The 144,179-nt window shown below is 44.2% G+C and overlaps 1 protein-coding gene across 1 annotated transcript; it reads left to right on the top strand.

Moving 5' to 3' along the window:
• Positions 1-31,977: 31,977 nt before the first annotated feature.
• fbxw7 (F-box and WD repeat domain containing 7) lies at positions 31,978-118,703 on the top strand. Its single transcript, XM_063218406.1, has 12 exons — positions 31,978-32,176; positions 44,450-45,328; positions 97,348-97,430; positions 99,425-99,566; positions 100,522-100,656; positions 103,266-103,389; positions 103,533-103,669; positions 104,423-104,536; positions 110,943-111,124; positions 112,795-113,020; positions 113,454-113,664; positions 116,343-118,703. Exons 1-12 carry the CDS (start codon positions 32,024-32,026, stop codon positions 116,609-116,611), a joined length of 2,655 nt encoding a protein of 884 aa, XP_063074476.1. The 5' UTR covers positions 31,978-32,023; the 3' UTR covers positions 116,612-118,703.
• Positions 118,704-144,179: the final 25,476 nt, after the last annotated feature.

The following is a 144,179-nucleotide window of genomic DNA, read 5'->3' as shown; positions in this document are numbered from 1 at the left end:
GCAGTGAGTGAGAAATTCACATGATTCTCGAACGTTGCTCCGATTCCTACATCAGTGTTCTTGACATCCCAGATGTTTTCGGACCAAAGGGTGTCCTAACAGGGAACCATATGAGAGGGTATTCAACCTTAATGACATTCAGCTACACTTTTGAGAGTGAGTAACATGTTTGTAAACTGTTGGTTGGGTGTTTTTTTCTTTGTGCAACATTTTTAACATCTCTTTTGTGCATTTCGTTTTCAGGTCCTTGTTTTTGCAGAGACTTTGGACATTGCAGAGTTCATGTCATTGTTTCTGAGTTAAAAGAGACAGTTTGAGGGTACAAACCCTGCTGCAAAATCAATCTTTGTGTGTTCATGCAGTCTAGATGTCGCAGATAGTTGTGTACACACACACACACACACACACACACACACACACACACACACACACACACACACACACACACACACACACACACTCACGGGTGGTTGACGTTTAAGAGCGTAACGCAAAAAAAGAATAAAGTTTTTCCAATTCCTGAAAAAAATGATGGAAAAAATTGGGGAAAAAATAGAAAAAATAAAGCATTTAGTGGTCCGTGGAATTTCGCCTTATTTTTGCCATTTTTGGGACAATGTGTCCTGCATCAACACATTACATAGGCATGTCACACCGCAGAAAAAAGAAGTCACACCACAGGAAATTCACTGCATTATGGCCATTTTAATCCTTTTGTATACATGACTGACATCTGAGCTCATGCTAACTTGATAATGATATTGTGTTTAATCTTAATATGTGTTTTCATTTATAAAAATCTTTTTTCCCTTCTATAAGAGCAGTCACACCACAGGACACCATAAAATGAACCTAAGCATTGCGTGACAGAAACATTGCAATATGAAGACATATTAAGAGCTTAATAGTCACCTTAAACTTCCACAGCACTCTCAAATAACTGAGGTACTGACAGGTTTGGAGCCAGTATTTAAGACCCTTGTTGTTGGCCTTGCAGCTGCCCATTCACAAACATTGACATACATGTCACCCCACAGGATGCAATTTGTGTTACGAGATTGAAGTTCATATTACTACATTGACTTGTAGTTGATATTACTGTCTTGAGTTTTTTTCACATTCACATATCTTAATATGAAGTTAATATTTATGCAATCATGCCAAATGCTTCATACATTATTCAAAATGTTGTTGGTTAATTTATATATATATTATATTCCAGGTTTCATTAATGTTACAGTCACAGCGCAGGATATTTGACACTTAAATCTTAACAAAAATGTTTCTTCTCATCTAAGACTAATAGGAAACATAATGTACCACATCTTCTTTCATTGACATTTATTTTTTAAAGGAAAAATAACAGTTTTGTAGGTTTTTAACCAATGTTACGAAAACACAAGGCGTCATGTCAACCACCCACACACACACACACACACACACACACACACACACACACACACACACACACACAAACAACGGTTAACTTTATCATTGACACAAAAGTCCCTTTTTTCCCTTTAGATTAAATGAACAAATGGAATCATTGGCTTTGACATACTGGATGCTTTGTTAGAATGGATGGGTATGACTTTTCCCTCCTCAATCCTTCTTTGTTTCCCCTACTAGAGGGATCGATAGCCATAGCCATTGACTTGCTATCAGCACAATAAGGCCTGGTATCATGTGGTGGCCGGGGAGTGTCCGTCTCTATCTGTCTGGTTGTGTGTGTGCTCTGTGTGTGCACACTTGGGCTCCGTCTGGGCTACCTTTCAAAGTCCCACCTTATCTTCTAAATGAAGCCATTATCCTTCTCAGGAGAGGTGATGCGTGCCGGCAGGGCTAGCCCTCAATACCTCCCATTCACTGCCCCCCCCCCCAAAAAAAGAAGAGGCATGCATGGTGGCACATCCAGTTATAACTCATCGATTTTTGTGAGGGAGAACTGAGAGCTGGGCCTTTATTGTACAGCATAGACGGGGCCTTGTGTTTCCCGCTGTGACCATCCAGAGTTCAAGGGCTAATTACGCGGCCAGGACCCGTTCCCAGACAGACCTTGAAGTCAGAGTGGCCTCCTGCTGCACCACGGTGGAGTTTTGGCTTGTGACCACTGTATGCATGGGGGCATCAGGGGCACACTGTATTTAACCTGCCCAGGAGGACTGTGCTGTGCAGGGAGTGGTAGACACTGGGACAGGGTTTCGGTGGTTGTTGTGGGTGAGTTTTTGCGTGTGAGAAAGGAAACCGAAAAGCCATAGCAGGGCGCTGGGGAGGACCAAGCATGTGAATATAAAGCATGAATCATATCAACTTCAGATGTTCACTGATGTCTGCTGCAGATTTTCCACTGACCTTAAATCAGCCAGGGATTTTATTTGTGGCCAGGTGTGGTTTTCATTATGGTGTTCAATACTCAGTGGAAAAACAAGCAGAATTGCTGTCGGGAGCATCTTGGGGTCAGACAGTGGGTTATAACATAGTGCTGGATGATTTGTCATCATTCCTGACAGTAGGCTTGTATTCCTGACAGTAGACTTGTTCCAGATAGCTCCCTTCCCAGGTTGTCTACTTGCACGATTGTGTACTCGGCTTTGCCTTACAGTCTGACACTGCAGTATCCTCTCCCTGCTGGCTGTTGATGTCGCTGTTAATTAGGCCAATTAAGGAACTGGATGGCTTTATTAAAGCAGAAGGAAGATTCAGGCTCCTCCATCCCACTGACTAGGTGGCTGGCAGTGCAAGTCTCTTTTGGGTGTTTTTTGTATGTCCTGAAGCAGGCAGCTGTCCCTACAGTAATGCCCAGAACAGGCAGCTCTGCTCCAGACTATGCCATTAAGCTGCCCAGCCGGACTTGCTCTGTTCACTCAGCAGGGCCCGCGACAGAAGGTGAAGACAGGAACCTGGATCTCATCCCCTCTTAGAGTTGCACTACACTGCACTAGCATTCGTTTTTAAAGGGATGGGACAGTTTATAAGTTGCTGCTATTCAGAATGAAGCTATGTCTGTTTACTGAAATACAAATCTGGTTAGACTAAAGACGCTTGAAAACTAAACGTGTACTGGTTTTCATTAAAAGCATTGCATAGAAATTTGAATAACCTCCATCTACCTCTATGCATTATTTGATTTATGACTTTGATTGATTTTTAGGCACCCTCTGGATCAATACATTATTATACTCTACTGTTATTTGATCTATGATGTTACTTTTGAAAGTAAAATCTATCTTAAATATTTCAAATGCTATTTTTGAGCCCAGAGAGGAGGAGACATGCTTTGCATCACAGAACTCAACAAACAGGACGAAGTTGCATGAACAGAACAGGACAGGTGTGTCAGTAGAAAAGTCACGCTACAAGTAATTGCAAGTGTTCATCAATGCGGAAAATGGCAAGTTTTTTGTAGCATGTTGACTTCTTTGAAGCAGCTCCCAAGGTAGCCCCAGGCCTTGTGCAAGTTCTCTCAGTGTAAATGTTATGCTTTCTTTCAGGCGCAATCACAGCGCAGTGGGACGCTTCTCTGTAGACGGTTAAAAACAGGGTGGAGGGTGACACAATCACTTGTTATTAGCATCACCTGTTTCCTGTGTCACAGTCCCCCACCCAGACGCTGCCAACTGAGGGTTTAACCTTAACCGCCTGTTTTTCACACTCTGGGTGTTTTGTATGAAAATTACATCTGTACGCCTGTCTTATATTACAGTCACAAGGCACAATGCCCTGTTTAAACAAGCTAACTACAGCTGCTTCTTATGCCAATCATGATGATAATTTTGGCAGTATGTGAGAACTGACCTCTGTGTTGACCAGGTTTCATATTTTGCTGTATAACAGATATCGTATAAAAACAGCCAGCATTGTAGAGAACCTGATAACAGGTAGTGTGACACGCAGCCCATGTGATCTTGGCCACCAAAGGTTCAAACCATTGTGCCGTTGCTGTTCAGTGTCAATCTGGTGATGCTACTGATTGAGTATGATGAAGCTCTCCAGATCCACAGTTCTCCCTTGGATCTTCTGCTCTGTGTCAGTGATGGTCAGGGCCCGAAACCTCACTGCTCTACTCTGATCAGTCTTTGAACTGACTGAACTAGGGTGTGTTGTCTGGGTTCCGTGGACCTGACAGGCTGGCGTTTCTGGACCCAACAGCCTGTGCAGTCGTGGGACAGTTGCGCCATGGAGATATCAGCCCTGCTCATTCCCACAGTTCTCTCTTCCCCTCCCGGACGAGTCCTGACAATGAGGTCCAGTGTGTCTGTACGGTTGGGAAGCCTGGCCCTCCCACCACCCCCTTTTTTAAGCCTCCTTGATGGGCCATGTAGCTACCTTCCCTGAAGTGGTGAAAGGAAGCCCCTGTTCTGTGGGGGGCTTGGAGAGATGGCATATGGGGTGGCAGACACACACCTCCTCAAGGTGGACATTAGATGGTAGTTTGAGAGACGGGGCACATGAACTGTGTCTGTGTTAAGTTACTTTATTTATTCTATTCTTTGTGAAAGTTGATGTGTATGAGCAAACTGTTTATCAAATTGTCTGACAGTCACTAATTCTGATCTATCATTTGAAGCGAGAGAGGTGTTCTCCTGTCTGTCAATGCAAACTATTAGGTACCTGCTTATTTGACTGTAATCAAAAATCTTGCTGCGCCTTCTGCTGTTGACTTCAGGATCAGGGGAAGTATTCTGTGTGTTTCACCAAACGTTGTCCACATAATGTATAAAATAGTATGTTAGATATTGGTGTACTTATTGGTACTTACTTAAAGTGATACTGTCCCATTTTTGGAAATAAGATCATATTACTCCTCCTCTTGAGTTAAATTATTGAGTTTTACCTTTCTCCTGTACTTCCTGCCGTTCTCTGAGTATGGTAGTGCAAGTTTTACCCCCAAGCTAGCCTTTAACATTGAGTTCTATGAGACCAGCTAGCCGCCAGCTGGTCTCATAGGACTCAATGTTAACTGCTAGCATGGAGGTAAAATGTGCACTGCCATACTCAGAGAACGTTGAACATACAGGAGAGAGGTAACACTCAATGATTTAAGTCAATGGGAGGTGTAATATGAGCTTATTTCCAAAAATGGTACAGTATCACTTTAAAGTGACTTTGTGCTGAACAAAACGAAGGCACATTATGACTGCTTGATATAATGTTTTGATCGCTTTTATAAATGTACAGACTAATGCAGGTTCAAACAAAAAGCAGCTTTTATAACACCAGAAGAGTGGTGTGTGTGTGTGTGAATATTACTTTTCTATTGTTTATGATTGCCTGTAGGTGCCTGCGGCAGGCCTCTTGATGATGACAAGCGAGGGGCCTTCCTCATCTCTGTCTCTGTTGTGGGGCGGACACTGATTGTTGGACATGTCTGCAACATGTCTCTTTTTTTATGCTAACAAATGAGTGTCAGCTTCTGTGAAAAAAATATTGGTTATGCATCTGTATGTCTGTATACAGAGATGACTAAAATGAAAATGTGTAACTGGTTCACACATTCTATACGTCAGACTTGCAGAACACATTTTCTTGGATTTCAGCCTAGTTTGCAAATGCAATGTTCACGTTTACTGTTTAGTTCTCATCTCTGTCTCTCTCTCCCCCTCTCCCCTTTGCCTCCATCCCTATAGTCTCAGGAATGGGTTTGGGAAGTAGATGAATAGCCGCTGATGGATTTAAAGACAATGCATCTCTTGCTGGCGTGCGGGCTCTGCCTGGTTTGGGCCTGGCTGCTTGGTAATGCCCCTCAGCCTCGACTCTGTCTAGTGCGGAGAGTCCTCAACAGTCTGGCACCACTTGCTCCTCCTCACCATACCACAAACGGTGTCTTTTGCTGTACACCAGTGGTTACCAACCTTTTTTGTACTGGGACCCCATTTTGACATCCCAAATTTCTGGGGACTCCATTCACGTTCAGTCTAAGATTGCATGTGGCGTTAAAGTCATAACATTAACTAGTTATTAGGTTATAAGTAGTCATAATGTTATAAATAGTCATATTTTTCTGTCTATTTTTCACACCCAGACATTTCAGGCGACCCCATTTGAATTCCAGGCGACCCCAATGTTGGAAAACACTGCTCTACACCCTTATGCAGGGTATCCCAATAATGTACATACTTAAAATCACTGTAAAGTATGTAGTTATATCGTGTATGTGTTTAACCATCATCTGATTTTCAAGTTGTAATAGTATCACTTTTCTTTTCTTTTTTCTTTTTTTTTTGGTCAATGCCCATGAAATTGATGTCCAAAGTCTATGATGCTTGCAAGAGTCACTGAAAGCGAATGCAGCCCTTCAAAGTGAATGCACAAAAATACCAAGACAGTTGTATGTGATTCATATTGCCATCAGTTTAAATTCTGTTATGCTTTGCCTTTTTTGTTGAAATTGATTATTGTCTGATCATTGTTGGTGTCTGGGTGTGACACAAGTTTGTTTCAGTTGAACAACGGGTTGCAGCGGGTGACCTTGCGTGTGTGTAAAACGCTCTTGAGCATGATTCCTTTATTTGCTTTGTTGCTGTCTGGTTTAGGTGTAGTTATTAGAACAGTGTCAGTTGTGGAAGAGTCTTTTGAGTTTGGCAGTTCCAAGTGCGTTTTGAGTGCCTGCTTGTGGTTAGTGTCTGTTTGTAAACCATAGCAAGATAGCTGGGGGAAGGGGCCTTGGAACTCTTGGCAGTGCACATTGGGGTCTGTTTGTTCATTGTGTCTCCCCTAATGAAGACAAATGCCTTTTTGAGCTTGTCGGCCCATCTGGCTACCGATGAGTTCCAGGCAAAGAGAGATGAAGAGAGGGAAAGAATGAGTGAGGGAGAAAAGGGAAAAGAAAATAACAAGAGAGGGGCCACGGTGGCTGGATGCAGGCCAGGGCCTGAGCGCTTTCTCTCTCTGGTCAGGGGGGCAGAGGACTAGATGACTGTCTTGCCGCAACATTCCTGCACTTGGGAGGTCATGCTGTCACCTTTGGGTCATGTGCGGTGCCACCCCTTTCTTTCTGAAGGGACAATCCCTTACCCCCTCCCGACTATCTCAAGCCTCCCTGCAGGCGGTGTCTCACAAAGCCTGGATTCGTCATTTTCAGGGAGATCCAATCTTCATGTCCATCCCCTTTTATTCTTGCATGCATCCACCATGACATGAAAAGTCTCGGATATACAAATAAATCTCGAACATGCGTCAAAATGAGCTTCATGTGTGGAAGTCTAAGCCTATAATTTAGAAGCATGGCAAGACACATGATGCATCTGTCAAATTCTAATTTGTTTTCACGTTCCAAATGTTTGCAACTCAACAAAATCATTGTGTGTTATAGAGGACTAATTGACCTAGCAGATTTGATGGCCATCTTACACCTTTACGCCTTTGCACCTCTTGACAAATGCTGGTTTTCCTTTCAGTCTTTGGTTTTCCTTTCATTTGGACATTGTTTACCATTGACCATTCTGCAATGCACAATTTTTCTGCTTCCTCTGACATTTTCGATATTTAACATTTAGGCCTAAAATCATGATAAAAAAAAATCTTTCCCTTTTCTGTAGTGTCCGTCTTCCATGATGTTCACCTGTCCATGCCCATATCTACGAGTAAGTATTTTCCGCACAAAGCGGGAAAAAAGAATGCGAAGGGATATTCAAGCAGGTCATGCAATTAATAACATGCAGTGTTTACAGCCTTCTCTGTAAGCGTATTTCTTTACATCTACTTTTTACACATTTGTATTATTTTATGTTACACATTTCCTCTGCCCTGGCCCCTGTGGCATTCAAGTTTTATCTGTCTCATTTAATATTTTGCTGCTGATGTGAATTTTGTTGTTGTTGTGATGGCCCACATTTAGGGGGTGAAAGGAGTTTAAACAAAAAAGGCTGGAAGATGAACCGCTGCCTGCCAGCCTGCTGCTTAACTCATGTGCCTGTTGGACTTGCCCACTCAAAAGACCTATTGTCTGGGTCTGTCTCTATAGTAAAGATTTTTTACAGTATCTTTTCGCTCTTATCACATTTGACTGAAATTACTCCGAGCGCAGTAAAGCAAAAAGAAAGGCTGTTATTTTTCTAGCAAAGCGGACACATGCTTCTGAATAAAGGATGGTATTGTTGACACAGAAATAACTTCATTAATAGTGCTTGGATCTGTCCAACCCCAAGGATATGCTATGGATACAAACCAGTGCATTTTCCTCTAGCATAGAATGTGTTGGGTCTCCGAAAAGTGTATTTTTTTTATTATTTTTTTGCACAATGATAATCACTCTACAGAGCATCAGAGCATCTTTTCTCAATTTCTGCGGCAACCCATAAGATGAGGTTTCTTGAAAGGAGGGAAGGGGTAGACTGAGCATGCTCCTTCGCTGAATGTTTTTTTGTCCTCCTGGGAGAGATTTCTGTGCTCTCCACTCCCAGTTCCCACTCAGGTTTGGTGTGCGTGTCAGGCTTTGTTTGAATGTTCACTGATCCACAGGCTACATTCCAAATCCAGACATGAGCCTTGTCTGCTCCCTATGTCCTCTGGCTGTGTACACGGAAAAAAGAGAAGAGTGCAGTACAAGTTTAGAGGTTTTTTTTTTAATGGAATCGCACAAGGGAAGGAAGTAAGAGAGTGAGAGTCTGTCTGTGTGAGTGATCTGTGTGTCTATGCGTATCTGTGTGTGTGTTTTCACATGCCTTCCTGTGCGCCTTTTACCACCCTAAAGAATCCATGAAAAGCATATCATCTCATCCTCTGCCATTCTTTCCCCCCTCCCTGTCCTGTTGGTCTTTTATGCGTTTTGGCATTCAGTGCATTTCTTCACTGTCCTCTGTAACTTGACCTGCTCCCAGACTAAACCCTTTTCTCTGCGTGTCCCCTGGTGCAGGTGAAACGTGAGCCTGTTGCTAGTGCAGCGTGTCGGGCCTCGGTGGCATGGGAGACAGGGCGAGGTGAGGTGTCGTCAGGCTTTAACCTGCTTGGTGTGACAAGCTTTTGGAGCTTGTGGAGGGGGTCGCCGATTGTACGGGGAAGAGGGCAAAAAGGAAGTGCATTCCTGTGGTGTAGACACATTCTGTCCTGCTAAGGCTGATCCAGAGCGATGTTGTGAAGCACCAGTGAAGATTCTGGCCCTGTGAGGCTTCAGACGCCTTCCATTATTCAGACTGGGAAGCGTTTACCTGCTCCTTCCCTCGTGTCAGGTTCTTGTGGACATGCCTACAGATCTTGTTCGTTGTGCAAGAGAACAGTGGGTCATAGGGTCAGGAGACTCAAAGGGAACTCTTTGGTTGTGAGCTTGTTTAAACCTAATGCTTGCTGGTAAGGCGCCGAATGGAAAATAAACCTACTTTGAATAACAACACCTGACTTGGATAAACAAACATTCTTTCCGAGCGGAGACAAAATGACGTGGTTGTAACGTCTCACTCGCACTACCACTCAAAACCATGCCATAGACCACATCAGGAAACTTATCCAGGGGGCACAGAATTGAACTGTATTAAAATGTAGAAGTGGGCCTTGTTGCATCCTGTTATCGTCTTCTGTATCAATATTCCCTTTACAGCTCACGTTTCCTTACATTGACAAACAGGAAAGGTTCTGGGAAGACATGCAGAGGCCTGACCTATACTGCCCTACAATCTTAGAACGCAGTAACTCTGAAAACGGCAAACTGAGAAAAAAGGCTTCAAAGTTTTCCATATGGCGCGACAACTGTGTTGTCGGTAAATTGGTGGTGACACTTCCTGGTAATGCTTGTTTAGGATATAAATTTAATGCACACAAAACCCCCCCCAAAAAAACAACATTTATATGAAGGGTTCAGATGCAAAACCCCCTAAGTGCCTTTTCAGAAAATAATCTTAATTCATTTTTATTTAATACAAAGCTATCAAAATGGCACATTTTCTAAATTTTATTTATGTAATATATCTATTTATATATATTATCAAGTACATGTTGAGTTGGGTTCTCTAAAAATATAGAAGTGCAGGTCTTCAGAAATGGAGTTAGGGGGTTTTGCATCTGAACTCTTCATGTGTCTTTTTGCCACAAAAAACAGAGTTACTGCGTTCTTGGCTGGTATTACTGCCACAAAATGGAGTTACTGCAGGAGTTACTGCGTTCTTAGCTTGTATTACTGTCTACTCCCAAACCAGTCCCATTGGAACGTGTAGCAGTAACTCGCCGATTTACTGCGTTTTTGTTTAACCTTTTTTGGGTCATTTTTGCACTTTCAAAATGAGTTTTCTCCAAAACGGGACGGTGTTGGACCACCATTTTTGGACACAAGACAAATGAGGTAGTTTAGAACCGATTTCCGATATAATTTTTTTTTCGACCATTTTGAGTTACTGCGTTCTAGTATTGCACGGCAGTATAGCAGGACCCATGCCTGTTGTGCTTAGCATTGTCAACTCTACAGCCGATGTAGCAGAATTGAGAAGTCAATGAAGCCCTAGTCATTCTGTCAATGTCTATTTTTTTACCATTCATGAATTTTACTGACAGTTGTTTTGCTTAGACTACAGCTCTCTTCAGTTATTGTGATTTTCATTCACGTAATCATGGCAAATTGCTATGATTCAATTACCTTTTTTTGGGTATGCTTTTGTTTTTCTCGGCGCAGGTTTTACATTGACACTTGTGGTGAAATGAGATTCAATTCAAAAGAAGATTCAAAAACAAGACAAGAACAATATTGTGAAATATTGTATTGCATTGACTTCTTGGGACATGTGGATGATATTTTACTCACAGTTCTTCAAACTGCACCATGCAGGGTCTTTGAAGTGAAAGCGTGAAAGCCCATTGGGAAACTCCAACTCCCATTGTCATTGTGACACAGCACTCCACAGCACACAAGTGCACACTGCACACAATGGAATTGCATTTATGCCTCACCCGTGCAAGGGGGCAGCCCTCAGTGGCGCCTCATGGGGAGCAGTGCGGTGGGACGGTACCATGCTCAGGGTACCTCAGTCATGGAGGAGGATGGGGGAGAGCACTGGTTGATTACTCCCCCCACCAACCTGGCGGGTCGGGAGTCGAACTGGCAACCTCTGGGATGCAAGTCTGACGCCCTAACCGCTCACCCATGACTGCTCTAAAGCCTGATCTATAATTGAAGAGCTTTGTTGCAAGATGACACATCCATTTCGGAACATTTTGGGAAATTGACATTTTTGTATTGGGCATTCTATTGCATTATATGCATTTCGAGACCCCATCTACAGTATGTTTTAAAAGTATGTCCTCAAAATATTGGAATGGCAAGAATACACACATGGATGTAGGACTTCTGAACAGTCATTTCCAATAATAAAATGGCAAAGTAAAAAAATGGTGGATATGTCGTTTTGCAATGAAACTCTTCAATTCTACAAAGGCAGTTCACCTTTGTTACAGCAGTTGATGCTTGCAGTCTAAATGTGAGCGTAGATAGAGGAATGAGGCAGTTGTCCTCGATTGTTAGTCGCTTTGATTAAAAAGCGTTTGCCAAATGTAATGTCATGTAATGTAGTGTGATGTAGTATAATGTAATGTAGTTAGATGTCTCATTTCCCCTGCTATCTGTTTATAGTGCATATAGTGAGTTTGTTGACCATATTTCATCAGCATAGCAACTCATTTGAAAGGCATGCATCATCTTTACAATGCAAATGGAGACTGACTGCAGTAATATGTCACTATGGCGCAGCATATCCAGTTCAGAATAACATTAAAAGCACTTTTGAAGAACCTTCATGATTCTATGTTATACAGACACGCATATTTTTTTATCTACGTTTTTGCTTGCTCTTGCCATTTTTGAGCTTGTTGCTCGATTTCAACCTGCCGTTCCACAGCAGCTAATCTCTCCTCCTGCTGCAAGGACGCTTCACAAGGTAACTTTGGTGTAATCAAGGGATACCTCTCTGACTCAGGCCATATGTCTCTCGCCTCCCTCCCCTCTTTTTTTCCTCTCCTCTCTTGCCCGGGGAGGGGGGGGGGTGCAGAGGGAGAGAGAGGAAGAGAGAGTGTGTGTGTGTGTGTGTGTGTGTGTGTGTGTGTGTGTGTGTGTGTGTGTGTGTGTGTGTGTCAGAGTGCATGAGCTGCCTGAGCCAGGTGCGTTCCATCTGGAGGTGTGTCAGTCCGATGAGGATCCACATCCCTCAGATATGCCGGGATTAGCCCACACAGGCTGCATGCTGGGGGGCGATTAGAGGCGCTACTAAGCATGTGCTCGGCCGAGATACTGTAACCTAAGAGTGCAACTGGCTAGTCAAGCTGTTGCATTTACTCGCCATTCCATACATTACATAGATATGCAGTGTTCAGTTCTGTTTGTAAAAGTATAATGGGATCATGTAGCAGTAAAAGATGACACAAATGGTTACCAACCCAGTTGAAACTCATACAGCTGATGATTATGGGCATATCCCATCAGGTCAGGTGCAGATCTGTATTCATTATGTTATGCTGTGAGACACAGAATAACTTAAACCCTTCAGTATTTGCCTCTGTGGCTTGCCTGAGAGTGTTCAGCCTCTCAGTCCTCAGACGGAAATACAGGAAGTTTCTGTAATATTGTGGTCAAAGTCCCAATCTGGAGACTTTCTCCATCAGCTTTAAGAGTTACATGTATTACGCTGTCGAGCAAGATGTATGGTGCTTAAGAGTGAGATTTCTGTAGCTTTGGCTAGTCCCTCTGTGTCATTAGCACTGAGTGTAAGCTGATTTCTACTCTCAGGGTCACACATTGTTGAGGTATTTCCTGTCATTTCCAACTGGTTTAACAAGTACGTCACCTCCAAAGAGCCTAAACTCATTAGAGTTAACGGGCCCCTGAACTATCTCATTTACACAATTTCATTGTGCTTTAGTCGCCTGTGACGGCTCACAGCAACACATTTACCCAAAATCTGTCTTGGATAATTCTCAGCAATCTCGCCCTGGCTCTAGAAAAGTACACATTATTGTGTCCAAGAGGATCAGATCGGCCTAGGCTAGTGTTTGCTTGAAATACCTTGACTGTTTGGTTTGGAGCTGGTTCTCTGGAGATCCTGCTTGTAGGTGGGAAACCAGCATCATATTTCACATGATTTTTGTGGCTCAATGATGTTTGGCCTGCTACAGGACATCTTCATTCATGCTTGCTGCCGAGTGCTGGATACTGTACATGGGTGGTTGACGTTTAAGGCCGTAACACACTTAAAGGAGGAAACGTATTCCAATTCCTGAAAAAAATGGGTGGAAAAATTAGAAAAAAATAGAAAAAATGGGAATGTCAGTGGTCCGTGGAATTTCACCTATTTTTTGCCATTTTTCGGAAAATGTGTCCTGCGGTGTGACATTATTGGTGTGACATTTCTGTAAGATACAATAAAATGATTAATATTCTGCACAAACATATCCCCAATGCTCTTTCTGCTATTGTTCCTTTAACCCCCACCCCACACACACACTACTACCCACCCGCACCCCCACCCCCACCCCCACCCACACACGCCTATGCATCGTGCAGGCAGACAACTGCGATTTCACTGCATGGTTTCACTGTATTACTTGTAATAATTGTGTGAATGTGACAAATAAATCTCATGGTATCCTTATATCCTTGCATGATGCATGGAAAATAAGTAAGGCTCATGTAGACCTCCTTGGTAAGGATTGAGTAACACAATGCCTAAGCATGTCACACCACAGGACATGAAGTCACACCACAGGAAATTCACTGCATTGTGGCCATTTTAATCCTTTTGTATTTGTGACTGACCTCCGAGCTCATGCTAACTAGATAATGATATTGTGTTCAACCTTAATATGTGTTTTCATTCATAAAAAACTTCCATATTTTTTCAATGTTTTTCTTCCATAAGAGCAGTCACACCACGGGACACCATAAATGAACCTAAGCATTGTGTGACAGAAACATTGCAATATGTAGACATATCAAGAGGTTGATAGTCACCTTAAACTTCTATAATAATTTTTAATAATTGTATTTGTATAGCACTGTGTCATACAAGGCATGTAACTCAAAGTGCTTAACAAATGGGAAAAAACATTGTTAGAGATAGATTTAAAAGGAGAGGTATAGAGGAGAGGCAGAAAAAGCAGGAAGGCAGAGGAAGAAGAGATAGACAGAGAATGTAGAGTCATAAGGTCAACGTAGGTTAGGACCAGGATTCTTAGATGTGTAAGGTCCATAGTGGCTGGGCCTATCATAAGTCATAGATAGTCACACAGAGATTGGGCGCTCAGGTGCGGCCCCTGGTGGCAACAGGGGTGAGGAAAAACTCCCTTTCGCTTGATTCATAGTTTGTGAGGGGGAAAAAAAAGCTCAGTGAGGTCTGAGAAAAAAGACCCCCTGTAGTCAGGAAGAAACCTCAGGCAGAGACCAGCGGCCACCTAGGGGAGCCCCCTGCCAGGGCTGGATTGCGAGTAGTAAGGGCGCTGCGGCGGCTGGGACACTATGACGCCTTGGCAGCTAGGAGTTGGCAAGGATGAAGAGGTGGGTCTTCAGCTGCTTCTTAAAGGAGTCGACGGAGGTGGCTGATCGGATCTCGATGGGGAGGGCGTTCCATCTCTTGGGCGCATAGCAGGCAAACGCGGCGTCGCCGATCTTCTTCTGCGGGGGGGTGGGGGTCCTTAGCAGCTTGGCATCAGTGGACCTGAGAGCTCGAGCAGGGGCATAAAAAGAGAGCATGTCTGAGATATAGCTAGGGGCAAGTCCATTTAATGCTTTAAATACTGTGAGCAGAATCTTAAAGTCGATTCTGTATGAGACAGGTAACCAGTGCAGGTCTGCCAAGACAGGAGCAGCGCTCCAGACTAACTTTTTGCACTGGTTGCACCGGTGCGCCTAAATTTTTTTTTTAGGTGCACCAGCACAAAATTTAGGTGCACCCAAATGTTTTCATCACCCCATACACACAAGCACCTCATCTTTAAAAAATAATAATTAAAAATAATAACAATAGCAATAATAACAACAATAATATAAAAAATATTATTATTATTATTATTATTATTATTATTATTATTATTATTATTATCATCATCATTATTATTATTATCATTATTATTATTCTATTATTGTTGCTATAGCCTATTTTAAAAGACCTGGAGTCTTTCATGTGCTATAGGCTAGTCTTCCAAATGTGCTCCTTATAAAAGACATGACAGTAGGCTACCTAACTAACACATCTTGGCTACAAGCAGTTTGGCTGGTTGAAAAGACCAAATAGTAAGCCTTTTAGTCAGTATGTGTTTGACTAGTAAGATCAACATACCAGACTTTTCTGCAATAAGGCTACGCACACGGCACAAGCAAAGAGTTACAATATGAAGATGGATAGATGGATAGATTTTTGTTTAACAAACCCTGCTAAAATCATTAGACACAAATAGCCTAGCCTATGTTTACAGTGGAATCTGAGGTGAATTGGGCTTTGTTTATGTATTTCCCCGTTTTTGAGCTCTCTCCTTCTGCATAATGATTGTGGTATCTTAGCAAGCACTACGAACAGACAAGTGCGCTCGCTCGTTCGCTCGCTCTCTCTCGCTCTCTCTCTCCCTCTCTCCCGTGCTGTCTAGAGGTGCGTGAACGATGCCTTGCCGACTGATGGGCAGTATGTACGTAGGCTGCCCTAGTCGCTATCAAAAAACTCTCACAGAAGTCCCGACAGACTAGCGCGTCACCTGTTGTTTGGCCAGCTCTGCACGCGGCTGAAACGGGCAATTGTCCGCACCCGTCTGCGTTTTTGTGTGGCAATGTTTAATATACGCTCAAGTGAAAAGAAATCCCGCACACTGTCCATTCCACCAACAAACTTTAATACAACGCTTCGGTCATCCGGAAGGTCGGATGACCGAAACGTTGTATTAAAGTTTGTTGGTGGAATGGACAGTGTGCGGGATTTCTTTTCACTTGACTGACAACCCGGCTGGGATAACATCCTACGCACCTGCCCAACTACAGAGGTGTGCAAAAGCGTCTTTATTGAACTAATATCCGCTCAAGCCTTTTAGTTTTTCCCCGTGTTTATGACTCTCTCTTGTTTAAAATATCCTCAAGTCATTTTGCTGTTTTTACCGTGATTGTAACTCTCTCGTCCGTTGCAAAACTCGCTGGCACATGTGACCTCGGATAGTTAAGCGAAGTCGGACATTCTATTCTGAAACGTCGGACTGCCGGTTAACGAGGAAGGGGGAGAAAGCTACCGGTAGTTCAGCGTAGTTGAAGGAATGACCGCATCGACACGTTTTATTGTGTGATGATGGGCCACCACTGTAGAATGACTATTAATTTTATGTCCATTAAAACGGTTGTTTGGTAATTGATTTTGTTCTACTGATGGCTGGTCGCACCGGTGCGCCTAAAAATATTTTTTAGGCGCACCATTGAAAAAAATGGGCGCATATGCGACCAAATTGGTCGCACTCTGGAGCCCTGAGGAGAGATGTGCTCTCTCATTCTGGTTCTTGTTAGGATTCTTGCCGCAGAATTTTGAATGAGTTGCAATTTGTCAATTAATTTTTTTGGGAGACCGGAGAAAAGAGCATTGCAGTAGTCTATCCTACTGGTGACAAAGGCATGAATAAGTTTCTCAGCGTCTTGTCGGGGGGCCAAGCCGCGCACTTTGTTGACATTTCTAAGATGGAAAAAAGCAGATTTTGTTATCTTGTTGATGTGAGGCTCAAAGCTCAAATCCGAGTCTATGACCACACCTAGGCTAGTAACCTTATCTTTAATGTGTATGCTTAGGTCACCTAGGCTTGAGTGGAGTTTTGCACGTTTTTTCTTAGGCCCAATGAGCAACACTTCAGTTTTATCTTCATTTAATTTTAGGAAGTTACTGTTCATCCAATCTGTAATGGCAGACATGCATTTAGTCAAGGCATGAATGGCAGTGGTTTGGCTAGGCTCGACAGAGATATATAGTTGAGTGTCATCGGCATAGCTATGAAAATCAACATTGTGCTCTCTGATGATGGAGCCCAGGGGCAACATATAGAGAGAGAAGAGGAGAGGGCCCAAGCAACTACCCTGAGCAACTCCAAAAGGCACATCATACTTGTTGGAGACGTATTCTCCGATGGTGACAAAAAACTGTCTTCCTGTAATATATGTTTTGAACCACTCTAAGACGTGACCGGACAAGCCTACCCAAGATTCAAGGCGGTCAATTAGTATGTTGTGGTCTATCGTGTCAAAGGCGGCACTGAGGTCGAGGAGGATAAGTGCTGAAACTTTGTTTGCGGCAGTGTTGAGCCTAAGATCACTTATTATTTTGGTTAGTGCTGTTTCGGTGCTATGGTTGGCTCTAAAGCCTGATTGGAATTTTTCCAAGATATCATTCCCAGCCAGATGTTGATTAAGCTGTTTAAATACAACTTTTTCTAGTACCTTGCTTATAAAGGGGAGGTTTGATATAGGTCTGTAGTTGTTTAAAGAATTCTGATCTAAATTTGTCTTTTTTAGGAGTGGCTTTACCATGGCTGTTTTGAATGAGCTTGGAAAAATGCCTGTAAGCATAGAGGTGTTAACAATTTGCAGTAAAGGTGCTGCTAAGCAACCAAGTACGTTTTTTAGCAGATATGTGGGGATCGCGTCAAGGCTGCAGGTAGACTGCTTACTTTCCCTGACTATTTTACAGAGGTCGTCCTCTGTAATTGGACAAAACTTTTGGAAGCTCTCAGGTCTCCTAGGGGGGTTTAACCCTCCCCTCGGTGTATCGCCTGAGTGGGCGACAGAGGTTGCTGCGTTTCCACCTTGGATGCCTTCTCTAATGTCGGCAATCTTTTTATTAAAAAATCTAGCAAATTCCTCGCACTTGGCATGTGATGCTGCATTTAGGTTGTTATTGCTATGTGTTGGATTAAGCAGGTGGTCAATAGTGGAAAAAAGAACTTTCGCATTATGCTGGTTGTCTGTTATGATTTTGGAAAAATATGCTTTTCTCTCTGAGCGTACCGCATTATTGTAGGAGGAGATCTCATCCCTAAGGGATTGTCTGTGGACTTCTAATTTAGTTTTCCTCCAAAGACGCTCGGTTACTCTGCATTTTCTTTTTAAGGCTCTAAGTGAGTCATTCATCCAAGGTGAATACCTAGCTCTGGTTCTTGTCGTCGTTCTAATTGGAGCTATGTTATCTAGAATTCCTCTTAAGTTGTTGTTGAAGCTATCAACCATTTCATCAGGTGTGCAGTGACCATTTAGTAGGTCACCTGATTTGATGAGGTCTGAAATCTTAAGCTCAGCAGAGGCATTAATGCGTCGTCTGTGAATGACATTGTTTGGTGTGCTAATTTGTGTTGAAATGTCAAAATCAAAAAACACACAGTGGTGGTCGGAGAGGCCGACGTCCGTGACCGATATATTGTTGATATCAAGTGCATGTGAAATAACAAGGTCAAGTGTGTTGCCTTTTCGATGGGTAGGCTGTTCTGTAACATTCTGGACGAGACCGAATCCATTTAATGTGTCTAAGAAAGACTTGGCTATTGCGTCATCTGATTTATTTACGTGGATATTAAACTTCTACACCACTCTCCAATAACTGAGGTATAACTGGTTAGGAGCCTGTCTTTAAGACCCTTGTAGTTGGCCTTGCAGCTGCCCGTCCACAAACCTGACTTACATGTCACACCGCAGGACGCAATTTGTGTTACGAAATTGAACTTGTAGGTAATATTACTGTATTGAGTTTTTTTCACAGTAATTTTTTAATATAAGGTTAATATTTATGCAGTCATGGCAGCCAAATGCTTTATAAATGATTCAAAATGTTGTTGGTTTATTTTATACCTGTATATATTCCAGGTTTTCTTAATGTCACACCACAGGACATTTGACATATAAACCTTTCCATAAATCTGAACAAAAATGTTTCTTTTCATCTAAGACTAATATGAAACATGATGTACCACATCTTCTTTCATTTACATTTGTTTTCAAGAAGAAAAATATTAATTTTGTAGGTTTTTAACTAATGTTACGTAAAATCAGGGCGTCATGTCAACCACCCACATGTTTTGGAAAATATTTTGACTAATGGTATGACTATACTTGGTGAGCGTGCCAGAGGTCAAATGTATTTTTCTTCTTGATTGATGAATAAGAAAGTGCTGCTGTCCCCCATGTTCACCAGTGACCCTCCAGTGACTGGCTAGTGGACAAGATGGAGCGCTGTAAAAGCGTAGCTGTCAAGGGTGGTAAGAGACTCTCTTTTGTCATGAATGGAAGGGATTGGTCTACTTCACCATCTCAGTCCAATGCAGCCGGTCCCAAGGGAGATGTCAGTGGACCTGAGGAAGAAATCTGGTGAGCAGAGAAGGGGGGTGACATGCTTATAAAACATGTGGAACTGGGATCCAGTCTCCCCTCTGAGCTAGCAGGTCTATCAAAGTGCCAGTTGGCCGGCAAGCCTTTCCTGTGGAAGCCTTTGATGATAAACTAAAGCTTTTTGTGACCCACTGCCAGAGTTCAACCTGCATGTTATAGATTATGAGCAGGGTGATGTGCTCAGTGTCACAGGGCACAAACACATCAGGTGCTCAACAACCACAGCTCTTTCCACGTAGGCCTTTACTCAGCCTTTTGGTCTCCCCGATGTAGGAAGCATAACCACCAAGACGTGACGGAATTTACAACGAGCAAAAGGAAAAGGAATGCTCGTTGTAAATTCCGTCACATCTTGGTGGTTATACTTCGTACATCGGTGTTAACACAAACCACAATGCTAGGCTAGTGTTTTCAATGTCCACCTGACACTGACGGGGCAAAGGAAGACATGATGTGTCGCCATCACTAAGGTATATTTTCAGTTTTGTACACTAATTAATTGCACTCGATTATTTGATCTTCTGTGGTCATTGTTAATATTTTCCATAAGATACATCGACACATTGCCATGTGCATCAAGTTGCTGGCTCCTCCCAGGCCTGTCAGTTGTCTGAATAATACATGACAACTATTTCAATCATTTTAATCACAGTATTCTATTAGAGTCCATGAAGAAAAAGGTTGAGATGTTGCTGTGGTTTTCAGACTGCTTGTTTTGTAGTAAATGGTGTAGTGTAGTTTGGTTAGCTGGAGGGCATCAGCTACCTGGAAATGCTGGGACTCTATGTAGTCGGAAACATTTCAATTTGGAGCTAATGGGCCACATGTTGTCCCTGGCCAGCATGTGGGGTTGGTTGGCTGCGAATGTTTTGACAGCACTGTGATGGTTATCATCTGGTAGGGCTCCGTTCTAGCATCAGTGGCGGAAGAGAACTGAGAAGGCGGAATGATCACACTGAGCGTGTCTGAAGGGAGGAAGTGCCTCCGGCTCCCTTAATTACCAGCTCGAAGTGCGTGCGTGCGTGTGTGTGTGTGGTTGCATTCGGGCATGCTTGCCTTTATGGTCACTGGAAGAGTATGCGGAGACCCATGAAGCATACAGAGGTGATGAAATGACTCGAGTTTGAGGAGAAGGAGCAACAAGAGGCAGTAGAAGTCTAGAAATCTTGTTCACATCTGTTTTTTGTGTTCAACATGTGCCCTCTCCTACCACACTCAATCACATGCTCATGATGGTTCAGTCTTCCAACATTCCTGACCTCGCCATCACTGGGCACACACACACACACACACACACACACACACACACACACACACACACACACACACACACACACACACACACACACACACACACACACAGACACACACACACACACACACACACACACACACACACACACACACACACAGACTTGCACACATTCCTTTCACACGCATCCCTGTATTCGCACCTCCCCTCCTCCAGATGGCCCTTGGCGTGTTTGCGCTCCAATGACCTCCCGTGATTGTTTGGCACATGCACTAACAAACTCTCTCCTTCTCACTCTCTCTCTCTCTCCCTTCCTTCCTTCCTCCCTCCCTCCCTGTCTCTCGCCACCCTCATTCCCTTTCCTCGTCTCTCTCGTCTCTCTTCCCCAGTGTCCAGACACGCTACAGCCGTGGAATTCACTAGTAGACAAGCGCCCGTGCCCTCCGTGCCCTGAGGGGGGACCCAGAGACTCGTGAGTACTCTCCTCTCCTCTCCTCTCCTCTCCTCGACAGATGAGTTGACACTAATTTAAGGCTCCTTCATCTGCAACCATCAGGGTTGTTGGAAGGTGTCGATGGTCAAAATGACCGTCCCCCTTTTTATTTCAAGATTTATTACCTGCCCATTAAGCCCTGTGCTCAGCCAAGGGACAGCCCCATGACAGGTTTAGATTGGAAATCACTTTGCCCTTTATGTGACAAGTCCACTTGTTGCACATACAAAGCTCTCAGAGTAGACAATTACATTCTTTGACATGACAATCCCATTGTGACCCTAGACAAGGCCCCACCCTTCCGTCTGTCTCAATAAAATCACAACTCGGAAAGTAGTGAGTATTTTATGGGGGGGTCCTCTCCTCTCCTCTCCCCTCCCTTCTGTACAGAGTTGTTATAAACCTAGTGCTGTGGAAGAGCCCAGTACCTCTGTTTTAGTGCTGAGCAGAGACTGCGATGAGCAGTGGAGCGAGACTGGAGAGGAGTGTCTTCAGGTCTGCACTGATCTGAGTGGAGAAAATCAGGAGGTCAGCTTTCACATTCACTCCTCATTCCTACTCCCCCACTCCTGGCTCTCTTGAGATGGAGAAAATTGTGGTGTCTGTGTTTGTGGTTAGGTGTGTGTGCACGTGTGTGTGTGCGTGTGTGTGTTTATGGAATGGGGGGTTGTCTTCCTCTCAATGTGTTGCACTCAGCGTGGATCCAGTGCCCTCTCCTGATGGATTAGGGCTTTAAAGGAGTAAGCATGTTACATCTCTGTGAGACAGTGGCTGCAGAAAACACAGTGGAGGTGTCTGCAGATCCTTCCTCCCAAGTATCCTCGCTATGGATTGCATCTGAAATATTTATATGGGACGCTGAGCTAATGCAGGGTATCTGTGTAAAATTGCTTACAGTCCTCTGTGTTTTTATGAGTGAGATTAAGTGTGCTGCTCAGTTGAGGAGACTGCCATGGTTTGTTGTTCTACAATTTTCTTGTCAGAAAAGTACTCTAAGCTTTTTTCTATTCATGACCAATAGATGCAGCCGACACCTTGTGTATGTGTGTGTGTTGGAGAGTTGTAGGTACTAGCTGTAGTGTAAATGTCTGTGTGTACGCTTGTGTGTGCGCGCGCACGGATGGTACGCTGAGGGGAATTCTCCGTGTGCTCCGACGGCAGCACTGCCCTCTGAATAATTCATCCCTTGTCACGCTTTTGTGAATTAAAGTGATCCGATGTGGTGGCGGTGGCGGCCTCTTCTCCATTGATGAATTTTTAAAGGAATGCCCCGATGATGAGCCAGACTCCCTGTTTATATTTCCTGCACGAAAAAACAGGGACTTGCTTTTCTGTCCGGAGAGAGGCCTCCCCTATATGAAACTCCGTAATATGAATAATACAAAACACGGAATGCCCAGTGGTTGAACTGCACAGTGTGCTTTCCTCAATCTTGGCTCTGGCAGGGACAGCTGTGCATAAGCCTAACTAACAGGGCTGCCTGAAATGTAATGTGCTGGCTGGAGAGGAAGCTTCAGCTAATTCCGCATGAACGAGGGAGGAGAGCCGGCAAAGGAGCTCATCGCTTCCTGAACATGGGGGAAGGGCGAGCATGGAATTGGTGATCACAACTCATTTATTATTGGAGGTGTCTGCGTGCGTACGTGTGTGCATGCTTGCGTGTGCGTCTGTCTGTCTGTCTGTCTGTCTGTCTGTCTGTCTGTCTGTCTGTCTGTCTGTCTGTCTGTCTGTCTGTCTGTCTGTCAATATTTTCATGCGCATTTGTGATGAAGAGAGAACGATGTACTAGTCTTAATGTACAAGACCAGTAAAGCTTTTGAAAGTGCTGCAGCTGCTGCTACTGTACATGTCCTGGTGATCAATTGTTCTTATTTGTAGGCTGGGTGTGCATCATATGCAGACCATCATTTTCTTGTGATTGGTGTATAAAGTGCACTTCTGTCTTTTTATTTTGTATGGTAGTGATCACATACAGTTGTGCACATAAAAATAGCAGTGCTTTCACAAAGATGAGTAAATGTCAAAATTCTTCGAATAAATTGCACTTTAATGCCCGCAAATGCTTGAGGACACTGTACATCCACTGCACATTGTATTTCAAAGAAGAAAATTGGGAAAAGTAATTCAATTTCAAAGTTTTTCATAGAAAGTGGAGATATGTCATGTTAAAAAAATAGCAGTGTTGACATCTGTCTTTGGAAACTCAAAGATGTTCTGTACAAACTAACACATTCTTGTCGATTCACCTTTGCTGATCCATGAAATCCAACATCAACGTCACTTCAAATAGGTGACAACAAGCATGCACACATGAAATAACACTTCAGTGAGGGGGGGGAATCACTGCTCTCATATTAAAATGAAAAGAGGATTACAGAAAAGTTCACATTTTAGTTTGTTTAATGTTTGCATGCAAAATTGCCAATAGCCCATTCATTGAAATCTGCCCAGAAAGGGTTGTAATCCAAGATTGCCTGTTTTTTATGTTTGTAATTATTTCTTTTAAATGAAAAATCGTGATAAAAAAATCGAAATAGAGATTTTATGTTAAAAAAAACGTGATATGGGATGGGACGATGACCCCCCTAGCTAAATTCACCTTAGGTCCCCAAATTGCTAAATGTAGTGTAAGGGATTCTTTTGAAAAGACAGTAACATGTAATCAGCAATGCATTACAGTTTTTGACTAACTTGCCCAACACTGTTGAAATCCAGGGTTATACAGTACATGGTAGGCTTATTGATAAATTGCCTTGACAGGTTATGAGGAGGCCAAGGGGGCGTTTGGGCAAAAAAGGTTCAGAACGGGCATAGACGGACGCATCTGTTGTCCGCCTGTCGGACTTGTTTCTTTAAATACCATTTGTATAGCCGTGTTGGTATTGCAAACATCTACTGTACTAGCAAATGTGTTAGCACTACTATGTGTGGTAGCAGTATGCACACACAATATGCTACTTAGATGTAGGCTATTTGTACTTTGTACTGTTGGTATTTTGTTTTTATTGTGTCACAAACACAAATTGATTGGTTATAGTGGCATAAGATTGTTGGCATACTCACTGTACATTTTGTCAGACTTTGGCAGGCGTGTGAAAAGCAACAGCTGTTTTTCAGATGTGTTATAACCTGGTATAGCTGATTAATTACCAAAATAGCGGACTGTATAGCTGATACCATAGGCTTCTCTCCACATAACTAGTTTACTGACAGCATCAGCCTACTGTGCCACCACTGGCCAGGGGCCTACACTAAGAAGTTGGTTCAGGAGTACAACAAAATGATCCAATAGAACAGCCTGGAGTCCTCATTTTCTTAAGAAAATGAGGACTCCTGGCTCTTCTATTAGATGGTTTACCTCTTTAAAACCTGGTTTTCTCCTGCACTAGCTTCTTAGTCTGGGCCCCAGATGTGTGCGTAAAGTATGCCTTGTCCGGGGCAGGGAGCGTGCAGCCTTGTTACTTTTCCCGTCTCCTGTGGCCATGTGCTTATTGTTCTGAGTCTGCTTTATCAGCACCCTCTGCCTTCTCATTGTTCCTACGCTTTTGTATTCTTCTCGTTTGCTTTTCCTCCCACGCTTCTCCTCTCAGTTTTAGTGATCATCAGTTTGCTTTCCGTGTCTGTCTCCGTGGTCTGTTGCTGAACTCAGGGGGATACATTGAAATGAGTTTTGAGCCTGTGTGCGTGTGTTTGAGACGGAGGATGTCAGATTCAGTGTGGTGAATTATAATTGAAGATGAGGGGGCTGGTAAGCTGCGTGATGATATTGGCATGGCGGATTGCCCACAACGATGGTACAATAACACATCAGTTCTTCAATTGTTTCTTTTCAAAAATACTCTCGTTATCATGATTATGTCTCTGTGTGTCCTGTAAAGGTTAAAAGAGAAAATGAAGTTGTATCTAGTGCACAGTAATGCTCACAGATTCTGTGTGCTCTCTGGAAAGTGTTTGACTGAAAGCTTGGCAATTCAAAGACAAAAAGGATTAAAACTTGCAGACTTTTTTGTTTAGATTTTCTCAGTTTTGTTCATGTCTGCCACCTTTCAATGGTGAATATGGTGTAACCTATTTAAGTGTACATTGAGTCTTTTGTCTGCCATTGGTTTTCCTGTGAGTTTCTTCAGATACATGTTTGTTCTTCTATGCCAACACACACACAGTCCTGAGGCTGTAAGTTAACAATGTAATATGGTTCAGCCCCTGCTTTATGTTTCAGTTTCAGTCAGAATTGTCTGGTCATGTGAAATACAAACATAAAAACACTAATGCAAGCGTATTTTCATGCATTTTAGCTGAGTGTTGCCTCAGGGTTCTGCGGTGAGTTGTTCCTCACCCCCAAGCACATGTGCAGCCAAGGCACAGCTAAAGGGACACCACCCTTCTGTGTACCCTTTTGTGGAAATCCGTCATGTGCTCTCTCAACTAGACAACCTTTTCCCTTCCCTTCCCGCCCCCCCTGCCCCCTCTGCCTGTCTCCCTTTCCGTGTTTGTGTGTGTGCGTGCTTGCGCCTGTGCATGTGCGTGTGCTTGTGCGTGTGTGTGTGTACCACCTCCTGCCCTGCTGTTTGCATCCACTGTGGTGTTTTGTGCCATAGTGTGTGTCAGTGTGAAAAGGGTGTGGTGGCATTCTCACCCATTGACTGAAAATGAGTTGTGATGTTTTTAGACTCTGTTCATTCATGCTTCGGAAGCGCTTTTTAAAAACAGGAAAGGGCAAGTGCTGTGTCTCCAATCCCACCCTGTTTTTGGGGTGGAGTGACGTTGTATGTCACAGGGCTTCATCCTGCCATTCTGTGTGAAGGGGATTGCATTTTGCATTATCAACTAAATAGGCAAGGCATACAGTATGTGCAGGCTGTATTTGACTATTTGTCTCTTAACATTTTTTAGGATTTTACTTCAGACTTGGTGTTTGAAGATTCAATGTTAAAGCTTGGTTTAGTGTGTGCACTACAGTATTAGGACAGTCACGTGAACAATTTTGTTAAAAGTACAGAATGTAGGATGGTAGCCAGAGTACGTATTTCACCTATGCTGGTCACTGCAATATGACCAAAGTGCAGTAAGTTTTGCAGCTAAAATCATGTCTATTACTGGAAATTCAAAATGACGAACATGGAGAAGATCCATCTTTTCATGTATGCAAAGTAGAATTATCCCAGCCAGCCATAATGAATACGTAAAATATGATGGTGGGTTTAAGTATTTTTGAAAAAAATTAAGATTTGTGAATGAGCAGCATGAATTCTGGAAATAAACTACTGAAATATTGCATACTGTACCTTTTAAACCAAGATTAGATAATTTCTTCAAAATTAGTCTTATACGTTCCAAATCCCCATAATCTTGGCATTTGGAATGGATCCCAATGTAGTGAATACATACAGTATAGGCACATGTCCATTGTTGACCAGCATGGTTTCCATGGCCACAAGAGGGGGCTGTGGATTGCTACATCTATAAAAAACTGAGATCTCAGAAGGAGATCCATTAAATGAACAATAAAGCAATACAACCCACGACTTATCACACCAGATCAAGATCTTGAGGATTGTGTGCGTTCCTATGTATAAAGAAGGCCCGTTTTTCATTACTTACTGTTGCACATTTAAAGTCTCAGTATTTGCGAGCAAATACTAAATATCCTGTATCTGATGTGCACCAGAGGCTTTTGCTGTGTGGTTGCTTAAAACAGTGCACGTATCTGTACAGCACTTAATGCCCAGGTCTGAGGGATGCGGACCAGCTCTGCTCTTAAAGGCAGTTCTGATGCATCCTCTGGGGATCAGGCTCGTTCTCTGTTCTCTGTCTGTCTGTCTGAGACGGGGAATAACCTCTACTGTACACCAACAGCTCATTAACAGAAGTGCTTCTCTCTGAAGATAGAATGAAGACGGGTGTCCTCGTCTTCTGATATAGAGCAGGGAGAAGAACATACTTAGGGAATTGATGGTCTCTCTCTTGACACTGTGGTACTGTGTTATACATTGCATCTTATTGCAGGCTGCTGTTTGTGAGATGGTTCTTGGTAAACCAAGCCTAACAAGACTGTTCTACGCCCTACTCTATATGGGGCATTGTCAAAAAAAACTCTCCATTCATGCCCCTTGTCATGACAGTCTCTCAGTCTGACCCCTTTGTTAGTCACTCAGTCATGGGATATTGGAAATACTTACTACTGTAGTACGTACAACATTGTCGTCTGTCTTCCTGCAGTTTATGCAGGGGGAATTCTATAGCCAAGATTTTTCTGAAACTTTGAAAAAAGCATTATCACTTAATAGCAACCATTGCTCAGAATTTCAAGTGTCTTAGATTCAATAATGGCAGTGCTGGGACTTGGGATTAGCAAGCAGATGAAATGATGTGAATGGTGTCATTATCTCACGCAGGGCAGGTTTCCTCAGCTCCCCTCCAGGGCGATAACAACCTGTGGTGTTTTGGTCCTCTTCTATTCCGGATCACAGGACCGAGATAAAGTCAGTGTCTGAAAATGCAACAATGGCTGTTGTGTTAAGTGAGACTCTGGTCATAACAATAGGCTGAGTTTGGGAAGCTGCCACCTTTGTTCATTTCCCTTCAACACTTCTTGGAATGCACGGTGCTCGGTTGATCTTAGGAGATGGCCTCTTAGTGGTTAGGGAGAGAAAAGAACTTAATGAGACCTTGTCATTTCTTATGGAAATCTTGCAACCTCCTGTGTTCAAGTTCTATCGGCACTGAAGGGTTTCACTTTCTTGCCCTGTCAGTTTTGATTACTTGTGTTTTTGATCCAGTAGAGAAGTTGTCAAAGAATGCAGGATTAGTACAGATGTGGCCTGGTATTAATTAAACAAAAATGTGTCCCAGATCCCCACCAAGAGGTCAACATGATGTGTCTTGAGGCCCTTCCAACTCATGAGTGTGTAAGACTGTATCTGTGAACAGTCTGCTGTTGTTCAGTGGAATAGCTCGGATTTGGTCACTTCCTCTGGTGCAGCTGCTTCACAATATCCATCTGCGTGAGAACCAGGTTAGCTTCACAAGGCCATGGTGATACTTGTGTGCAGTGCTTTCAAGGTATGGTGCTACAGCAAGTCCCAGTTCTACACAGTGGAGCAACAGTGTCAAAAGAGCAGATGTGCAAAAATTGTGAAAATAATTAAAGCAGTGTTTCTCGCACTGATAATGAATAAACTGAAAACATTGAATTGGATAATAAATAAACAGAATGTAGTTGCGTAGTTACACTGGTTGTTTACTAGTTGCTACCTTCTTGTTTACACATTTTACATCAGTAGATATCATCCGAATAGACCATTGTTGGATAGAATAGAGGGAGTGCATTACTTTTTGAAGATGGCAATAGTTTCATAAATCCGTTATTCTGCATTGTTTGTGCATTGCTACTGTACCATGGCATTGATTTGGTTGCTATTATAGTACAAGAAAAGTAATAGAAGAAGGTTTGTGCAAATTGATTAATGTTGTTTGCTGCTCTTTGACCTCTTTGACTTTGCCTCTGTGTTTTTCCTCCTCCTTCTTTCCCCCTCTCCCTGCCCATTGTCTACCGGATACGAGTCTGCATCAGTGACATTTTTCTGTCTGGTGGAAGATAGCGCAGAGTTCGGCACTGAGCCTTTTTATGGGCCCTGATCGATTGTGCACTGAGGAGCTGACATTGTGAAAAGCATCATTCATAAATAATGAACAGCGCCGCCCTTTCACCCTGGCTCTCATTACCTTTGCAGGAAAGGAGCTTAAAAGCTGTAATCCTGCCATGGACCACCATTACATTTTTCTAGACGGTGCTTTCGATGTCAAATAAGGTTTTCTGTCTTTGTCTGGAAGTTAAACAGGCTGAAGCCAAACAGAAAGTATCTTGGCCAAAGACAAAATGTCCTAACTTGGTCTGTCTGGATTTTGCAGGATGGAGGGTTTGTAATGTCCAGGTTTTGTCCAGCCTCCAGCACCTTGATTTGTTGAGAAATATCATAATTACACACGGAGGAGCTAACATAAGTCAATAACTTGCTCCCATGTATTGTTTGTGCCCTTTACATTTTATGACAGATACTGTAGAACGTAATTATTCCTTAGATTTCAGAAAGATGGCATTTTTTTGGGAACAAACATGGTGCTTTAGCCCAACTTCACCCTCTTCATCCTCACCTTATCTCTCTTATACACAGAGTAGATAAATAGGGGAGAATGTCCTCCGCATCAGCGCTGATTTAATCGGGGCCTGACGTGTCACCCAGGCTCGGTCAAGCCCAGTTCCCCCTTTCCTTCTGTGATCTGTGATGTCTGGTCGTGCGTGAGTGCGTGAGTGCGTGAGTGCGTGCGTGCGTGCGTGCGTGTGTGCATACGAGGTGAGTCTGTGTGTGTGTGTGTTTCTTTGTTTCCTCCTCTACTATTCTCAACTCTGGTCTGATCTACAAATAAGCACATTGCAACTTTCTAGGGCAGTAGGCTAAGTGGCCAAACTTCTAATACCCACAGTTATTCTGCACCATCCACTCTTGACACAGTTCTCAGTGGCACTTGGTTCTTGTTTTGTTATTAGAGTTATTAATTACCTTCTTAGCTGGTTAGACACTAGATCTTGTTTTGACTAGGGTACTTGTGTCTTTTGTTAGCAGTGAGAGGGCAAGAATAGAATAACACCACATGACCATCCATGCATATTTGCCATTTCTGAGGAGATAGTTGTTAGTCACTTACTGTAATGCATTCTGGTCCATGATCCCTTTTTTCACAGTCTCCCATTCTGCAGGACAATATTTCCCTGCTCCTTTGAACTTTTTTGTCTCTTCCACTCTGTCCTGTGAAACTAAGTCTAACCATGGTGGAGGTCTGTGTAAATTGCCTTACTTTACCTGCTGAGCCATTCCTGGCCTCTCTAGTCCTCCGCTCCCCTCCACCATCCTGTCACTCAAACTGCAGTTCATTTCCAGTCAGTGATGCTTGGCTGAGTGTACCCGACCAGAGAAAGTAGGCGGAATGATGAAGCTGTGTGTGTGTGCGTGTGCGTGTGCGTGTGCGTGTGCGTGTGCGCGTGAGCGTGCGCTTGCACATGCGCGCGTGTGTGCGTGCGTGTGCATGTGTGTGTGCTTCTGTGGAGTGTCTCACCTCATCCTGTTTCTGTAATGGAGTGTAGATAGCAATCTCAGGAGTTTTGTAATCGTTCAGCTCCTATCTCTATTTAACTGTGTAAAGCTCCCCTTTCCAGTTAGAAACTGTTTGAAGTTTACCCTACTGCAGGTTCTCTCTCTTGTGTAAGAGTCTGCATGAGAAGGCCTATCCTGAACTCGCACTTAAAGGTGCACTGTGTAATATTTTTAATAGTTTATTTACAGAATTCATGCTGCCCATTCACAAATGTTACATTTGTCATGCATACTTACCATGACCTTCAAATTCCATGTATTCATTATGACTGGGAATGATGGTCCGCCATTTTCAATTTCAAGAAATTTACATTTTAGCTGAAAAACTGTACTTTGGTCATACTAATAAATATTAGTTTATGACTTTGAAATATTCATGAAAAGATCAAATTTAGTAATAGGCAGCACAGCTTGAATGAGCAGCATAGTTGTCCCCACCCCCCCCACCCCCCTGAGTACAGCATACGGTACATACTGATTGGCATGTTGTCTGCCGGCCATCCTGGCAAGAGGCTTCATCAGCAGCTGATCAGCACTTGATGAGATACGCAGAGGAGCGAGAGAACAACTCTGAAATCATGACAAAGAATTCTTATTTATCCTCCATCAGACAGGAATACTGTCTCTCTGCTTTTGCCATATGTGCCCTGGCAGCCTTGCAGCTTTATTTGAGCTTTTACTGCAAGTGCAATTTGTTCTCCTCCCATCGCGGCTCAAATGGATTTTGTGACTCGCTTAAAAGCAGAGTGAAAATGTCTGTGTTTGATGCAGACGGTGCAAAATCAATTTAATAGCATCATTTTGATTTTCTCTTTTTTTGATTGCTATGACCAATCTGAAGTGTAGAACAATGACTGTCACCCCATCATCATGGCTGGACATAAAATGCACGGATCTGAGTAGCCGTATCCCTTAGGGTCACTTCCGATACGAAATGTTATCAGCCAGTCAGGCTGTGTTGCTTTTCTGTAGGGTGATCTAGTGAACAGAATAGACAGCGTATGGACATATGCGGTTGGGGATGAGAGAATTGTGTGTTGAACTGAAAGTGGCATGGATTAATTAATTAACCAAGGTGTCCATCACTTGGCTGTGTGTGTGCGTGTGTGCGTGCGTACGTGTGTGTCAGTCAGGGGAGTAGGTGGGGCCAACAAATATGAGTGAAGAGTGAGGAGCTGGCTGCAGACCGCTGCCATCAGGCCACGGGGAGGAGCCTGGGGAAGAGGCGTGGGAACACAGCAGTGCTCCTGTTGCTGCCAGGGGATGGAGTGGAGGAGGACGGGAGGGAGAGAAGGAGAGGAAGAGGAGAGGAGAGGAAAGGGAGGAAGAATATCAGAGAGAATGGATGGAAGCATTAGTAGCAGTAGCAGCAGCAGCAGACTGTAAGCAGAGGTGGAGGGAGGTGAGCCAAGAAGGGAGGGTGGCACACACACTGTGAGCACAGCGTACCTCCCTGTGTTTTCTGGAGGAGTGCAGTGCATTTATTCCTTGCAGAGGAACGGACACCGGCAGCTACAGGGCAGTACAAGGCTGTGCACCGTACATGAGGGGCTTACAGGAGGCGCCTGGTGTCTGCAGGATCCCCAGACTTTGGAGATAACAGGAAGCCCACGACACACTAACACGGAAAGAGTGGAAACACCAGGACCGGTCTCGGGAGACTCAGAACCTCTCTCACTCTTACTCTCTCTCTCTCTCTCTCTCTCTCTCTCTCTCTCTCTCTCTCTCTCTCTCTCTCTCTCTCTCTCTCTCTCTCTCTCTCCCCCTTTGTGGCTCAGTTTCATTCTCTCTTTTCCGGGGCACTTTCTGAGCCTGTATCCTCTCTGATGAGCAAGTCAATGTGTGGCTGTGGCTGCAGCTTCATCTCGTCTCTGATGAAGCGGCTGGGCCGCTCGGCCTGCTGCTCCGACCTCCTCTCCTGCAGCCAGACCTCTGAGCATCTGCAGCAGCTGGCCACTGGCTGTCCCCCCAAGGTAACCGTTGCTGAAGGAGGCTGCAAAAGATCTCTCTGGGATATGAGGAGTGGGCCTCCATCTTGTAGTAACAGTGAGGTGTTCTCTAGGACGTTGTCTTTACAGGCCATGTGAAAACTTGACAAACTTTCTGTGTGTTCTCTCTCTTGCAAACGTGTCGTTTCGTGAAAAATATTTACTGGTAACTTTGATGTGTTTTACTGCTAGAGTTGACTTGGCTAGCTGTAGCATCAAGGAAGAAGAGTGCACTGATCTGCCACAGCAACTCTAACAAGTGAAACAGGAATAGTTTTGTGATACTGAAGCATGCAGTTTGGCGTTCAGACAAAGGGCAACTCTTTGGCCAAATTGAATGTTTTCCTGTTTGTGTCCTTTTGAGTAGCTGGCCTGACCTTGCTGTGTCTGGCTGAGATGTTCCAGCATTAGCAGGCCTTTGAGACTAAAGCGGTACTCTGCCGTAATTGATTTTGTAATGGAAGCAGGTGATTTAATGGCTGTCCTGCTCCCTGCCATGGTGACCACAGACTCCTCTTTGGAGGCGTTCAGAAACAGACGCCGCCATTTAGGCAGGCGTAGCGGCTGCCTCAGTGTGGCAGGAACAGGGACAGCGGAAGGGGGCTTTTATCACACAGTGTGATCGATGAAAGGCGCGGGCGTGGGTGGCAAATGGGGTCAGGGACACTTCTCTGTCTTCACTTGTCACTGAATTGTGTTGATTGGCAGGCAGCTGGTGGCTCATTCTTATGAGCTGTGTTACTATCATGAGTTTCAGTGACTGAAACTTGAATTAATGGTATTGACAAAGATTGAATGGTATTTTCATAGGATTGATAGAATGTATTGATGGCGTTTTCATTAATGAGGATATAGACTGTAGACTTATCCTTTATGGTTTTTACACAATGCTTATAATTGCTAAAACAGCTTTGGAGTGACACGATATGATGTACTTCTGAAGATATCTCTGGGTATTAGATGTCTTGTGAGGAGACGGGAAGACGGAGGGCAACTGTCTGTGTGCAGAAAAAAGGAAGAGGTCCAGATCAATGGATGAGTCAGTTTTTACCCCTCCTAGAAACCAGATCTTACTTCCTGAATTTATTGATGACTTTTTTTTTTGCAGAATGCCTGCAGCCAACATAACACCAGCCATGCTGCAGTTTATGGAACCCCCAGGGGAGAATCGTCTTCCTCTTGGTTGGAACCGCTGTGTTCTGATGAATAGAAAGAGGGTCTCAAGTGAGGTCAGGTCTCATATCCGTTCTGCGGACATTGTCTTGAGCCCAATCTATTAATAGAGTCATCGATTAATAGCTTACGTGTCTCAGAAATTTACACCCAGGGCACTCTGAAGTATTAGTCTTGCATTTGTAGGATTAGTGCTGCAAAGCAGGACTTGACTCTGATACTGCAGCTCATGACCGCTACTAGAAAATTATAATTATGGAGATTATTTCTGCTTTTATTAGCTTCCCATGTGCCAAAAAGCGGGACATCACTTGCTGGCAGGGGGCCCTGGTTCACTAAGCCCTAGTCGCTGTCACATCTCTAATCACAGTTGTATGACATCTGAGGTTTTCACATGTGGCTCTTTCGACTAGAATGAATCCTCTCTTTGACATGAAAGGAAAAGCCATTCGAGATGGAGGGAGAAGAAGGTCTAATAGACATCTTTGCAACAATTGGAAGTGGGGTGTTATTTGCTGCTGTGGAACTGGCAATGATTACTGCTCCTTCTCAAGTCCATTAAAGTAATACCATAATTTAGGAGCTTCTGTCTGTTGGTGACATTGCAGTGTTATGTAGCCTACTGTTATGTTGACTGATTATGAATCGGATATTTCTGGCATTAACAGACATTCTCCCCCCCGTGGAATCTCGGAGGTTTACAAAACGTTCTCCTTTTTGTGTCATAACATGTTGTTCTTTTTTACTGAAACTCGTGAAAAGGATGTCATTCTTGTCTGGCTTCTAGGATCTCCAAGCACTGCACTGTACTCTCTGAAGAGTGCAGAGCTTGCTGCTTTATGTAGGCCACAGTGTAGCCTCTGGTCTGCTGAAAGCCAACCACACATAAACAACACCTCTCAGTGTGTTACCTGGGGGGTGTCGTGAGGATACATGTTGTCCTTGGTTCGCCTTTGTGACAGGGAAAGAGGGGCTTTTACTCACAGAGATGCAGTAGTTTGTTCTTGTTTAGATTATGTTTTTCAATTAAATTAGCATTTCTGAGTGCAGTTACCGATCCTCTTTAATAGACATTTGTGTCCTGTCACTGTTGAAGATTTAGCATGCAGCAGCCATACGCTAGTGTGATTAGAAGATGAGACCCACTCCTTACAGTGATTGTGGCTTCATTAGTCTCTGACAAGTGATCATTTCAGCAGATGAATAATTGGCATTTGGCAGTCTAATCAGCTGCCAGGGCCAGTTTATTAGCATCGCCTCCTCATCACTTCCTCCTGAGCAGATAGGGTTCAAACTGAGCCGGGCACCCCTCACACACGCTCGAGCAGGGTAGAAATGAATGAGCCAGCCGGCTTCAGCTCTGTCTCTGTAATGAACCTCCTGCTTGTTTACATGTGCTCTGCCACTGCACGGCACCTTCTGGCTCGATTGTGGCGAGGGTTGTGGAAGAAATCGACTGGGAAGAAGCGAAATACATAAATAAGTAAGTCAGACAGACAGAGGGGGAGACTCCAGCAGGACCTCAGAAGATGGCTATTAAGGCTGAGTGCAAATGGACTGGAGATTAGGGACACTAAATACCCACAACACTGATGGACATTCACTATGCTGCTGGAATTTTAATGGACATTAGTGGAGATGAGGAGTGGAGACTAGTCAATGAGTGTGGTGGAAGAAGTCGTTTCTTTGCACCTTGTTGTTTCCCCTCGTTCACCTCCTTTTAGCAGGTGGAAAGAGAAAAGGAAGGGAAAACCGTGCATGCTGTTGTAGGGGGCATGCCTGTTGATGGTTATTAAATTTGGGTAACTCACTCCAGGAAAATGGTTATTGTGCACCAGCACTATGTAAGAGGAGGTAGGTAGTGGGTTTCCCCCCATCAACCTTATGTGTTTGCTTGTGTGTGAGAGCGTGAGTTGTTGTGTGTCCTATACTCCTCTTGGGCCTCTGGCATTGCTGACCCCCAGCCCCTGCAGCTGTGCCTTTTGTCTGTGGTGTGCAGGACTTGGCACTCGAGCTTTTTGAGTGCGGCCCGGGTCCAGCTGCAGCACTCAGTGGCATGCAGAACCAGCCAGCTACGGCCATAACACCAGCGGACCCATATGCCTTTATCTTGCAGCCTCATTCAGACCGTGAAGAGGTCCGTTTCCACAAGAAAACTGCTGCGGTCTGGTGGATATCACACCACTATTTTTAAAGTATATTTATTTGTGACAAGAAGCTGGCTTGTCTTGCCTCCTCTTGGCATTAATGGCCTCTGATTCAGTTGCTGAAGTGCAAGCGGTGTTGCAACACTGTTTTCTAAGATATTATCCTGTACAGCACGGCCAGGTTTGGTGATGACTACAGACAGGGGCGCCGCCAGAAGTGTTGGGCCACATGAAAGATTCCAATTTTGGGCCCTCTTAAGGGCCCCTGTCAGTTAAGTCAGCGCCTCCAGAGTAATAGGCCAGCTATTATGATGCTAGGCTGTGGTGGTCCACATGCAACAGTCTATTTTTCACACAACTGGGAGTTGCCAGCAACCAATCACCTCCTAGTAAAATGTTTCAAATGCTGTCAGGTCTGCACAACATTGATGTTCTGTAGGAAATAGTGCCAGAGATCTATTTGGTCTGTGGTTTGCACTCCCTTACATGATGGGAGAGTTTTTTTTATATATATATAAACAGCCTCAGAGTCTAATGGAACTGATGGAAACTGCAGAGCAAGTGAATGTCAGTAAGCAAATTCAGGCTACTGTTTTTTGCTGACTGCAATGACTATGTAGTCTATGCCACTTTCAATTACGCTGATTAGGAAATGCAGGGAATGCTGTAATCTACACTCAACGGAGGAAAAGAACAGAGTGCTCTTAGATTGTTTTTAGGCCGACCACCAGTTACGTTCAGAAACAAAAGTGCTTACCTGAACCTCCTGCTTCATACCGGGCTCTGAATTTTTCCGCATTTGACCATTTCTTACCCGAACCTGTTGACATCCACGTTGTCGTCACGGTTTGCAGAGAACAACCAAGTATTTTTCGGTTTGCATCGTGAACCAAGTTTCCGGTTCCCGGCCGCCGCCGTCACGCCGTCCGGTTTGAGACTAGGTGCAGGAATGGGCACCGTCTCTCTGTTAGTCTAATGGTGCCTTTAGTGAATCAGATTTGGTGCTCAGTGAGAGTTGCACCTGGCCACACTGTACGGCACCCTGGGCACTGAAGGTGTGTCTGAACTGTACTAGGACTCTGAACTGTACTATTCGCACAGAGTATCCAGCAGAGACGGTCGTATGGGTGCCACATCTGTCCTCGCTGCTTGCCAGGCTATCTGAAACGCATCCTGGCTGGTCCATGGATGTGGTGGCTGCGCTAGCCACACAGAAACATGAGGAAGGCTCATCAAGGACACATACCTGACACAGTTTCCCTTCCCCTACCTTCATATCAGTTCACATGAAACCAGAGATGGTACAAAAAAAGACTTCAAGTGTAATATTTTTAGTAGTTTATTTCCAGAATTTATGCCGCCCATTCCCACATGTTACCTTTTTCATGAATACTTACCACCACCATCAAATTGTAAGTACGGGCATTCATTATGACTGGGAGAATTGCAATTTTCATACACGAAAAGTGGGATCTTTTCCTTGTCCGCCATTTTCAAGAAATAGACATTTTTAGCTGCAAAACTTACTTTGGTCATACTAGTAGATGTTAGTTTATTATTTAGTAAGTATTCATGAAAAGATCGAATTTGGCAATAGGCAGCACAGTTTCAAAGAGCAGCATAGTTGCAATACCTACTAAGGCCACCATCCTACTCAGGGCACCGTGTATCTAGATGTTCCAGATGTTTTACCGGATTTGTCAACCATCTGAAAGAAGGCATCCTGCTTGTTCCGCCCAGATGGCCCGTTATTCCCTTTCATTTGATTTTTAAAAGCTGTTTTCTACCTTCTAATGAAATTCAATGATGTCACCACGCTGGGTTGGGATGGAAGCAACCACTGGACTGCCCACTGCAAGAACAGGAAACAGTAACCATTGCAGGCTATGATGAGTTAGTTTCCTCCCTGATTCATCTGTCGAAGCGACATGTTATTTTAAATTCCCCTTGAATCTGTTCCCGTGCCAGGCGTTTTCCCCAAGATGCCTTCTTTGCATGTGTGCCCATCTTCTTAGGTGCACCACAGTGATTGTCTTCACTACAATAACAACACAGCTTTCATGTGCCGCAGGAGTCTAATTACAGAGGCTTTGTTCTCCAGTGAGACACACTGCAAATTGTGCTATTCATAGCCTTCCGCTCTTTGTGCTAGCAGGTATGAACTACAGGTCCCAGGAGACAACTGGATGGCAATAAGAGATGAGGCTAATGCCTCTCTGAAATGCAGTCTGCCTGACACACACACACACACACACAAACACACACACACACACACACACACACACACACACACACACACACACACACACACACACACACACACACACACACACACACACACACACACACACACACAGGCCTACTGCTCAAGGTCAGGATGTGCTACCATTTCACAGAAAGAGACACAACATAACCTACTGCCTGTCTTTTGGAGGCAGGCAGGGCAGGAGGTGTGTGTGTGATTCAGCTATCTGAGTAGGAGCAGCTGCCTGAGACATCTTGCTATGACCACTCCCTGTTTTTGAGTGGAAATGAGTCTGTTCAGCCCTAAAGCTATAATACTGTACAAGTTGAAAAAGGAAAAATACCAAGGCACTCTCATCTATCAAAAATAAAACGCCTTTATTGCATGGCTTGGTTACAGTAAACTTTAAAAAAAAACTTGTTTGACTCCCTGAGGAAGGCCAGGGGGCCGAAACATGTTGGAGTTTCTTTAAAGGTTTACTGTAACCAAGCCATGCAATAAAGGCTTTTTATTTTTGATAGATGAGAGTGCCTTGGTAGTGGGTCATTTCACGTGAAATCAGACACTTTGGGACCCAACAAGGATTTCAATCATACTTGGTGTGCCTTTTTAGTAGCAAGGTAGCACCCAGAACAGAACTGCATTGGTTTGAATCTGACACTAACATTAAGGGAGAAACAGACTAGGAAAGGTTCACATGTGAGGGTAGGACACTATACATTCAGCCTTGATTTTATCAGTCAGTGTTGGTCACAAAAAGCTGTCTGTGGTGTTGTTTGAAAGCTCTTTTCTGGATCTACAAATTAGATAATCAGCTTGAAATACAGCAACCCTCAGAATATGAATTATGATAAATTGAAAAATTTAAAATTGATTATCTAAAAATCTAACATTTTAAAATGGCCAGTTCCTTGTCTTAACGTAGCCTGCAATGCCATGAACAACACCTGAAATTCTGGTGTTTGGTTCTTAATTCATTGCGGGTCTAAATGCATTTTCACTAGCGATGTACAGGATCCAAGATCCGGTTACGGATCCGGCAGGATAATAGGGTTTTTCAGACTATCCGGATCCGGCAGGATCTTAAGCAGTGGATCCGGTATCCGGTAGTTACCTAAAAATCAGGATCTGGGGCATCTCTACTTTTAACGTAGCCTAGGCTTTTCAGTCAGTCTCACAACCCCAATCGCTGCATGGAGTGAAAGTCCTTTGGAAGCGGCCGTTGAAGGCAGCGTGGCAGTAAGCCAATGAGTCTTAAAAATAGTTTGCGCCAACATAATAAAAAGGGCCCACGTGTGCAAGTTGGCTATGTGTCAACCCTTTCGTAGGATCCGGTATCCGGTTCCGGATCCGGCAGGATCTTACACAGTGGATCCGGTATCCGGCAGGATCCTAAAAATCAGGATCCGTTGCATCTCTAATTTTCACGTCTGAAGAACAACTCCAGTAGCTTCCAAGTAAACTATTTCGATGCAAAACTCAACTGGTCAGGCTATTGTTCAGAGCCACATTATCTGAAATGCTAGCTAGCTAATGTCACTTACTGGCAGTTTTCGTTCTATAGATAAAAGTAGATGTGCCAAAGGTTACTTCCTGCTGTGTTGCATGCTGTTTTTCATTACAACCTTCCATTTTACACCTATCTTGATGACAGCAACACTCCTTATCCTTCCATCATATGTTTAGGAACAGGCTAGCTAGCAAGGCACTAACAGGACATGTTTTGATGCTCTAGGTATATTGAGACGTGACGTGACGTGATCAGGAAGTGGTTTGATTCGCTATAATAAAACTCAAATACTGTGTGTAATAAAATGCGCAGATGATGAAATATCCAGATCCTGACTCTGTAGGAGTTTTCATGATCTATGTCAGTTCTGTTCATCACATTATTACGAAAATCACACAGAATGTGCATGAGAAAATGTAGATTCAGAATCCAAAAAAAACCACGTAAAAACGCATGGGAGGCAAAACCGTATTTTTACCTGACTTGGGACTGAATGTGTTAATATTCATGTCAGATTCAAACCAATGCAGTTCTGTTCTAGGGTGCTACCTTGCTACTAAAAATGCACACCAAGTATTATTGAAATCCGGGTCGGTCGGGTCCCAAAGTGTCTGATTTCACGTGAAATGACCCTATTTTCCTTTTCAACTTCTGCATTTGCTCAGCCAAAGAGCACCTCAAAGAGAACATTTTTTGAGTCCAGGAAGCCCTCTTCCAACAAAACTTTTTTTGTGATTTCTATAATGCGTTATGTTGGGTATCCCCAAAAAACTACAGTAAACATGTTGTTTGCATTGATGTATTTTTCTCTACCAAATAGCTGAGCCTTTCATGTTTCAAAAGGGCCAGAGTACCTAAAAAGCAGACGTACAGTTATAGGCTACTGAATGTAAATGTGAGTGAGTGGCTGTAATCTCACTAAAAGGTGGAATGTTGGTGAGATCACTTTTAGCAAAAAAGCTAAAGAATTGTGTTTTGAAATAATATGGCCTTTCGGGTTCAGTTCCTGAGGTGCCCTGCGGACACATCTCTTCCTGGCTTAACGGCCAGAAATCCCTGTTGTGTGGAGCAAATATCACATAAACTGAGGGAATCCTTTACACTTGTTATGTTCAAGTTTGTAAAATAAAAAAACGAGGATGAGTAACAGGAGGGCTCAGCCGGAGGGAGAGAAAGCCTTGCCTTGCATTCCTGTTGGCCTTAGATACAGATAAATGACCTGCCATAGAGGTATAGAGCGTGGTAATAAGTACAACAATGACACGCTGCACTTCACTCCACTATCTAGACTAGATTCACCCCGGAGTGCACTCTTCATTCTCTCATTCTCTCATGCTCTCATGCTCTCATTCTCTCATTCTCTTTCTCTTTCCCTGTATTGCAGTATGCCTCATCCCCTCTGTCTTCCGCTCGGTCTCCGTCCATGCGTGGCTGGACAAGTGCCAGAGCTCAACTAGAAAAAGTGTGATGTTTTATGGCCTCGCCCTCTCGTAATGGAAGTGGGGCTCAGATACAGGAAATGACTTGCACTGGCATTTTCTCTGCCTGTCCCTCATTCTGACAGGTGTGCCATCCCTCACAGAAATAAAACTGATGCTGAACAGGACGCTGAGCGATACTGTCTGTTCCCTATTTTACCTCTTGTCATGCATTGTGGTTCTACTTCTGTCTGTTGATGGTGGCTGCATTGTAGTAGGTAGCTTTGTGCAGGGAGATGGTCTGTTCACACATTAAAAGCATGGCATGTTCAAATGAGTAGTGCTATCTAGGTTATCATCACTGCCAGAGAACAGATGGCATATGGCAATCCCAATTGTTAAGGGTATTCTGTGTTTACTGCTTGAATACTTCTATTCAATCTGTGTACTTTTCTGTCTTTCAGAAGCTCTTTGAGAAAAGCAAAATCATCATAAATCATAATCATACATGATTATTCCCTCACTCAGAGAGCCATATTCATCTTTATCAATCTTCCTTCTTCCCCAAATAGTACTTCAGATAAACATTTTTGAGGTGCTTTTCATTGATGTTTGTGATGGGTGGTTGGCAAGCATGATTAGTGTCATTGGTACAGACAGCAATCATTTACCTCAAGTCAAAATGAATGATATTGGTACAGTGCAATGATGCTGTTTAACTCTTAGTGTATGGTATGTAAGGGTGTTATTTTGAATAACAAAATGCAATGCTTGTGTAGCCTTGATGTGGAACATATTATTGGATACAATGCAGTGTGACTAGAGTCTCTCTTTTCGCTTTTCGGAATAGTCACAGACACAGAAATATTAATAGATAAGTTTATCGCAGACTTACTCATGATTCTGATACCAATCAGAATAGAGCATGCCAAATCAATTCATTTCATGTATTTACATACCTTGATGTGGTTACAGATCTGTGATAAACACATGCTACCCTACAACCCCCTTCTCCCCACACCAGTAGTTTAGCTACACATTAGACGTAACGGTTAGTCAGATTAATTAATTCAATTTTGAAATTTGAGAGGTTAAATCACAGTTGAGGCTTGAGTTGAGGTAGTTATATGTACCAGAATTGTGTGTAAATATAGCTAGAGTGTTTTCATTGCAAGTACATTCATTTTTGATAAGAGACATTTCTGTGAAAAAGATCAAATATGGGTTGTGTGCAGCAGGCAATCAAAGCTAAAGCAAAGGTGTCAAAGCTAAGATTACTGAGGGTTACTGTGTGAGAAGCACTCTCATCTGGTTAAAATGAAGGTGTGTGTGCGTGCGTGAAAAGTTGTGGGAAAAAATCACTCAACATGAAATTAACCTGAAATGCAGCGTTACATCTTCCGTGGGGGCAATACCTTTTCCTTGTGACGTCAATAGGACAGGCTTTTCCTGATTGGCTCCTTGGTCTGTATTATTTCTGTGAATGGGAAACACAGTGGAGGTGATGCACCGATTGGAAGCACAGCATGTGTACTGTAACTAGGGGTGAGCATCCGTATTTCAAAAGGAGTGAGTACAACTGGTTTTCAGTGGAAGTAGATCTTTAAGAAAGATTTGATTGTTTAATGGGTACTGTCCCTGTCTTAACCCATTGACGCCTAAGGCACAAAAAAGGGTGCTGAATGCCTGAGCCCTTTTAAAGAAAAGCTGCCCTCAGCCTATAAAAATCTAAATATCTCAGCTTCTGAAGCACATAAAAATATGCACTAAGTTACATTTAAACGCCAAGACCCTCATCTTTCATTAGAATGTGTTCATTCATCTCAAACAAACAAAGATTTTAATAAAGTTGTCTCAAATCTCATGAGCATGAATGTTGCGTAATTCAGCTCCAGACACCAGGGCCAATGTTGCGCAAAGCAACATCAGGCATCAATGGGTTAATAGCCACACATTGCTACAAGAAATTCTTTAACTGCTCAATAGCCGCCAAAACACCAGGCATTAATAACAAAGGTGTGTAGGTCCTGTCAAGTTGTGTGAAACTGCTGTGACCAAGTGTGTTTGATAAGTCACCTTAGACAGAACCTTGTGATTAGTTTGACCTTATGTAACTCAAAGCTTTCCTACAAATCAGCCGTGAGTGCAGAACTGCTGGCGTGTAGGACTCCATCTCACCTGCCAGTGGCAGCTGGTGGCCTGCTCTCAGAGGAGATGAGCTGTGGCTATTAGTGGCTGTAGTACTACAGTACTTACACACAGGGCTCCACCACAGACTGATACAGTACATTCAGATGAATGCAGACCCACAATATTGGCCAGTTAGTAAGACATTAGGAAATGTCTTTGTGATAAATTAAGTGACAGAAAAATGTTGACAATATGTTGATGGTGAACTTTTTCATGGGAATTTCATGCTCTGACTGCATTACAATGGCATAGCACAGTTTGTATGGGCTGCGGTCACAGGAGCAAATTCCCAAGTAAACATCTTCGCATACACACACACACACACACACACACACACACACACACACACACACACACACACACACACACACACACACACACACACACACACACACACACACACACACACACACACACACACAAATCGTGGCACCTGCCCAAATATCCACTTAGACTGTTTGATATTCTGTTCATATTTCCCCACTGCTGATGTGGCGTCTCTTCCTTTGCAATTGCCTGAATGCTACTCTGGTACCAATCACCTTTGGAGGCCCAGATTGCTCTCAGTGCCTGGCATGAGATTATTTTAGACCAATTATTTAACATTACGTTTGCTGTTATTTACCAGCAAAAAGAAGTTAGTATGTGGTAAAACTGATTTCATCATCAATGATTGAGCAATGCTGGTGCTTGATGAGTGCTGGCTATAGACTACATACTACTGCTAGACTTCAGTGGGGTGTCTCCTACCCAGACAATAGAGTTCTGCAGCAGATAGGTGCAGGGGATTCAGATTCACTAGCCAATGCACTCCATAACCTTGTGCCCTAGCCACTACTTGAACTCATGTGCCCCCCTATGGCCAAAAGCTGTCATTACAGAAATGGATACAGAGGAGAAATTGCTTTTGATTATCTCCGCCTAGGAGGTTGTTTTCAATCGCATTGGTTTGTTTGTCTGTCTGTTTTTTTGTTTGTCTGTCTGTCTGTCTGTCTGTCTGTCTGTCTGTCTGTCTGTCTGTCAGCAGGATAATTCAAAAAAGTTATGAACAGATTTTGATTACATTTTGTGGAGTTCTTGGAAATGACAAAAGGAACAAGTGGTTACATTTCTGTGGTGATCATGATCCGGATCCAGGATTTTTTTTAAAGATTGTTCACCATTGCGGGATAGGGCGAATTTTGACATTCCAGTTTCTAACTCCACAAAAGCAAGGCAGAAAGACTTGGAAAAAAACAAACATCACTGTAAGATATTATAGGCATAGGATTCCATACCGTGTAAATGTTATGACGTCAGTGATCCCATGGCCTTGGCGGAGGTTAGCACTCTCTGAGTGCTTCTAGTTCTAAATGTTGCCACAATGAATATCACCTTGGTCCTGACATATGCACACAAAGTTACTATTTGTAAGGGGTTCCTGATAAATGAAGTGTGCTCTGATTGTTTTTTAATCATGGTGGGTTCATCATAAAAGATGCTTTGAAGCATTCATAAAGGCCATTATTGATGTAATGCATGCATAGTCTTGTGTCTTCTCATGCTCATAGATGTATTTGTTTTGTTTCCTTTGTGTTTCAGAATGCCAAGCCCTTCCCCTCCTCAGACAGCCTAGTGAAGGTGCAGGAGGTAGCAAGCTGGCTTTTGGAAATGAACCAGGATCTGCTGTCGGGGGGCAGCAGGCGGAGAGGGGGGCCGCGGCCACGGCAAGGGCAAGGGCCGGCCGGTCGAGGTAACGGCTCCTCGGCCCGCACAGCTGTGGCGGCGGCCTCGGGGGCGGCTTCCGCCCACCAGCCAGGACAGGAGGCGGAGGAGGAGGAGGAGAATATGAACCGCGTGCTGGAGGACGAACAGCAGCAGTCGTCAAGAGCAGCGGCCCGGCCGGCCCAAGAAGGAGACGAAGAAGATGAGGGTGAGGATGAGGAGGACGAGGAGGGTGAGGAAGAGGAAGAGGAGGAAGAAGAGGAAGAGGAAACGTGGCCCTCGGGAGAGGTGGGCAGTAGTCGGGGTGGTGGAGAGGGTGCGCCTCGCGGGCCGTGCGGGGAGGTGAACCGAGGAGATGAGGCCGCCTCCTGGGCTCCGGAGCAGGGCAGGCGGCAGCAGCAGGACCAGGATGAAGAGGAGGAGGAGGAGGAGGAGGAGGAGCAGAACAACAACAGTGGCAGTAGCACCGCACAACGGCAAGCTGGGCAGCACAGAGCACAGGAGGAAAGGACAGAACGGGAGGAGGATGGAGGAAGGGAGGATGAGAGAGAGGAGTACGGAGATGAGGAGATGGACCAGGACAGTGATGAGTTTGAAAACTCAGAGGAGAGTGAGAGAGAGGAGGGGGAGGAGGAAGAGGAAGGGGAGGAACGCCTCCACTCTCCCTCCTTAAAGAACTGCTTATCCGAGTCAAATGACAACATGGATGCCTCATCAGGAAGACCACACCAGAATTCAGCCTCAATCTACAAAATGGTAAGAACTGGTTTACTCTTACCAAATGCTGTTACACCCCCTTTATTGTTTCACTGCTCCCTCTGCTGGCAGAAAATTGATACTCCCATCATTATGGGTGTTCAGGGCAATCAAAGGGCACTTTGATGGTTTATTCATTGATGATTCCAGCTACCACCATAATCACACCTATTGTCCTACATTTGGCAGCCACATGAATTAGAGCATGTTTTAATTTCAGATTGTGAAATGTCTATTGTATAAGTTAGAGAAGTGACTGTGACGATACCTATTTGTGAGTTGATCATGTCATACAAGCAGAAAATGGGAAAGTTTGAACTGTGTTATGTCCATGACTAGATTAACTCAAGATGGCAGGTGGACATGGAGACTGGACACCTGATATAAAATGTAAAGCAGTGCACTTGAAATTGGCAGTGGTGATGATTATTCATGAAAAATGACAGGTTTATGGCCAATAGGTCTTTTGATGGTGAAAACTTGAACATTTATACACTGGACGTTCAATTCTGTCATCTGTGTACTGATCCTTTTCTCAGACCAACAATGGAGCTAAGGGGTCTTTCATACCAGAATCTCTGTTGGGGAGAGATTGCTACAATCCATCTTTACCTCCTTCTATCCTCATGTGCTACGGTGTTGTTAGTATCACAAGAGGTGTACAGTATGACCAGACTGACAAGGCAGCGGTTTCCACTATATTAGGCTTCATGGCAGCTTCATGCAAAGTCATTCATGCCACTGAATTTTGTCCTTTCTGATTTGGTAAATTTTAACATCCACAAGGCAAAGGGGAAAGTGCTGTGGCCCTGATGAACCAGCCCAAATGCCGCACTCACAGATATGTGTTTGGAAGGGTACTAGGATAACACTATTTATCTCAATTCATGAAATAATAAGATTGCTTACACTGAGCTAATGGCACAGTGACACAACAAGGAATACGATATCTCTCTCAAAAGTGAGCTCACTATTCAGATTTCAGTAAGGAAAAACATTCACTGGCACACTTTCAAATGAAACTTGGATTTGTTTCTGAGTAGTCTGTGTTTTTGTAGCACTGCTGGGAATACGTTAGCACTTATCCTCATGGTACAACAGGTACAGATACAGGTCATCGCCAGTGCAGCCATAGTGCTACTGTTTAACAGCCTACTGTCCCACACGATCTGGAAACTTTAAAGATGTCCTCTCATCGTTATTTCATTAATACTGCTGTGTTCCCCATTGTTATTGAATGCGTTACGCGTTGGTCCTGTTTAAAAAAAAAACCTTTTTCTGTTGCTTTGCAAGCTAGCAAGGTGGCTTGTGGACAAACGAGAGGGTTTTCCGGGTTTCTCGTGGATATCCGTCTCTGCTTGGGTCCCCCCTCCTGTTCTGCAGAGAGATTCTAAAGGTTATACCAGAGATTCTTTAAGTATATAGAGATATGGCAATGTAATAGGTTGCTATGGGCACCTAACATGACCAGGTTCCGGTCTGCCTAAAGGGAAGTGTCATAATACTCCTAGCATTGAATAGAACAGTCCTTAGGTCTGCCTAAAGTGGGATTTCCACCCCCTCCCCCTTGCAATAATAGAACCCGGAAACAATGGGCCAATGGAACCTCTCTCTCTCTCTACTCTCTCTGGTTATACCGTAGACTCACCACTTCCCCGGGTGGTACTGTACTATAGGGGCGCCGACGGGGGCGTGCAGGCTCCATTCAGGGTTGTGCTCTCTCGACAGCGACCCCTAGGTGAACTGCAGGCATGGGTCGACTAAAGTGGGCAGGCTGTATGTAAACTGGCTGTGTGCTCTGTGTGTATCTGAGAGTAGCAACCAGCTGATAGCTAGGCTAAGCTAGGTTTTGGGCCACCAGGCGTTGCTTGTTTTTAAAACAAGCAGAACAAAATTACTAGACATGTTTTTACAAAAATGGGTCGACATAAACCCATGTGGGCAACGCCTTCTTTCGATGTGACACAACACAGACAGGCTTTTGTGATTCGCTCATGGCTCTGCATTGTTTATGTCAATTGGGAAACAAAGCCAGGCGAGGTGACGCACCACTATGAAGCCTTGCATGTGATGACTGTCTGATTTTCAAAAGGAGCAAGTAAAACTGTTTGTTATCAGAAGTTGGCCTTAATCGGTCGGTTTAAGGCCAATCAGTGGGTCAAAATAATCGGTTGGTTTCAGAACTGAGGCCAGTTTGTCACCAACACAAACATTGAAAATCCTGAATTGAGACCAAACATGAGATTGAAAAAATTGCATTTGTTTAGAGATTGTTTCACCTCTATGGCATGGTCTACAGTGCACATCCTGGTGACTCCATGAAGCTCAATAGGCATCACCTGAATGACTGCCGTCTGTTATAACAGAGTAATTAGATTTCCAGATATAGATTTGAACAGAACTCCTTGAAACTCAGCCTCAGAGAGGTCAAGGCAGCGATACTGACTGCTTGTGTGATTGAGTGGGTCAGTCGCTGACTAACACGTCCCTGGATGGCAAGCTAGACTGTAGGCTGCGACCGGTGCCTGACATTTCAGACAAATGCTGCTGGCACATTTGATCCACGTCACTCCCGCTCTATACCAGAGGGACCCAGCTGTATGTGAATCAGACCATGAAGGTGTTGAATTCTAAGCAGCTGGTGGTAGAGGGGGGTGTTTCACTGTCGAAATGTTTGTGCAATAAACTCTAATGAAGTTTCTATAGAAGGTGCTGCTGAAGATTAGAAGGTGATTACAGTGCGGGTAGTGGCAAATATGCTGTTTACGGTATGTTTAGTTCTCAGTGTTGACTTTGTGAAGGACGGCATCGTCTGCCTCGGCTCCTCTCAACTTAGCTCCTCAGATTCCTATTGGACTTGTGTCCTTCCTCGGAGTTATTCTCAACACGGCCACGAGGAAGATAATTAACGATGGAAAGTGACAAATACATGTTTTACATGATGACCTCGAAACCAAAGTGGGATGTCTCTGCATGCCGCGAATCACAGGACCCATAGGAGCCATAGGAGAGAGAGATAGACAGGGAAGGGGGAGGGAGGGGAGGAGTGATTTTATTGCAATCATGATGATAGAGGTGCAACAGATGTACATTTACCCAGTAGAGGGCCTGCTGATGGTGTGTTTGTGTGTGTGCAGTGCGTAACCATACAGGTTGGCACACACACACACACACACCACTTCTGTGTGACAGGGGGGCCCTGTCTCTTTTTCAAATTGTCCTCGTGTGGCCACTGTAATGGCAGGTGTGGAATGTGACGCTTTTGCTGAGGCATGTGGCTTCCCTTCCTTTCTTGTGAACATGTGTGTGCTGCTTTATGTGCGTGTGTACCCATCTGCCATTAACATGTGTGTACGTGTGTGACTGTCACTGCGTGTGTGTGTGTGTGTGTGTGTGTGTGTGTGTGTGTGTGTGTGTGTGTGTGTGTACATAGTATTTGAGGTCTGCTTTTGTGAGTAAGACTGGCAACCGAGCGGAGCACGAACAGAGAGAGGGAGAGGGGTGAGTGAGTGAGAGGAAGGGAGGGAGGATGCGAGAGCAAAATCATTTCCATCCTTAGCGCGCCACACACTCAGCATTAGAGCTGGCAGTGTCTCCTCTCTCAGCAGAGCCCGCCCGTTCAGACTTGAGGACCGGCTGAAGTCCAAGTGTGACTGTCCTCCACACACCGACGCGCACATACACACTCACACACATTCTACCAACTATGGGGAACCGGACCATGAAGAAAGTGGCTCTACTGCTGGTGAGTGTGTGGCGAGAGGGGCTTTGCCAGATCAAAGCAAGGGTGATGCTTGGGTGAATCACTTGTGGGTTTTCTCTGGTCTTAAGTTTGCTTATGCCCTTAATGGCTGTCATTATCTTTTGGTCCACCATGATTGTCTTCTGATTGGGGCCGTTGGTAATGGTTTTCTGAGCTGTGTGTGGTTAATGTGGTATAGTTAATTTGAGGATGTTAATGTGTCACATTGATGTTTGTTTCAGATGTAGTAGTTATGGCTTCATAATTTGTCTGACACTCAGAATTTGTGTTTTCTCATAACGCCCACAGACACTCATGAGTGTCGTGAGAAAACAGTGATACACATTTTGCCAAGACATTTGTTCCTCTGGCCTAGCTATTATTGTATATAGTTACAGTTTTTTTCAGTCGTAATAATTATAGACAGGTACTGAGAAAAATGCTTAAATGTGTCAATAGAACTAGTGAATGTTACTGTACAGTCCTCTCCAGCTGTGTGAAACAGTCAAGGCTTTGGACCACACACATGCAAGCCATATAACAGGGAGGTGTTGTATTTGTACCTTGCTGTGCAGAGTCCTAATTGTTGTCTGTTGTATTTTGGGCTGTTGCTCTGGGAATTAAAATGATTAAAAATAACTGCCCTTGCGAGGATATGTGAGCAGTGAACAGAATGGATGAGGCAAGGTGTATCTGGGAAGTCCAGTCTGCTCAAATGCTTACCTGGATGGTGAATGAAAACCTGAAAAAGAGCTTTTTCGGTCCTCTGTCTGCAAGGCTTGACTCTGTGACCTCATCCACTCTCATTTATGGACTCTGCAACCTGACTGAAAGGAAAGTCTCTGTGTGTTCACATCCTAGCAACAAAGTCATACGAGATGAAGTTGACCCTGTTTGGCGTGGTTTATGTGGGTGACTAACTGGGTCACTAACTTCTGGAAAAACTCTTTGAAACTGCTTCCAGAAAACTTTTCTCACCGAGGTGTCTGGGTAAAGGAATTGAAATCTGTCTTTGGGTCTTTGAAAATGAGTTTTAATCATCATATTATGAAGCAGTTAGCTGTCTATTAGTTGTATTGACTTTAACTTACTGACTTACTTTAAACTACCAGACCAGAGCTCTCACCTTTCAACATGCTGCTGGTGAAATACCTGTGGCAAACCGTCCCAACCACAGGCTTGTCTTTTAGTGTGGCAACCCATTTTCTGATTACAATAATCAAGTGTTAAGGCATGAATTTCTCAGATTAAGATTCATAATGTGCCAATTTAATTTCCAAATTCATTGATTTCCTATATTGCTACATTTTATTTTTATCCTTTAAAGATGTAATTTTCTGTCTTGTCCGGTCCTCCCTATGACGTGTTCAGCAATAGGCTCGTTTTAATGGACATTTAATTATTAATACTGGGATGATATCGCAATAATTGACATCATTCATTTGGTTTGTCCCTGTGTAAGTTCTGCCATTGCTTCTTCTTTAACTGTTGCCTGAATGAAAAGCTCTGCCACCAACCCAACCCAGAGCTGTGCAATGGTGTCATAGCAAAGGAAACAGTAGTAGGAAGCAGCTCAAGAAATCCATGACTTAACTCTAGACAGACAACACCACTTAATTTGAACCATTTCAGTGTTTGCTGATTCAACAAGCAAGCCATTTTAATATTAAATGAGATTGACGTGAAAGTGAAATCAGTGGAGTTGGATTCAATGCAAGAAATCAAGACTGAGAAACTTAACTCTAAACATAACATGAGCTTGTTCTACATCTGTAATGAACAGTCTATAAACACAGAAGCAGCATTGATGTTACTAACAACAACCCCTTGGAGAATGGCAGGTATTTATTCACAAAAAAATAATGATACAGCACTTCAAAAGAGGTATAACTCCCGTAGTAAACACGCGTGAATCATCCAAGGGGCCATACCTCTTGTTAGTAGGAATGCTGCAGCGTAGACAAAACATATTTTCTTTCTTTGACCTCACTACATCCTGACAAAGAGCACCCCCTCAGACATGTGTTATGGCTTACGGATGCCATTGGAGCTGACCTTACTGTGTGTGTGTGTGCGCATGCGTGCGCATGCGTGCGTATGCGTGTGTATGCGTGGATGTGTGTGTGTATGTATGCAGTGTGAGTGAATGTGTGTGTAAGCAGGGCTATGCCCTTTAACAGACATAATCTGGCAAACAATAGGGAGACACATTTAGCTGCTTTGAACACGGGAACAAATGTGGCGGTGTTCAGCAGTGCACCTCTGGTGGGGCTCCACGGCCGGCCGCCCTGACACGCCTAGCGCACGGTTACATGTGACCGCTGCACGTGGCATATCGCTTCCTTTCCTGTAGGAAATAAAAACATGGAGACTATAGGGTGCATACATTGTTAGTGTGTGCACTACGTGTGTGTTGGCCATATTGGTCAGACCCATTTTGGACCTGGAGTGGTTCCAGACAATGTGCCGACAGACACATCAATGCCAAGGCCCTTCCGGCCACAGGATGCCTGGACTGATGCTCTGCAGGAGCTTTTTATAGGCACAACAAGCTGCTACACACCTGTGGCTGGGAGGCAGCATGCAACCTGCCCCCAGGCTGAATAGTGGCCTGATGTACGTACATGTCTGAGGTGCTATTCAGTGTCTTGCAGAATTCAAATAACTTAATCTCAGACAGTTTTTTATGCCCAATAACTTAATCTCCAACAGTTTTTTAAGCCCTAGTAGTCCAGATTCACAATTTTAACCAAGATGTTTGTTGAAGAGATGTTTCATAATGTTGGTACAGTATTAAGTATGATGGGTAGCAGGCTTCACTCTGGTTTCTTGATGACTTTTAAGGGTGCTGGCCCATAATTTCACAATTTTATTCATAATTAACCAAGTACATGAGTGGGATAAATGACATCTAGTACGTATGTCTAAGCTGTGACGCAAAACTGTCAAGACCAACACTTCGTATTTCATGATGAAGGTTCACAGAAACTGAAAGCAGTTTTTCCCAGCTCAGTACGAGCAAAAAAAATGCTATTGACTTTGGTAAGGATTAAAATACCCAACTAAAAGAGAGGAAATGTAGTATAAGGGGAGCTTTGCAGTAAGGGCCATATGGAAACAGAAAGAGCTGCATATCCCGTCTTTGATAGAGATGCATTTATTTATGTGTAGAATGGATAGTTTCTGCCTGGGCTTAATAACAAGATGTGTTTTATGGAAGGAGATGCTAACGACTCTCACACTGTGACAAGGGACTTTTTTCTCTCCTTACTTATGGCTGCACCTAAATGTCAACTTGTCCATAGTGTTGGTCATTACATGCTTTTGAGCTTCGCGCAGCGCTTGTCTCTGCAAGTCCATAATGAGGATGAGAATAGCATGCTGTGAGCATTCTGTGGACAATCACTGCCTCTCGTCACCCACTGATGCTCTGAAGAGAAGGAAGCACCATGCTCCACAAGCCTACAGGAAGACATGGCTCTGTTTGATTTCTACACGGTGGGTGAGATGAGGAAGTGATGTGGAAGCAGAGAGGTCAGCAATCTACCCCCCCTCTAGTTGATCAGGGAATGGTCATTAGCACTAATCAAATACACAGTCCTTTGCTCACTCCCTCGTCTTCTGCTCACCGTGGCAGCCAGGCACTGCAGAGGAGACACCTGTCTGCTTTTCCTTGCTCGAGCGTCTGCCCTTTGTCACTCTTCTACTGTTTCAAGAGCTCACCTGCTGATAAGCAGCGCTCTCTCATTAGCTCTAGAATGAGCCGCCCGCACAGATCAGAGTTGTTTAAGTGCTAAGTGGCTTAAAGGCAGCGATAACATGTAGTATTAGAGAGAAGGCAGCGATAACATGTAGTATTTTAGCGAGAACAGAGTCTGATTCTCATTCCTACCATTTTGAGTTAGACCTCCAGCAGCGGCAGGCAAATTGTCATCCCACAGTGCAGGAGGGGCTGTGCTGTCTTTGCTTTGGAGCCAGAACTTCATTTCTCAACTTACTCTTTTAGTATATCTTTAAAGGTGCACTGTGTAATATTTTAAGTAGACTATTTCCAGAATACATGCTGCCCATTCACAAATGGTACATTTTATCACGAGTACTTACCACCACCATCCAATTCAAAGTATTCGTTATGACTGTGAAAATGACACTTTTCATACATGAATGAATACCGCCATTTTGAATTCCCAGGAATGGGCCTTTTTAGCTGCAAAATTGACTGTACTTTGGTCACACTAGTAAATATTACTTTATTACTAAGTAAATATTCATGAAAAGATCATATTTAGCAATATGCAGCACAGTTTCAATGAGCAACATAGTTTCAATACCTACTCTGGCCACCATTCTACACAGGGCATCTTTAAGGCTCTTGTGCCAATTGGCAAAGCTTGGCACCTTTTGTTTTGCTGTTTACTGCTCGCAAATGTTTTCTTTGGTGCATTCTTCTGCTGACGTTCTCTGCTTGGCCATGTGTGCCCCTACCATGACTTCCCAGGTGAGGCCAGAGAGCGTGGGCAGAGGGGGCACACCAGGCTCCGCAGCATCCTGCGCCGATACTCATATAATATCACTTCACAGGCTGGTGGATGAATCTTTCATCATGGCTTAATTAAAAATGCCCTTTCTGCAGTGCCGCTGGTCCTCAGCAACCCCGAGGCCCAACTTCAAGGCTCAGTCTTCTGCCACGGCCAACTCCCTGGCCCAGCTGGATGCTGCGGCACGAGCTGCTTGGCTTGAACCTTTGGGGCTAGAACGCGAAGCTTCTGAAAGAATTCGTTAATTCACTGCTTATGGTTAATTTACTGTGTACTTACTGTAGTTACTGTTAATTTACTGTATATTTTCCCTATTTACAGCTAAAAAGTGTGATTAACCTGTGAGGCATATCTGGTTAGACTTTGTTTTTGTGCTGTTTTTGACTTTGGCAGATGATGGGTTCAGATTTCTGGCACACAGTGTTTGGGAAACAGCTGTGCATGTGTCTGTTGGTCTGCTGAGGTCAGCCAGGCACTCAAAGCTTTGCCGGCTGTTCCTGGAATTCAAAGTTCCCAAAATGGACCATTCTAGAATGTCTCTTGCATTCTTGCACTTTTAGTATGGATACGCTTTAGTATTTACACGCTTCACCTCACAATTACCCACAACTACTGTGACTAGATACACACTTATATTTGACTTAATATATCCACTTAGCAATTGTTTATTCTGAAAGTAAAGATGCCAAAGGCAATTTGATGTGTGCATCCCAGAGTGTTGTCCATGGTTAAATAAGCTGATGGAAATGGCAGACCCTTTAAATGAATGCTAATGAGGCTGCGGCTGATGGCTCACTAGTGACGGACTCCATTAGGGGGCTGGGCCTGCAGGCCTGTCAGGGATGATTCAGTGGCTGTGGGGGAAGAGGATGGCAATCCGCTTGAGCAGCGGGCGGCCTGATGAGTGGATTTGCAGCTCAACAGCAAAGTTTGGTTCTGTCAACATGCTGCTCAACCACTGGGCTTATTTAAAACCTGGCAAAAATTGCTTGTTTTTCAACTTCATTGTGTAATATTGAATATAAAATGGTATTTATTGTTTGGACCTTCGACTGCCCATGCCAGTGCCATTTTTGCTCCCGTTGCAGTCCCTTAGTGCTTCCCTCTGAATATGGCATATTTTTGAAAGTCACATCCACAAGTACATCTGTGTGCATGTGCGTGCATGTGTGCATGTTTGTGTGTGTGTGCACGTGTGTTTCTGAATATGTGCGACGTGTTCATCTGTGTGCATGTGTTTGCACGTTCGAGCAGAACCAACTTGGGAACAGTAATGTTTCCTGAGCAAAGCCAGTCACCACAGTTGGAGATGGAAACAAAAACATGGCTTAACACAGTGTCATAAGTAATTGTTTGATCGTGTACCTACCTACTCCCATACTTGCTTCTGTTTCTGCCACACTCTACACACGTCCTCCCACTCGTGCGTAACCCCCTCCTCTTCTTGGGCTCTGTTGGAAGCTCTTTCACCCAGCATGTGCTTCGAGAGTGAAAAGCTCACTGCTGTGTGTATACGTGGCAGGTGTGTTGTTTTTTTTGCCTTAGCACTGACGAGGCAGGAGCACAACTATGGCTGATCACCAGCGGAGAGACGCTTCCCCCGCTGTGTGGGAGTGATGGGTGGGTCATGCAACCCTCCTCTCCTCTCCTCCCCTCTGCCTCCCTACACACAGGCAGCCCCTCTCAGACTCTCCCTCAGACACCAGCACTTTGAGAAGAAACCTCTACTTTCCAGCTGTTGCTATGCAACCCTGGACGTGTCACAAAGAGGTGATGGAGTGAGAAACGGAGGAAAATGCCCCGAGCTAGAGCTTATTCCAGGTAGCTTATAGATCCTGAAACGTCTATTAACTTCATTTTGAAATTGTTTAAATTGTCCCAAACATGGCTGTAAATGTTAAAAGTAAATTGTGGTCCATTTAATTTTTATGACAACTATTGCTATGATTATGTCTCGGATGGGAACTATATTAGTGCAAAATAAGTTACACTGTTAAATATGTGTCATCCATAATGTAGCAGAGTGATGTTTCTGATTCACTTGGTTTCCCCTGAGCTTTCTGGTGGCAACTAGTAAGGGTGTGGCCACCTACAGGTTGTAGGCTTTCAAATTCATGGCAGCCAAAGAATTATCGTCGGCATATAGAGTAGTGATTCCACCCAATTCATACGAATGAACACTAACTGATTACAAAATAAGTTATTGTTGCAATGTATGTCAAACGTTGTCTTTCAATTTAAATTCTTGGTCAAACTATCCTTGAGCTTAGAAATAAGCTTAATGTGTCTTAAGGGGGGAGAGTGGTTTAAAACCATTGCTGATGAGAGATATATGTTTTGTTCCTCATAAAGCCCTTTTGCATATGTCCACTAGGGGTCACTGCTGGCCTGGTGAGATGTCTTGTCCTAGAACAGACTCTAGTCTTCTTCTAGCCTTTCTCCTGTCCTCTTATTCCTTTAACTTCCCCACTCGAACTGGTGGTACATCACTATGCAGAAATTTGGCATGGATTAATTTCCTACAGTTATGTGGTAAGGATTGGAGCCTTAAACTCCCAAACCACAAAATGGCAAGTATTGAATAGAAACCCTGGATAGCAAAGGGTCTCGACGGCAGATCTGCTTGGCGCAGATGTCATGGACATCCACTCAGTCTACCTTTGGTCTGCCATGCATGTGGGGTATATTTAGAATTCAGGGAAATTCCTCACTGCCCATCGCATCTGTCCCTCCTCGCCAGAGGACTGTGCTGGGCAGCTCTGCTGTAGACAACTATGGATTAGACTGGCACACCCTGTCTGTTCTACAGTGTTTGGCATTGATGTCTGCATATGAGCATGTGTGTTGGTGTGCTAGTATTAAAAGGCAATTATTAGATGGAGCCAGAGCTGTGCATTTTTAAGTCTCGCCCCACGAAGGCATTTTTGACTGCCCAACTTTCCAATGCTAGTGGGATGCACCAACTGAATAACAGCCACCGGTTATCTGTTGACACAGTGATGTTCAGGCTAAACAGAAACCCTATTTAGGAATATTTCCTCCCTAAGCGACCCCAGTATAAAAGATTTATTGCCTCTTGAAATGTTAAACTGTCTCTCTGGTTATACTTGCAAATGAGTTGTGTTCAGAGCTTTGTGTGGTGTTTAGATAAGTGTGTGAGGGCACAGCATCCTTTTGGGGGATGGATGGGACAGCTCTCATTTGTGTGTGTGGGTGTGTATGTCACTGTTAGGAAATAACAGAGCACTTAATGGAGATGTAGCTTTATGTAAAACATAAAACTAGTTGAATAACTCGTTGCTTGCAATATGTAGCTTATTTCCTTAAAAGGTGTCATCCATTCTACACCCAATAACTTTATTTGAAGCTGCATCAAAGGCCAGTCGATGTAATCTGTTTCACGAACACTTTTGTAACATGGCTTTAACTCCACACCACTGGCTGAGGCATCAGTGCCCACCGGAGGTGTTACACTGAATGTAGACCTCACAGCCCTTGGTTGCAGGCCATCAGAGGGTAAATGAGTCAATACGCTGTCGAAGGCCAAGCAGTGTACAGCTGGTCCTTCCTGGAGCAGCACCAAGTTGCCCAGAGTAGGCTGAGGCAGTCTAGGAAGAGAGGTATGGGCAAGAGGCTGAGGCAGAAGCTCAGTTGTCACCCCAGCCACAGAAGTGCAATGGGGAACCCAGTGTCTTTGTGAACAACTTCAGACTGTGTGTGTGTGGTCTGAAGGTTGGTTAAACCCGTAGAGCAATCCATCAAATGGTGGTCTGTAGTGGTTTTTATGCTACACACGCTGCATGTTCAGTAAAAGGGGGTGTCATAATTACTGAATTTCTCCAGATTTAATTGTGTGGTAAAGGCTGATAACTTATATCAATTCATGGCTGTGGATTGGCAAGGAATTTAAGCGTCTTTTTTTGTCATATGGCACTTTCCTGCATTTAAACACAAGGTGAGGAGCGTGGCTTTTCCCCTGTCAGGTAAAGTCTGAGGCTGATGGGTAAGTGGTGTTGAGTGGGTCCAAAGGGCCGAGATCCTTGACCTTCCCTCTTCCTGATTTTCACCCTTCACAATATGCATCATTAAGGTGTGGGCAGAATAGCTATCTCCCTGGAGCGAGTTTCCTTAAGTAGTGTGTATAATGATGTGTCATACGCAGCGGCGTGGAACAGGGGGGGAAAACCCCGACTCATTCTCAGGGCCCAGCCCACCTGGGGGGCCCACCGGGGGGGCCCCTATGGAAAATGTTCTTCTTGTTTTGTTTTTTTAAACATTATTTTTACAATAATGTCAATACATGTTGGTAATTTATGTAATTCCAATGTTCTCTGGAAATACATCTGTTAAATTGGATATCCTAGCCTGCAAATAGGCTACAATATATATCAAACACCCCCATAATCAGTACGCATTGGTTTAGTCCGCCCTCTCGCGGACTTTTGATTGCACAATATGCGTAATCAACACTCACTCACTTCATTATAGGCATTAAACGCAGCAGCCGGTTAGCAATGAAAGATGTCTAAAACACCAGGCTTTCACAAAAAGAATAGAAAGGCAAGAGAGACAGGGGAAACCAGACGAAGCAACTGCTGCTGATTTCTTGCAAGAAAAGGTGAGCCCAAATGTCAAAATTACCGCCTACAGTAGGCTAACTGGTTATCTCATTCCCATTCCGTATGGCCTACTGTGATAGCCGGAGTCAGATAAAAAAAAAATATATATCATTTTTTGGCTATAATTGTGATAGTCTATTGAACCCATATTTGTCTTTGATATATTCATAACAAGTCACAAGACCAACATAGGGTCGATGTTGGTTCAAATATCCAAATAAAGCTAATTTGTAAAATGAATCAAGAAAATGTCACAAACGTGAAGATGCCCCCTGTCACAGCAGATGCAAATTGTGCGAACTTGAGAGAAGGTGAGCCTAATATCCTAATGTTGAGGAAAAGCAGTTTCTCAATCGGGTGCATCACATTTGCAGATTGATTATGTCCTCGTAACGATATTAATCAACGTCACGTTCATCAGTTGCCAATGTCAAGGTGGCGGTGCGAGCTGTCAGTCCTGAACCGTCATTCTGCTTTCATTTTGCGGTCTCAACACTCTCAATAGGAAATCTCTGGTTACTTTCCCTGGCCATCTGACAACGTCCGTTGTAGCTGAAGTGTGGTAAATTAATGACGAGATTTTGACGGGGCACCAGTCTGCGTTTTGAATGCTGCTGACGCCATTCTAATCTGCGCAAAGCGCAAGACAAAAGATAGGCAGAGTAGCCTACCTACCTCCGTGCTGAGCAGCCTATCTGCATTGAGTGCTCATGACAATTACCCTATTTAAGGTAGGCTACTGTGAAATAGTTACTGGCCAATTTAAATCTGAAACTATAGCCTATGCAGTAGCCTAATAAATAATGATTTCTATGTGACTAGGTTCGGGGTGCCCTGACTTTAGAAGGTTGAGAATAACGGCATCAAATCCAAACCGCGATACTTTTGTTCCAGCCTATTTTAAGCGACATTCCATAGTAAGCTTCTGCCAGTAAATCACAGCTGATTCTCTATTCCTTGCTCTCCCAAAAAACAACTAACGGACAAATGACGTGCGGGTGCGTGCAGCGGGCCAGTGCAAGTGAATGAATGTGTGCGCGAGCGCGTGTGTTTCTGTTCAGGGATGCATATTGAAGAAAGTTCAGTTCTATATCAATGTCATGTCTCCTTATTGCACGAAATATTAGGCTAAATGCATTGTGAAGAGAGATTTACCAGTCTCTCTCTTCCCCCTCACACCATAGTGATGAAGTGATTAAAAGTCATCTCTATGAATATGATAGCAGACTTTTCACAACTGGTGATGTGAAAAATAAGGGCATTATGTCTGTTCCTTCTGTGATAGGCTATCATATGATTGAAAATGAGGATGATTCAAGTGAAGGGGAGGAAAGCATAGGCCTAGAGGGGTTTTCTGAGGAAGGCAAGGAGGATGACAATATCAGTCGCGCGTTCGCGCGCGCGCGCGCGGGGGTGGGGGGGGGGGGGTGTGTGTGTTTGGGGGGTTGTGAGTAGGGGGGACCATGAAAGAAGTTGTTCCTAGGGCCCCAAATTTGGTGCTACGCCCCTGGTCATACGTATGTCATGTGACATACCTGGGGACGCACAGAGAACCACATTTGCTACTAGACGGCCCCCTGGCTAACCTCCCTCCCATCTTGACAATCAGATGTTCTATAGCACAGACGGCTAATGCTGTTAGTGGACTGCACTTCTTTATGTTCTACGAGGCTTTATATGGCTTTACAATGTTTGTTTGTCTGTGTTCCTGAACATCACTCTAGATTATAGAGTCTATGTCTACTGTATGTCTGCATGGGAAAGTAAGAAACGTAATTTCAATTCTTTGTATGACCTGCGCATGTAAAGAAATTGACAATAAAACAGAATTGACTTGACTTGACTACTTCAGAACATCCTGGTCTCAATGTGTAATCCATTGAGTAGGGATGCACCGATACCACTTTTTTGAAAACCGATACAAGTACCAGTACATTAATGTGTGTACTTGATGCCGATACCGAGTACCGATACCTTTTACCACCAAAATACAATGAAAATAAATGCATGGCCTTGTTTTTTTTCCACCTGTGATATTTTTATTGTCCATTTCCATGTAGATTTAAATGTTAGTAAATGTATGAGGTGGCACTTTTTTCCATTATGCTTTCAAGTCCACGTGACAAGATTGTTTTGTGTAATAGCAGTATCGTTCCTGGTATCGGCAAGTGCTTGACGAGTACGAGTACGAGTATAATGAGCAGTATCGGGTGCCGATACCAGTATCGGTATCGGTGCATCCCTACCAGTGAGTCAGTCACTGGTAAAATATTGTTATTTAAAGAAAGCAACTCCACTTTAAAAGACAGCCTGGTATGCCAGAGAGTTGATTCCTTCAGGCATAAGGCTTCAGCTGACATTCCAGGGGACCCTAGGTTAAATCCCCAGAATATCTGGCATTCCCTCCAATTAACCAGGACTGATCATGTTATCACACTGAGGCACAGCCATGCACGTACAGCACATAGTTAAGTGTCCAGAGATTAGAGAAAAAGCTGATGGGCACCTTCCTGTGGATAGATCGGTTACTTTGACTTGACGGATTGAAAATAATGTGAGTGCGGTGTGTAGACATTTGTGATTTCAAAAGATATAAAAATACACTGTTTGCTTGTTGAACCAAATGCTCAGCCTTGAAGTTGCAGGAGCCCGTCTTCCATGTTTGCAATTGGAGTATGGAATGCTAAAATTGTGCTGATTTTGCATATTCCTCTGGAATGGTGTCGTATATAAAACTTTAGGACTACTACTACTAGCCTTTTTGGAAGTCTACCAATGAATTAATCTACAATGTTGAGTTTTCCACCATTTAGGCTTAGTTTGGTCTTACATGAAATTATGAAAAACAATGTTCTATATTCTGGTAAAGAAGGTATACTACTATTGTATGATCTGAGGTGTACAAAGAACTCTCTCTCTCTTTCTCTCTCTCTCTCTCTCTCTCTCTCTCTCTCTCTCTCTCTCTCTCTCTCTCTCTCTCTCTCTCTCTCTCTCTCTCTCTCTCTCTCTGTGTCTCTGTCTCTCTGTCTGTGTCTCTGTCTGTGTCTCTCTCTGTGTCTCTGTCTGTGTCTCTCTCTCTGTGTCTCTGTTGGTCTGTCTCTCAGTCTCTGACTTTCCCTCGCACACACTCTCACTCTCCTTGGCTCACTCACAAGCATTTGGTACCTCTATATTAGGACGATCCATGCTCAGCATGTTTGTCTCATGGACGCAAGAGATAGACGCACCACCTCAGAGTGGGATACAAGCATTATGTACTGACGGGATAGGGCTGGAGGAGGGTATGAGGTGGGAAAGAGAAAGAGAGCCCATCAATTCAGACACATAGAGCCTGGTTGAAGCTGTGCTGTCATACATTCTGACACCTGTCCCTCGGGTGATTGGCTTAGCCCTAAATAAACCCATGGCTTGCTCTTAGATGTATGAAAGGCACGGTAGGAATGCCATGGAAATCTGACCACAGGTTATGTTATATGAATGTTGTGACTCTTTGTTGGACTCTAGTAAAGGGCAATGAGTTTCCACTCAAGATGGCTACCCAAGGTGGACATCTGGGGAAAGGTAAGGTAAATGCCAGAGATTTGCATATTTTATGAAATGCATCAGCACGGTCAGGATGTTGGCTATGCGCAGACAGTTGATTTGGCAATGTACTGCAATGGCCTTGCGGCCCCAAAAGAAAAAGTCACCATCGTCTTTGTACAAAGTTGTATAGAGTTGTGCTGTTCTAAGGATTGTGGTTGAGGAGGTCAGTCAGGCGAGCTGCTCATTACCCCTTGAGTTGTCCAGAGGAGTGGTCATGGCGCCGGTGAAGAGGAAGCTGCGTGTGTGACATATGCATCCACATTCCTCTTGTTTGGATGCATGTGTGACGCGGCATGGGGGGCAGACAGAGGACTACCGCCATCACCCTTCCCTGCCACAGGCATGGCAGCAGCTGTTTAGCCTGGCAGACGCAGTGGTGACATCACTCTCCCGGATATTTTAAAGGGGCCACCATGGCTGGGGAGATTGGCTTCCCATGAGCGCTCGGAGCGGAACAACATCTAGAAGTGCCACCTGAAACTGGTGTACAGAGGTCGCCGAGAACAACCCCCTCACAATCCTTACTTTGAATACGTGGTCTGGTGCCTCTGCACTCTGAACCACCGCACGTCCAAGTTGATCTGTGGGATATGAACTACTAGCTTTGCACTTGCAATGCTCCGGCATTGCCCTATTCCCCGCTTTGCGTCCAACAGCACACGGAAGAAGATGCCTAAAGCCTCAGGCAAAGAGAAGGCCCCCCAGCCACCCTCGGAGTCTCATGCTTTGGACTTGACCGAATCTTTGGAGATGGCCAAGGGGCCAGTGCCTCCAGAGAATGTGCTCAAAATATTCAGAATCAACATCATCACCAGTGGGATCCATTTCTATCGTAGGCAGGTGAGTGTTGACCTTGGATTGCATGTTGACGTTTTGGTGTGGCATTTTGCTGTGGTGGGGTGAAGCAAGTAAAAACGTGGTCTGTGCACTTACCTTGTGCTTATTGGCGTCTTATTTGGCTTTTTGAACATATTTTGATCTTTTTTCTTGAATTATTTGTTTGGTGCCTTTTAATTTTAACTACAAAACGTGGAAAGTTTAGGGAAATACTGGAACCTTATCCTTTCCACCTTTGCGTTTTGGTCTTACAAGGCTCTATTCATCTTTTAAGAGAAGTAATTCCAACTGCGTACACAATGTTCCCATTCCCCCCACCCCCAAATGTGAAACCCTACTCTGCGGTTCGCTGAGATGAGACCATATTTTCCAAAATATGGAGTGATTGATCCAGTGAACATGCTAATAATATAGCATATATTATACAAGCTTCTACTTGAGGTTCTGATTTTGTGTACATTTCAATGCAAGTAATTGCAGTAGTTACATTGCTGTAGTGTTGTGCGCATGGATTTGGTTTGTGCGACCCAAATGCTTGTTGAAGTTTTGACATGCCTAACCGCTACAGACTACTTCAGCAGTTTGTGAATTTGATTCCCACATGCCTGGTCCAACAGGTATTTAACATTTTTACTCCTCTGTCTTTTTGAATCAACAGAGATGGTTGATGTGCGCAGAAATTGTTTGTCTCTGTAATGCACAGTTAAGCCTCTCATACTGCAGTACTTTTAGCAAGGAGAAGAACTGCCCTACGCATGAGCAGGAGATGCAGCTCTCCTGCGCATGCGTATATGCTGCAGACTACCCAATGCGGCCTCTAAGACCCAAACCCTTGACCTTAAAAAGGCTACATGTAAACTCCTATTTATAGTGACTGCACAGAAGAGGAGATACAGTGAAATATATTGATCAAAGTAGACAGAGGCATCATGATCCTTAAGTGTAAAAATTGCCCACAGTTGAATGAGAGACTGTTGGGGCGAGGAGAATTTCGATTGTCAGCTTCCCTGATTTTACAAAGTCATATAGAATGTGTGCAATGGTACACCTCGACAACTGGTCCAAGGCCTAGAGGCTACTGGCATCCTTATCCAAAGCGATATGTCTCATTCAAAAGGCTGTTCAATGTTGAATGAATTGGGGGTATTATAGCAAGTGGTTGGTAATAGAAATGGAGGTAACACTTTATTTTAGGGACACATCTATTAGCACTAATACATACAATATTAATGCCTGTGTAAGTAACTTGTAAGGCATGTACTAAGCAAAATAAGACAGTTGTTAAGCATGTATTCACAAATGTCTTGTTCATGCCCAATTAGGGATGTATTACTAATATAACCTTAGTAAGGACCAGTAAGCCTATATTTCTATTTATTAGTAAGTAGTAAGTGGCAGAATACAATGTGTATAAGCTCCCGACACACTGTGTGAACAAACCCTGAACAGTGTGAAAACAGATGCAGAATAAGGGTCCCTATTCTAAAGTGATGCATTGGTCAGCCCAGATGGCTCAGGGCCTCTGCACTACCAAAGTCCTAGGGCCCCAACACCACCCAGGCCTGCACTACCTAGCCTCCCGATCTACAAAGTGTAAGGGTATATCAAATAATTAATACTTACCCAGCCGAGTCATCTAGTTTTCTCTTGTTCATATCAATGAGAGGGAGGTAACAAGAGCCCATATATAGCAAGGATTGAACGTACACTTGTCAATGGCGGTGGCTTGGTGAGATGTAATTTTTTTTCATGTACCACTGAGTTTTAATTGTTAAAAACCCCAAAATAAATGCAGAACATTAGAATAATAGTTTTGAAGCAAAACTAAACTACTCTTTTGTGATAATTAAGTGAATGTTTGAGAACATTAGCTTCAAGAAGTGCAGTGCATGATGGGTACGCAATCTAGGCCAACAGACAACCTACCCAGCTCTGAGCCTACGTCCTTAGCTCCTCCCCTCACTTGTGAAATTTAGTTGCTATCCAAACAATTTGCCATGTATGTAACAACAGAAATATTATCATTGCTGCATTGGCCATGCATTGCATTTCTGACTAAGGGCGTACCCATCATGCACTGCACTTCTTGTAGCTAAGTTTCTCAAACATTAACTTATTTATCAGAAAGGAATAGCTTAGTTTCGCTTCCAAACTATTACTCATCGTTATATTCTGCATTTATTGCAGGGTTTTTACAATTAAAACTAATTGGTGTATGAAAAAATGACATCTCACCACCCACCGTCATTGATAACTTTACGTCCAATCCTTGCTATATAATGCTTCCAATTACTCATTAACATCATGAGTAGGATAAGTGAGATCTTCATACCTACTGAGACTAATGTTGAATCTGAAATGTTCTTACACTTTGCTTCCCGGGGGGGGACGTAGAGTGGGGGCCCTAGGTAGTGCGGGGGCCCTAAGCCATTTGGGCTGAGCAATGCATCACTTTAGAATAGGGACCCTTATTCCACATCTGTTTTCACACTGTTCAGGGTTTGTTCACACAGTGTACCAGGAGCTTATACACATTGTATTCTGGCCCTTACTGCTTACACATAAATAGAAATCTAGGTCTACTAGGTCCTTACTAAGGTTATATTGGTAATAAATCCCTTATTGTGCATGAACAAGACATTTGTGAATACATGCTTAACAACTGTCTTATTTTGCTTAGTACATGCCTTACAAGTTACTTACACATGCATTAATATTTTATGTGTTAGTGCTAATAGATGTGTCCCTAAAATAAAGTGTTACCGAAATGGAATCATTCTTCCATTTGAGAAATCATTCTGATCCTCTCTTGCGGATACTCCTGGCCTGAGTGTGTGCTTAATATTGAGTTGCGCATACCAAGCAGTAGATAAAGAAGGGATTGACAAGTTCATGAATATCTCAGAAATCTTGATACTTTGATCACAGCAGTTTGCTTGTCCATGGCTATTGTACAGGGTTTTGTTGTGGTGTCATTAGATTCTACTTGATGTGCTTGTGGCAGAGTTCATTCTATACACTTAACATGACATGGAAGAAGGGTGAGGAGGGGGTTGTCTGTTGGGGGGGGGGGGGCAGCAGTCATCATACTGGCTTCATTAACATCTTGATAACTGTCAGCTATAGTCACTAGGGGGTTCCCTGCCAGGGATTATGGCTTTCCTTGTAGGACTTCCATGAAAGCCGTTCACAGCTCAAACAGAAGCAGCTGACACTTGTGAATGAAATTGCTGAGATTTTTCTTGAGTCTTAGGGAACCAATAGGACTGTGCTCCCCACAGCCGTTCATGCCTTGGAGTCCACTCAGCTTACTGGGGGAATTTTTGACATTTCTTTAAGCAGGCTCAGGTGCTCTTGTGGAACTACTTTGAAGGTGTGCTGTCTTAGTAGCTGAACCACTTACTCCCAAGAACTTTTTTTGTATGTACATGCATTTTATATAATATAATATAATATAATATAATATAATATAATATAATATAATATAATATAACTACAGTAATGTATAGACATTTGGGCCTGTGGTGTTTGAGGATGTTTGTCCACCTACTGAATGTTGCCATTTAAGAATGGCTAATCTTTTCGTTATAAATAGCATAGGTTGAGTTTCCAATTGAAATGTGCCAAGAAGTCATTCTCAATTCCCATGCCTGAGCTACCATCCAGCTGTTGTTGAGATGGTTATCAGGGACTAGCTTTCACTGCAGGCCAGGGCACTTGAGAGCTGATATTGATTTCGGTTCCCACCCCCACCCTCTGGTGTAATTTGGGTAAAGTGATCTGGACCTGCCCAGCTCAGCTATGCTGCATCCTTGTCTGCTGCACCGTGCCAGTTGCTGCTCAGGCATAAACTGCCTGAGGTATTAAAGAAGCACTTGTTTAGGCATGTGAATTCCTAAAGTACTGGATTTTCAGGGGTACACCAAATGTAATATCCTGAGAGGTGTTGTTTGGTGAAAAGTGGGAAGTTTGTGCAGCATCACAATTACTTCAGTGTGTTAAACATTGGCTTGACAGTCATTACTTTGTGAAGATGTTGTGCTGAATTACTGTTAAAAAAAAAAAAAAAAACACATTGTGCCAAGGTGCCTTGGTGGTGGTGGTTGGACGGACACTCCAAAAAAACATGGTGCTTGAAGTTGCCCAGGGTTTGTGCAGATATTTTTTATCTTCACAAGAGAGAAAACACTCCTCTCATCCTCATTTTCAGGAGTGATTGTGAACTCTATTTAACCCATTTTAGCCTAAGGCACTGCAAAAAATGCCTGCTGAATACCTAAGCCCTTTTGGGATAAGGTGTCCGGCCTATGAAGTCCTAAATATCTCAGCCTCCGAAGCACACAAAAAGATGAAACAAGTTGCATTAAGTTTGCATAACGACCCACATTTTGCATTAGAATGTGTTCATTCAGCTCTATCATACCCACATTTTTCCCACATCCCCTGAAATCTCAATAGCCTGAATGCAGCGTATATGTCCCTCCGGGTGCCAAAGGACAAACGACGCATAGGCAGCATCGGGCTAAAATGGGTTACGGCCATATTCCTTCCTCTCATGTGCATGTGTTTGCCACTCCCAGAATCAGGTTAGGCCATTGTACCTGTTTCTGTATCCTCTGCAAAACGTGATGCCACTATCTCAGTAATCTTTCGACTGAATCATGAATAAAAGCTCAAAGTAATGATTTAGCAAAGTTTCAAAGGCTGGTTGCATTAGTATTTAGAGAACATACGGTATATTATTAGTTGTTGTAGATCCTCTGATGCAAGTATTCTTAAACATTTGTCAAATTTTGGACAAGAACGGAAATCCATCACAGACACAGAAAGTAATCAGTCTCTACACCAGTGATTCACCAGAAGTCAACATCATCAACAAAAGGCATCATCTCTGCTCAAACACGAGTGAAGTGACCACCAGCCCTTTACTTTCACTTTTCCTAACACTTGGCTTTAGTCCACATAGTCACTCCTTCCATATCATTTTGTCCCATGTAAGGGTTGATTAGCAATGGAAAAAGTCCATTGCCAAAAGTGTAGAAAAACTAACCTAATCACTTCTAAATATCCAGTCACATTGCAGTAAAAAGCAATCTCTGTATTCCTCCATCTTGGTGAAGAGACTTAGCATATGGGTTGTGATACCTACGACAGACATATAGCAATGAAAATTTCCCTTTGTTTCATACCATTCCAATATCGAGCTGATGCATTACCTGCTACCTTCTTGCCTATGATCTTGTGTAGTTTTTCATGATGTTAGATTGTGCTTTGATGTCCTAAGCAGCTGACACATGCTATGTTTTCGCCTCCTCCTGCCCCCCTGTATTTAAGACTGTAACCCTCCTGTGAGACTGGATGAGATTCCATTGCCCTTGGGCTGCAAATAACCAAGAGGGAGAGGGCATCTGCTCCAAGCTATTCTGAGCAGATTCATTCCGGCCCGGGGCAGGAGAGAATGACAACCAGTTCACCGGTTTTGCCACGCATGTGATATGACACAGCTGTCTGTTTGTTTGTTAGTTTTTTTTTTTTTTACCAGTTTGCGTTCCATTGTGCAATTGAGCTGCAGAGTGTTGTGCATGCTCATCCTTTGAGAACCAAATGAGCAGTGTTAACGCAAAAGCGTTGAATCAGATCATATCAGAGGTGTCCCCTGCTCTGCCTGCCATCTGATCCTGAGGATGCCCAGTGCAGGGTCTGGTCACTGCCGCCATGCAACCTGTGTGACCACCTGCCATGGGGCTGCTGGGAGGTGCTGACATTTCCCACTGGGCAGAGGGGCTTTCTCCTTCCTCAGGAATGCCTCTCGCGCCGTCAGGCATCACCTCGCTCCCAGAGAGGGAGAGTAACTGAAGACGCGCTGACAAGCCTTGGAGTAGCAACTTGTAAAGTAGCAGTGCAGGAGCTGCACAGAGGGAGACCTTTAATGCCTAAAAGACCCCTCTGTTTGTATGGTGACATCTCGTCAACATCAACTACTCAATAAAATTACTTTGTGTCGTTTCATGTGCATGCAGCTGATCACCTGTCATTTACATATGGTTTGCATATTTTAGGTGGAAGATTCTAAAGCTGTTTTTATGAAAGTTGCTGTCATGTCTGTCAGTATTCTGGTGTGGATGAATTGCTGTAGATGATTGCATATCCATATTGAACTCAAATGCAATCACATCACTACCTGAGTGGTTAAATAAAACTGTTGCAATGACAGTAACACTTTTCATCTTACAATGTCAGCCTGTCGTCATTAATCATTTCCAAAGAACGCCCCTCCAATTTATCCCTGACGGCCGCTGATGTTATATGTCTGGAGTGCTATGACTCACATATACTGTATATCTGCAGTGCTATGACTGAGCTAATCAGTTGTGTATTTGTACTCTTGTTTTGTTGAGATCTCCAGGCACCGAGTCTGATGAAGAAGAGCAACTAAGCTCTCTGTCTCTCTATTAGCACAGCATGGTCCTGTTTATGCATTGGTTGTTACCAAGTAACAAGCGTGACTACACCAGATACTTCACAGTTTAACACATTGCAAATTCAGCTGTTTGATTAACCCATCTTCATTGATCCCCGGTGTCTGTGGTCAGATGGAACTACACTTCCATAGCCGCGTGTTTATTTTGTAATTGCATTGATCCCTCCTCCATATACACACATGCATACATACCCAGCTGCCCCCAGTTCGCCCCTGTTCTGGGCAGCCTTCCCAGTCTGGTAATGCGAGTCACTAAACGTTGTGTCTGGTCCCCCTCCTTCCCAACAACACTTTAGAGCAGCTATACTCTCTCTGACCACACACACACACACACACACACACACACACACACACGCACACACACGCGCACACACACACACACACACACACACACACACACACACACACACACACACACACACACACACACACACACACACACACACACACACACACACACACACACACACACACACACACACACACACACACACACACACACACACACAGCTCTTGAACATTTGTTCCCTTGCCCTCCTCTATGCAGTTTCAATTGGACCATCTGCAAAGTAGGCAGAGGAAGAGTGTGAGTGGTTGGATGTTTGGCTGTAATGGATGCGCCTGTCTGCATGGTTTGTTTAATCTGAGGGCTAAAGCCCCAGCCCCTGCTCCATGTGTGGTCCGCCTGGCACAAATACAGCAACCCTGACAGTGCACTTAGCCACCCACCCCACCCTCAACCCACATTACTCAGGCATTACTCAGTCCAGTGCTGTGGATGCAAGACATTACAACAGTGACCGTCCTGGGAGCTGTAACTTTATTGTCCTTGATTTCACCTGTAATGGCTCCGAAACACAGAGTTGATTTATTCCACTTCCTGGAAAAGAAAGAATACAGAAAGACAAATGCCATCACGATCCCTAACAATGGAACTTGTAATGCCGACCCTCTCTAACCTATAGGTCCCATTTTGCCCTATTGCCTTATTAAACTTTGCTCATGTTACATTGTCAACATTTAGCCTAGTGATTGTAATAATGTAGACCAGCTCTCGGGTATACTGTCGTTATCTTTGCTTTGTAATACTGTCGGCAAAATAGTCAATCCTCTCTAGCTTCATCCCACTACTTTTCCAAAGTCCTACAAATGTCACAAGGGTACCTACCACATTTATGCCCCGAAGACTTATGCCACATCAACAGCCACTCCCATCTCCACAGCCAGCTATTTGTAGTGCCAGTAAGATGCCCTCTGCACCCCAATGGATGCATTCCAGTGTATAAGGTCACATCTTGGCACCTTATGTTCGTTTTGACTAGGTCTGGCATTTGTGATTACTTAGGCCAGTGTAGCATTTATGAAAGGTCAACATAAATGCTGCAGATGCCAAAACACGACGTGCTTCTCATGTCAAATGTTAGTTTTTGGATCTTGTAGCCTCTAACTAGCCCCAGGCATGAAAACAGAAAAATATATGAAATCAGTTTTTTCTGCCCTTCATTACCGCCTATGGCTACTTTTGATTGCATCAACAATCACTTGGAGGAGAAATAAGTTTGCACTATGTATTTCCATTTTATCTGCCCATCCTATTGTATTCTCAGTTTAGTGTACCTGCGTGTCAAAACCATTGATGCAGAGACCATCCAGGCTTTCATGAACACATCCCATTGGAATGTAAGAGGGCATTCTGAACAACTCGCTCTTTTGATTTGGCATCTGCATTATAGTCCACTAAAGTGCCTCTTTACTTGCTCTGCCGTGGAGTACCGGTAGTAGCACCTTTTGTTTCCTGCATTCTTCTGTGCCTATCTCTAAACACCAGTGAGACTGTTATGAGTCCTCATTGTGTGCACAACCAGAAACCACATTTTACCCATAAGCAGATATCTCTGCCTCTGTTGACAAAAAAGAATAGCTGCCTTTCTGGATTCAGCGTGACTTGCCTTGTTGGATAACTGTAGCCGTGTTCCTTCTATGACTCAGACCAGACTGAACGGATACATCTCCCACGTCCTGCTGAGGTTCTCATCATCTCTTTATCCACACTTAATGAAGTTAAAGCAAAATGGGTCTCGCTCAAAGACAACTTTAATGGATGCTGCGGTAATAGAAGGCTTGTGAGGACAACATTTACAAACGCAGAAAGAGTCTTCTGAATTTTTATCGGGCCCCAGTGACTTCCCTGACCCACCATGTTTGGAATGAGCTCCAGTCCAGTCTGCATCATGGGGAAACCTGACGCCGGCAAGCCAGATTGATCAGGAGACCACATCATGTGGGAAGTTGCATGCTGGCATTCTCCTCACCTATTTATAAAAGTAGCTGTGGAGCTTGGCATGCAATTGGCATGCTAAATAACATTCCAAACTCACCTCGTTACCTCAGGTTTGCAGCACCTTTGCACCAAAAAAAACACAACCTGCAAACAACAAGATATGTTTCCAGTCACTGCTTTTTTGCAACAGGTTTCAGCTAAAGTTACAGAGAAATGTTAAATGTGAAAGTATTATCATGATGAAGGCCTTATAGCCCACACTTTACTCTGCATCACATCAGCAGGTCAGTTCTGCATATTGCGACGCTCACCCATGAATGTGTTCTAGTGACTCAGCAGGCTATTAATAGTGCTGTGTTTGTCAGGGTCCGTATCACAACTCGGGCCAGATTTGCATCTATTCCTCCTTGGTAAGCCCTTAGGACCCAATCCAAACCCTTTGCAACCAAGCACTTTAGTCCACACTCAGTCACCCCATGCCATGACTTAGAATAGACTACAGTGCCCCCCTGTCGTGAGGCTTTGAGATGTTGTGATGGTCACGTGCAAAATTAGGCAAGAGTCTCATTTTCAACAGAGCTTTCTGTGTTCAGGTCTGCTTTTCCTTGCATGTCTTTTTTACACCCCCAATTTCTGTCCAAGCTGTGCAGAGTAGTATAGTATAACCCAGTTCACATTTTCAATGATTCAAAGCTTGGCAGATTTAAATGGTTTCCACAAAATTCATGTCATCCGATTCATCCTTCATGTCATCCTCCTCCTTTGCTGCCTTCTCAACTTGCACAACATGGTGCCATGTACACCGCATGCTGAGTTTCACAGCATCATTATTATGTGAAAGATGATGACTATAATTCAGACTCCATTTAGCAAAATGTTGCAAATGTGAAGCCCATGTCCCTCTGCTTTCAAAAGAGAACATCCTGTTCCACATGGTGTTTATCTAATCTAGGCTCTGACCAGTTGGTGATGTTCCTCAAAATGCCACTTCTGACACAAGTACAAAAGAAGTAATTCCAGTCTGTGTCAGTCTTTTTTACTTTTTCCTTACGAAAGATACATTGCTTGCATTGCTCAATGGATTTATCGCACGCTACAGTTAAATGAGGTTTGGGATAGTTTACTTTTGGCTCTAATTTTTAATGAATATTTTTAATTGAGAGTTGATTGGGCACATTGCTGGCAGGGTATAAAGTTTTAATTCCCTTAGAACGAAAGAGTTCACACTTGCCCACCAACCTTCATGAATCTATCATTTATTCCACTCTTATCCTGCTGGATACACAAGAAAAAGAAGTTAGTATTTTAATTAAACGAAGAGTCATTCATTACTAAATTTGTTATCTCCCCTGACAAATGAGCAAATACATTTCTGCTACTTCAAATTGCTGCATTTATGCAGCAGTGCATGTTGTATGAGGACAGACATCCTTCACTGCCTTGATAGGACTCACTTTGCATTGAAGTCAGCTGCTAAGAGCAAGTCAAAGACTAGCTAGTGAGGGACGTGCTTGATAAATCCTGATGGGAGGACAAAATAATTTTTTAAAAAAATAGTTCAAGACATTGTATTATGTTACATAGTAATTCTAGAAGCCCTGGAGGACTAATATCCATATGCTGCATCTTTGTACTGTATGTTGGGGTCTCCTTCTTCACTCAACAGTTTTAAAGAATCACATGTAGGAAAAGAGAGTTTTAAATCATAATCTGTGAAAAACTTGACTCAATGATCCCGCTACTAGCGAATAGACAGAATATTTAGGAATGTGCCGCTCTGCTCTGTGTCCATTAACCTAAGTATGCTTTAAGCACTGGGAGCAACTGTGAAACTTTCTGACTAATTAATCCAAAGTTTTGCCTCACGTCCCCAGATCCCTGATGAAGGGATCACTGCTGCTTTAGCTTTATATATCCTCAGACATCTGAGGCGGTCCGTGTTTGTCTGTCTTTGTAGTCCAACATGAGGGAGAAGGAAGAAAGAACAGTGAGGGGGAAACATCACTTCTCTCTTCTCTGACTTGATATTCAGACACAGCACGGTGGGTAAACCCCTCCGGTCGCCTCACAGGGAGGATGGCTACAAGTTGAGTCTTTGTTTTGCGGTACAGATATGAGATTTCCTGTTGTTTTCCTTTGCTTTTTGATGCCTCTCTCATTCTGTCAACTGTGATGAAACACAACCCTGCCATGCCACCCTCCATTTAGTCTTGTGTTCAGCAAGGCAAAGTGACCAAAGAGATGCAGGGGGAACCAGCATTGTCTTTATTTGTAAAAAGAACATCTGAAAGACCTCCTCTCAACTCAGATTAGAGCGAAAGAGGTGTATTTAAAGACCATTGGCCTTGAGAGCAAATCTCACTGTATAAATCAAAAAACATTGAAGACATGTCAACCCCATGTGCCTGTATCAGTCTTCTGGAACATAAATATAGCCACTCTGGATCTTGAGAAGCTTGGGCAAGACAGGCACCCCCGCAGAAAGTTGTAGTATGGGCAGAAACGAGTAATAAAACCACTGACATTTTTACTGCCCACACCTCGGTGCTTCTATTCTCCTTGCCAGGCGTGAGAGCGCTGCCCTGTGGGTGATGTATTGGCCAGTACGAGGTCATAGAGAACAGACAGCCAGAAAACCTCAGGGACTCCCGTTCACTCCAAGATGAGGCGGTGCCATTGCATCCTTCATTTATTTCGATGGCGGCTCTGCTCCATCATTTGTTAGAGCCCTGGCCTTGTCTCCTTGTGTGGCCCAGCTACAGTACCTCCTCCTGGGACAAGGTCATAGCACCGTCCATGAGCGTACACACTGCAGCACCATACTGGGAGGCATGCAGGGAAGAAACAGCCACTGATTTTGGCTGCCCTGTGTATTTGGAAAGGCATCAGACTGGTGCTTCCTCCTCTGAGCAGGGTTGAAAGGGGCTGTGTGAGCTGGGCATCCAAGCGGAAAGTTCATGTTACTGCTTAGTGGACTGTGCAGTGCAAGAGTGGTTATGCCTGTTGACTATACACTGAGCAACTGGATCTGAAGATGGCTCATTTCATTTATACTTGCCTCTTTATCATAGACATTTCACCTGACAGACTGCTTGCCCAAGTGTGCAGTGTAATGTCTATGAAGTCTTGAGCTACTTGAGCTAAGTGGTCATGACTGTCACGTTCACTCATTCATATTTTTTCCCATATCTTCTCACACAGACTCTCCTTCAGACAGAAACTAGGACCTATTCAGCATTCAGATAGGCCCATCAGCATGCCAGTTGCCCTGCGTTGTTGTTTATCTCGCTCCGCTCCGTCAATTTCCATCTCTCCTTGTCTTCAATCACGACTGCCCAAAGAAGGGGAGCAGGGGAGAATCCTGAATACTGATTAAAATTTACTCATCTTTTCGTCGACCCAAGTCTGTTATTGTGATCCGTTATTTGAGCGTCCATGTCCAACGTCGCACCTTCCTGCCTCTCCTTTAATTTTCAGTCTGGCCTGTCATGTGATGGACACCTCTCCTTCTGCAATGGTGTCCTCTTGTTGGATTTACTGCTGTCCTGTAGTGACCTGACACCTTTAATAAATAATGTGATGGCAGTTTTGAGATGTGTGCTGTGGAGTAAACTTCTAAAGGACACCCACTTATTGACAGGCTGAGTAGACCTGTGGTGTAATGTGGCACTTGACTTAACGAGTGACCTTTCAATAATACACTCAGCAATCCAATATTGTTTAATTTGGGTGTGTATTTAGGTAACGAAATGATTAAAGCATGAATATTGGGCTGTGCTTTTTGTGAACTCCCGTCAGAGCCCCACAAGGTGATTTGGAATTTGCCTGCCTGCACATTATTAAAATTCCTCCTGTACCGGTACATGAATAGTTGATGAAACGATGAAGTGATGAAATGTGCATACTGTAGTGTTCAATGACTCCTCTGTCTTGAAGAAAATGGAGGACCAACCTCATAGGAAGCCATCATCTCCATGGAACTGTAGAGATGGCCATGTTTTCTCCTTTTGAAATGTGTTTACTCTGTGTGTCTGTAAGTGGTGGTAGGGGGTCGTGATGACTAATGACTTTCCTTTCTCTTCTCTCCCCATGTGTCTCCCTGGCTGTCCCTGTGGGCTTCTGTGCATTCAGGTAAGGAGACAAGTTTACTGTTTTTCAAATAAACACCCATTTAGTCTTATGAGAGTTTTACAATGTTTGTTTGTCAGTTTTGGCTGCGGTTTTCTTTTAATCCACTGTGGAGTTAAGGGCATCAGTTTTACTATGACTGTAGCATAGTGCTGTGGAAATGGATAAATGAAATTATCCATATTCCACCAGTAGGTGGCACTGCTCAACAGTTGGATACAAAGCAGGAGATAATCTGGTTGGATACATGAGCCAGCAGTTGTGCACCCCACCCCAATCTTCTCAACACCTCAGTGGCTGTGAGCCTGTAAGATCTGACCAATTTCCCCTAATAATCCCCACAACGTCTTTCATCTGACTCTCAGATGAATCACTTTCCAGAAGGACCATTCTCTCATGCCTTTATTAGATTTGGAAAAGATTCTGGACTTGCATCGTGTTTAAAAGGATTTCCCAACAACTTGCCCCAGAAGAAAACCTGAATTGCAGATATCACAGATCATTTTGAATTCACAATTGTACATAGTCACACAGTTACTGTCGTTTGAGGCAGGTCATAAAGCTATATGATGCTTGTAGTAGTGTACTGTATGCACTGGGTGGTTATCAGACAGAACTCTGTCTGAAAAGTGGGATGAATTGTTATGGAAGACAATGGTTGGAATTCATGTTGACCAACACAGATTGTCCTCATATATTTCGGGGAGAAAGCTATTCAATTCTTCTCTGCTTATGTGGCCAATTACAGAGATCTCTCTGTCCACACTCACAGGAGAATTTGGTTGTACATCAATGTTACCGAACCAATTGAGATACCCCTACCTCTACCTCAGTCAATAATGTTTCGCCATGGTAAAGCTGTACTTTATTGTTATGTGGGTAAGCTGTAGTTAACCTATCTGGTATATCATGTGTGATTGTCATGTCAAGGTCATTCGATTTTCTGAGCTCTCGTGTGCAACTGCTGCCAAAGTCTGGACAGCCGAGCGACCACCTGATAACAGCACTGTGGTCCATTATGTTTTCCAGGGCCCTGCATATGGGACCCACCCAGACACAAGGTTATGCAACACTGAAGTGGTTACCAACTGAGACAAACGTCCATATAGGTGTTCTTGTTCACTTTCTTCCACAAATATTAAACAACAACTGAGCTGCCTGCTGCCTCCCTTCCTGTCTCAATTGGAAGGTCACAGATACTGAGTGATGTATGCCTCCAGTGGGGCCTGTCCTTTAGGAATCTGGGACAGATTTTTTTTTTTTGCAGTTTGCTGGAGATGACAGAAGCCCCCTCCTCCACACACACATCTCCCTCCCTCCGTCTTCTGGAGTGGTACTGGCCGGCGAGCCTGTTAAAATATCACCTGATGGATTAAAATCTGGTCCAGCCAAATTGAATGAGGTAGTGGAGCACAAGAGCAACAGACAGTTTTATTGTGCTCTGCTGGGCTATTTATAAAACACATCCACTCTTCGAGTTCTTTTTTCATCTTTTTATGGTGCAGTATTTTCTGCCAAGCCTTTGCACTATGCATGAACTTTGCTGCTTAGCCAGCAAACAGGATGCCTGTTAATTGTTTAAGCTTTTTTATTCCCAAATTTGTGAACCAAGTTGTGTAATGATGTTTTATTAGCAGTGTGTGAATGAGAAGGTATATACAGGTAGGTCACCGTGTGTTTATAGGGAGACTGGATAATATTGGCATAGCATTAGTATACTTAAGATTGAAGTCTTAATCATCACCATTTATGAATGTATCTACCTTATGTCCTGACTGATTGTTTTTTGTGCTGCTGTTGATGAAGGATCATTTTTGTTCAGCACTTGGGGAAAAAGACCTAATTTTTAGATTGGCCTCTATAAAACACCACTACATCTTTTGCTACAAGGCTCCTTCCTTTGGAAAGACATTAGTATCATCCCTCTTCAGACTGACAGGTGTTTTCAGGTCAGGTATTTGTCATGTTCCACAAAGTATTTACCCCAAAGAGCCCTTTGGACAAGGAAAAAAACATTTGTAGGTCCACTGTGTAAAAGTTCCATTCTCTTCTCCAAGCTTGCCAGTTGAAGGAAAAGATGTTATCGTTGTTTTATCTCAGCAGGACTACATTTTGGAAATTCGTCTTGTTTTTGGGAACATGTTTATTAAGGAATTACGGCAGACAAGGTGTCCCAAAATCAAGGGAAATAATGGACGAGGCAGAAGCATAACAGCCCGACGGCACAGCCAAGCACAGCGTCTGCCAAGTGAACTCTTCAGTGTAACTCTAATGTCAAGGTGAAGAGCCTACTTGCAGTGGAACATGGCTTGTTGATTAGGCATGTTAGTGCAGATGAATGAACTGATGGAATTGTGTGGAATTTTGAGATGTTTGGAACTGAAAGCTTCCTAATGTCTTAAAAGACAGCTGAAAGGGTTTAGAGCAGCAGTGTTTCCGTCCTACTGGCTAATGTGCAACACTTTGCCGCAGGAGAGACAGTGAAATATACACAACCCTTGTGCAGGAAATGAAGTTGGTATTTTTTTCAATGGTGTAGCCTGACATATTGACTGTGGAGGGTCAAACCCCTTAGAGGAATCTTACCAAACCCATACCACCCACAAACAACTTCCATCTGGCATTCATTAAAAGCCGGCCCTGCTTGTAAAAAGCCCAATCTCATAATAAACACACACATTGCAATTTCAGCCAGCTCCTGTCTTAAAAACGCTATGCTTCACAGATATTTCTGCTCTGTTTGGCTCCACAGTCTTTGTTTCTCCACTTGTGTGCTAGCTGACTTTCAATTCACTTCCAAATTGGAGATGAAAGAAAAGCGAGGTAGCGTGTGATAGTAAAAAGGTTGTAAGACCCATTCAACTGCACAGAAAGTCATTAGGTGTGGAATATTTTTACCCTGATCCCTGACGCGTCTGGCTTCTACAGGATTGAATAGTAATACAAAACTATCCGATTTTAACATTGTGTATTGTTATCATGTTCTGTTTTTTAGTGGTTCTTTCCCACTTTCTTCTTCCCCTTTGATTCTGTGAGGAGAAGAAAGAAAACATATTGAACTAGCTATTGATTTTTCATAGATACTGTAGGTAGCAATCTTTCATAAGTTTTATTTAAATGACTAGCTAGTGGTTAATGTATTTTCCCCCTTTTCCCCTGCAGTTGTATTTAGGATGGTGTACATGTAGATTAATCATTTTGATGAGTCACTCTACTTTAGGCTGTGCAGCGTTCCCCAGTAGTGGAGGGCAATCAATATCGGCACCTCTTTAGAGGATGGTGGAAGTGTGTCAAATGTCTTTAATTAGTTTAAAAACAACAACAAATCGATGTATTTATGCCAACCTCTACTCCTCTCCAGACAGGAAGTTTGCCTCCCACAGCCATGGGGCTGGTGAAACTCATCTAAATGCTATTGCTATTTGGTTGGCTGGCCAGAGCTGGTAATATGTTGTCGTTTTATGTGGCCTATGTGAGGACAGGTGTAGAGGAGGAGAGTGAAAGTTTGGGTGTCTGCTGGGTGTGATAAGTAGTAGTATGATGAGAAATAGCCAAAGTCAGAAACTACCCATCTCCTTCCGCTCCTACGGTCTTAGCCCTATAGATGATGTGATGACCAGATTTGCTGGTACACACACACACAGGCATGCGCAAACATAAGCACACACTCTGTCCTCTCTCCCTCATTAGCCTCTAATGTATTTACTGTTTGTGAGTTGGTGTGCGGTGAGTGTGGGTGGTGGCGGGAGCCTTGGCCATGAAGGCTGCCTGTTTGACAGGAAGCAATGAATCACCCTGCTGCTGCTGTTTGTTCATTTTTAATAAGGTGATGGTCCTGCTGTAGGTTTGTCTCCTTGGTTACCATTGACATCGACATCATTCTTGGTTTACTCGGTATTTAATTCAACGTCTTGCAGAACGCTTGACGTGAGACGGCATAGCTGTAGGCTAAAGAGGAGGTCTGACTGTGAGAGAGAAACACTGAAGTTCTCCCAACGCTACCCCATCACTTCTGTCTTTAAATGCTGTTTATGATCTGACTTTATATAGCCGTCTTCTGTGGTAGGTGAGGGCTTGATGAATTTGACGCCTCTGGCCGTTATTTGCACCCATAGCTCAAACCTCCTGTGAAGATGAGACACGGTCCTACCTCTAGCCTTGAGGACAGCTAAAACTGTTCTAGCTGTTATCAGAGACATCCTTCTTCTTCTGTTATTTTCCTAGGGAAAGAGGTAATTTAGTCTATTTGAATATAAAGTATGTGTATTTACAAGACTGGTTATTTGTGGGTATATCTTGTTGTTGTACAGTACAGTACTACACACAGTTACACTTCTAAAAAAAAGAGGATTCCTCCGTTATGTTCGTCAGCTGCAGGGATCTTCCCATCACTCCCTTGAGCCGTTGTGCCGTGCATGTCGGCACAACATGCCAGGTAGAAAGACTAAGACAGGAGCTGCCAACCTTGGCTCTGGAGGGTTTTTTAGATGCTTCGTCAGTAGCAGGTCCCCCATCACCATGGCACATTGCATAGCTCGAGTTGGTACTGACAGCCACAAGACAGTCAGGTGTGATCCCCTTTGATGAATGGGTGAGGCCAGGTTGTTGTTGTAGGAGTGGAGCAGCGTGTTGGGTGGAGCACTGCAGGCCTCTGGGGGATGCCCGCTCTTCTGACGGGTGGGGGGGGCTGGAGGAGAAGGCAGACACTTCCTTCTCCTGTGCAGGTCTGGTAGTGTACTGTAAACAGGAAACCATCACACACAGGCAAACACAAGCAGACGCACACCATAAAGAGTAAACAGACCCAGAGTGTAAGCGCCCCCTAAATCAAGCACAGGTGGTTTGTGTGTTCCACAGAGGAGCTCTTGTGGGTTGCCCTCAGGAAAGGAAAAGTGAGGAAGACAGCCAAGCAGGGGTTTGCTTTGGTCTCCAGTGTATGTCAGACCATTAGAGTTGTATTCGATATCAGAGAGTGGAGTGCATCCTTGTTAGGCTTACTCTTAATGCTTATTTGTCAAGCAGTGGGCTGTTGTGATTTCTCTTTTGTGATTTTCACAAATTGTAAATCAAAGTATGGATCGTTTGCATGAGTGGCAGTCCTGTGACATTTTAATACTGTGCTTTGAGGGTACCAGTAACACAAATGAAGCTTCCCCTTATGGCTTAAATAGAGCCTGTAAACTCAAACTCCTTGTACTCCTGAAAGGGAAATGGTGCACGAAGGCCTCAGCTGATTAGGGGTGTATTTTAATTTAACGTGTCGTTTCTGTCTGCCTTGCTGAGCTCAATGGTTCTGTTAAGATGCCTCTGAATGGCTTGGCATTTAGGACCCTATGGAGATGTAAAGGGGAGCAGTGCCGGCACTATGCATCTTCATCGCACACAGTCAGTAAAAACTACAGCAGACCTAACGTAGAGGCATATTATTCACTAGACTGGTTTTACCAGACCACATGAATTACTTCGTTAATTTATTTTTGGTCTGGATCCTCGATGCCCTGGTGTGCTTGGGCGGGAAGAGTGAGCTCAGCTTTGGTTTGAAATGAGTGGACCTGCTCTGGCCATCACTGACAGTTGACGCTCATAACGTATATTATTATACGCCCAAGTGCGTTTGCTTATTATGCCCTCCCCAAAGAAGCGTAATCAGACCATTTGTGACTTGCGCAGTTATTCAAAATGAATGGTCTGGCCTGTCGGGTTAATTATTCACAGAAGTATTTAGGTACTCTTTGTGCATGTGTGTTTTCATTGGGTTAGGGTAGGCCACATGGTAGGAATAGGACCGACTATCAGACAGGGCTTTAGTGATGTCACACCTGTTTCACACGTGTCCCTCCACCTGCTTACACACGGATACGGTTTTCAGACCGACTAGAACGGTTCCCGCTTCACACTGGCGTAACACACGTACTTCAGGCCCCCCTGCAAGCTACCTAGAATGGGCCCCGAACGAAAAAAGAGGGCCTAATACCATGAGGAGGGGGCCTGTTTCTTTAAGTCAAGGGCCCACGTGGGCCCCCTGCCTCGTATGGGCCCCCCTGCCTCGCGGGGGCTGCGGGGGTATACTTTACGCCCCTGCCGCTTCAGTTACGTTTGGAACTAGAACTAAAGTGGTTACCTGCGAACCTTGGCTTGACTGATTGCCACACCCTTACCTACCTTGGCAAGCAGAGATTCTGTGTACTTTAGTTTTTTGGTAGCAATTATACTTTTAACTACTAGAAACCCTCACTTGCTTTTAAAATGTTGAATAGTGAGCCAATGACTTCATCACACTCTTCCGTGTGTCCTTGAAGAGTAACCACCCTTTCAATGAGCCTGCGGTCTGCTGACATGATTGCTATAGTGTAAATTATATGAAGGTCATCACTGATTTGATATCTTCTTGGGCGCCTCTGTTGACTCAGCAATAGTTGTATTTTTTCAAATGTGTTTTGCTCCCGACTGTGCAGTTCATGTGGTTTGTCCTGAACATTGTTCCATGCTGCTCAGCACCTCATCTTGTGTGCACACAGGGTAGTAGCTCTGAGTGCCATGGACTTGAAAACGAGTCTTTTCAGAATGTGTGGCACAGTGCCAAAGACTTGATATCATTGCGTTGAAGTCATTTGCGTTTTTTTATGGGGGTGGGGCCTAACAAATTGATCTGGTATGTTTGTTGTTCACATGGATATAGAACTAATTTTTGTATGGCTCTTGAAAAAACACTCAAATGTTGAAAAAAGCCTGGCAACCCCCCGGTCTGAATTGGAAAATGGCTGGCACTCAATGAGTTAAAATGAAATGCTAACAGATCACTCCATGAAGCGGACGGATGGTTGGTAACTAACAAGTTTCTGAATAGCAATCACTCTGAAACAAGAGACAGATGGCATATACTTGACATGAAATGAGATCTTAGACAAGGGAGACATCTGAATGTGAAGATGGTGTCGGAGGGGATAAGGCATTGGACAGATTGTGTCGCACTTTCTTCATAATAAGCTGCTAGGGCTTATGCTCAAGTTCAGGGGAGTGGACATTGACCACTAAACCTGTTTGATTAATGCACAGTGTGTATTTGGTGTTGTTCATGCATGATTTGTTGAATGACACTGTTTTATGCAGCAATGTCTCATGAGGTAGCACAAGAAGGAGACCCTGATAGTGACCCTGAATCATCTATCAATGCATTGTAACGCAGTCTAAGCATGAACACTTCTTCTTCCTCCATTCATTCGACGCATCAGCCAGAGACAGAGTGCCACAACCCACTGCCCAGCCAGACCTCAGTGTTGCCAGGCAACCACTCAGAGACGGGATGGTCGGCAAGGGCCTCCACTCTTGTGCTGCCACCTCCACCCTGCATCGCAGCTCCTGGTATCCTTAGCAGGGGAGCTCATGACTAAGTTCTCTCCTCCCCTCTACCAAACACACATCTTCTAAAATAATATTTCTGTCTCCTCTCCACATGTAAACAAAACCTAAATGGATATGAAGTGAACCCTTAATCTGTGTGGCTGGATATAATTGTATAGTATTTGTCTTGATGGAAGTAAACCCTTCCGAATTTATCAAATCTTTGGTATACAAAAGCTCCTTAGAAAAAAATAATCCTGTTGTTCTCTGGGCATACGCTCCATTTTTTCTTCTCCAGCACCCCCCCTGGTTTTGTTGTTTTAAGGGGCGGAGAAGGGGAGTCTGTGCAGAGGCCTTGTTTGCTTCCTGAATGGCTAATCTCCCAGGTTCATGCCTGGAGCAGTCTACTAAGAGGGGGTCCTTGTTCTAAACCCTGCCAGGGCGCTCCTTGTGTGACTGTGACTGTGCGGCTTGTGGATCTCATTTCCATACAGCTGGCCCTCACACTGGGCTGCAGAGCACAACAACTCAAACTCCCTAGCTCAGGCAGTGGGCCAGCAACCTTAAACCTGTCCAATGGGTTCCCAGGCTGCATATCCAGAGCCAATCACGGCCTGTGTTGCAGGGTGCCTTTTGTGACATCATGTGGCGTGCCCTTTGAAAGGAGCGTGGCTGGCTGATGCACGGATGGGTGCTTCATCTGAAGCAGCTGAGCGAGGCATTCTTCTAGGCCTGATTGCTGTGGGACACCGTGGCAATCTGGGTGGCTCCTGATTAAACTGGGATGAGCTCAGGGATGAGGTCTCAGGGATGAGGTCTCCGTGATTGCTGCAATATGAAGCAGTTCTTCCCAGTAGCCTCTCTAGTTGATATCTAGGGCTGCACAGTGCACCCTGTGAGCACCGCTGGCACAAACTCACAGTTTTTTGATAAGCCAAAGGTAAAAGCCTCGAGCTGTACGAAAGTGGAATGGTTGAAGGCCGGTTTTATGGCTGTCGTGTGTTTTGGGTCATTTTAGTCCTTGCCCCCTTCTCCTCCTTTTCCACCTAACTCCTCCCGATGGCCCATTCTGCCTTTACAAGATAATGTGCCCAAGGGGGAGGAAACCTCCGAATCCTCCCTCAGAAAATTGCCTGGCGTTGTGGTCTGCACACAAGACTAGCAGTCTGCTGAGGAATGTCTATTTTTGGGAAGCCACTCCGGCCTCACGGTGCGCTTGGGCTCCCTGTATCTCATTTACTGAGGAACATGGCCAGCTGGCGCACAAGGTGCAGAGAGGAGAGGAGAGGGTGTTCATCTCTCCCCACGCTCAGTAGAGAGGCAGGAAATGCTACTGTCAGTAGGAAATTATCCCAAACACTGGCGCCTGTATTTGTAACGTGTCTGAAGACTGGAATGTTGATATACATTTGGTTAAACCATGTAGCTCATTATGAGAACGCAGCTCCAACGTGGATAGCCTATAATATTAAGGCTGTGAAGACAACAGCATTTAAATGGAGAGGTCTCTGTGAACAAAGTGTGTTTCCCTTGCTTCCCTTGTTATGCCTAAGAAAAATATCTGCTCGATTTATGAAATGACTGCTGGGTGTTGTTTTTCACAACTGAAAAGAGAACAGTTATTTTTTTCGCCTAGCTGTTTGCACACATTCTTTTGATTTTCATTATCAGTTGTTTTGGTGGCTTGCCAAGTAATCTGAAATGTAGTGCTCCTATGATTAGCACCAGCAGGGCTAATGCCTAATTAGAGTGATGTGATTTAACACAGGGTCTGAACTCAATTATCACTGTTCACAACTCTCTGCCGCCTTTTACTTTTGAGATATTCCCTAGTCAAATCTGATGCTTATCTCCAGTGGCATCGAACTGCTACCAAGCCCAAGAACACTGTCGTATAACAGTGCAGAGTAATGTCACAAGGTTTCCGTATGCTGTGGATCCACTAATGCACGGGAGAGGTGGCCTTATTTCAAAACTGTATGATCAGCATCTTGTCTTCATCCCACTGGAAATGACCTGTACCTAGAGACTCCACCAGAAGCAACAATGCATCTGTGCAGTAAAAATGTACCTCTTCCAGTGCTGACCCACCACAGGGATCTCTCGCTCGCTCGCTCGCCCCCTCCCTCCCTCTACCCGGCAGCCTCCCTCTAGAGGTCACCGCTAAAACTGGCCCTGACTTGAGCATGTTCAGCGATGAGGCGCGTCCCCACGGCTACCCCAGGCTCATAAAAAAGCAGCAGCCCACAGAAAGTTACCAAACAGAAACAAAAGAGAAACTGGTGCAATATCATCTGTGAGCTGCAGAGCAGACGGTGCCTCAGCAGTCGCCCAGGCACCCCACCATTTTAATACACAGTGACATAGAGTGTCATTAGAAAGTCTGGTGAGGCTTATTTTTAGACCAGCCTGTGAGATTTTTTTGCAAGGTAGTGCATGCCAGGTAGCATTGTGCAAGCAGAGTTATGTGTGTGGTTTTTTCATAGAACTGCACAGGAGAAGCCCTGTTTTGTGTCCAGCTTCATTTGAGGTATCCTATCAAAGTATAAAAATGTAATGTAATCAGTGTCAGTGTCTGGTTTGTTTGTCTCCTTTTATCACCCACATTTCAGGCATATTTGATAGCTAGCATTGCATACATTTCTGTTATTTCCTTACTTGCCATTAGAGCAATGAGCAATATTTTGTTTACAAAATTCAAGCCACACAGCATCCTTGACTTCATTTTATTTGTTATGTTGGACATGGCTCCAGCTACAACATGTTTTATTATGTGCATCAGGCCGTGTTTGCACTTTTGTAATAGCACGGCATATGTGAGATCATTAAAAACCCACTTCGAGCCTCAGACTTTCTGATTTTGTATTTCATCAGGCCGTGTTAAAATGTAAATCACCATTAGATATCTTGATGTTGTAATTGTGTAGCTGTCCTTTTTGCGGTAAGATCCAGCATGTTTCTTGTCATTATCCTGACATTTCAATTATAGAATACAATTGGCACATAAGTTATGGTGACATGGTATTTGTTATGCTTATCAATCAGAACAGAATTCTTGACCTTAGACTGGATTAACACAGATGAGAACAGTTGGCTTTCTCGAAAACTGACAGCTGAAAAAAAGAAATAAGAGCAAGTTATATTTTACTTTCAAAAGAGCAAAGCACAGAATGGTCCTTTCATCAAAGTGTGAGTGGCCCATTACCTCCATGGAATGATGACACTTTTTTGCTCCTGTACTAATAGTTGTGTGCGCGTACGCGCATGTGCATGTGTGCGTGCTGTTACTGTTATGTATGTGTCCAGTTGAAGTGATGTGAGGTAACACGCGTACATGTCCCTAAGGATGTCCGTTTATGAAAGCAGGTGGCACATCACACCCCACCCTGCAGCTCTTCAACTATACATGAGCTCTTAACTTTCGACTTCCACTGGCGTCTATTTATAATGGATGATGGCAAGATTGCTCCGTTGAATAATGCAGTGTTGGAGAAGGGAGGGGTACCTGTGTTGGAGAAGGGAGGGGTACCTGTGTTGGAGAAGGGAGGGGTACCTGTGTAGATCCTGCTCTTTCTTGTCCTTTGGGGTGCTATTCTTTTGCTTCACTCCTTCACCCAAACCCAAATTTGAAACTAAGGGTCGGCTTCACCTAACTCAAAAACTCAAAATCCCTGGTTTTAATGATATGATTGTGGCGGTTGCCCTTTGCATTTCAGCACTTGTTTCAAGTACCTGCTTTCTTTGCTTTTTTCTTGCCACACACGCACAGATGTCAGTTTTCCTGCTTCTGGGTGGGGGCTGACCTTACCTTGTATCCAGAGGCTCTTGTAATACCATGTGAATTTGCCCCAGACCCCCAACAGATTACTCACTTAGACACGGCTGTGCAAATCGGATATTAACCATTGTGCGTGCGCGTGTGCGCGTGTGTGCGTGTGCGTGTGCGCGTGCGCGTGCGCGTGTGTGCGTGCGTGCGTGCGTGCGTGCGCGTGCGCGTGCGTGTGCGTGTGCGTGCGTGTGCGTGCGTGCGTGCGTGCGTGTGCGTTCATGCCCCTTTGTTTTGTGTGTCTGTATGCCTGTTTGGATGTCTACTTGGTCTACTTTTTCAGTATGGTTTCCCCACCCATAGCCATGAGCTCTATCACTGTATGAACTGTCTTCATAACATTCCTCCAGCTGGTTCTCATCTCCCAGGGAGCCTGCATGTTTACCTCCCCAGATTGGGCAAGCAGGATTGAGACAGTCTGCCATAGTGTTCCCAGGCTGGTAAGCTATAGGCGGCACGCTGCTGTGTGATTGAGGAGGACACGAAGGACTGCCATTCCCTGCATTGTGTCCTTCAGATTCAGTTCTCAGCTTGGCCAAGCAGACTGTTTCATAGCCCCTTATCACTTACCTTGGCAGACGAGCTGGCCCTTTATTCACCATTCTCATAGCTTTTTCACACTCAAAGCAGTAGTATTGTAATCAAAATCTCTATCTATCTCTCTCCCTCTCTCTCTCTCTCTTTCTCTCTCTCTCACTCTCTCACTCTCTCACTCTCTCACTCTGCTGGTTTCCTCTTTGAATGACATACACATACTTGTGTGTTTCTCTCACTCTTATCTTCGTTTGTTTTTCTAAACTCCTTGTAGCCGTTGTTTCCTCCTCTGCCTTTGTCTTCTGAAGTGTATTTCCCCGTGCTGTTTGATGCAGCCAAGCTCTCTCTCTCTCTCTTTATTGAAGTGCTTGAGATTAAATCTGAACTTCTTTTCTCTAGCTGTGTGTGGTAATGGCTAAGGGCTTCTTTGCATGTAAAGAAGCAAACTAGCAAATGAATGGGTGTTGTGCCTGATGGGCATCACGGCTCCTTAATGGAATGGAGATCTGTCCTGCTGCTCTGTTCCCTGTACCTGCTACCCTGCCTGATCTATCAACATGCTCACCACTGATTATTTTTTCTTGCTTCAGGTGGGGTGCAACGGTAATGTTTTTCCATACTTTGTGGGTTTTTTTTTGTTACCAGAAAGTGAAATAGTTTCACATTGTTAACTTGACACATGCTACTAGTGGACTGTGGTATGAATTTGTGAAAATTCGTAGTTGTTTTCAGGTCTTAAACCAGCTGAACATAGTGGATGGTTGTGTGCATCAGTGTGAAACGTTCCCCTGCCCTGGGCATGCCTGAAGAGGCCCATGCCCCAGGTGCTGAGTCTGCATGCCTTGGGGCGTGTGGGCAATGTCTCCAGACGACAGTGGCTGAATGCACAACACAAAGGTTAAGTGTCCTCCACAGACCATGTCGCTCTGGGATGATGATGAGGCCTGTTAGTGACCTGTTTATGACAGGGCTCCCCTGCGCCATCTTGCTATTTTGCTGAGTGGGGAGTCATTTTGCTCCCGGCTATTTTGCCTAGCCAGCTCCACCAACCCTAAGGCCCAACAGGCAACCAACCGAAAGAGGTTTTAGTCACTTTTTTGATGCTTCATGCTTGATCCTTGATCCTTTTCGTCTGTTTGTGCTCAGTTACAAAATTTTAGCTCTATGCTGAGAGATATAATTTACAAAAGCGTGATTTTCTGCACAAGCTCAAGGCATAGACTCCATCCAGCAGAGACAGATCAATGAAATATCTGTTCTGTTCGCTTTGAAATGATGAAATATTAGGATAACAACAACTCTCACTGTTGTTGCTGTATCCATGCACAATTTATAATGTGGGACGCCAAAAAACAACTACCAGCATATTGAAGGATGACTAAAAGGGTATAAAATATATAAAAATATTCTTGGTCTAATATCCATTTATTTTGTTTTTTACAAAAATACAAATCTTGAGCTCACCCTCATCAATTGCAAGAGCAACTCAAAAGCCACCACAGGTTTTCTCTCAGAATGCTATTCTTGAATGCTGTTTTACTTTACAAACCATGCTGTCTGAATTTGGAAAAATGAAGGGTCTGTGTTTACATTGTTTTGCAATGCTTGTAAATTTGGAAAAGTATTGCAGGCGTTTAGCAAAGACAGAGTAATTTTGTGGTTAGGACGAAGCCTTTCACTTTCATCATATTCCTGGAGACCTGTGTCCATGGGGAGCAGAGATGTCCACTTATCCCCTGCATCTCTCCTAGACCCTCCATCTCACTGCTCTTCGTCTGCGCTCTCCTTTAGCTCCGCATCCATGAGAATGTATGTAGCTGTATTGTTAGCAGTGCAGCGGAGCTATAATTTAAGGTTATTTTTAACGTAGTGTGGCACTCGTCTTCTGCTGAGCGCGAGTGTGTGGGCGCCTGTACGCACTGCGGTCCCGCATTCCAAATGCATCGGAACAGCCGCTCGTCTCTGCAAAGTGCGTCACTGTACACGGAGGGAAAGGTCAGCTCATAATGAGGTTGGCCTTCGCCAAGAGGAAATGACCAGCCCTGCCCTGGTAGCACCAACCACTCCTCACTCACTCACTCGTCTCCAGATGGTAACGGCTGCATGCAGACGTCCCTACGTAGGGCAGACAGACGTGCATGGTCTGACTCAGCATGTTTGATTGGTAATGAAAGCCATTTCTATCCTCTCACTTCTGAGGTGCAAGCGAGTTGAAGGCTCACAGACGTGTTTTACACCTGACTGCTGTAGTGTTGTGTAAGGGTGGCCGTCTCTGGAGGGCCGTAGGTTATGGCTTCGGGTTAAAAGGCTACAGTATTTGAATAACCATCAGGAGTTAATCACTGGCCCAATGCTCTGGGGTCCATAGCCATGTAGGTAATTTCACACCCAATGGTGTATGGGAAATAGCCTTTGTGTCTTGTCGAGCGCAATATGAGATGGAATATTGCATCAATTCAACTAGTTTTGTAATTCAAGTAAGTAATCACGACACGGACACACTTGAAATGTTCAGCAATCTTCATTAAACCAAATAATTGCGTTTGAACACCATGCAAAGCCTTCTCTAGCACCTCACAAAGATTCTTAATTGGGTTGATCAACTTTAGCAATAGGCAGCACAGTTTCAATGAGCAGCATAGCTGCAATACCTGCTCTGGCCACCATCCTACACAGTGCACCTTTAAATCATGTAGCTTGTACTATGTGTCAAGGGTTAAGTGTATTCTCCAAAGTGCTATGGTGTCAAGTTAAACAGAAGGTGGAGAAAGTGAACTACTTTGAACCTCTCTAATATCTTGCTCATCTCCCCCTCACCTGAACTCTCCTCCGTGGATCAGTGCCATCCACATGCTCTGATGTCCCAACGCGGCTCATCTGCTCCTGTCTTACTGAATGGGGCTTGCTGGAGGTCATTGACCCTTAGTTGTCTCAGCAGGTGTATTAAGACTATGAACACTGGCACTCACGCCTTGCCCTACTACAGTTGCCCTACTTACGTACTTGCAGTTGATACTTTTTCTGTGACACTGGGCTCAGACTGATCATTTTACTGTGACACTGTATCAAAATGGTAGTCAGCGTTGAAATGTCTGTGGCGTGTTAACTCCTGTTGTACTCTTGAAAATACTTTGTTATGAATTTCTATCTTTGTATCACTCGCTGACATTTCAAGGAAGTGGGAGGATATGGAGACATATGGAGACAGTGTTGTTATTTGACCTTCTCAAACTGTGACAGTTACTGTGTGGGGACAAAGTACACAAAGTACCAATTAAATCACTGCTGCTGCAGTAAACAACACAGGACTGTTTTACATTTGTTATATTGTATTGCTTGATCAAGTAGTATTGCTGTTTTTCTATATGCCACAACATGTGTGTTTGTCTCTGAAGTTGATGCATTGTCCCCTTATTGTTTAACCCCTATAGCATTGAGGGGCTTTTACCGGTAACCCAAGAGTTAAAGAGAGTTCGTTTTCATTTAGCACGATTTAAGACATTCTAGTCCCTTATCCACACATTTCCTTCGTTTGCCTTAAGGGCCTTTTTTTGTCCCACTGTCAATATCCCCCCCAAAAAATCTTTTGCCATCCCTTCCACAGTTTCCTGGTCTAGGCAATCCTGCTGCCAAGTCATTGTAGGAGTGAGGGATGACTTTTGAGTGTTAATCAGGGCCGTGTGAGCAGATGGCAGCTATGTGCCTTTGAGCCCTGGCAGCCTGCAGCCACATTCATTAAGGTGGATGGCATCTGCCAGATTGGAATGTAGGGTTCTATGCTTCATGCACTTGTTGTCCATTCACTTACCAAATGGCTGCAGCGTTCCTCCACTTTTTGTCTTGGCGAAGAGACAATGACAAGGCGAGTTTTATAAATGCCCCAGTGCCTCAGAGGAATTTCCTTCTTAGAGTTCAATGTCCCATGTTGGGGCCTCTATTCACATCAGGATCACTTGCTTGTGGCACATTGACCCGAGCCTTTCACCACACTCACATCTGTCATCTTTCTGAAGCCTATGACCCGTCCTTTTTATTTCAGCTGTAGTGATGTAAAACTATTGAGCAATTTTCACCAAATCATTTTCATAGTAAATGAAAGGAAGTGATAATTTTTTCTGAAGTCATCAATTCCCTCCAGAGAGACCTCTCATCACCAATTGAGCAGCTCTCTGTCATATACTGTGCGTTTGGAAGACTTTTCTTGACTCAAGCTGCCAAAGTGAGCCTTGTGTTTGTTGTGAACACGAGGTATTATACAAGGGAACACTGCCCATTTTACCTCTCAAAGGCAATTTTATTAGTGCCACGCGACAACACAACAGCGCACAGTTGCAGGCTATCCATCATCTTCCAGGCCAGCCCTGTCAAACATGACGGGCTCCTCTGTCATTTCAGCAGTACTTCAGGATTTGAGCAGCAGGTGAAGGTGAAGGAAGAGAGCTCCTTTCTGCATGAGACACGTGGTTGTGGTTAAAGCAGACCCACATTTGTCCCTGAACGTTTTTTTTGGCAGTTGGCATGGCATTGGTTAATTTACAACCAAAGAGCAGAAGGCCTCCCACAAAAGAGGTGTCTGAGGCCGCTTTTCAAAGAGCAGTGCCAGTCACTCTCCTCAGTCCTCAACATGCCTCGCATTCCTATCTGCTGTGTAAAGTTTAAGGATCTTTTGTAGCAGGAGGAGGCTGTGTGTGTGTGTGCGTGTGTGCGTGTGTGTGTGTGTGTGTGTGTGTGTGTGTGTGCGTGTGTGCGTGTGTGCGTGCGTGCGTGCGTGCGTGCGTGCGTGCGTGCGTGCGTGCGTGCGTGCGTGCGTGCGTGCGTGCGTGCGTGCGTGCGTGCGTGCGTGCGTGCGTGCGTGCGTGTGTGTGTGTGTGTGTTGGGGGTGTTATCCATCCATACACACAAATCTATGAGACCTGTAAAGGCTCTAACAACCTCAGAAGTCATTATAAGCAGATGTTGTCATGGAGACAGAGCGAAGAGGCCCAAGAGTGGCTTGTGTAGCCTGTAGCTCTGTCACTTCCTATAGGCTACCTACTGCAAATGCAATCTGAGTTGACCATATATAACATACTCTACTTTGCACTAAAGGAGTGTTTGGATACAACTCCTCATAATGTATCATCTAGCCTACTCTACCAAAAAGAAAATTAAATTAAATTATTTCAAGAACGTAGCCCAGGCCTATATTTTCCCCTGTGTCACTTAACTTTGAAGACAGCAAAGCATTTTTAGCAGCTCCTGTGAATGAATGAATGAATGAATGAATGAATGAATGAATGAATGAATGAATGATTTATTTATTTCTCTCTTCACACCGTAATTTTGACGTTCAGTTACTCTCATGAAAAGTATAACACTATGGAGAGAAGGGTCCCCAAGTGAAGCTAAATAAAAGCTTATAAGCTGGGGCCCAGTGGTACATAGGCAAAATTGGTATTGTAGTAAAGATAAAGGAAAGATAATCAAGCATACAATATGCAAATCAATTATAACAGCCACTCCCAAACATAATCCATGTTTTCAAATACATTTTGGAGTAATAACAGGCAAAAATCATCCAGCACACTTTTGCAATATGACATATAGAACACACACACACCCACACAGGCACTGGGGTAAAACACAGACACACATAGACATACACAGACACACACCCCCAGACACACAACACACGCACACGCACACAGCTAACCATGGAAGATGAGATTTTAACTATAGGTTTGTACTAGATTACTAAGTAGATGTTTTTTGAAGTTGGAGATAGAGGCCATCATCTTCAGAGCTTCATCAAGTTTGTTCCAGATCTGAGGCCCTTTGCAGGCAATACTCATATTCGTCCGAGCATACTTGCGGTATTTTCCATGTATAAGTGTTTTATTTCGTGTGTGATGAAGATGGGGGATAGAAATGGGAATGAAATTGCTAGTTGAAGGATTCTTTTGTTTGCAACTTGAAACATTACAATGTACATTTCTCAAAATATATATTTAGGGCTTGATTATCAGATCAGAATTTAACATTTTAGTTCATCCAATAAATTTGGCAGATGGGGAGGTTTAGCTGACTTCACAAACGCCTCACAGGCACATTTTGTACACACAATGCCACTCCTTTCTAACTTGCACAAGGCTGCTGCTCCAGCCAGTTGGGACATATTTTTTGCCAGATCATAGACATGTTTGCCAGTGAAACATTGGTGTGGATTCTGAATGCTATTTGTGTTGACGGTGATTACATTTATGTTCAAGTGTAGGATTACTTCTCCTTGCAGTCTCCTTACAGAATGTTGAATATGGTAACCTGTTACAGTGTGATCAAAGGTTTTTCTTTTTTCTTTTTTTCTTTTTTTTTTTCTGTTGTCAAGCCCAAAAGCAAGTGTTCTGTCTGAAATGGGCTACTTTACTTAGGCTACTTACTTTACTTCAGTACTTCACTCATCTTAAATAGATACAGTGAGCACACTCAGCACAGTGAGACGGCTATAGGCCTACGTTTGTTCCCCCTCCAGATATTGTCTAGGGATCATGAAGATTTGCTCTTGTGTAGGCTACGAGTGTATCCAAGTGTTTCATGAGTAGCCTACAAGAGAAGAATTCCACCTGCTCAGTGGTGAAGAATGGACGTGTTGGGGGGTCGTCCAGACAAAGTGAAAGGCAACAAGTGATTTGCATGACGCACGTACACACCAACTCATTGTCAGCAATACGGCAGTAAGCATAGGCTACTGCCGACCGCTGTCCTTCCCCGGTGAGACGGACAAGTTGCGCACACCGTTAAATCTCGGACTGCACCATTTCACTCTCCTCCGCCGGGGAAGATGTAATCCGATCCCTGCGCGTGAGCCAGTGCAGGAGAATCACCAGAGAGGGCAGGGTCCTATGCTCATCTCCCCTCTCCGCCCTCCCCTTAACCATCGCCGTCTCTCCGTCTCCCAGTCTCTGCATGCGCAGCTTCCTCATTTTCGCTGGCATCTTTCCGACGTATGCTACCGTATTGTTTTGAGAACAGACAGTCTAGGCTACTGCGCTGCAGAAAGGGAGGATTTGATTTGTTACCGTTACACATGGTGAAGAATACGTGGTGGAGTTATCTACACAGGATTCTCCTCTTTGCACGTCCGTCCTGTGACGTGGTCGAGCATGTCCACATCAGAGACCGTGTCGGATCTACCTGAAAGTACGCTCCGTGCGCGTTGTCAAAGACTACCTACTAGGCAGACTTATTGGAGCATCTGCGATTTACAGTAAAGGAAATCAACGCAAGGGATTACAACGATGGGGTTCTACGGAACGTTAAAGATGATCTTCTACAAAGTGAGTAGTATTTCAGGTTAGACTTTAGACACGCCGTGGTTCAATTTATCGTGATTGGCAGGATGTGAAAATGGGTTCGCGCACCGGCAGACCTGCATCACCGCAACATCTGCAAATTCCAATGGCACTGCAGGAATATTAATGCGGTCGGACTCGACTACTCTGCCTGTTTGCAATTCATTTGGATTAGAATATGGCATCGTATAGGCTATTGCAATTTGGTCGTTGACCCCTGCTCCTTCAGTTTGTTGAAAATGATGTTCACTAGTTGTGCGTGGTTCTTTTTTAAACGATATTTGATGTTCCAAATGTGTGCCACTTGAAACGATGTGGCCATCGCAGACATGCACCTGCATCTTACATGGTTTCAAGGAAGCCTAGCTCATCCTTGCCCACTCACAGATGGAGCCAGCTTGGCACATCAATTCAGTTATATGCGTGGTGTTTTAAGCGTCAACCAGTGTGCCGAAGAAAACTAATAAAACTAACTAACCTTCGGGTTCTTAATCATGATCCCAGTATACGTAAAAGCTACTTAATTAATGGTCTTGTGCTGAAGTCGCCTCGCTTCATTAGACGCTTAATTACAAGCGTGATGCGCTAACAAAAAAATCCCCCAATCATTTGAGAAATTTGCCATTTCTCATGTTTGCTGGAGCGGTGTGTCATTTTGCTACGACTTCCCAAAGCTGCCTGTTGAAGATGCCACCCTTCTTCCGAGTTGTTATAATGGGTTACTGTGTCAAACCATTTCCAGCATGGTGGATAGGGAACCCCGGTATGCAAGAGTACCCCGGGAAAGAGAATCTGAATCGGTTGCTCGGCTGCGTGATGCGCGCAACGGGAAGAACGGACGCAGCGGAGCACGACAGTCTCAGCAGTGCAACGAGCACAGGTGCTTCGACACCGGTTAAACTACTGACAAACACCGAAGAATCTTTTAAAGAAGAGAATATTTTTCTCTTTTAGGATGATATATTACACGTTATCAACTGCATTTGATGGATGGAATAAACAACTCATGGCTGGATATGTTTTGGTTTTTGCCATCCATCACCTACTGTTCATCCCTGTTGACAGTATACTCCGCTACCAACAGATACATCTCCATCAATCATTACCAAACAGTAATACTGGGAACATGGTCATACCGGGTAATCTGGATTATTTAACTTTTCGCTGCATTCATTTGTTAGTGCTTTGCTGAGATTATGTCGACAAAAACATATATTCAGTGGTGTGCGTTTCACATGCACTTTTTCAGGCTTTGTGCAAACTTTTCAAGTCATGGATAGGTTTTGTAGTCGCTCACATAAGTAGGTGACCACAGCAATAGGCAAACAGAACTTTAAAAAAGGCAAATAGAACTTCTAAAAAGTCTGTCTGAACCCAGAGGTGTAAGAACCAGCAAGGAAATGCTATTGTGAGAGTAATAGGCCTATATTAATTTATTTCCAAGATTATTTGGAATCTCTTTAATCCATACATTTTACTGTCAAGGTTATTCCATATTTGCATTGTTTAACTTTTTTATATATATATATAAATCTCCTAAATCATTAATTTCATAATTGGCTGTCTGGATGGTAGATGTGGACGTTGGTCTGTCTTCCTCTCTCCCTGCTGCCTTAAATGTAGTGAGGTTCACATTGCGCAATGACAGTGACAGTCACTGAGGCTGAGGCTGATGACTTGGGAGGGTTCTAACATCTAAGCATCATATCTGACCCTGTTGTATCCTTTTCTTGGTCCCTTCTCGCTAGGCAGCATCATTTGTGAACTCTGTCTTTGTTTACATTCTAAAATACTGGCATGATACCTTAGCATGAGTGTAAGTTCTCAAGGCTAAGAAGGCAGCAGTACAGAAACATGATGATGAATCCATCTGTGCTTGTATCGTCTCAGTCCCACTCTGAAAGCCTGTTTATTTCAGTGCACACTCCCATTGAAACACCCACTGAAAATAGATTTATTCAAATGTCCAGCTTTTTTTTCCTATGACTGTGGACAATGAGGCCTTTTCTTACATACTGGATGTCTCCGTAACCAGGATGCTATGCATGGAGACGAGGGAGATTGTTTGTGTGTTTGTAAGTGAGGAAAAAAGGAACAGGAGGGGGACAGTAAAGAATGGGGTTGCTCTATTTTCTCCCTCGGCTAACGTATAAATCAAGCTGCACTCATGGCAGTGGAAGATGCAGCCAGGACTGTCAGTGTTCCTTGCTATCACTCTGCCATTGTGCGTGTACGCGTCGTGCTTGTGTGCGTGCACGGGGGTGTGCACGGGTGTGTGTGTGTGTGTGTGTGTGTGTGTGTGTGTGCGCGCGTGCGCGTGCGTGTGTGTGTGTGCGCATTGTCTATGTAATGGACGGACAGACAGACAATCCCAAACCCCACCCTGATCGCAGAGCAGAGTATGGGGCTGCTCAGAGACTTATTTGTTCACACACTACCAAGCCAACCCACCCCACCCTTCTTGGCCAATGTCAGTCTCACACACGGTTATGGTACATGTGGCCCAGCCCACACAGAGAAGTGACCTTTTATCTCCCCATGAGGACTTCAAGGCTCCAGCCTCTACTGTAATCGTATTGATTCATGTTGCATGCCCTGTAAAGACAGCAGCCACGCAGCCAGACGCCTTCTCTAGAACACATCAAAACAAAACTCTCAGCCACATGAGTCCAAGACTACATTCTATATCACAATCAGTAATGATTCATTATTTCTGTCCGTCAAAAGCTTGTGAATTCACCAAGAACGACATGTTGTCTTTCTGTCCTTTCATTTTCAGATGAAGAGGAAGTTGGACCATGGTCCCGAGGTCCGGTCGTTCCCTTCAGGAAAGAAGCCTTGCAAAGGGCCAGAGTACCTGAGGTAAGACAAATGTGTTAATAACGTCAAGGACAGAGTGGGGGGTGTTATCTAGCCACGCAAATTCTACTTCTTGTTAAATGTTGATATGTCCATGGTTGTAGATCAGAATGCACGCCAGCTCCAAGTAGGATTGATGAGTGGTTAGTGCTTATGAGATGGGTCTCCTTGTATTAGCAAGTGCACATGGTTGCAGCTGCTCCTCTTCATGCTATAATGTGAGCAGCCTCATCCAGCACTTGTGTCGTCCAGTGCTCTCAAGCCACTGAGACGCACTCTTTCAGCATCATGCTTACTCCACCTGAAAGACCAGAGCAATGGTCTGTGAAGTTGTGCACAAGTGCGCCTAGCCTGAAAAGTAAAAAAAAAAGAGGCATTGAAAAATAATTCATAGGCAATCAGCCACCAAAATACATGGATGTGTCGAACCTGCCGAGCCTCTTAACAAAATGGAGGACAAGAGGTCAGGGACATTAATGAACATAAACAGAGCCTCATAGTCCATACACAATGCTGAAATGACTTCAGACAACTAGCCATAATGAACAAGACGTTTACACATAAACTTCAAACACTGGAATGTTTTTAGAATTACAGGGATTTGTGCAGAAATGTAGTCAGCCATACCACTTTGAACACAAAGCTGCTGCAGAGCATGGTGAAGTCACGAATACTTTCTCTGCAGATTTACTGCATTTTTCAAAATCTCAACCATAATCCCCATTTTACAACTGTCACCAGTGGTTAATTTATCAGATAGCCATTATCAGTTCTAGGTTGACTTGACATTTGATGCCAAATATGTAATATTTAAGTGAGATCATAGTACCCTATCTATGGAAAATCAAAGCATTTTTTTCTGTAATCCACCTCTGTTTTTGCATTGCAAGTTTCTGAATGTACAAATAAGCTGTTGTGTCCATGTTACACATGCCCCTACATGCAAAAGGTCATGAAAGCTTAACCAGTAAGAACAAAAATCAAACCGTAATTTAGCGTTTATGCAGTGGTACCACTAAAGATGCCAAAGTAAAGAGGCATGCTCAGCATAGTGTCCGTGTCCAAGGCAGTTGACCACAATTAAACATGACCTAGTAAATCTCAGGTCTGACTGTAAAAGTCTGATTGATGGAACACAAGGTTTGTGTTGAGCATGTAGCAGACCTGGACTGCCTTGGTCTCTGGATAACGCACAGTGTTGTCTGGCCTCGGTGTTGTGTGGAGGGAGGCGAGGGTGCTCTGGTGGCCAGTCGTGTCGTGAGCTCTTGGCTCCGATTCAGGCTGCTCAGCTCATTAGTCTCGGATGCGGACTGTTTCCCACCACCCAGCCTTTTGTAGTGGCAGCGCAGTTGTGATTAAATGTGGGATCAAATGTCCACAAAGGCGGCCGCGGTTCCACCAGCTCATCCCGTGTTTTTGCTAATGATTCCCACACTCACATGCACACGTCTTTCAATGCTCAGCTTCCATACAAACTTCATAAACCCTTCCAGTAGGGTGTTTTCTGTGGTACAGTAAAATTGTATGGATTCGCATAGCATCTTATCTGTTTTCAGAACTTTACTTTAGTAAGGAATAAATTATCTCCTTAAAGGTACTATATATGATGTTTGTGCTATTTTCACGTGTAATGCATGCATAAATCAGCTATACATACAGAAAAAATATTTGGGAACCACTGCTTCCGTTAACAGCTTTTGTGAGGCTTTGATGAAGTAACATAACCGCCAGACCTTTATACAGTTTTCTGATGTTAGATGATGTACCTCACCCCTCATATCATCCATTTTACCATTTTACTACATGGACACCTTAAAATAGCCCACATCACATAGTGCCTATAAATGTTGTGAGAAAACCACCATTTGACGGATTCTTGCAGATTGTGAGGGAGCTTGCTGCCTCATTTGTGTTATTCTCATGCTTTGACATCATAAGGAAGCATATCACCATGGTGTAGCAGTGGGACTAACCTGTTGCTCTCTTGTCTTGTCTAGTCCCTCAAGTATAGTCCCGTACCCTACCACTCCCACAACGTTTGGAGACCTCCGAGCGGCCAATGGCCAGGGCCAACAGCGTCGGCGCAGCGCCTCCATACAGCCTCCCAGCGGCCTGCAGGAATGGCTGCGCACCTTTCAGGTGAGCGGTCAAATGGTTTGCCCTGTATTCTAGGAGGAAACTGTTGGCATATGTATAAATACATCTCAGTCCTCCCCACTGAGTATGGTGATTATTCTGAACCTACTTTAACCCCTCTTATGTACTGTACCCTGCCTTGCATGACTTTTGAGTTCTAAACCTCCTGTATGTCATGGTAAAGTAATGCTGTGTTCACAGCTGGAGTGGACCATAGATTGTCTTTCACATTTTTTACAAGTGACGATGATGTCAACATAGAGTAACGGCCTTGCTGGCATCCCAGGCATGTTCCAGCCCTGACTTGCACTGTAGCTCTCTTTCGGTTTGATGTTCAGTCATTTCTGAGACTTTCAAGAGGGCTATAATTGAAGTTGAAAATAGATAGAAATCATGTTATCTCTACGAGGGGAACATCCAAGTAGTTTGAGTGACAGCCTCCTCCTCTGTGTTGGCCATTTTAGTGAGCTCTGCGTAGCTCCATAGCCTTCGGCTCAGCTTGTGGAGTAATCCTCCCCAGGATCAGCGCTCTCTGAAACCCTTTGAACTTGGTAGTCATTCCACAGTAGTGGCATGCGTCAGGGGCTGCAAAGAACGCAGAGCACTAAATTACAGGTGATTTCTGTGGGTAGAGTTTTCCTTTACGTCATAAACAGGCCCTGTAATCATGATTTCTCATTAGGAAGCATTTCCACAGAAAAATCATGTGAGTGCTTCCACAGAGCCGCTCTGCCCTGCACTAGGGGTTATTTTGAAAGCATTGCGTACATGGTCTGTTTGTTCTTAACACAAGAGAAAATCAAATGTTAGAGGCTTCCACTGATGTTTTCCATAACCATCTACTCTCGTCTAATCTCAATTATAACCTTACAACCATGCACAGCTTATTTTGACATAGATGTGTACCATCTAGCTATGTATAGTTGCTTGACTGTGTGTGTGTGTGTGTGTGTTGCAGAGCTGGTCAGGTCCAGAGAAGCTGCTGGCATTGGATGAGCTGATAGACAGCTGTGAGCCCACACAGGTGAAGCACATGATGCAGGTGATCGAGCCGCAGTTTCAGCGTGACTTCATCTCACTCCTGCCCAAAGAGGTGAGCACTAGGGCCCAAACAAATCTCAAGTAGCAGTCACCACATGTTGTTTGCGGTTAATGAAGACAAGCAGATAAATGGCACATTCAGCATTATGTGTAAGGCAGACTACCTATTAGAAAATAATTTAAAATATATCTTGGTTCGAGTTTTTGGCAGAGCTTTCCTGCAGCCTTAGTTCTGTAAATATAGAAAACATTCATTAATTGTACATCAATATATATTGCTACTACTACTACCACTACATTAACCCTATCGCGCCGGATGCATCATCTATGATGCATCAAATTCAAAGCCCTCTCCACGCTGACACAAAAAAAAATCCATCTCAAAAACATCCTGCGTGTCATTTCCAAACGTCCTGCAGTACGCGGAAACCGCCACAAGAGAGCAGCGGTCAACAACAAGTTGATCACAGCTCGGCGAAAAATGCAAAAATGGAGTAGAAGCGGTTTCCCTGACCGACGCTGAGATATCGACAAATTGCAAAAGGTTTGTGTACAAATTTCCGAAATATAACTCTACATCCTTTAATTTGAACACTTGCTTTGTGCAATTAATCAAGGAAGAGTTTATATTTTTACACCGTGTTGCAGAGAGATCGTGCTAAAACTGATGAGACATATAAGCACCATCCGGCGGTGGCAGGAAGTCAGCCATCAATGCATTTGCTCCATAGGGAAACTTACAAAGCATACCACGACGATCGTTTAACAAAACACACAAGTTGTTTTACTTCAAGACAAAGATATTGCCTTAAGAAACACGTTTTACTTGCGATTTTGAAAATGTAATGCAAAATGTTGAAATTATGATCTCGTAAAAAATGCATTGAAGTGAATGGAGAAATGGTCCAATTGTAGTAATGGACCCATATATTCAAATTACACATCAAAAATGAATAATGATCTATATTACACTCATAAATAGGTTGTTAAGCATTCGATCAGCTATGTTTTTACATAGATTTTAAAAAATTACCCAACCAGGCTGTGGGAAATGTAAAATATGGTCCTGCTAAAACAAGGATAGGCTTAAAAAAAATGGCAGGATCTCACTAAATATTTAAAGATAATCCTCAAATTAAATTGTCTGACAACTTTTTTAAATTAAAAAAAAGATGCAAATGCATTAAAAGTCATTTTTCAATGGTCATGAAATTGGAATTTTCATTCCCTTTAAAGCCTGATGCATCATATATGATGCATCAAATATCTCAGTGACCTTAACAAAATTTGGAATTTTTTTTTTACATTTCTTATAAGGGACCAATATTGAAGCAAATTCCTAAAAATATATAATTTTCTCTCATTGCTTTCATGGTTCAGGTCTCACAGGGTTAAGGTCAGGATATATTTTTATTTTTACTTTGGCTTTAATAAAAAAAAAACTTTTACTATTATTATTATCTCGCACAAGTTGCACCCAAAATCCACACACCTGCCAAGCTTACAAACACAGGGGTCTGTCTCTGTCTAGCGTACCGTACCTTGGCCACATCTGTTCATGCTGACCTCTCCTGCAGCCCAGATTCCCCTAATCTCCCCAGTTTGGCTGGAGATGTTCTGCAGTGCTGTTTTATCAGTCAGTAAGCAGAGCAGAGAGGCACAGGATATCTCCTCTCCTGTGGCGCAGGGACTTCCCACAGACTCTTTTTAGCTGCCTAGACACCGTAGGCAGCATGTGGACCTCCTATCACAGTGTTGCACACCTGGCAGATGCAAATGCATGGATGCAGTGAGGCGAAGAGAGGATGGGTGGCAAGGTGACTTGCTGTCTACTCCTGCTTAGTCAACACTAACTGATTAAAACAAAAAACTGAAGTAAGGAAACAGACCAAACTGCAAACTGACATCTAATTCTACAACCACCATCAACCCTACAATCCATGTCCCACACATGTGCTCTTTGTTTGGTTAATGACATATGGTATGATGACCTGCTCACCTCTGATGTCTCCTTTACACGCTCCAACTCTATGTGAAATCCTTCTGTGCTGTGCACATGTTGAATGTGGGTGTACAAAGGGAGAATACAATGTCGGATGTTTTGGATTTGGGGATTTGACATGATCTCCTCTAGGCAGTTAGTGTGGATTTAACTAAAATTGTGGCAGGCTGAACATGTCCTATTTTTCTAAGACTGCGGTAACTGTCTGACTTACGGTAGGGACACATACACGCAAATTTGCGAACTTTGCCATTCATTCCTATGAGAGAGGCGAAGGCAAGCGATGGCAAGCGAACAGGAGCGAAGCGAAGCGAAATTATTAAAGAAAGTTTAATGTCATGCAAATGAGGAGCGAATTCGCCTGCCACGGCCCAATCAAATTAGCACCATAACTGTTCCATTCCATTTGATTCGCCGCGACGACCTGATGACGGTTGGATTTCGCCTCTCTTCGCTTCGCCTGGCTTCGCCTCCTATGTGTCCCTACCGTTACATAACTGACTGACTGAAATGGAATGAAGGACTTGGACACCCTATTGCAGTTCCTTGCTAATGTTAAGACTAATCTCCAATTCTAATATCTCTCTATCTCTCTCTCTCTCTCTCTCTCTCTCTCTCTCTCTCTCTCTCTCTCTCCCTCCCCCTCCTCTCTCCCTCAGTTGGCATTGTATGTGCTGTCATTCCTGGAGCCAAGGGACCTGCTACAGGCAGCACAGACGTGCCGCTACTGGCGCATCCTGGCTGAGGACAACCTGCTGTGGAGGGAGAAGTGCAGGGAGGACGGTAAGTACCAGTGACAGACATCCTGAAACCCATAAGCAACATGTCCCCCTGCCTCAATCCCCACCCAATAATTACAATTTCCCCCTTAAAAAAACAGGGAGTCTGCCCCCCTTGCTATATGGTTTTCTTTTTATGTGTCACAGGTATTGATGAGCCTCTGCACATAAAACGGCGGCGAGTGATCAAACCTGGATTCGCTCACAGTCCCTGGAAGAGGGCCTACATCAGGCAACACAGAATCGACACCAACTGGAGGAGAGGAGACCTCAGGTCACCCATGGTAAATACACCTGTCATCATCATCATCAACAGGAGTGTCTGCTTTGTATTGCATTTTACTGGATCTTAAAAGAAAAAACGTACAGCAGAGAGAATGTCAGCTCCCATATGACCACTCTTGAACGTTGTTGTGGATGTTTTTATTTAGTGTAGAGAAAAGTAGAGATTGGCTACTCCTAACTCCTAAGTTGGCTACTACTACTAAATTGTAGATTGTAGAGTAGATTGCATTATTTTTCTAGAAGTTTGGTTAAGACGTCTCATGATCTGAAACTCTCTAATTTTATTATGTAAAGAGATTTCATTACTGAGCACTTGCCTCACCCTGGAACACCGTCTGCAGTGGATGCCAGCCGTTAGGCTTTTGCTAGTTTGCCTATGAATTCCAGTCATCAACCATCCAGATCTGTACTCGTGACCTGCCAACACTGATGCTGAAGTGAAGACACCGTGCAGCTGCTGCTGCCACTGCCCCTGCTGTGTTGAGCTTGGCAGCACCAGAAGCCGTGCTCTTCCTAGCCCATCACCATTGCAAGCGTGTCTCCCAAACGTGCTGCGTCATGTGCTGAGGCAGCATCCCTCTGACCCAGAATTGGAGCCCCACAGCACAATCGCTCCAGCTGGCTCAGAGGGGAAGCCACACTCTCTCCCAGCATGCACTTTTCACTGTGCGTGGTGGAGTCCTCATTAGGATGGTTCTGTTGGCTCCACAGCCTCACCTCTTAACATCACCTCCTCTTGCTCCCTCTTGCAGGTATTGAAGGGGCACGACGATCACGTGATAACCTGCCTCCAGTTTTGCGGAAACCGCATCGTCAGTGGATCTGATGACAACACGCTGAAAGTCTGGTCTGCACTCACTGGAAAGGTAGGCTTTCTTTTCTTTTCAAAACTTAAGCAGAACTGCAACTGCATATGAAGTCCCAACTAGTTTGTACAAATTGCTTTTGGGCCAGGCATCTGTGTGTCTCTGGTGGATTTGTGGGGTTCTGGCCCTGAAACATTGTGTGTTAGACATTCCTTTGTTCTAACGCCAGAGTGCATACCCAAGGGATTTATGACAAGGGGTTAATTTCCGCTGCTATTGATTGTCTGGCGTGGCCATCGATCACTGATCTTACAGTGTGAACTGAGGTATGGAAATCAGGGCTTTGAACCGGTTCAAGGAACGAAAACGAAAACCAGGAACTTTTTGTATTTTACAGGGAACAGAAACGAAACCGGAAACGTTATTATTTTTTATGTTCTGGAACGGAAACACTTATTTTAAAATAATGGTAACCGGTTAATACCGGTTAATACTGTTCCTCAAAAAAAAATATATATATATTTTCCTGCGTATGTTACCATGATGGCTGAGCTTCACGTCCTGTGTGACATCAGACATTCTCTGACTGAATGGAGAGAGAGCTGTGGATTACAAAGTCTCCACTGCACATCTTAAATAAGAGAAAACACTGTCATACAAAAGGGCAGAGTTTCCATTGCATCATTGTAAGATATTGCAGAGGAGCACGTGTAAAGCGCACAGAAAATGTTCAACGTTATTGGGCATCCATGGCCGCCTCAAATATGCACAATGTCCATCATAGCCCTCCCCGTGACCCAAGTCAGCATGGAGCGCGCATTCTCATCATTGAGGTTTATTCTCCGCTAGGTCGTCCCTGAATGACAAAATTCTGGAGGATATTCTTTTCATCCGCTTGAATAAACAGTTTGGAAGTAGGCCGACTCATTTGCACTTCTGTCTTTCTTGGTTAATTAACGTCAGTTAGGCCTATGGGGAGTAATCAGCTGACAGGAACGAAATTAACCGTTCCGGGAACAATATTTTTTTGTTCTAACCGGTTCGGGAACGTCAATTTATTGGTGGAACTCATAACCGGAAACGTTATAATTCCGTTTCTGTTCGGAACGGAACGTTTGGAAAAAAAGAATGGTTCAAAGCCCTGATGGAAATGAATATCTGTCCCCACTGGTTCTCTACATCCTCCAGTTCTGCATTCACTCCCTCTCACCCTCCAGTGGCCTGGCCTGTGGTGTCCTCCTTTGGGCTGACTGTATGTCCTTTCTCAGCTGGCGTAAGTGGAGGCATCACTGAAGGACACCCCCCTTCCACTCCAACCAGCCAGTGCTATCGTCTCCATAGTCATTTGGGAACATGTTGCGTCCTTTATTATTTATGAGTGAGATAAGTCACAGCCATGTAAACACTGGTGTTATTGTACCGTTAAAGGGCCTCTGCCCAACCCCCACCATTGCCCTTCTGCTCGTGTGTGTGTGTGCGTGCGCGTGTGTATGCGCGTGTGCACGTGTGTGTGTTAAATGGAGTGAAAGAGCTGCTTAGGCGTAGGCTTCTTTAAGTATTCATTGGTGAAGGCGATGCAGTGACACAGACTCTATGGGACTGTTTTATGAGCTGTCTTTGAAAGCCAGTGTTTTTGTTGGGAACAGAAAGGACACTGTTAATCACGCACACTTTTTCTCACCCCAACCCCCTAATTTTCAGTCCTCTGTTTTCACCAAAGGCTTTAATGAAAATTCTGAATTTTATAGAGCCTTATCCCCTTTTCTCTGTTTTTAATGTGCAACTGTGATGGGAGGAGGTGTGCCTCGACGACATGTGCCCATGTAGGTGTTAATGTTGGCTTGAATGGCCCTCATGGGGTCCTAATGCGATCTGATTTTGACAGTCACACACTCACACAAGAAATGAATAGACATGGCTTGCCGTTGAGCCCGGTGGATGGGGATTAGTCCTGAGTCCTGAGTGAGGCCCAGTGGTGATTGCAGTGTGTCTAAGAGGGACGGCAGATGGCTGATGCACTCTATGCTGCGTGATGAGGGTCGTAACCAGCGGGCTGGCATCAAGCCAAGACTACCCCACAATGCAGCAAGTGGCCACATCCTTTAAAGGGGAGAGCCCCTGGTGCTGGTTGTTCAAACATGCATCTGCTTTGCTGTCATTCTATTGTTTTGTTTTGTCATTTTTTTGTTGCTGTCTCTGTGTTGAAGCTTAGTTCTGCTGCATCGGACTTGGATAAAAGTTGGTTGCTGTTTATATAAAAAGGTATTCCTTTCCATGTTAGTGGCCAGTCATCTTGTTGGCATTCTGGTTTGATTCTCATCTACTCCTCTACTTGTGGAAAAATAAATAAAGCCACACTCTTTGCTAGACTGTGAAATATGTGCACCATTCCACTAAAACATTGTCCTTCAGGTTATGTTCGCAAGGTCTCAGTTTCTCTGCTCACAGTGAGAACCTGGCTACTTCTATTGGGGAGATCAGTAGCCAGCGTGCTGTGGTAGGCTCTTCATCTCCGCCTCTGCTGCCAGACCCATAGCGAGATACAGCATGTGCCTTCATTAGCCTCTCTGAGGAGCTCACTGGAGTCGCAGGGAGGGAGAGGGTTGTGGTGGGGAGGGGTGTAGTGAGGTGGGGAGGGGGGCCCACTGGCGAGCCTTCATAATGAGTTGAAATGAGATTACAAATTATTAGTGGAGAAATTGGCTCTCTTCTTCTCTGGCACTCCAGTCCTACCAAACGGTCAGTCAGTCACAGGCTGTCGCGCAGTCTTTTTCAACCATTTCTGTCCTTGTTCCTCGCGAGTGTGCACTGGACCGTTTCTCTAACCGCCCATCTGTTGGGAGCAGCGGGACTCCCCGCTTGGCAGGTACATGGCATGCATCGTCAAGGGTGCAAGGCGAACGCACTTGAGGTATGTCTTGGCTCACAAGAACATGGTGCTTCAAGAACTATCACAGGCCAGCACGTGAACGTGTCTGGAGGATTAACATAGTTAATGTATGAACGCTATGTGCAATACTATGCAATCCACAGCCAGCATGATGCTGTGCGCAGCCTTTTCAGCTCCACTAGTGTAGGAGATATTTGTTCAGAGAATAATGAAAATGAGTTTTTCCTTAATAGCCTAGTTGGAACCAAGTGTTCATGCTTAGCATGCCAAGAGGGCGTGTTGTGTTTTCCATAATGAACACTGACTGTGTACTGGCACATGAGAGGAATGTTGCATGCCTGAAGAGAGCCAGCAGTGTACCTTGCTGGGAGGAATGAATGAAGAAATGAGAGCAAGAGCTGATGGGGCTCAGACGTGGAGCTCAGCGTAAGCATCCCATTTGATCCTGACAAGCGAGCTGACAGATAATGCCTGGCAGTGAGAGCCACGGCTGGGGAACGCTTGACTGAAACGTTGGCAGACTTGAGAGCGGCATGCAAGTGTCATTCCATTGTCATGTGCCGATGGAGCCCTACGCATCACCTCACAGGTGTCGCTCGTAATACACGTCTGTGTCCAGAGCTGTGTTGAGAAACCCCGAACAAGACACTCGACAGCATGGTCCAGATGGGGAGTAGCTGTCATCATCCATCCCCTTTTCTTTATATCCAGCTCTCTCTCTCTCTCTCTCTGGTTTACTACCTCAATCACTTTTTCTCTTTCTGCCACACCCCCGTCCCCCACTCCCCTCACCTCTGTGGTGGTGCCTACATGCTGCTTGTGCAGTGAAGCGAAAAAGCTCTTCTGGTGCCCGTCAGCGAGTGGCACCCCGTGAGGTCGTGACTCTTATTCCTCAGGAATTCCTTGTGTGCCTTTTCACAAAGCTGTCGCTAAGGTTTCTTGCTCCCATACTTGCAGGAAGTCATCTTTTAATAAACTGATAATAAATGATGTATTATTGTTGTATACATTGATACTGGTATCTCTTGTTTCTCTGCCTACTTGGGTAGCATGGCTTTTTCTGTGTTTAAGACCTTGATTTGGACCCCCAAGTAGTTAAATCTGCAAAATCTTTAAGATTTGCACTGAAAACACACACAAGTCCATCTTCTAGCGATATTTGCCATTTGGCTTGAAGCAGCTTCACAGCCAATATGGAATTCTAGGTCAGGAACCAGGGCCTGGCGCCCAACATCTCATCCTCTCTCTCCTCTGTCATGCTCTGCAGTGTCAGATCAGAACACCGGGAAAGAGAGCGAAATAAAACACAACTCCAGGATTTATTAGCACTTGTCCTTGAAGGGTCCGATTCAGGCGATTTAGTTGCTTATTTTCTCTGCCTGTTCCTCTGTAACTCTCCCATCCTTTTGCCAGTATGACTCAGACTGCATCCTGGCTGAATACCAACGCCTCACCACACCTAGTGCTGCATGCCAAAAGCCCAGATCATCCTCCCTCCCTTGTGTCTGATGTTGCAAGTACCAAATTCAGTGACAAAAATCACCAAATGGCTGTTTCGCCATCTCTGTAATGGCGGTATAATTATAACACTCAAGAGATATTACTCTTATGACCTCACAATGCATTTCCCCAGTCTGATCGCCTTCCGAAACCCCAATTAAAGGATGTTGGCTGGTCCCAGATGGGCTGGCGCGGCCCTGGCTCAGAGTGTGGAGTGTGTGTCGGCCAGAGCAGCTGCTCCACACAGATTGCTCAGCAGCAGCAGCTCACTCGGCGGCACAAATCACACACACACACTACACCAGCCCATCAGAGGGCATCACTAAGGTACAAGTCAGTGGTTGCAGAATGGGAAATCAGTGGTGAAGAAGCACCACTTACAAGACTTGTCTGGCTTCCAAACCATTGTGGAAGCATCCACAAATATAGCCTCTTCCTCTGAGCCCACTTTCGGGACAACAGTTCACTTTTTATATAGGGCAAGTGCCTCTTTTTCACCATAACTCAAACATGGGGAAAACTCTACCAGCAATGCAGTACAAAAATGGAAACTGGGATTATGGCTTCAGAGGGCTCCGGGAGACATTTAAAGATTATTATCTTCTCCTCATTGGCATTCAGGGTTAGCTGCCTTTGAGTTTGTTCCACAGGCAGATGAACGGGCATGTAAGCAATGTAACATCAATCAATGGTTGTTGTTGTTTCATGAATGGCCAAGTGGGCTGTGATCAATCAGGAAAAGAGAAACGCTTTGTGGATATGGTTTGACTATCCATGTTCTTTACAGTGGTTTGCTCTTATGGCAAGGAAGCCATTGCCTTGGTAACATACACTGATTAAAGAGAACACAAATGTTCATGTTTAATTCAGCTATGGCCTCATTAATATTCAGCTAGTGTTCCCTCTCCTCACAATCCTATGGGGATGTCACAATGGGTAGGGATACATCACTACAATCCTACAACGAGCTATTTTCGATGATATGTGCAATGGAAAGATAATTGATGCGAAAACCGGACGATTCCCTGTCCTTGCACATGATTGACCACTGATGTCACCAAGTCGTTAGCAGTCTCAATTGGCCAAGTCCCTCAATCTCTTTTATCCTCGTGGCCACTCTCGTAATGGTGTTTAATTGCCTCCAATTTGTTAGCAGCCTGAGCCTTTTTATTCCCCTTCCTACTGACCAAGATTCGGATCCCTCTAAGTAAGATGTGCTGCTGAACCACAGGCTGGCTAAAAAAGGACCCAAATAAAGTTAACCCTGCTGCCACCATGCGACATGTAGAGAATCAGAGGTCACCTAGCGGTGTGCAATCTTAGCAGAGAATTAGCATTTATCAACTTGTTTTTTTCTGATTCCAAAGCCCAAGGCTGCCCTGCTCTTGTAAGGTTTATGGCCCCTGCTTCATAGGTCTGCTCTGCCAGCCTGTTCTGCACAGCCATGGATCGTAACTCCCACCCAAGGCCCAGGAGAGCACACTCTTCCCCGGCCGTGATTAAATGCGGCATCAAAGCACTAATTAAATTTACCTGCTACCATTCCCTCTCAAACAGATTGGGAGATTTTTATGATCAATAGCTAATCTGTCATCTAAAATGAGTTTTTGCCTTTTGGCTGTATTAGCACAATTTCCTATGAAGCAGAATAAATTGGCTGCTTTCGCAGAGAATAGATAAAGAACCAAAAAAACTGCATAGGTTAAAAAAGGGTCAAAATTATATTTTCTCATCATCAGAGACACAAGTTTTCTTCGTCTCAAAATGTAATTTCCATTTACATATAGTCCATGCTCTTCTCTTACAAATGACGATATGGTCACCAAGACAGTTTTTATGTTAATACTTCTGCTCTTTTCTTTTGTTTTAGTATGAACATTATATGCATGTTAAAGACATCAAGCAGGCGTTTTCCCAGTTTGCATTATTGTTACTCTCATCAATTATGCCATCTGCTCAATGCTTGCCATGGTGACACTCTTAATTTCCACATGGAATTCAACAGCTTATTCTACTTCCTGTAAGATCTTCTTTTGACACCTGCATCTAATGGCTTCGTCTCTGTTGTGTTTTTAGTGTTTGCGGACATTGGTGGGTCACACGGGTGGTGTGTGGTCATCCCAGATGAGAGACAACATCATCATCAGCGGGTCTACAGATCGCACGCTGAAGGTGTGGAATGCAGAGACGGGCGAATGTGTCCACACACTTTACGGACACACCTCTACTGTCCGCTGCATGCACCTGCACGAGAAAAGGTACTGCCATGGTTTATACAAATGACACAAATTGTGCTCTTACTGTGTTTAAGATCTCATTTTTCTATTGTCTTTGTACAGGGTGTATGCAGGGTTTTAAAAAGTATTAAAAGGTGATAAATTAAAAAGCCAAAATTTAATGGCCTTAAAAGTTGTAAATTTGCTCAAAAGGTATTATTTTTTGAAAAATCAGGTATTATTTTTTGTTGTTGTACCATTTTGACCCAAAAAAATTGGTTGATTCTGTATCTGAGGGCAATCATGGGTCGGCCTACGTGGTTAGGGCATCAGGTTGCCAACCTGCCAGGTTGGTGGGGGGAGTAGGCCTAATTAACCAGTGTTCTCCCCCATCCTCCTCCATCACTGAGGTACCCTGCATGGTACCGTCCCGCCGCACTGCTTCCTTTCGTGCGTCTTTGCAAAAAATTAAAGTGTAATGTAATGTTAAGGAGGTAGAAATTACAAAAGATGTCTTGTTAATACTCGCATTGGAGTGTCGTGATGGTTGTAAAAAAAATCTAAAGGTAGTGAAAAGGGTATTAAATGGTAGTAAATTTGACTTCAAGATTGGTGTATATACCCTGTAGAATGGCTATAATACAGAGTCACTGCTGTATGCTTAGAAAAGAATGGCACATTCTACATTGTTGCTCTTGGCTGAGGTATTTATCCAAAGCCACTTGGTTATTTACAGGGCATTGTTTACTGTCCCTGGAGCAGTATGGCGATAGATGCCTTGCTGAAGGGCACCTCATCTATGGAGTATGGTGGGATTCAAACCTGCAACCCTCTGATCTAAACCCCATCTCCTTAACCATTAGGTCACAGCTGCCCCAACGCAGAATTCTCTGGTACAAAGGAGAGCAGTTTTTGGAATTGTAAAAGTGTATTGTGCAGCCAGTTCAAATATCAAGTGGCCTTTGAAACTGAGCATGCACATACTACAGTATTGTTTGTGCATCTAGTTCACACATGCACTGTGTGAGGAGTTTTAAGTGTCACTGGCCACAGCTGGAAAAGGCTGCTAGCTGGTTTTCACATCGCCACACAATAATGTGCTCGGTGGGCTACCGTGCTTGTTGCTTAGTTCCCGGTTGAGGCCTCTTCTCCACTCTGGCATGCTTGTGGCTGGTTCTAGTGCTCTTCTTGCCCAGGGCCATGTGGGGGTGAAAGAGGCTACTGATTGCTCACTGGGGCTGATGCACCGAGACAGACCACCCTGGAACAAGAGGGCTGGGGGGATGGGGTGGCGCGTGGGGGCTGGCAGAAGGGTAGTGGATGCCCTCAGAACACATTGACCCTGTAAATAAAATTTTAAAAAAAATCGGTAGCAATGGAAGACACTATGAATCACAACTGAAATGCAACACTGGTGTACTCCTGTCCTGTCCCCTGAAGAGAAATGGCCATGCTGCAAGTAGTTTTATTTAATCATGAGAAATGTATATGTTCTTTGTGCAGCCGCAAAAAGCAACCTTACAGAACATTTTAAGTACAGCAGTGGAGTGCCAGCATCAGACGGTCATCTCAAAGTTCATAGTAGTGAAAGTTCACTAGTAGTCCCGGCACATAGGAACTCTTGGGATCAAAAGAATCAGAAATCAAAGTAAGTCGTCCCATGTAAAGGCGTGATGGTCATCCTGCTGTCTCCTGCCTCCATCTGTCCACAGGGTGGTAAGCGGCTCTCGGGACGCCACGCTGCGTCTGTGGGACATCGAGACGGGTCAATGTTTACACGTGCTGATGGGCCATGTGGCGGCGGTGCGCTGCGTCCAGTACGATGGGCGGCGGGTGGTGAGCGGTGCCTATGACTTCATGGTGAAGGTGTGGGACCCCGAGACAGAGACCTGCCTGCACACGCTGCAGGGACACACCAACCGCGTCTACTCGCTACAGGTAGGCAACATGATGAACACACACACACACACACACACACACACACACACACACACACACACACACACACACACACACACACACACACACACACACACACACACACACACACACACACACACACACAAACAGAGATATTCCTCCAGACAAGGAAGTTCTGGTACATGCTCTTACTCCAGTGTATATCTCAGCACCAGTAGATTGGTGGTGCATGTGTCTGAATGATGTCTCCTGCTTGTCCTCTGTACCTGCCCTTCCACCTGTGGTATAGCTGCTGCTGTACCTCTTTGATTCACTGCATGTCCACATTGGGACAGTGAACTGTACTGTACAAGGCCACGATGTGGATCATTAATTAATTTCTGTTATATTTGGATAGTTATTAAAGAAATCAGAATAGTTTGTTCACACATTGAGTTTTGTCTCTTTTCAGTTTGACGGTGTCCATGTGGTGAGCGGCTCTCTTGACACGTCCATCCGCGTGTGGGACGTGGAGACGGGGAACTGCATCCACACGCTCACCGGCCACCAGTCGCTCACCAGCGGCATGGAGCTCAAGGACAACATCCTGGTGTCTGGCAACGCAGACTCCACCGTCAAGATCTGGGACATCAAGACGGGCCAGTGCCTCCAGACGCTTCAAGGTGAGAATGCCAAGCCGTGTCCCAACACCGGACAGGACAGAAGTAGACTGCAGGTGTGCCGGTCGGTCTTGGGCAGATTGCAATGAAAGCCTGTATTGTTCAGGATCTGTCTGCCCATTTACCTCATCATATCACCTTAACATGGCTTGACATCATTCTGTAAAATGCGCGTTCATTTGAATGGGGCTCCCGAACGTTCACACGTTCTGAATAACAGCACCCTGTCAATGGCAACGGACAGAGTCTCTTCTACCTGGCAACGCCAGCTGATTTTGACACTTGGGAAACTGCTGAACTGCGCTCAATTTGCAGTCTCTTGGCCATAATCATTGTCATAATTATGATGAAATTCAGGAAGATGACGTGAACTTTAGAAGTTGTAGGAGTCATACTCATGAACCACCGAAAATAAAAGAATCCTATCGTCTGCATTTCAAATGAACATTCTATGCGCTTGCGACAGAGAAGTGCCTAACTTGCTCGCTAGAATCTGGTGCAGTTGGGGTAGGGAGAATAGAGGAATAGGACATCTACCGTACTCAGTGTACTGTAAGGTTAGCCATGTAATAAGTGGGATAACATTGGGCGAGGTATAGCGCCTTTCATGCAATATTGCACGCATCAGGGTCCTGCTGTTGTGCGTTATTCCACGGTATGGACCTTCTCACCGTACGTTACACCTTACTTTCTTCCTGACAAGTCAAAACCCCTGATAACCACTGTCAAGCACCTGCCAGACAAGAAATAGATTAGTTAATCAATGAGTAGTTGTCCATGCTGGAAACTCTCAATTCCAAGACAGCATTATTTAGCAGAGCAGAGCCAGGCACCCAACATTAGATGTCCAACACCACTTTTCGTGGTGTTCTGTAGTGTTCTCTTGTGGTGTTGCGTTGTGTTATTATACTTCTCGCAGTGCTCCAGTGATGCAGTCATCCAGCACAGCATTGACTGCTTTTCTGTGGACGATGTAATTGTCTCTCAGAGCCCTGCTACACATACAGAGGCAAAGGGTGTGCGGTTCCCTGAACAAAGAAAATCGAAGAGTTTTACAGCTTCAGAAGAGCAAATCCTGCTGAATGCAGCAGGCGCTGAAAACAATAGATGGCCATCATGCCACTCCTCATCTCCAGTGCCCTGCTCTGTCCCCATAACAACTCCGCGTCTTTAACATAACCGACTAGACAACGACTGTGCGAAGGCACACTCTTGTCTGGATGGCCTTATTAAACACCCTGTAGCTGCTATCTGCGCTCACCCGGCTGGCTCTGGAGAACAAAGGGATCCCCACTCCTGGCATCAGAGGGATGGAGAGGCGTAGGGGCTCGAAGGATGATGAAAAGGAGCTAGGGGGATGGGGGAAGACGTGTCATGTTGGGTAGCGCCGTCAGCCAGACACATGAATCGCGAGTGGGGGTTTGGGGTGGGAGGCTGAGATTCAGTATAGGGTGATAGTGTGGTGTAGTGTAGGGGTGTACGCATCATGTAGTCTTTTTGTAGGTCAGCTAATTAGGTCACTGGACATTTCCCTGTGATTCATGATGACATTTAGTTGGAGCAAGAAACAGGATGGTTAACATTAAAGGAAATGGAATGACACTTTATTATGTTGATGAGGGAACAGAGGAGGGGGTTGTACAGTCTTTTGTTAAGCCAACATGAGACGATGCGCAACAAAAGAAATACTTCACACAGACAAGCACAGATTGAGTGATTTGTTCCTCATTACTGGGTATTGCTTTGAAATGGAAATGGCAAAATGCTGTTCGTGGCTAGCTCTTATAAGATGATTGTTCTTCCTGATCTGTTTAAGTACCACAAAAACATTGGTGATTCCATACTAATTAGCATTTGTCTCTTGGAGCAAAGTGATTTCTTCTCTAATTGACTGAGCCTTTACATTTGGCCCTTGGCTTTGTTTACATATAATGATTTATTTTTAGTGTAATATTATCTCATTTAATAGAAACTGTAGTTAATGCACTCCTTTATGGATAATGCTGGATACCGTTTCCTCAACACACATTCACAAATACGATGAATATGGGAGGGAGGGGAATGTTGATATACTTGGTCTTCAAAGATCTGGAACTCCTATGCACAGCCAGATTCCAGGTGCTGGTGAAGTGCAGTCATCAGTAATCCATAGTAAAGAAAGAAGGATCACCGCACACTGGTGGACTTAGTTTTGCTGTTTTTATTTAGCCTAGGTGAACGACGCGTTTCGCATTGCGCTTCGTCAGGTTCACTTTGTCATTCGCATACCTCCCACAGGTGAAATAGGTGATTACCGGGTCACATGACCTCACCAGAATACCGTGACAGCTCACAATAAAAATAGAAATTCACATTTCATAACACTACAGCCACTATGCACTTTTACACAGAGGTTATTAAATTGTTCAAATGAACAATTTGAAGCCCTTCTGATAAATGTTGTATATTTCTAAAATAATTTTCTTGTCGGGCTAAATGGGAATTAATGTAACAAATGTATCCTTATGGATAGTGGCTGTAGTGTTATGAAATGTGAATTTCTATTTTTATTGTGAGCTGTCACGGTATTCTGGTGAGGTCATGTGACCCGGTTGATATACTTGGGTTTCCTCAAAGCTTTTTGCTGCTCTATTGGGATCAAACTAAGTCTGTTGTCTTGTCCACATCTCTGTTTCCCGCAGGTCCCCACAAGCACCAGAGTGCCGTCACGTGCCTCCAGTTCAACAAGAACTTTGTGATCACCAGCTCTGACGACGGCACGGTCAAGCTGTGGGACCTGAAGAACGGGGAGTTCATCCGCAACCTGGTGACGCTGGAGAGTGGCGGCAGTGGCGGCGTGGTGTGGCGCATCCGCGCCTCCAACACCACGCTGGTGTGTGCCGTGGGCAGCCGCAATGGTACAGAGGAGACCAAGCTGCTGGTGTTGGACTTCAACGTTAACATGAAGTGATGTGGGTTTGAAAGGACACGGTGAGGGGATAATGCCAAGGAGGCCAGAATGAGAGACGATGAAGCTGTAAGTGGGTGAAAGAGGGAGTGGGGGTCGATGTCTGGCTTCCTTTGTGATGCTCCGGTTCAAGATCCATCGCTTGGTCTTTTATGTAAACAGCCACCAGAAATGCCCATTTTACCACCCTCTCCGTTAAAAGCAGCGGTGGTGGAGTTACTTGTCACTGCAGTTTCTCCATCAATCCTCTCTCTCTCTCCATGGCTGTATGGGGATTTGTCCGTTTTTTTTGGGATCTCTGCACTGGGTGAAGAACAAGAGCGAGGATGGAGGAAAAGACTGAAGTCCTATGGCATCTCCTCCCCCACCCTCCAGGAGAGTGTGTCTGTGTTTGTATGTGTGTATGTGTGTGTGTGTGTGTGTGTGTGTGTGTGTGTGTGTGTGTGTGTGTGTGTGTGTGTGTGTGTGTGTGTGTGTGTGTGTGTGTGTGTGTGTGTGTGTGTGTGTGTGTGTGTGTGTGTGTGTGTGTGTGTGTGTGTGTGTGTGGGGCAAGAGGTCAGCTCACTCGCAGTATGACACAAAAATGTCTGGTCTGGACCTGCCACAGCAGTGCTTACAAGCCGGGCTGTTTTTAGATGGACCTCCACCTCACCTTCCTCGCATGTTCGGAACAGGACATAGGAGTGCCAGTGCCAGGCTATCCCAAACATACACACTTGTTTTTTTTGTTTTTTTTTCTCTACCCATGTCTTTCTGTCCCTTCCGTATACTGAGCTGACTGGATGCGCAACCTCCCGAGTGTCTGTAACCACTGACACTTCCGTGGAAGAGCCTGGACATTTTGTCATCAGGTGCTTAAAGCTAAGAACGAAAGGGGAGAGGTGCGTGCATTGTGACCATAGCAGTAGTGGTGGTGGTGTTGGTGGGCGGCAGTAACCAAGCTGCCCCCACCTCAGTGCTCTTGGGAAGCATTCTGTATTGTCCCCAGTGCTGTGGCCAAACGGAATTCATGCTGCTAGACAAACAGAAGACAAGGTGGAACTTGCTGTGACGTTTTAGTCCCAGACTGAATTCCAAAAATTGACTCTGTGTAGTTTGGACGGAGGAAGAAAAAAAAAAATGATGCGCAATGGAAATTACAATGGATATTTTTTGTGTTGGTTTTTTTTTTTTGCCACTGAAACTTGAGCCAAATGTGCCTCAGCGAGGCTGAGAAGAGGGAGAGTGATAAGCAGACAAAGACAGTTTTGCTTGAGGAGACAGGATATTGTTGACAAGAGCAAATTAATGTGTGTATGTGTGCGCGCATCTGTGTGTGTGTGTGTGTGTGTGTGTGTGTGTGTGTGTGTGTGTGTGTGCACGTGTGTATGTGTGGTCTTGGAAAATTGTAAACACATTCCTTTGGACAAAGCTCTGTTGGCCTGTATTCTCTCAAAATGAAAGTTTGCCGGGGATGTTCATGTAGCTGTCTTTGAGCTTGATGTCTGTGTTTCGTACAACTCGAATGTTTCTTGCAACAGATTTCAGAGGCATCACCTTTAAATCAACTGACAGGTCGTATGGTGACAAGCAGAGTCTTTTTGTAATAGTTACAGCACCAGAGCTCCTTGTAGTCTCTGAACAAGAAGATGGGACTCGAAACAGCTGCGCAGGCTGATGAATTTGAAGGTGGACATAGCCAAACGATTAGTCTCATTCTCAGTCACACAACCCAAGCTGAACTGTGAAAGTGGTATAACACTGTATATTATAAAACAATCATGGTCTCTCTCTCTCTCTCTCTCTCTCTCTCTCTCTCTCTCTCTCTCTTATCTGTTTTTCATTTTTCTTTTGGATTTAATTTATGATCTGGTTTTAAAAAATCAGATGTTGGAGGTGTTGTTATTTTTCCTTCAGTTCATGTAACTGCCTGGCGTAACAGACAGGAAAAAAAAAAACTTAAAGGGATTGTGTATTGTTTATTCACTTAGAATTTTTATTTTCTTATAACTTAAGTGCAATAAAATGTGTTCTTTCTTTTTCATTTCAAGCCTTTTGTTTGTGTGTGCTTGTCAGTCTGGATGTGTCATTTGTGTTCAATAAAGCTTCAACTATTTACGGCATTCAATTTAAATGGGTTAGTCAAAATGCACATACCACATAACATTTTTATGGGAGCAGAGCACACCCGGTGTGGGCTATGAAGTGACCATGGTTTTGCACATACACTTATTCCAAAGCACTCAAATAGTAATGCCGGCACAAATAATTGAAATGCAGCCCAGAACACATGGATTCATACATCCTGATATCTGGCCGTTCTCTGGTCATTTCCTCTCAGACCTCAGCCCTTAAGGAAATAGGTATCTAGTGAGAAGGTTTGTCAGATATTAAACAAGAAATTGGTTAAACTATATATCTGACGAGTGGATGTGCAGCACTTCATGATGTCTGGATAGATTACGAGGCACCTTCCTTAAACAACTCCTGAGGTTAGCTGCATGTAGACACAGTACAGGTTTAAAGATCTAACCGAGGTTGAGTTTTAGAGGCATTCACCCTGAACAGTCCATAATTCAAATCACATACACCTTCATTTTGCATGGTGGCTGTGATTTTTGGGAAGAAATGAACAGTTCTACTGTTTGGTTGAAGTGCATGCTGATTATTGTACTCCTTGTGTACCAAATGCACTGTGCGGTGAAATTAAACAAGGAATGAGTTGGGATGGGATTCATAAGACCCTCACTAAACAAACACTAATTGCCGCTCATTGCACTGGAGGTCGTCTGCAGAGTTGTTTGTCAATTGCTTGGTCCAGCCCACGCTATGAAGGGTGTGTGCACCATGATCAACACAAGCATTCTGTTAATTAGAGGGTAGAAGCCTTTGGTACTAATGGAAGGGCCTACACAATGTTGCAAGGATACAGAATCTCTGTTGCCTAGCAATAGCTGGGTTTTATTGGCCCAGAGTGAAGCTGAGGCAGAGTGCATCAGAGATGCTTGGAATTCTCACTGCAAGGTTCTCTGCTCTGCAACAGGGAGGGGGCTGTGATGAATGGGAAGACAGGTTTTTCGGCTTTCACATTGCCGTTGCAAAACAAATCATATTTGTATTTCACTAGGATCAATGTCAGTACATTTTGCTGATTTCATTCCCGTCTATGTTATCGTAATCGGAAATCAGTTTCACAGGTCTCTAAAGACTTGAATCACATGGCTGACATTGCCACACATCCATCTCTGTCTGCAGGCCTCATCCACACAGCAGCTGCTGCACCTCCCTGCCGTCCCCACAATTAGCCCCTGAGAACTGGTGCGTGACAGGATATGGAGTGTGCATCTCGCAGCTCCGACTTGATTTATCTTCTGCACGGATTTTTACCAAGCAGTTAATTTTTTTAACGTGGCCGATTTGATGAATGGCCCCTCGTTTCTCCTTCCTTTTTTTCCCATTAATCTAAGTTATAAAGTCTCACCTCACCTCCTTTGGGCTGCCCTGCCACACTCCACCCTTCCGTCTGTGTTCATATCATAGTCTGCCCTTAGTCAGATGTTATATCATTTCCTGAACTAATCTGTGCAAGGAGGAATATCACAACTACTACATTGAGATTAGTGAAATAGTAGAAGTAGCTTTAGAAGAATCATTATCAAATAAAATGTATATAGTACAGTACATTTGCGTCCTTGTGTTCACAGCCTTATCTAAGCGCCACATTTCTTTCTTATTTTATATTGGTGTTAGTGTCACCATTTACATCCGTGTCACACAGAAATACAGTGCCCTCCATAATTATTGGCACCCCTGGTTGAGATGTGTTAAAAGCCTTAAAATAAATTCAGTGTTTATTGCAGAAGAATACTGTCACACTGAAAATTGTAGGAAAATGTAGCCTTCAACTCAAATGAATTGTAGGAAAATAAAAAAAATCCCTGACTAAAAATAATTATTTTTCATTAAATCACCTGTTCCACAATTATTGGCACCCTTAACAATTCCCAGGAAATAAATATAATTGAAGCATTTCTGTCATTTCTACAGTAGTTTACAAAGTTTACCAGAGTATGTAGGAACATTTAATTAGTAATTCATCACTTCCTGTTTCCCTGGGGTATGACTATGACGTGACACCGAGGCCATTTCTCTTATCCACTCTTAAACATGGGAAAGACAAAGGAACACAGCATACAAGTGAGGCAGATGTGCGTCGACCTTCACAGGTCAGGCAGAGGCTACAAGAAGATTGCCACTCAACTGCAGCTGCCCATATCTACTGTGAGAGGAATAATTAAGAAGTTCAAAACAACTGGAACAGTGGTAAACAAGCCTGGACGAGGACCCAAGTTTATTTTGCCACCACGCACAGTGAGGAGGATGGTAAGAGAAATCAAAATATCTCCAAAGCTCACTGTTACAGAATTACAACAAATGGTAGCATCCTGGGGTCACAAAGTCTCCAAATCAACCATCAGGCGCTGTCTACACGCCAACAAGCTGTTTGGGAGGCATGCACGGAGAAAACCTTTCCTCACCCACAATCATAAACGCAAACGTCTGGAGTTCGCTCAGCGGTATTGGGGCTTCAACTGGGACCGTGTGCTTTGGTCAGATGAGATCAAGATTGAGCTTTTTGGCAACAAACACTCTAAGTGGGTCTGGCGTGCCACGAAAGATGCGCATGCTGAAAAGCACCTCATACCCACTGTGAAGTATGGGGGTGGGTCAGTGATGCTGTGGGGCTGTTTCGCTTCCAAAGGCCCTGGGAAGCTTGTTAGGGTGCATGGCATCATGAATGCTTTGAAATACCAGGACATTTTAAATCAAAATCTGTTGCCCTCTGCCAAAAAGCTGAAGATGGGTCGTCACTGGGTCTTTCAGCAAGACAATGACCCTAAACATATGGCCAAATCTACACAGAAATGGTTAACCAGACACAAAATCAAGCTCCTCCCATAGCCATCTCAGTCCCCAGACCTCAACCCCATTGAGAACCTGTGGGGTGAGCTGAAGAGGAGAGTACAGAGGAGAGGACCCAGGTCTCTGGATGATTTAGAGAGATTCTGCAAAGAGGAATGGCTGAAGATCCCTCTTTCTGTCTTTTCCCATCTTGTGAAACATTATAGGAGAAGATTAGGTGCTGTTTTGTTGGCAAAAGGGGGTTGTACAAAATATTAACAACAGGGGTGCTAATAATTGTGACACATTATTTGATGTCAAATAATTATTTCTTTATGTGGGATTTTTTCCCCACTGAATAAATGCACTTGTATTGAAGGTTGGATTTTTCTCTTTTTTTCCATTAAGGTCCCATATTATTTAGAGAAAAATAATAATAATTGGAAGCTAAAAAACACATCTCAACCAGGGGTGCCAATAATAATGGAGGGCACTGTATGACCAAGTCCTCTCCTGGTTGGCATTGTAAGAGTTCTGCCACTACTGAACAACGCTATGCATTATCTCTTAAATGGATATCTTAATGGCAATCGGCGAACAGGGTCAGCAGGGTCACCTGTGCTGTCTGGGTGTCAATGACTGCTTATCCATTTGTAGAATCTGCCCCAGCCGATTGCCTCAAACCCCCACATTAGAATGCCACACTTAGAATGCCTGTGATTGTGCTATAGAAAATTGTGTCTGGAAATGAGATTGTGAAATCATCTGTTGCAGTAGAGAGGATCGCATCACAGCTGATGGCCATTTTCAAAAGGAGACGAGTCAGACGATGTGATTGGAGGATGTCTGATAGCTCTGGTACTCGCTCAGGCTGCAAAGACACAACTGACAACACTGGCACTTGCTGTGTGCTACGCCCACTACTAGGAACTAACATTCGCAAGGCTGAGCAGTACTGAGAAGCTAAAACAGCTAATTTTGCTAATGAGGAAGTCGGCCTTAGCACACAGCGGATATTGCCCGACTCTCCCTTCTGTATGGCTCTGGCTCTGGTACTCGCTCAGGCTGCAAAGACACACTTACAGCACTGGCACACTCCCTCTGCACACTACACCCATCTCATCTTGAGGTCTGTGCCAATGTCCCCTAATGCCCCTCAAATTCACAGGCAAGAAAGTCTACTGGTGCTTCTGATGTGGGCAACATGTGTAGGTAGGTGCATATGTGGGCACTGCCCTCTTCCAGTGCCCCCCTGGGTGATGCAAGCCTCTGGATCTGGGTAGCCCAAGTCATGCTGACCTGATTCAGACTAACCCTGTAAGTGGGACATTGGTGTGCACTGGCAGACCAAGGCTGTTCCTGGCGAGAGGAGATGAGTAGTCCCTGCCACCCCATACCCATCCTGTGCTGTTGCACCCATTGTGTTGTCTGCCATCCCCCGTGTACTGTCACATCCAAAAGACCATGCAGCGGTGCAGAAAGCGTTTGGTTTGCCTTTTTGCCCCCTGGGCTTTCAGGGGCTATCGACTGAGTAAGAACAATGAACCTGGGTGGCTTTCAACAGGACATGCTGACCCTGCTGGTCAGTTCTGCTCTATTTGGATGTGAAGCTGTTTTGATACGCATGTGAGGCCTTAGGCAGTTTTACGCTGCCAACAGTGTGCTAGATCCAGTATGACCTCTTCACCCCCTCAGTTGCAAGGAGACCTCAAAAGGTTAAGTGCCGTAAATGCAACTTGGCCATTTATCAGGCAGTGGCAGCATACCGGTACAAGGGAACTAAGGAAACGACGAAGTACAACATCAGAGTAGAGTGACTCTTAATACAATATTTTGCCGGCTCTACTGCAGGCTACACTCCAGCTGCCTCTACAATTACCTGGTAGTCATTCATGATCTCACTTCAAGCTGTAAATAAGCTAAATTGGTCTCATTATTTTGTACAAACTGCTACAAGGTAGAAAAATGATCCATTTACAAAACCATTAATGAGTTGGTTACAATAGCCACCTGGTCAATCAAATGTAAGGATCAGAAACTATGTATAAGAAAAAAAATCCAATTCAAAAAAATGATTGCTGATATCACTGCTGTCAGTGCTTACTCTAAATATTTTCATGTCAAATATTGTCATTTGGTTCAGTAGCTGGTGGTTTTTAAGAGTGTGTGGCACTTGAAAACGCATAAACTTGTTATGTATGTGTCTCTGGAGTGGACTACGGAACATATTGATCTTCAAGTTGTCTTGTACAGCCTATATCCAACTGATACAATGATGTTGTTGTTTTTTACCCTTGCCAATGAATGTTACCCAAACAGCAGTGTATGGTTGATGTTACATCCAAAACTAAAGCAGTGCCATTGGTGGATCATTACATGAACCACCTGATAGTATTGGGAGGGAGGAGCCTCCAGTGTGATCTCATGATGCAGCAGTAGCAGCAGGTCAGTAATTATATCTGTGGCGTGCGGTGCGGCAGGGTGCTTGCAGGAAGCGGGATGTTATTATGCCTGCATTATGATGCTCACCCCTGGGTAGCCCAGCAGCCTCCTTGCCAACCTCAGCCTCCTCTGGAGGTGCACACACACGGCTGGCTCCAGCAGCAGTGGCATTCAGCTACCGCTGGGCTTTAGTTAATGTACCATTATATTCTGGTAGAGCACAGGACTACACACAGGCCCTGCAGATGACAACTACATCCATTGTAATAGGACAGAGAGAGCAGGGTGTGAGTCATTATTGTGGTCAGTTATTAAGTGCTTAATTATGTTTGCTGACAGGTCAGCCAAGCCACTCCATCTCCACAAGAGGCAGAGTCAGGGAAGGGTCAGAGGTGACCTGAGGACGTTTATGCGGAGCTGAATAGGGGAGAGACCCGGCGACACCATGGCACTTATCACTATTACTCATGTCTTACATGCAAAAACAGTCTGGGTGCCATGTGGAGTCTCTCACTTGTTGATGGAGGAGCTTTTATGCTATTTTATGCTAACACAATTTAACAAATGCCCTGGATGATGCGATCTTTTACGCTTTGAAACCTCAATATATCAATCAAAAGTTACCTAATAGGATAGTAAGATAAACTGTTTCCACCTCATTACAGGGGACAATTGGGTAATGTGCCTAATTGGATATTTAAATAGGATTGGAAATGGGATGAAATAAAATGAAAAATGTTAAAATTAATTTCTACTTTTGTCTGTACACTATTACCAGAAATGGGACCTAATTTGTTTTATCTATCATACTGTAATTGCTTCATTTCCACATAAATCTATTGCAACGGTCGACTTTCAAAACAGAAACAAGTCAGATCCCAGTGGAGAAGAGCAGCCTTGGGTTATGCTAGGCACATTTGCGCTCTAAAAAGATGCCTTAACCCCATATTTGTCATAAGCAAAATAGGTCAAGCAAGTGGACACTTCTGCTACTCTGCCTTTTTAGGGTATCTCTCTTAAGGATACACATAGTGGTTCCTGTCAAAGGGCTGACTCTTCTACAGGTATGTAAGATCATTTGTTTTTTTTCCTCCGCCAAGGAGGTAATGTTTTCAGTCGCGTTGGTTTGTCTGTTTGTCTTTCTTTTTGTCTGTTTGTATGTCTGTTTGTCAGCAGCATAACTGAAAAACGAATCACCAGAGTTGGACGAAACTTTGTGGAGTTGTTGATAATGACCCAAGGAACAAGTGATTAAATTCTGGTGGTGATTCGGATCACGAACCGGAACCAGGACTTTTTGAAAGATTCTGTCACCAGGATAACTCAAAAACTAATCAACTGATTTGGACGAAACTTTGTGGAGTTGCTAGTAATGACACAAGGAACAAGTGATTCAGTTCTTGTGGTGATCCGGATCACAAACCGGAACCAGGACTTTTTAAAAGATTCTTCACCATTGCTGGCCTAAATATCTGGACGCCCCTAGTGACCAGAAACCAGTGAATTGCGGGGACTCCACAAAAACAAGGCAGAAAGACTAAAGCTAGATTTATGCTTCGGACTCTGCGTCCGTCCGTCTTCTGTCTGTGCGAGTCCACGCCCCCCGCGCAGAGGCTCTGCGCCTGTCGTCGAGCGCCTCGTGAAAATTCTAACTATCCGTCGGACGGACGCGGAGGACGCAGACAAAAAGGCGCTATGATTGGTCGTCTCGCCACTTCCTTGTTCTGTTCTTGTGGCAGCGCAATGCCAGTAGTTTGCGAGAGCAGAGCTGTATTCTGTTAAAAACTATATTAATGCCTTGTGTGTAAATGTGTGTAAATACACGAAGCTACAAGCTAAGTAACAAACAATGCATCAGTTGAACACTTGTGGCACAATGCCTGTGGTTTTACTACCGTAGCTTCCTCCACCGAATGTAAACACACATCGGCAGAATCAACTGTCTTTACATGCTTGCATTTTCTGCTCGTGAAAACAGACTGGGTATATCAAATAATGATACCAGTGCATTGCCTTTGCAATTTGTGTGAAAATACCTAGCTAACCGGGCTAGAAAGCAACATTGCTTAATAATGACCGCAGTGCTTACAATGCAGTGAAAGTAATCGCGCAATTTCAAATGTGTCTCGCGACGAGACCTCGGACCTCGCAGAACTCGCAGATGCATGAATACAATGTTGGTTCGTGGCCACTCCCACGCGACTTTTGACGAGCGCAGTTGCAGAAGTCTAATCTGACCTTTAGAGTGTAACATAGTCAAATGTATCAAGCAGCTTCCTTGGCAGAGGTTTGCGCTCTCTGAGTGCTTCTAGTTTAGGGTTATTTTGCCTTTATTTGACTGGAAGATGGAGGATAGACAGGAAATGAGTGGGGAGAGAGAGATGAGGAAGGATCAGCAAATGACCTGGGCCGGAATCGTACCCGGGTCGCCGGTGTAGTAACCTAGTGCCCTACCGTTAGGCCACTGCAGGACCCGATAAATTCGTTTTTAAACAGCTTGTAGGATGTGGATGTGACATCATTGCTTTGATGTCCTACTTTTGTCTGTGCATGTGTATAATTGATGCCTATATGCTATTGGGACAGAACAGGAGCTTCATGGTTAAGGCTCAATGCCGCTGATGAGAGATGAGCGATCGCCCACAGCAACAGGGAAGCCTGGCATTGTAATGAGACTGCAGACACACTGATCAAAGGCATCCCAGACTGAGGGTGAAACCACACGGGGCTGGCGCAAGAACAGTCGTCCAGGTGACTGCCTGTCATAAAAGAAAAACACTGGAGCAGATCTGAGAGCTGTCATAAGAAGATCAGCTCTACACCACATTGCATTGGACTTGCAGAGGTCGGGAGGACAGAAAAGAAAGCTGCCGAATCGATGCTGAGAGTGGGGTCAAGGGTGGGAAGAGGCTCGAGGTTTAAGCTGCGCCTGATGGGTGATAAATGGGACCGTGGGATGGGAAGAGGATCTGTGGATTTGGGCTGGAGATGCAGAGCTGCTCATCAGCTCTGGCCTGTGAGAGATTGTCTGAGCTGGGCATTACTGTCTGTCCAACAGAACGGGACTTCTAGACTGGAGTGAATTACACTTACTCTCTCTGCAACCTCACAGGAGTCTCTTTTCTGCCTCCGTACTGGCTCAGCTGTGATAACTGCTTAGAGGAGGGATTGGATGGAGTTATTACAACAGAGCTGGGAAGACGTCTCGTGTGAGGCTGCCGCCTGAGTGGCGTCCTCTGATAGCTCCTGCAGTTCAGAACAGCATGTTCTTTCATCCTGTCTCAAAGAGGACGCTCTCACTGCGGTTGGTTACCAGGGCTGTCCTCATAACAGGGTCGAGGTGTAAGCCCCAGTCCTCATGAGTATATAATTTGGCAGGTAGTTGAACACATACAGTGCCCCAGCCTTGTCAGACACATTGCTCTTCCTGCCCACATTAGTTAGCAGGCCTATTTTGACTATTTTGTCGTAGACGGCACCAGGGCTTGCAGTGGTGTCAGAGCAGTAGCATTCATTTTAGGAATCTGGCAGTGCCCTGCCTGCTCACGAGGCCTGTCTGAGAATTAAATCTGCCGCTATAATAGCGTCTGCCTGATCGAATGTAAATTGAATCAGAGGAGAGGTTTGAGCTGGCTCCCTTTTCCGGGCCGTCTTATTAGTCACCATCCATTCGGTGTTGTCGGAGGTAATAAGCAAAAACAGCACATTAATATTACATACGCTACCACGGGCAGGAGCCGCACCTCATTCATCAAAGCGCTTGTACTCACTGAACTTGCTTGGACATTGAAGAGAGAAAGATAGAGATATATATTATATTAGCTGTACATAATGGCCAATTATTTATTCTACAATTTCAAAAGTATTGACAAGGATGCAATGTGAATATAAACTGCAGAGTGTAGTAGCCACCTAGGCCTATGTGTTTGTGACAGTCAATGTTATTAAAGGCATAGTGTAAGTACAAACCCCAACTCCGGTGAAGTTGGGACGTTTGGTAAACTGAGAATAAAATCAAAATGATAGCATGGGGGTGCAGTAATACATTGGTTAAGCTGTTCTAACTCACCTGTAGAATTTAATACAGTACTGAATGAAATAAATGGGTTTTAAACAGCATGAAAAGCCACTCGTGCAATATATTTTGAAGGGAGATCTTTGATTACTGCCACATAGTAAGGACAAATTGTATTCTCTACTATGTTTTAACAGTTTAACTCCAACATAAGGACCAGCAGGACATAAAATACCAGGCCATTTGGTCAAGACCTGTCACACTGTAAGCATTACAGAGAGGAAAACATTGCAAAACATGACAAGGAATACACCTACCATTTAAGCTGTTGAAATCATGTCCAAGATAGGAATCAACACTGTTTTTACATAAAATCATCTCGTCATCGGTTAATGATATTAACTGTTAAGTGTTGTCTTTTGTTTTGTTTTTAGTCTTCCTCGACATTTGCTGCCTTTTATTGTCCCCGTCCCAACTCTTTTGAGACACGTTGGATTTACATATTCATGAATATCCCCCAAAACAATAATTTTGGTCAGTTTTGATGGCTGATATGTTTTCTTTGTACCGTTCTCCAACTAATGTCAGAACCAGACTTCTGGAAATGGCAGTATTTTGTTATTATTCACAATTAACCTTGCGTCCCAACTTCTATGGAGTTGGGGTTTGTATGTTTACACTCCAGTTAAACAATCCAGTTAGACATGTCCAAAAATCTGTCCAATCCAAATGTTTTCTGGGTTTGGATTGTTTTCGTTGCAGTGAAAACAAATCAGAAATATCTAAATGGCTCAAGCAATCTCTGTCATGCTGTTCTTCTCACACTCTGGACTATGATTTCATAATTTTTTGGCAGGCACTTTGTCGGAAACAAAGTTGATAGGAATCTCTGTCCTCCATTGACCCATAGGGACAACACCAGGAATTCTGTCATCCGTGTAAATGTCCTTGTCTACATGGCCTGAACCCCCAAAACTATTACAGCTGGTGACATAAACAAAAGCAGCAATCTCCATCCCACAAGGGGCTGCTGGCAAAGGCGTGCACATTGCTCTGCCCGGTGGCACTGGGGTGGCCATGTAATATTTAGAGCACTGAGTAAATAATGGATGGACCAAAACAATGGACGGGAACCCAGCCAGGCGTGAGATTTGTGGCTGAGAAGACGGGGTGGTATGCTGGGGGTGTCTGCACTGATTGAGGTGGGGGGGGGTTATGGATGGAGGGAGGTTAACCGCCACTGACCTGCTGATCCTCAGCACCAATTAACTATATACATCACCGTACCATACCAACACCATACATCCAGCCACACACACACAGATACACAGTCACGCACACATAAACACACGCACACGCACACGCACACGCACACGCACACGCACACGCACGGAGGTTTGGTTTAAAAAACTAATGAAGATTTTTTTTTTTTTGTCAAATACGGTAAAATCTACTCATGGTGTGGAACAGCTTTTTAAATTAACAGAAATATGTTGAATCATATATTGCTTATGAGTTTCACTCACACACACACACACACACACACACACACACACACACACACACACACACACACACACACACACACACACACACACACACACGCACACGCACACGCACACGCACACGCACACGCACACGCACACGCACACGCACACACACACACACATGATGATGAAAGGAGGGCTCCTCTCATTTACTGTCTGCTGAAACCAAATGAGATTGGGGGAGTGATGATGCGGGATGGGGCGGCCAGATACCTCATGTGAGTAATGGCTGGCCTCCCGTCTCTGACGCTCTCAGAGGAAAACAATGCTGCTGTCAGGATAATGGTAGAATGGGCAGCGCTTGCACTGTTGTTGTTGCATCAGTCTGATTTCTACACGATGTGTTTCCATACTATTCTCCCTCTCTCACTTTCCCATTCTGTCTTTCTTTCTTTCTCCACAATTAATGCAGTTCATTGGAAACAATGTCTCAGAGTCAGCTCAACAAGTGTGTGTGTGTGTGTGTGTGTGTGTGTGTGTGTGTGTGTGTGTGTGTGTGTGTGTGTGTGTGTGTGTGTGTGTGTGTGTGTGTGTGTGTGTGCGCGTTCGTGCGTGCGCGCGCGTGCGTGCGTGCATGTGTGTGTGTGCGTGCGTGTGTGCGTGTGTGTGCATTACTCCAGGGACTATAGCCAATCACCTTAATTACCCTTCAATTACTACCCATTACTGTAAGTCTCTTTGGGCAAAAGCGTCAGCTACAGTAAGTATAATGTATTATAAATGCAATGCGTGCGTGCGTGCGTGCGTGCGTGCGTGCGTGCGTGCGTGCGTGCGTGCGTGCGTGCGTGCGTGCGTGCGTGCGTGCGTGCGTGCGTGCGCGAATCCGAGTGTGTTTGCATGCAGTCAAGCTACGGTGTACTCAAGCTATGTGGGCAGATACCCATCTGAGCCTCAGTGCAAGGGCAACACGCTCCTCCATCCCTTGCTTGCCCTGGCTCAGACAGTAAAGTGCTGTACAAGGTCATCTGTGCCTCCGCTGAGGGCTCACACTCCGGCTCTAACATGTAGGGGGTCATCCAGGTCATCTGTGCCGTCCACAGTAGCATACTCCTCTCTTGTGATGATATGTTGTTACACCACCAGTTCCCCTTCTACACCAGCCACAAGATAGCATGTATGCCTCAGTCTTAAACATGATCTGTTTTGCCTTATTGAAGACCATGTGTGCATCGCTGTGGTCCGTGGGTCGAATCGCCGCCGTCCAGTCACTCAAAGGATGACAGGGACAGTTTGTCCAGCCGTGACACCAAGGTGAACAAACACACTTCGTCCTTAATTTTGCGGCTTCCTGTGTCCTTGGTCCTGCTGGTGGAGGGGGGTTATGTTGTGCCGTGAGTGGAGTGCGGCAGGAAACAACAGGCCTCTTGTGCTGCACCCCTGGTGACCGCGGCCAGCTCATCTGTCTCATCGGGGGCATTAACACATCAAAACCCTTCTGCTGCGGAGAGACAGACTTGGGTGCAGGGCTTTTGGCAGGCTTTCCAACTGGGTTGTCCACATACAGACAGCTTGCCCCAAAAAGGACCCCATTTCCCCCCTACTACCCCACAGATCTCTTACCATCTCTCTATTTCACCCTGTCTTCAGTGTCTAAAGCAGGGGTGACACAAAGGGGGGTAAAGTGTGACTGAGGTACCAGGGCCCCATGTATATAGGGGGGCCCACTATAGTGTCTGATTTATATAGATGTGTCTCTGGGGGGTCCACTGGAGCAGACTGTACATAAAGCCCACAATTTGTTGACACACCCCTGGTTTAAAGCAGTGTTCTCTTATTATTTCCAGTATCACAGAGCAATTCCCTATTATCAGGGTTGGTTTTCTAACTTCAGATAGAGAATAAATTGAAGTGTTCATTGATTCTTTTCAGGGTATTTGTAGAGGTGCATTATGTAGGCTTGTGGGCAGTGTAGGTATTTCAACTGTGCTGCTCATTGAAGGTATACTGCCAAATTTGATCTTTTCATGAATATTTACCAAGTAATAAACTAATATTTACTATTATGGCCAAAGCACAGTAGGTTTTGCAGCTAAAAATGACATTTTCTGGAAACTGAAATTGGCGAACATGGAGAAGATCCACCTTTTCATGTATGAAAAGTAAACTTTTCCCAGTCATAGTGAATGAGCAGCATGAATTCTTAAAATAAACTACTTAACATATTACACACTGTACCTTAAAATAATTTCTCCGGACATTTTTCCAACACATATTTCGGACATATTTCAAAGACACAAAGTGATAGACAATTGTTCTAATCTTTGGAAATGGGCCTTATTTGGCCACCGATGTAGGCTGCAAAAGCACAATAATATAGGCCTACTATTAAGAATGTGTAAAAAACTGAGTGATTTAGCCTGAATAAAGTTGTGATGACTTTGCTGTGTAATACCTTCTGTGGGGTCATTGCAAACTTGCTAGATAATCCTTAAAGTTGGCCTGCTGCTTTAGGCAGTCTTGAGTATTTCCGCATAGGCTGCGGCAGCTCCCACCGCTGGAAGTACAGCATGGTTCATGTGCTGAGAACTGCAGCCCCAGTGCAGGTTATTTCTGTCACCATGCGTGAGTGGGTTTGGCTTACCAAACTTATGCAACAACAGGAGCACGTACTCGCCATCCTCGTCCTCTGCCACGGCCTCTCATTTTGAGGCCAGCCCATGAATGATGCAGGGCGCTTTGTGACGTCCTTCCACAGCAACACCGCCCTGAGGTCGGCTGCAAAAACGGCAGCTGTCGAGCACCAGCTCCAGTCCCGCCGCTGACTCCGTCTCTCTGCAGGCTGCCAGTGGGGCTGAGTCATGGCCCAGCAGCCACGCCTGACATCTGCCTGTCTGCCTCACTGCTCAGCCAGCAGAGATGGGGGCAGGGGAGGTAGAGGAAGGGGAAGAGGTAGGGGAGGGAGAAGAAGGGCAAGAGGATGGGCTAACAAAAGACTTCTTGACAAACAGCTCCACAACACCCCTCCCATCAGCACTTGTGTACCTTTCACAGAGCCCGGGCACGATGTGCTGGGGCTCGTAGAAAAATATTCTTTCTGTCATTGTTGACCAGCTCAGTGAAATATTCATGCAATCGCAGTAGTTGGTTTAAGAGGATGCACAGTGCACACCCCTGACCACAGACGCCACTGTCACAGAACATTCTGTTCCTGCCCTGGGTGATCACAAGCGTAATTGCGAGCACATAACCTGTGGAGCAGGAGCAATAGCTGATGATTACTGGGTGTGGTGGGACACAAGTGGGCTGTTCCGCTTCATCTAGCAGAGGTGGGCAGGGCCCAAAGACTAGGAGGGCACATGAGGGTGGAGGCCTTCTCTTTTTCCTTCTTGATTTTTAAAAATAATAATCACCATGGTCATCCTTGGTAAACAAAGATGCATGGTAATGTGTTTTGGCATGCTTGACAGTTTCAGACCTGTGACAAAGGACATGCATCACTCGGCTTCACACAGAGTGGGACAGATTCACATACTGCAGTTGGGCAATCGAGTATGCAAGTGAAGCCTCCTTTGACTTTTCCCACCAAACAAAACAAGAAAAGAATGTGGGATGCGTTGCATTTACAGTAGCTGATTCTAGCTGAAATATCCTAATAAAATGTCTAGTCTATGAAGACTATGAGACTATAAGGAAAGAAAGATGAAAGAGTTGAATATGTGTAATATAGATATGATATCTAGGTATTTAGATATGATATCTAGCCCAAAAAAAATTTAAAAGCACAAAAATTGTTAACTTCAGAAAAATCATGATAGAAAGAGGTCCATACCCTCATGATGCATGTCTGCAGACAGCATTGGACAAACTGCTTTAATTACGCCTCATTAACCTGGCACATTGTGCAATCATGTCACTCATTAATAATGTAGGACATTCTCACTAGTTTCATGCAGCAGAAGATTGCAGCCTTCACTGTTGTTTCTGGGCACCTGCTCGTACCACTGATTCTGCGTCACCTCTGGAGGCATCAGATCCAGACTAGTCCTTCCTTACTCCCCACCCGTATCCTCCTCTCCTGCCGTGCCTGAGAGATGTCCGAGGATTGCTCACTCTGTGCGAGCTGTCAAGTGAGAGAGGTGCAGGTGCAGTTGCTGGGCCGTGACATGGCTGGCTTGCCAAAGCAGTCTGCTGTGCACTAATTCCATTAAGAGCGTGCGAGGCGAGCCACTGTTGCCTTCAAGGCCCTGCCAGTGCCAGCCAACGGAAACTCCCATTAGCATGTGGAGCTGGTCAGGTGGACGACCAGATGCTGCTACTGTGGCCTTGTGCGCACACAGCAGGAGAAACACACACAGGAAGAGAACAGGGAGGCCTCCGCTGCTCACAGGAAAGATTTCTATATTTAGAGTGCAGCCATTTGAATTTTGAAGCATGTTCTGTTCTATCTTTTATCCAATCTCTGCAATACTCGATGTGACCGTGTAGTTATCTGAAATGTCACACAGTGTGAAATGCTTTCTAGTATGGTACTAAACCTGTTGCTTAACTGTCCAGTCAAAATCTCTAAATGTCTTTGTTCTCTTGCCACATGTAGTTTTGCCGGCATATCTTCGCTCTGCTTTGTTTGATGGCGAGCACAAGTTAAATGTCTTGTAGCACTAAGCTGAACATTGCATACAACAGGGTATGTTACATATTTGTTAATCTTAGGCATTACTTATTGATCCTGAAAAACTTTTGCAACACTGTGAGGCAAAACTCTCAGGCGAGCAAAGAAGCTCTCTCTTCACAACTCTCTCTCTTCACAGCTCTCTCTCTTCTCTCTTCACATGATTCTATTGCTCATGAAGTTGCAGTACCAGATAAGATGATGTAGTCCGATTACCTCATGAAAAAAACCCTCTGAAAAAACTTTCACACTATAGAGTGAGTTTGTCCATCAGTGTATGCTCTCCATATCAACCTCTGAATAATCACGTCTTGCTTTTGTGCTGCTTGCACACAGCTCCCTTAGTGTTACTGAGACTTTAGAACATCAAGGTATGCACACTATCACCAGCAGTTTAATTAAAAGATAAACACAACACGTGTCATCCAGAGGCTTAACAGGCGCTTAGAAGCTGTAGTGAAAGATACATGCTGCCCTGCTCACTTTGGTGGAAGCCTAGATTCCTCATCACCTGCTGGGGACCACTATTCATCACTGCAACACAATCACCCAAAATGTCCCCTCGGAGTTCTTCTGTTTAGCCACTAAATATTATGATTGCGTTTATATGTGTCCTCAATGGTTAAACTACACCTTTCCAGAAAATTCTATCAATTATGGAACTGAATGATGAGCCTAGTCCTTATACTCATTGGCGTTGTACATGTGTTTTTTCTGTCATTTGAAAAGTAATGAAATATTATCTTTCCGTAATCATTAAGTTAGTTTATCCATAATGTTGCAATTACAATATTTATCATTACCTCCGCCAGGGAGGTTATGTTTTCGGTCGCGGTTTGTCTGTCAACAACAGTATATTAAAATGTCATTGTTTTTTTGTTTAGTTCAAGCAGACACTCTTTGTTCATTCATGTGATTCTGGTCAAAATCAGACCACATTTACTGACTAATTTGAATTGAAAAGTTGGAAATTCTAAAGGGTGTGCAAATGTATTCCTCCCAGTGTTTGTTGCTACTGCTTCACTGTGTATTGTTAATACCACATGGAGGACATTCAGAAATGGGTGGTTCAAATAGATGTAAACAGATTTTCAATATTTAGCATAACAATGCAACCCACTCATACATACACTGCATAGTCCACCACTCAAACACTTAACTGTCATCATCTGCATAGGGTTAAATGAATGAATATTTTAAAATTTTGTCTGATTTAATTTTGTAAGGATTTGTTTTAGAAAAGACTTTTCATGCATCCTCTCCTCTGCGATGAGTCATTGTCACAGTTCCCTGGAACAGCAGGTCAGTGTCCAATTAGTGTGGCATTGTGGAGGCTGTGGAGCTGTGATGGTGCAGGAGGACACATGGGCACCCAGTCTATGATGGGCATGACATTAGCAATCACTATCACTGTGATTAGAAAGGAAGTTATGGCCTGATTACAGTGTCCTGGATCTGTCATCAGAATGTCTGGCTTTGTCTTTGTCTTTCTTTATCAGCAAGGTTGATAAGATTAGCATTAATGGCTCTAGAAGGCTATGGGAATCATGCTATTCTTTCATCGGTAGTCAAAAGGAAACATTTGGAAATAGATTAAAGGGAGATAAAAGGGGAGATCTCCCCTGAGATAAAAGGCGTTAGATTTCCGTTAAAATTCTGGTGAGTATATCAAATTATTTGGGCTCTGATCATTCTATTATAATCATTGCAAAGAGTTTGGAAAGAAGACTATTTATAATGCAAACAATTATTCATAAGAATATTTTTTAAAAAGAGAACAATAATCAGCACTTAATTTCTGAGTGCAACAAGTTTTGTTCACACTCTCAACATCTCTTGGTCCTACAGAAATCACAGACACACGCAGGCACGCACGCATGCTCGCACACACACACACACACACACACACACACACACACACACACACACACACACACACACACACACACACACACACACACACACACACACACACACACACACACACACACACACACACACACACACACACACACACACACACACACACACACACACACGTTTGCTGCGCTCAGAAAAAGCAAATGACAAAAGCGTAGCCTCAATGTTCTTTGTTGTCTGTCTTGTTATTCTGCACAGTATGTCTCAACACTTTCGATATGCATACACAAATCCTCTAGCACCGAGAAATTAGGTCCTCATAAATTGCAGCCATCACAGCTTTCTGTGTAGACACGTCTGTTTACCATTCATTATGACAGGGCTTTTCATAGAGCACATTAACTGCCAGATGAAAGTGGACAAGGAGACATTGTCAGGAGGTCTAGTCCTATAAAACAGTCAGTCCTGTATAAACAGTCCCTCCTTTATTGTTAAAGGAGCTTGTCAAAAGCTAAGAAAGTCAAAGCAGCTGTTTGGATGTTTTCACTTCAGGTCTCTCTGTGTGCACTCTCTCTCCTGATTTCTTGCTCTGTGTGTGTGTGTGTGTGTGTGTGTGTGTGTGTGTGTGTGTGTGTGTGTGTGTGTGTGTGTGTGTGTGTGTGTGTGTGTGTGTGTGTGTGTGTGTGTGTGTGTGTGTGTGTGTGTGTGTGTGTGTGTGTGTGTGTGTGTGTGTGTGTGTGTGTGTGTGTGTTTGTGTGATTACCTTTGGGTTTCCTTTACTGAAAGATTATGCTTTTAAATGGTCATAAAATGATTACCTCTCTCTCTCTCTCTCTCTCTCTCTCTCTCTCTCTCTCTCTCTCTCTCTCTCTCTCTCTCTCTCTCTCTCTCTCTCTCTCTCTCTCTCTCTCTGTGTGTGTGTGTGCGTGCGCGCGCGTGTGTGTGTGTGTGTGTGGGTGTGGGTGTGTGTGTGTGTGTGTGTGTGTGTGTGTGTGCGCGCAAGCACACGCATGTCCTGCTATGTACTTAGGGGCCATTGAAGTGCAGATCTTTTGAAGGTATTTCACCCGTCATTTAAGTACACTGCATTGTGACGACCAGGAGACATATCTGTGCATAGGGCATCGGTCCACACCATGGTGAAGGGAGAGAAATGGCAGCATCCAGCACGGAAGAAAGACAGTGTCATTGTCAGGGTCAAAGCCATTCATGCACTTGCATGTGTTTATAGATGAAGATGAAACAGCCTTTGCATTGGAATGGTACAGTAATGTGGGGTTGCAGAGTTTAAACCACAGTCAAGGACAAGGATGATGCTTCTGCTGCTTTGCTACTATTTGAAATGCAGGTGCATGTGAACGTGGAGAGCACTGCTCGATTGTTTGGTGCATACCAGTGATCAAAGGTTGTGGTCTTCTGCTTGCCTCTGCCTGCCATTGCTATTCCAGCCCTCCACCTTTCATGCCTCTTCATGTTGGCAAATCATAGATTTCCCCTGCGACTGCCGACATTGAACGACACTTCACACTGGTTCTTGAAAGCTGCTTGGTTGCTTTGCAGAACATAGCACATTTCTTTATTCAACATTCATTCATTATGATTGAATATGCCTTTATGTCTTCATTTATATCTTGAAAATGCATTCATGTCTACTGATTTCATTATTTTAGTTATGGCATCCATTATTTCCCCAATCCCCAGGCCTACTTGTGTCTGAAATAATACAACACTTCACACACAAGTATGTATGGTACAGCCACCATTATTTACCAAAACCTCTGATTTGCATATGGTGCAGGCTTGACGTTTCCACACGCGCACACACACACACACACACACACACACACACACACACACACACACACACACACACACACACACACACACACACACACACACACACACACACACACACACACACACACACACACACACACACACACACACACACACACACACACACACACACAGAATCACACATGCTCTCTCTCTCTCTCTCTCTCTCTCTCTCTCTCTCTCTCTCTCTCACACACACACACACACACACACACACACACACACACACACACACACACACACACACACACACACACACACACACACACACACACACACACACACACACACACACACACACACACACACACACACACACCGTATTACAGACAAAATGTAGACTGTTGAGAAGAATAATTGAATTCACCCGGGCCTCATTACAATGCAACATGGAGGCTTTCTTTTGGTTGGAGTTCAGTAGAACAAATTAATGATGTTAATTAAGTGATGCATATTAATGATTAGCAGACGGCATGAGACTAATGCATATAAATAGTTGTGTTGCCTCATTAAAATATGATTTGTGATTGGAAAGACTGTGGTCTGTAATTGTAAATCCACCAGAGCACAGTTAAACCTACTCTGTACATTACATACCATAAAAGTGTGTCTTGATGCGAAGAATGGTCTTTCAATCCCTTTGAAATCAGAACTTGTTGCTCACATAGGCTAGTCATTATGCGATTCCATAAACTTTCCGGGTGTAGATGGTACACTGGACTTCCCACTAATGCGATGCTTGGTGGGTAAATGTGAAAAGCATGGCTGTATGCTTCTGGGAGTCTCCTGCTCAAAGCAGCAGGAGTTCAGACCCTTATCTCTGGCCTGTCAGTGGCACTCTGTTGCCTTGTTAAGGTAAGAGGTCCTACACAACGATGACCGGCTGCTATTCAGTGGATGTGACATTTCCCTTTCAGGGATGAGAAAAGCAGAGGCGATAGAGTGACAAAGGAATGTCAATCAAACTGTATTTTTCCAGCCACTTAAGATTCCTGAGTGGAGCGAAGGTTGAAGAAACTTTGTCTCCGGGGCCAAGGCCTTCTCCTCAGTCTAAGGCAGAGAAACCTGACCAGAAATCCAATGGACTGGCTGCACACATCATCTTCCTCAGCCTACCTTGCTTTTGACGTGTATACACCAGCGCCTCGCTTCTCGACTACAGACTAGTTCATGAGCCTGTTTTACACTAATAGCTCTGCATAGCTGTTTTAGAGCTCCATTAAAGGAGAGCCAAACCTGTTAACCGCATCCCAGAGTGGGCGAGGGCTCATTACTATTTTGTTGTGTGGTGGTGGTTGCGGCCCTGTGTGGTGTGTCTTGCCAAACAAGACTACTGAGCATTTCTTTAAAATCGATGATTTGTGTTGATCTGTAGGTCTGTGCTGTCTGGGTGCTTGAGTGAGTGCTCAGATGAGGAATTACACATGGTACTTTCCCACGCTTCTGCTTAATTACTGAACTTGGCCAAAAGATCTGAACCCTGTCCAGCATAAATTAGCAGTGCACTAAAGCCCACACTCAAAATACAGCTCCCAAACGTCATTTCATTTGAGTGTTTCCATGAATTGCGTGTGTGCGCGTGTGCGCGCGTGCGTGTGTGTTTTAGAGGGTTTTCTCATGGAGTTCTTGTATGTGTCAATGTGCTTTCTTCCTCTCTCTCTTTCTCTATGTCTCTCTCTGCAGTGGCCTTGGTGTGGGTGGCAAGTACTGTAGGTACAACACTCTGTCTGCATTCTCCTCCCTCTGGTATGTGGGAACTCAGTTGGAGATACACTGAAAGGTGGTTTCTCATCAGCCTGAAACTCCTGTGTCTCTGTGTGTGTGTGCGTGCGTGCGTGCGTGTGTGCGTGTGTGTGTGTGTGTGTGTGTGAAAATCTTCATTCGTTTTTTAACCAAACCTCCAGGAGATCCGTCTGTGTTGTGCAGAAATACGAATCAGTTGTCAGCATTTACTCGATTACTACAGCTCGTTTTCTGTGCACTCAGTGTACTGTAGGCAAGTATTATGGGCTCAGTCTTAAATCACATCAGCCCATTTAGTCACTGTGAATGTTCCTTTGCCCAGACCAGCTATTTTGTCATCATCATTCGGGTGCTGAGAGACATAGTGGGCCCTTATGGCTGACAACTTGTCATCCAAATCGCCCAAGCCTATACACAGTCAAATTTCTGACTGTGCTCGACATTCACTTTAAAAACTTGCGCACTCTCTGACATTTCCTCTTTTTCTGTTGGATTTACTGCGCTGCAGACTCTGGTGGCCAAGTCGGGGAGAGGAAGGCCAGCACATGAGCTCAGGGACGGGGGGCATTCAGGGGAGAAGCAGACACTGCTGAGCTGATGAAAGTCTCCTCTACCTGCAGCAGAAGGTAGCCAGGGAGTAACAGGCTGTATCTCCTGACACCATCTCTACGTCAGGCCCCAGGGCCTTGGGGAAAGGAAAGCTAGCCGGCCCGAACTAATTACTGTGGCCTGTAGGAATTCATTTAAGCTTGAGCAGTTCACCGCCTTGTTGCCGCTAGTGAGTAAAAGCGAGGGAGGACGGGCGGTTTAATTATCTTTTGTTTCATTAAACGGCTGCAAACAGAGGGACCGTTCTCTGGCATGGAGCTTTGCGCCTTGAGACGTCCACATGAAAACACTGGGAAGTGAGTCCAGACAAGAGGCCAAACCTTTAGCATTTAAGGTGTCTTTGGGAGGCCCAAAATAACCTGCCCCAAAATGGTCTGTAATAACGTTTTAACGCAGATGGGGTCGCCGGTGGGCCAATGCACTATTGCTGAAAATACTTAACTACATAATAACAACATTGCTGTGGCATTACCGTGAGCCTCAAGTAAGACTATAGCCATTATAATTTTGATGCCAGTAAGGCTCTGCGCTAAGGGGTTAAATATAAAATGCAGATGAAATACAGATGTATAGACTACAGATAAGAGGAAAAGACAAGGATGATGTCTCTGTTTATTGCTTTAAAAAAATATGAAAGGCTTGTCAGTGATGGCCTTATCTTTACTGTCTGACATTGTATTCCGAGCACACCCTCTCTGCTCAGATACTATCTGGTCCTGTGTGGAATTCTCCCGTCTCCAGAGTCTGCAGATGTTGCCATGGAAGCCTTGATTGAAGGAGTGAGATACCGCTGGTGATCATGGGTGAATCCTTCGGTGTGTGTGTGTGTGTGTGTGTGTGTGTGTGCGTGCGTGCGTGCGTGCGTGCGTGCGTGCGTGCGTGCGTGCGCGCGTGCGTGCGTGTGTGTGTGTGTGTGTGTGTGTGTGTATTGCTTAATTAACATTGCACCATCTGTCCACCTACGTCAGGCAAGAGGGACCACCAGCTGCTACACTTTGATCTCACATGTCTGCCCGCTGCGCACCTCCTCAGGGTGTGCCTGCCTGCATGCTCACAACAGCCTGATTTACTGTACATGCTTGCAATAATATGATGACCACGCATATCACTCCAGCTGTGGTACATAAATTCAATCTTTCTGACACATTCATCAGATGTTGTTAATTCAATCAAATCCTTGATGTCTTTGGAATGTGGGGAATGTTGACCTAAACCATCCACCTACTAATGCATTAGAGTCAAGACAATAGGCTATCTAATGTTTCTCACCATGATCCTCTACTTTTTTCCTCACACATACATAGCCTATAGGCCTATTCATTCCTCCACTCTCCCTCTTGGAACAAGGCCATGAGTACAGGTAGCTGGTTTCACTAGTCTCAATAGCAAAAGGTCCAGGATGCTAAAGTTGCTGACAGAAATGGTACAACAGGTACTGTGAGGACTGGACAGACATACATAAATGCAGTGAAATACAGGATTGTGTACATTAGTGAGTAAATATCATAGTGTATGGTAAAACAAGCGGATAAGGCTGTTTGACCTTTATTTTGAAGGATAACTGATCCATAACTTTCCCAAATTGATTCCATACCAGTCATATGCTATGCCATTCCCACCCATGTTGTCTCCACCAGTGAAATCGTTTGGATGCCTTCTTCAGTCCCGATGAGTGAGTACTGGGTTGGAAATTGCATAAACGTGTCAAGTAGCTTGTGTAAGCATGTGTAAACGCGAATGAGAGAATATAAGTGATGCTTCACGTCTCTAGTGCTGACTGAAGCTGTTTTATTTATGATCATAAGCACAATTCCACCACTGGCAGCACTTAGTCACAAACACAACTTACATGTGCTCATTTCAGTTAGAAGGGCGTACACGTTTGCACACAATTTTTTGACAAGCCGTGCACACCATTATATCGTATTCCATCTCGTAGCAGACGCTCTTGACAGCATCAACATGGACAGGATCTTATGTGTGCTGTATTGGTTATTAATATTCCAAAATTCCAAACCATTAACATGCACTTGAAGTCCTGTAGGTAGTCATTCAGGGGCTAAATCTCCGAGCAGGGCAAATGGAAATGCAGAGGGGCTTGAGAAACGGGCAGACTAAATCACCACACCGGCATATATATTTGTTGGAATGTGCATTCAATTGCACTATATTTCACTTTGTCCTGCACTGGGTGTGTTTTATGGCAAAAATAAATATTTTTTACAACGCTGAGGGTTCCATACCTTGTATCAATGACTTTATGGGGCAGCCAGAAAAGTCCAGTGGTGCTGTAAGCACTGTGACGTGTGGTTGAATGGACAAACTACTCTCAATAGGTAGTCTGGATAGCTAAAGATGTAAGTCTGTAATGCTCCATATTGATTCCTATGGAAAATATGTTATTTGAGTTGGGAAACACATCTGTGTGATGCGACAAGCTTTAAGAAATATGAGTGGCTGAAATGCTCCACGATGCCCACTCACTCTTTAAGAGCCGCGGCACCATGACGTTTGAGGAGACACAGAGGATGGGGTAGGAGATGCTATAGCTTGAGTGAAAGGAGAGCAAATAGAGGAGAGGAGGAGGTGCACTGGTGTCATATCATGGCTGAGGCTGGCGGTGAGTGGGAGAGTGTGAGGGGGAAAGAGCAGAGCAGGGGGAGGCTGCAGAGCAGAGCAGAGCAGAGCAGGGCCACAGAGCCAGTGACTCATGCAGTAGCTCACCTTCTCCTCTCCCCTTTCCTCTCCTCCCACTGCTTACTGCAGTGTTCATAACACCGGAACTTTCTCTACCTCCACCTACCCACTTCTCCATCTCTCTGAGATGCTTTCCCACAGCATTCACCTTGAATATCTCACTGCACCTCTTTCTCCTCACTGGCCCCTGTCTAGAAACGGTGTGTTGGTGATTAGCCTTTCCTGGCTGCTGCAATATGAATGGCTGACAGGTTAGGATGACTCGGGCAGGAGGCTTCATTACTGCCCTACTGCCCTGCACAGGGCCTGGCCTCTGAGTGTAATTGGATCTCTGACCATCAACTCCTGTCACCTCCATTTTGCCATTTCGGTAGAATTGCTGACGGCTGAGGAATCCCATTGGGCTAGTGCACTTTGACGGCGTACCAATGATTCGGAAATAAACACCATCAGGACCATTAATGTCATGGCAGTTTAATGAAGCACACCCACCTGTAGCTTCTGATTAAGAAAATACGCTACTGACTGAAAAATAAACACATGCATAATGGCTGCCACTAGGCCTTTGGGAATTGTGCAAAGACTTATGAAGAGGTTTTCCAGGCTATTTGAAACCTAAAACCACAAAACCATATCAAATGATGAATTGATTATAGCTGAACAGTAAGCAAAGTAAGTAGAGCTAAAACAATACCGACGTAGTTGTAACCTATATGTTGGAATGAGCCATCAACATGGCATTTCTAATTTAGCTTGGGAAGAATCAGATGTCTAATGCTTAACACACTGACTGCACCTATGGCACAGACTTGAGAACATGAAATATCTAACTTAATCACAGGATATAAAACAAGACTGTCACATCAACATACAGATGCACTATATATCAATGTAACTGGCCTGTTGGAAGAAGCTGTCCCTTAGTCGTCTGTCTGTTAGTCGCAAACTCATGTAGGCCTACCTGGAGGTCGATGGTAATAGGGTGAAGTGTGTGTTACTGGGGTGGTGTGGATCAGATATATCCTTATATATTTATAAAGACTATTGATGTTGGGTAGTTCAGTTTTTATAACATGTTGTACAGATTCGACTACCTTGACTTACTTGCCATGCCATATCTGTGCAGCTGCCTCAAAAAAAGCAGTTGCTGTCTAGCTGTCTTAGTGATGTGACTGATGTGCTGAGACCAGCTTAATGTTAACTCCAAGGAATATAAAACTGCCAACTAACAAACAATATATATAAACCCTAATGTATAACACCATGTTCTCAGCATAGCATTTTATTTCCCCAAAACCTAATTTTCCAGGAGAAAATGGCAATGAATTGAAT

The sequence above is a fragment of the Engraulis encrasicolus genome, chromosome 16 (assembly GCF_034702125.1).
Source record: "Engraulis encrasicolus isolate BLACKSEA-1 chromosome 16, IST_EnEncr_1.0, whole genome shotgun sequence".
In the NCBI taxonomy this organism is placed as follows: domain Eukaryota; kingdom Metazoa; phylum Chordata; class Actinopteri; order Clupeiformes; family Engraulidae; genus Engraulis; species Engraulis encrasicolus.
The sequence above is the reverse complement of the archived record's forward strand: the minus strand, read 5'-3'. Positions and strand labels throughout refer to the sequence as shown.

What these genes read in the sequence shown, in the direction of transcription:
- fbxw7 (XM_063218406.1), top strand. Translation starts at nt 32,024, where the DNA reads ATGAGCAAGTCAATGTGTGGCTGTGGCTGCAGCTTCATCTCGTCTCTG. An exon ending in ACCGCGTCTACTCGCTACAG is followed by an intron (nt 113,021 to 113,453) that starts GTAGGCAACATG and finishes GTCTCTTTTCAG; the next exon opens with TTTGACGGTGTCCATGTGGT. An exon ending in GTGCCTCCAGACGCTTCAAG is followed by an intron (nt 113,665 to 116,342) that starts GTGAGAATGCCA and finishes TGTTTCCCGCAG; the next exon opens with GTCCCCACAAGCACCAGAGT.